The sequence below is a fragment of the Emys orbicularis genome, chromosome 4 (genome assembly GCF_028017835.1).
Source record: "Emys orbicularis isolate rEmyOrb1 chromosome 4, rEmyOrb1.hap1, whole genome shotgun sequence".
Classification (NCBI taxonomy): domain Eukaryota; kingdom Metazoa; phylum Chordata; order Testudines; family Emydidae; genus Emys; species Emys orbicularis.
The window spans coordinates 48,066,166-48,185,687 of NC_088686.1; the positions used below are offsets into that span (position 1 = coordinate 48,066,166).

Consider the following 119,522-nt stretch of genomic DNA (forward strand, 5'->3'; position numbering starts at 1 on the left):
TTTCAGTTAAGTTCCTTTGATTTCCCTTTAAATATTCAGTAACAAATTGTGACATTTACTGGTATCTCCAAATTTATTATTTTAACATTAGTTTTTTGGAATCCCACCCATTCCAACCTGCTGGAAGTAGTCAAAGCATGGAGTTGTATTTGTTTATATGAACTGTCACCTCCGAAAGTCAGTGAAAAGTTAAGTCATTATCCAGTCCCAAGTAGACCAAAGCTCTTGTAGCTGGTGCAATATCTCTATGGATAGATATCAAGTGAAGAGTTTGTGGCTTAGACGCTGTGACTGGTCTCCTAGTGGGGAGCCAGCTAAGGTCACTCAATGAGGGTGAACTGCAAAGACTGGGGCAGACAGTCCCCATAAAGGTGGGTCTAAATGGCGTAGTCCTTTGCAATAAATGTGACGAAGTGGGGCTGTTCTTAATGTTTCCTCTGAATACTGTGTGGGTGCCTCAGTTTCCCCATGCATTTCTTAAGTCTCTAGGGGGTGAGATTGTTGCAGAGCAAAGGGCCAGTGCACATAAATGGACGACACTCTATCTCCTGGCAACTAATGGCCGGGGCCCTTCCCCCCTGCAAGGAGATAGCTAAAGGTGTTGGAGAACAAAGAGATCAGGTGACCTCCTGGCCCGGGAAAGGAACAAAGCCCAGAGGAGGGGGGGCTGGAGGGGGAGTTAGTTTTGGAGCTAGCTGGGGACGAGGAGTGAGTGCAGACGTAGGTGTCTAGCTCGCTGCCCCCCAGGATGGACCTGGCTGAGGGGTCCTGTTCTCTGTACCTACAAGCTCTGTTTTAGACCATGTTCCTGTCATCTAATAAACCTCTGTTTTACTGGCTGGTTAAGAGTCACGTCTGACTGCGAAGTGGGGGTGCAGGACCCTGTGGCTTCCCCAGGACCCCGCCAGGGCGGACTCGCTGTGGGAAACGCATGGAGGGCAGAGGATGCTGAATGCTCCAAAGGTCAGACCCAGGAAGGTGGAAACCGTGTGAGCTCCTTGCCCTGAAGACAGTCTGCTCACAGAGAGGAGACTTCACCAGAGTCCTGACTGGCTCTGTAGGGAGCAGTTCCAGAGCATCGCCCGGGGACTCCGTGACAATAAAATGCTGAAGTTAGCCTCTCCTTTGGAACAGTAAGGCTTGGGGAAAAATAAGGCCAAATGTTGGTTGAGACTGAAATTTTTGACAACTTGCCCGTGCAGAGATATACCTTGTCTGTATAAAAAAATACATATGGTGCGTCTGCCATACAGTCCTGAATGTCACCAGCTCTCCTCGCTGATCTGACTGCAATTAAAAATGCATTTTTCAGAAAATGGGTTCAAATGGTGGGACCATCAGGGCAGATAAAACCAAGTTAAGCCCCCCACAAAAAGAGCGGTTCTTTAATTGGAGGAAAAACTCTGACAAGATCCCTCAGAAACTTGTTCACAGTTGGGTGTGAAGAAATTGTATGCAGGTGATGTGCCAAAACAGCAGCTAGGTAAATTCTGATCAAGCTAACAGAATCCCTTGTTAACACCCTACATACTATTGTAATAATCTTTGTACAAAGTATGCCTTGTAAGGTATCATTTGAAGACTCATAATTTGCTGGTCAGTATCATGCTGATAAAACATGTATTTTCCCATGTTCCAAATCCCACAGCCCTGTTCAAACAGAAGTTGACAAATAAGTCTGTCCTAAACAAAGGAATGAGTGCTCTGCTTAATTTGCATTTAAGTAGTAAACAGAGTCATCAAGCAGGGAGCAAAGAAAGCTCAAAGAGGTGAGGAAAAAGTAGCAGGGAACATCCTTCCTCATAGACTTTTTGTCTCCTGGTGCCTAGCTGGAAATGTTGTTCAAGAGAGGGACTGAAACTATAAAAAGGAGGTACAAACACCCCCCACCCATCGTATTCACTACACTTGAAGCGACAAAGGAACATTTGTTGGACTCTGGGGGAAGGTTTGGTCAGTAAGACTGCTGAAAGCATATAATGAGAAACTTTGCTTGAATCTGCTATAGTTTATGAAGTTGGGTATTAGTAAACATCTTATATTTATTTTTCTTGTAACCATTTCTGACCTTTATGCCTCATTATTTGTATTCACTTAAAATCTCTCTCTTTGTAGTTAATAAACTTGTTTTACTGTTTATCTAATCCAGTGTATTTAAATTGAAGTGTCTGAATAACTATTTGAAATAATAAGTTGGCATATTATTCTGCTAAAGGAATAACAGACTTAATATAACTTGTAGTGTCCAGGAGAGGGCTGGGCAGTACAGGACATACATTTCTGGTGGAAAATCTAAGACTGGGGAAGTGCAGTTAGACAACACCCTGCAGTATAACCAAGGCTGTTGAAAGCCAGAGTGTAAGTGTGTATGGCAGGCTGCAGTTACACACAGACATTCAGGGTGTGGCTTGCATGCTGGAAAGCTGTTTGTGAGGGCCCAGGTGGGAGCTACTTCATTTGGTAAGAGGCCCATCAGCTTTCTTATACTGCAAAACTTGACAGTGAATTTTTCTTCAGATCCTTCCACAAAGATAAATATTTCATTTCCATTTGACTTTCTCGTATAAGGCTGGTAGATGGAAAAAACAGGATTCACAACTGTCATACAAATAGTTAATAAATAATGATAATGGTTTACAACACTTTTTCTGTAATTTATACCACTTTTGCTGTCTTCTAATTAACTCAAGTTTCTGAGAGGCTATACAAAATTCAGCTGTGTCATATTATTGCCCACAGTGAAGTCCCTAATATGATCAATTTTTATGTAAAAAACAAACTATTATTTTAACTAAGAAAGAAGTTCAAGATTTTATATCTTTGGAAATTTAGAAGCTAAAATTTATTAGGAGGATCTATGGACCATCCTAGTGCTCAATCCCTTCATCACCTCATCCCAATAAAATCTTAATAAATGGTGCTACAACAAATCTCTTATTTACTACAGGGCAAAATGAACTCTGACTTCAATGGAGTTACAGCAGATATGAATTTGGTGAACTATGTTTACTGAACATTTAGTCAGCTGCAGGATTCATATTTGGTGTATTAATCCCATGACTGTGCATGATCACTGGATTCTGCCTGTTAGCAACAGTGGCAAACAATTGTAGTTTTAGTTTGTAAAACTGCATTCTTTATTATTTCCGTTGAAGGCAAAGCCATTTTGTTGGCACTTCATAGGAATATCTTTCCACCAGCTGGTCATCATAGGGAATATGCCAAGTGTCACCAGTAGTCTGTACCACTGTGTCGTAAGTGAGAATAGGCTGTGGGTAAAGACAAGAAAAAAATGTTATATTGACTTTGCTCAATGGAAAAAAAATAAAAATGTTGTAATGACTAGCAAACATTTCCTGCCCTTTCTCAGGAGTATCAGTGGAAAGCTGTTGGATGGTTTTGCAGAACAGCAAACACAAAAAGCAGAGCATGTTAAAGTAAATAGACAGGTAGTCTGACTGCAAGGAACACTGGATATTTCTGTTCATAAACCTTGCACCCAACCCACCTAAGACGTGTATAAATCCCAGTTAATATAAATATACAAAATGTTAACAGAGTCCTAGTATTCTTCTTTAACTATACTCTGTTGAACTCAAAAAGCACCACCACAGGAATCTCTTTGTTGACTTCAAGATTTCTACTGTTTACTTGATCTTTTTCATTGGACCATGACTCATCTTCTCAATATTTTTTCTCTACACAGAATCTTTCTGGTTTGTGTACCTTTAAATATTTGATCTTGATATGAAGACATCAAGAGATAGAAAAGGGGTCGGCAACCTTCGGCATGTGGCCCATCAGGGTAATCCGCTGGCGGGCTGCAAGACATTTTGTTTACATTGACTGTCTGCAGGCATGGCCCCCCGCAGCTCCCAGTGGCTGTGGTTCGCTGTTCCCGGCCAACGAGAGCTGCAGAAAGCGGCGAACCACGGCCACTGGGAGCTGTGGGGGGCCGTGCCTCCAGACGGTCAATGTAAACAAAATGTCTCGTGGCCTGCCAGCGTATTACCTTGATGGGCCGCGTGCTGAAGGTTGCCAACCCCTGAGATAGAGAATCCACCAATTTCCTTAGTAGTTTGTTCCAATGGTTAATCAACCCTAACTGTTTAAAAATGTGTTCCTTATTTCTAAGTTGAATTGTCCGGTTTTAACTTCAGTCCTTGGTTCTAATTATGCCTATCTCTGCTAGATTAAAGAGCACTTTAGTAGTTGGTATTTTCTGTCTGTGAAGCTACTTACATACTGTAATCAAGTCACCTCTCACTCTTCTTTTGATAAACTAAACAGATTAAGCTTTTTAATTCTCTCAATGAGAGGCATTTTCTCCAGCCCTTGAATTTGTTTTGTGGCTCTTTACTGCATTCTCACCAATTTTTCAACATTCTTTTTAAACTGTAGACACCATAACTGTATGCAGTATTCTATTATTGGTCTCGCCAAGGAAACAGCAAGTGACTTCCTCCAGCCAAAACTACGCATACTATGCTCAGGTCGTCACTCATTTAGCTGTATACTGATTGCATACCTGACTAATATAATGTATCTCTTTATTGCACCATACATATCTGTGAACCTACCTGTTTAGAACATTGCTGCACTGAATACCTGTATTTGTCTGTGAACACGTCTTTAAAAAGGAATTAAAAATGCATTCTATTTTGGGATTAAAAATACACACTTTACGGAAGAATTGAAGAGGAGAATGATCTATTTTCACGCTTATAACAGATGCAAGAAAAAGCAGAATTTGGAAGCCAGATATGAAGGGCTCTAAGGGTATGTCTACACTGCAGTGTAAGCCCGGTCTTGAGCCTAGGCTCAAGCCTAATCCCCCTTGCGTTTACACTGCAATTGCACTAACCCGGGGCTCAGACCCATGGTCCCAGGACCCTGCAGGTCTGGAGGGTTCGAGCTCAAGGTGAGCTGGGAACCAGGATTCAAGCCCTATTGCTTTGCAGTGTAGACACCATTTGACTCAGGTCCCGAGAGTCAGCTGGAAGTATCCCACAATTCCACAGGACAACCTCCTTAGCCCTCTCTATCCCAAGAATCTTCAATCCACTCTATTGAAATATAACCCACCCCTCCTTTGCAAATGGCAGCAGCTGAGGTCACCATTAACCCATTCTCTTCCGATCACTGGTCTGCAAGTATGCTATCAGAGAGCCTCCTGGGTTTGCAATGGAGAGCGAACTGATCAAGACTTTTGCAAAATGAGCTGCTTCCTGGCAATGTGCAGGGCAGGCAGTAAAGTTTTCCCACAGTACACCATTGTCCTAGGCCTAGAGCAGCGACATTTCAAGGGTGGGGGGCACAAGGGATTCTGGGATACAGTTTACTTTACTAGGGTTGACTTGGGTCTGCGCACTGCAGTGTGGACACCAGAGCCCTATGTTTGAGCACAGGTTAGAAAAGTCTTAACAAAGGGTTAAAATACAATGTAGACACTCAAGCCCATGAGTCCCTAACACGGGTCAGCTGACTCGAGTCCCACTAATGGTGCACTTACATTGCAGTGTAGACATACCCTCAGGGTAAAATTTTCAAGTATGTCCACCTATGATACATTTCACCCAAAAGGTCTGTAAAGGCAAACATGTAACTGTACAGGTAAACAGATGTTTATGCCCTTGAAGTGTCACTTTCTTGTCTATTAATCAGTCCTCTTGCCTACAATGGCAAATCACACATTTTGTGAGCAAAAGTGCTATTTGAGAGTGAAACTGGAGTTTTGAGCACACTGCCTCTTATGTGCTCATCCATACAAATTCTGCCCTTAGGCCTCAATAGGAATTTTTTCTACATTTTTTTATTAGTTGTGGCTTATATTTTATGCATTTAATGAGTATGTTCTGTAGGTTTTCTGAAGAGAGCAGAGAACTTACCTGAAATTTTATTCTCTTTCCTGGCCAGTAGTGGGAAAGCACCATTTGGTGTCCACGCTGCCACTTAAAGAACAGATGCCGAGTAAGACTGTCGGGAAGACAAGCCTTATGATCTCGCAGGAGGTCTCTAGTAAGAAACTTACAATGACTGCCTGAGTGAAGAGTGGCATACAATAGGAAAGGGTCATCTTCTGACCTAAATAAACCACAAAGAGTAAAGACGGACGTCACTCATGGGCACTAAAAGGATGCAGGAAATGAATCAAGCATTCAGCTGAATTTTATTCATCATAATTAATGCAAATTCCCATCACCACTAAGCTCTCTGTTAAAACAAAGAACTTTTCCTGTTTACCACAAAGCATCCAAATGTTCGGAAGGGAATTAAAATTTAGCTGCCTAGTAGAAAGAACGTTTTCCCTTCCCACTACAACACAGCAAGTAACAAAATGGTAACTTACCATGTGATTTAACAATAAACTGCTACCGTGAAAAGAAGCACTAACATTCAGATTGTGTCTTCAGGGGCCCCACACACTTGCACAAAACTGTACTGCGTCCATACAGATCAATAATTTCATGTGAGCATCTGATAGTGTCTCTAGTGCAAGGGTCAGCAACCTTTCAGAAGTGGTGTGCCGAGTCTTCATTTATTCACTCTAATTTAAGGTTTTGCGTGCCAGTAATACATTTTAACGTTTTTAGAAGGTCTCTTTCTATAAGTCTATAATATATAACTAAACTATTGTTGTATGTAAAGTAAATAAGGTTTTTAAAATGTTTAAGAAGCTTCATTTAAAATTACATTAAAATGCAGAGCCCCCCGGACTGGTGGCCAGGACCTGGGCAGTGTGAGTGCCACTGAAAATCAGCTCGCATGCTGCCTTCGGCACGTGTGCCATAGGTTGCCTACCCCTGCTCTAGTGTCATGCATAGCACAGTGTAACTCTGATTCATAGACTTGTGGGTGGGTTCATTCCCAAGAAACGCTAAGATTTTTTCAGAGAATATACTCGACTTCATCTTCACTGAAATAAGACAGATGTGGGATGGGGAGGGGACATTAATTTTTTTGTTAAACTTTTTATCCCTCCCTGAGAAAAGCTCCATTACATAACAACAGCTCTGCAATTCTACAGTACTTTCCATCCAAGGATCTAAAAATAGGTAAGTCAGAAGAAATGCTGCACATTTATTATAGGTGGAGCCAGCAGGTGTGTCTATAGTTAACACTGTGCATTACAAGATTCTGTTTTCAGTTGCTTACAACTTTGCCAAACTTTAACCATTCAGGTTGAAATTTTCCATGCTGGGTTTCTGCTCAGGCTGGATAGCGTGGTTTTTTTGTTTGTTTGTTTTTTTTTTTTTTTTTTTTTAAAGTTTCAGCAAAATTGGTTTATCTCCTTCTGAGAAGATTAAGAAAAAATGCAGTTTTGCCCATGTTAAAAATTATTACAACCGTTTTGCTGAGAAGCTCTCTAGCACATCCAAACTGGAGCAGGGACTTAAATTCAGCATGGTGGACGGGGGAATCTTTGTGCCAGGGATGTGCCTTTTCCTGTTCCCATGAAAAACAACCCCATTTGCCCAAGTTATGAGCTTCTGAAAAATCTTAGCTAAATTCTCTGTAGATTCCATCTACACTTAGCTGCCAAACTCTAACAAGTCTCTACTGAGCATGTGTGAACTAAGATTTTTCAAAAACACTTCCCTTTCCAGAACCTGGAGTAGAACTCAAGGTTCCCTACTCTCAACATTCCTCTGCTGTCAAGAAATATTTGGCAAAATGTGCGTCTCATCCCCTTCTAGTACTGGTCCACATAGAGCAGTGGTTTTCAACCTGTGGTCCATGGACCCCTGGTGGTCCACAGACTATGTCTAAGATTTCCAAAGGGGTCCGTATCGCCATTCGAAATTTTTTAGGGATCCGCAAATGAAAAAGGTTGAAAACCACTGACATATAGGATGACAATCTATACTATCAGTTAATCTGTTAGCTCAATTGGCAGAGGTCTACCTGTGGATCTAAAGGATCCAACCCTGCTGATGATCCATATAGGTGTCAATATGCGTACATCTACACAGCACTCAAACACCCACGGCTGGCCCAAGTCAACTGACTTGGGCACACAGTGCTCGGACTGTGTGGCTGTAAAATTGCTGTGCAGACATTCAGGCTCAGGCTGGAACCTGAGCTTTGGGACCCCATGAGGGGTGAGGGTCCCAGGGCCTGGGCTCAAACCTGGGCCAGAATATCTACACAGCAATTTTTTGCCCCACAGCCCAAGCCGGCTGACCTGGGCCAGCTGCGGGTCTTTTATTTCAGTATAGACATACCCTAAGACTCTACATTATTAGAACTCTGTATTTTAGCACAATTTTTAATCTGTTTTCTCTGTCTATTTAGACTGTAAACTCCATGGAGCAAGGAATATGTTGTTCTCTTTTGCATGTATAGGGCTGAGCACTGTCAGTGCTTAATAATAAATAGTATTGTAGTAAGTCACAAAATTAGCTGGTTTAAGTAATTAAATATAAAAATGAATCTAGTTTTGACTGCCAGTAAATTGAGTCATCTTCAACAATACTTACACATTTTCAGCAAAGAAGAAGTCTGCTTTCTTCTGCATAGCAGCCACCATGTGCCTTTTCCAGCTATGAGATCCAGTCAGCATGTGTTTGCGGCCCAGCACGAGCAACCGCAGATTCTGCTGTGCCAGGTGGAAGACAACATCAAGTAGCTGCAGGAAACAAAAGCAAAAGCACAGACTGTTTTAGCTGTAAAAACAAGAATGACAGGAAATATATTTTCTTCTCTATGTCTTTAGTCAAGGGATTCCTATCATTTCCTGGACAGTCTCCCAGGAATCTTTCCTAGGGTCAGCAGTAGGTAGGAAACTCTCATTTTTAAGTATAAAAAAATTAACTAACCTGTTAAAAAGTGTCAATTATCAAACACATACACAAAAAGAAAAATGTACTGTTATTAACTGCTTTAAACTTTCGCAACATTCTTGTAATTAATACATGGGAATTGATGCAGAGCTCTCTGGACAGCTCAACAGGTAAGAGTCAAATGGAAGACTTGAATCACCTTGGGATTCTCACACTGGGAATGGTGCGGAGGTGAAGCCCTTGAGCTTAGTCAAGGAAGTGAGGAAGGCTTGATTGTTTAGCCTGTGCTGCTCCAGTAGCACCACCTACTGTAGTGGTTGCAAAAGTATACTTGATCGGTATTACTCTAACAGAGGAAGAGAGACTATAAAAGTATGAAGGGGTTGATGAAAGCATCATTAAGACCAGTATCAACCAATGCATGAATCAATATTCCAGGGTGGTAAAAGTCACCACTATGTCAGATTCTCCACTGAGGGACCGTACACCAAAGGTGCAAGTTAGAACTGCACCTGTGCCATTCTAACTTGTGCTGGCGCCAGGTCACTGAGGATCAGGGAGCCACAACTGGCTCCCTGTGGCCTTCCCTCTCCATTGCACCCAGGCAGAGATCGGACAGGGTGGAGAACCTAACCCTCTAAGTACACTGAACACACATATGGATCGACTGCAAATTAATAGCATTACCATATTGCCCAAAAAAGGAGGAAAATTAGTTCCTGAGATTGCAGCACATTGCCTGGGGACTATACACACAAATGCTTTAGGAAAGAGAGCTCCCTAATTCTTTATTGCTATTGCCTCCATAGTCTGTTAGTATTTTTTCCTCTATCACTGCTGACTCCCTAGCCCTCTCCCCTGCCCCTTCTCCCCCTTGTTTCTTCTCCTACCCTCTCCTCCTCTTTGTGACTGTCTTCAACAGGCTCCTTTGCCATAGGAACAAGACAGGATTCACTTAGTAGCCATAGAAGTGGGAAAGGGAGCCAAAAATGTTTTATGGTTTATTGTCTGCTGGCTCTCCTAGCTGCTGCTGCTATAATACTGGAACGATGGGGGTGAAGGCTCTGTACACTGAGCCCTGGTCTAGACTACAAACTTATGTCAGTATAACTGTGTTGGTACCCACACCCCTGAGTGATGCAGTTATACCAACCTAACTCCTGGTGTAGACAGTGCTATGTCTATATTCTCCCATTGCCATAGCTACTGCATCTCGGGGAGGTGGACTACCTACGCCATCGGGTGAAGCTCTCCCATTGGCATAGGTAGTGTCTTCACTAAGCGCTACAGTAGCACAGCTGCACTGATGCAGCTCTGTAAGTGTAGACAAGCCCAAATTTAAAGATGGGCCTAGGTGGTCTCGGTGCTGGAGCGGAGCACTGGAGTTTACTAGTGACTGACAGAGTTGGCTGCCATTTGCAGGAAATCATGCTAGACATCCAACATTTCTTTACATACATGAGGTCTACTTTCCTCTGCTTGAAAGAAATAGCTCATAATATGGCTAGACAATAACTAAACAATATGGTTTTAGCCTATAAAATGGCAGATAAAGTAAGTTGTCTGACAGGCTCTCTCTCTCTCTCTCTTTGATGCAAGGATAGGTTCCTGGGTTTATGGCTGACTTAGAACAATGATTCCTCAGCTCTCGTCCAACAAAGCTTGTTGCCAACTCTGTCCACATATCTATTCAGGGGACACCATCATAGGTCCTAATCACATCAGCCACACTATCAGAGGCTCGTTCACCTGCACATCTACCGATGTGATATATGCCATCATGTGCCAGCAATGCCCCTCTGCCATGTACATTGGCCAAACCGGAAAGTCTCTACGCAAAAGAATAAATGGACACAAATCAGATGTCAAGAATTATGACATTCAAAAACCAGTCAGAGAACACTTCAACCTCCCTGGTCACTCAATTACAGACCTCAAAGTCGCAATACTCCAACAAAAAAACTTCAAAAACAGACTCCAACGAGAAACTGCAGAATTGGAATTAATTTGCAAACTGGACACCATTAAATTAGGCTTGAATAAAGACTGGGAGTGGAAGCGTCATTACACAAAGTAAAAACTATTTCCTCATGCTAATTTTTCCCCCCTACTGTTACTCACTCCTTCTTGTCAACTGTTGGAAATGGGCAATCCTGATTATCACTACAAAAGTTTTTTTTCCTTCTGCTGATAATAGTCCACCTTAATTGATTACTCTCGTTATAGTTGGTATGGCAACACCCATTTTTTCATGTTCTGTGTATATATACCTTCCTACTGTATTTTCGTCTGCATGCATCCGATGAAGTGGGTTTTAGCACACGAAAGTTTATGCTCAAATAAATTTGTTAGTCTCTAAGGTGCCACAAGTACTCCTCGTTCCTTTTGCGGATACAGACTAACATGGCTACCACTCTGAAACCTGTCAGATTATATATATTTTTAAATAACAAATTTCCTTATCTATGTTCCTAATAACACATTAGAGCTGAAATAATTTTAAAGTTCAATTATATTTTCTCACTATTTATGTTGTTTACTTTTTGCATATCTCAACTGTACAGGGATAATTGATTGGTCTGTTTCACTTTTTTATAGTCACTTTCACTCGCAGGTTCTCCAGTGCAGGCCAGGTGCTGCAATGTTTGGGATGCAAACACTGAAGGAGAATATGTTTTGATTCTTAAAACTGTTTCCACAGAAATTAAAAATCTTAATGGAAATATTTTTGGTGGTTTTCTAAAAATTGATTGTTACAACATGTAGGGCCAGATCCTAAGCTGCTGTAAGTCAATACTACTCCAATGTACTGATTTATACTACTTGAAATTTTTAAATTTTAGGCCAAAAGTTTAAAGGAAGACACGACTCTTCTTTTTGCCATTTACATCATTTCCACTCAAATGCCTATTTACCATAATCCCACCTAACTAACCAGTTCACACAGCCTTTTAATTATGCACAAAAACCATTTTTTAAAATAATGAATTTTTCAGGGCAAGACTATATTGCTTTAATAAAACATTGTGTTCGAAGTATTTCCATGTGGTAGAATTAACTGCATGCAATGGCTTTCAGGAAATGAAGTCTGACTTTGGGTAAAGCCTCACACAGTGGGCTGAGAATGGCAGAGAGATTTTCTGAGTAATCCTAGACAGCAAATTTTCCATTTTTGATAGTGGTACCGTAGCAATTCTATAGTTGATGTAACTAGCTTATTCTTAAAAGTGACCTGAAGAGAAAAAGGAAATGGACTTGTGCTTTTTTTTTTTTTTTTTTTAAATGTACAAGATGACTGAAAGGCTGGGGCGTGGAGTTGTTTGATTTCCCCCCCGAGCTTGTTTTTTGCCTTAAGACTATCAAATCTTAAGGCTGGTCCACGCACAAACTGCCACCCAAATAATTAAACTGGTTTTAATTAACATCTTCTAATATTTTGTTTCAAAAGTTTATGTATGGACATTCTTATTTTGAAATACAAGTGTCTTATTTTGATTTAGCATAAGTCAATTCCTTTCTCACTTAAATTTAGGCCTGCTCTACTGGTTTAAATAAAAGTGTAATTTTAAACTGATTGAGTTATATCAGACACACTTATAACAGTTTAAACCTAAGTTATGTTGGCTTAGCTTGCACATGTAAATTTAGAGTATTTAAAAGTAAATTTACTTTTACTCTGAAATCAGAGTGTTCACACACAGAACTTACACCAAAATAACAAAAGGTGCAAATTACAACAAATTTAGTTATTTCGGTGTAAGTTTGTCTGTAGACCAGCCCTCGGTCAATGAGAAACAGGTTCAACTAAACTCAGAAAAGGCATTCAAAGTGAAATAAGTGTCTACACAGGAGTTTGCACCACTTTAACTTGTGCAGACAACCCCTTTTGCAGTCTAAAAAAATTCTCCTTGTACTTATCCAGGGTTCACCCTGCTTGGTATCAAGGGGATGTCATAATCCTACTTTCTCTACTCATTCACACAGGCTTCCTGAAAAAACAAGACCAGACTTTAATGAAAAAATCATTTTTTAAAATTTTCTCCATCAACCCCCTTCACCATCCCTCCCCTCCAAAAAAATCCCTAAACCCAAACACCCAACTTTCAGGTCTTCTTTATACATCATGAGGAGCAAAAGACCATTTTAAAAACCCTTTGTAGGTCACATTTATCTTCTCCTGTTCCCTGGAGTTTCCCCTGTAAACTGAAGCATCTTGACTGATTGATGATCATCTTTGTTTCCGACCCCAAAATGAAACTACAAAGGTGTTGGCATTTATCTGGTACTGGAGAGGGGTGGCTACAGTTTTTTGTCTCCCTGCTTAATAGTAAAAGTAATACTTGGCATACTTTTTTATATCTCTTTGAAAAAAACCCAAATCCTGAGCTTTTTTCTCAGTTTATTCCACCTCTCTACCTCACACAAAGTCCTTACTCTGCCTTTGTTGAGACGTTATATGAGGAAAGACCAAGATTTGATGCAGTATTTTGGGATTATGATAAACTAATTTGTTGGACTCTAGGGTCTTGTGTTATTTGTAGATTTGATGCTCACCACTGCAGCATCTAGCCACTGTACAAAATTTAAAAATTTAAAATATAAACACATGTACAATCTTCAAAGAGTGGAAAATCCCACCCTTTTGATCCTTATTGGATCTTCCTGGCTGAAGCATCAATAATTATGTGAAAGCTAGACTGGAAAGGTACATGGCTTTGCACTGTTCCCTTAAGCCATGTAAATTGGACTCTGATGGATTAGGAGGGGGTTGGCTGAAAAGAGGCGACCAGAAAAATTTCAGTCATAGACTCTCCACGGAGTACTTCCAGCTACCAGATCCCCCCACCAAGTTCAAAACTAAGGGCTGACAGGCAGGTTTGTATAATTTTTGGTGGTGCCCAGAACGGGTCCAAGTTCCGCCCCACACACACTGCTTAAGGCTCTGGGAGGTGGGAGGGAGTTTGGGTGCAGGGTGGGGGAAGGTTTGGGCTCTGAAAGGGAGTTTGGGTGCAGGCTCTGGGCTGGTGTAGGGGTGCAGGATGGGGAGCAGGGGATGGGCTCTGGGAGAGAGTTAGGGTGTGGGGTCTGGGCTGGGGCAGGGGATTGGGGGGCAGGGGATTGGGGGGCAGGGGGCAGGCTCTGGGAAGGAGTTTGAGTGCAGGGTCTGGGCTGGGGCAGAGGGTTGGGGTGCAGGAGGGGATGCGGGGGACAGGCTCTGGGAGGGAGTTGGGCTGTGGGGTGCAGGCTGGGGAAGGGGGTTGGAGTTCAGGAGGGGGTGCAGGGGACGGGCTCTGGGAGGGAGTTAGGGTGCACGGTGCAGGCTGGGGAAGGGGGCTGGGGTGCAGGAGGCGATGCAGGGGCGAGCTCTGGGAGGGAGTTTGGGTGCACGGTGCAGGCTGGGGCAGGGGGTTGGGGTGTGGGAGAGGGTGAGGGGTGCAGCGCTGACTTCGGGCGGCTCCCGAAAGCGACCCGCACACCCCTCTGGCAGAAGCTCCTAGGCGGGGGGCTGGAGGGGTCTCCATGAGCCGCTGCCCACAGGCACTGCCCCTGCAGCTCCCATTGGCTGCAACTTGGGGCGGCGGCAGCGTGTGGAGACATGCTCCCCCCCAGGGGGCGCAGGGACATACCGGTCACTTCCGAAAGCAGAGCAGGCAGGCAGGAAGCCGCCTTAGCCCTGTTGCGCTGCCGGTGGAGAGACCCAGCCCCGAACTTTGGTGGAGCTGGGCCCCCATGCTCTCATATTGGTGGAGCACGGGCACCACAGGCCTATACAACTCGCCGCCCCTGCTGACAGGAAGAGTGCCTCAACTGATTTCAGTAATCACAATGAGGCACCAAAGAAGGGGCAGTGCTAAGACCAGTCTACATATGGCCTCAATTCAGCAATCAGGATAGCTACTCCGGTGCTGCCTCTAAGGCCATGACTACACTAACCGAGGATAGATGCTGTTGCGATCGATGCAGCGGGGGTCGATTTAGTGGCTCTAGTGAAGACCCGCTAAATTGACCGCAGAGTGCTCGCCAGTCAACTCCAGTACTCCACTGGAACGAGAGGAGTAAGGTAAGTCGATGGGAGAGCATTACCCATCAACGCAGCGCAGTGTAGACACTGCAGTAAGTCGACCTAAGCTACGTCAACTCCAGCTACGTTATTCACGTAGCTGGAGTAGCGTAACTTAGGTCGACATACCCCGGTAGTATAGACAAGGCCTTAGTGTGTCAACATTTGCAATGATGGAATGTATTGGGGTTTGCTCATGCTTGAAGTAGGAATAAAACTTGATAAACTCAATCAGAGCAAACCCTTCCAAGTCCATATTTACACTTAGGGGTCAGCAATGGCCAAAGACTGTTGAATTGGGGCTATACCCGAATGTATACAAGGCTAAGGGAAGCTAGATCCCTGCCCTTAAGTGTTTAAAAATCATAAAGAACATGACTAGATTGTAAATGCTAGTCATTTGGACTTTCTGCTCCCACAGAACACAGCTCATATCTTAGTGGCACCAGTGATTCTGTACTTTAAAGTGGAAGGTACTTCCACTGAATAAGGAAAACAAAGTTAAAGTGTTTGGGGAAACATTTTGGAGGTGTGAGTATTAAATTGCTTCAGTTTTGCAATGGAAAAACTAACAGTTAACTAAAATATGAAGAAAATTAAGTGGAATTACCATAAGAAGAGTGATTAAAAAGCCTTCATTCACAATAGCGCCCCGCTTCACATTCCATTAAAATTAACTTTTATTCATACAAACTAAAATGTTGCCTGAACCCTAGAATAATGCATTTTTGCTATTTAAAAAAACATGATTCCTCCTGAACACTCCTGTTCTTGATGCTACTTTACTAAAGGGTACTTTGTGTCTAATTTTAGACTTGGACATTTATTTCTGGTGGTCTATACATAGTCACATCACTTGTGCTGGGGGATTTCCTAACTGAGTATACTCCCACGCCTGACTGTTTCTCAAGAAAGGAAGGCATCAGACACACCATCAAACTACTTTTAGTCATAAAGAAAACAGATTATAGCACAAGTAACAAGGAAAGAGCAGCAGAAGTCCCTTGCCTAAAAAGGCACGAATAAACCCTTTCTTGATCTGTCAAATAATTCAAAGTTATCTAAAATATAGTAAAGTTCCTAATTACTCTTCCATGTAACTGCATAATGCAAATATGCTTCCTGTAATAAGATTCCATGCAGCAGAATTTGTATGAAGGTTGCCACACCACTTAAGTGTCAAATATCAGCTATGCAGCTGGATAATCTGTTCAGCAGGAAGTCTTTGGAAGACAATTGAAAAAAATGGCACAAATACACACATGCCACTTGAGAATTCTCATAATCAACTCCTCTCCATCTACAACATTTCATGTTAACTTGAGTTTGACAGCCTTACTGACCTCAGTGAGGACCAGTGAGTGCCTTTGACATGTTATTCAATCAAATCTAGGATTCCACCTCCAGCAGCGAACAGAAACTGATGCTTCAGAGAAAGGTGAAAGCACCCTGTAATTCAGCCAACTAATTGTGCATTGCCATGGAGAAAAAATACTTCCTAACATTTACAGGCAATTAATTTATTCCCTGAAAATTTAGGATTGCTTTCCCTTCATCATCTTAGCTTGCGTAATTACAAGTGTTATCCAGTCTCAACAAATCCTACTAAATTACCTGTCTGAATGTATTTCTGTGTTACTCAATCCCACATGAAGGACAAGCTGTATAAAAAGTTTCCTTATTTTTTAAAATTTGTGCTGCCTTCTAGTTTCATTGAGCATCCTTTGTTCTCATATTGAGAACACGGTAAGGAGGAGGAACCAGTTAGTTCTCATTCTACCCTACATTATTTTGTAGGTCTCATTCTAGTACTTATTACCCTTCCCCTAGATGAATGGAATCTCTTGTTGGTCTTCAGGTGTATGGCTTCTGATGGCACAAACAATGATTGTTGTTAATCTGCACCATGCCTCTTAACCAGTTTGCTTGCCCTTTGCTGAACATATGCAATCTCTGCTTCTTGAAGGGAGGTGATTAAAATTAATAAAACAATGATAGCTTACACAAATATATCATACCATTCATTTGAGGATCTCAGTGCATATTACAAATTTTCAATAATAAAGTCACACAACATCCCTGAGAAATAGCTATTATAATCTCCATTTTGCAGATGATGAAAATGAGGCAAGAAGAGGTTAAAGAGATTTGTCCATGTTCACACAGCAAGTCACTGGTAGCGCAAAGAAGAACTCAAAACCACAGACACATGCTCTGCCAGCACATGAACACAGTTCTTAAGGAACAGGCACACAGCTGTTTTATCACTGTCATAATTTAATTCATTCTTACTTTCTATTCCCTTTTACATATTTCAAAGCAACATTATTCCTTTCCAAGTGCTGCCGTGCACTGGGCAGACATTTTCACTGAGCTATTTATGAAGATTTCTGGATTTTATCTCTGAGAGGATCCTGCTAGTTCAGAGCCTATCATATTAAAAGTTTCTTCCCTGTATGCATTTGTTCTCATTTATGAAAATTACATTTAAATTTGCCATTGCCCAATCCCTTAGTTTAATTAGAGCCTTCTTGAATTTCTCCTTAACGTTAGCATTTTCTAACAATTTAAACAATTTGGAGTTCAAAATATTTTGCTAAATTAGGCTTGGATGAGCTCTGTGTAAGTGCAGCTCTGTGCCTGCCTGGAGCCCTACTAAAACCACAGGAATCTCTGCCTCCACAGAGGTCACTGCAGTATCTGGGTCCAACTGTTCACTTAGTCTTCCAAACAGTAAATAAATATGTCAAGGCTGCTCCCAATTCTGATCTCTGATCACAGAGTAACAGACTTTAAGGTCAGAAGGGACCATTATGATCGTCTAGTCCGACCTCCTGCACAACGCAGGCCACAGAATCTCACCCACCCACCCCTCTAATAAACCCACAACTTATATCTGAGCTATTGAAGTCCTCAAATCATGGTTTAAAGAGTTCAAGGTGCAGAGAATCCTCCAGCAAGTGACCCGTGCCCCACACTGCAGAGGAAGGCAAAACCCCTCCAGGGCCTCTGCCAATCTGCCCTGGAGGAAAATTCCTTCCCGACCCCAAATATGGCGATCAGCTAAACCCTGAGCATGTGGGCAAGACTCACCAGCCAGACACCCAGGAAAGAATTCTCTGTAGTAACTCAGATCCCACCCCATCTAACATCCCATCACACGCCATTGCGCATATTTACCGCTAATAATCAAAGATCAATTAATTGCCAAAATTAGGCTATCCCATCATACCATCCCCTCCATAAACTTATCAAGCTTAGTCTTGAAGCCAGATATGTCTTTTGCCCCCACTGCTCCCCTTGGAAGGCTGTTCCAGAACTTCACTCCTCTGATGGTTAGAAACCTTTGTCTAATTTCAAGTCTAAACTTCCTGATGGCCAGTTTATATCCATTTGTTCTTGTGTCCACATTGGTACTGAGCTTAAATAATTCCTCTCCCTCCCTGGTATTTATCCCTCTGATATATTTATAGACAGCAATCATATCTCCCCTCAGCCACCTTTTGGTTAGGCTAAACAAGCCAAGCTCATTGAGTCTCCTTTCATAAGACAGATTTTCCATACCTCGGATCATCCTAATAGCCCTTCTCTGTACCTGTTCCACTTTGAATTCATCTTTCTTAAACATGGGAGACCAGAACTGCACACTGTATTCCAGATGAGGTCTCACCAGTGCCTTGTATAACGGTACTAACACTTCCCTGTCTCTACTGGAAATACCTCGCCTGATGCATCCCAAGACCGCATTAGCGTTTTTCACGGCCATATCACATTGGCGGCTCATAGACATCCTGTGATTAACCAATACTCCGAGGTCCTTCTCCTCCTCTGTTACTTCCAACTGATGTGTCCCCAGCTTATAACAAAAATTCTTGTTATTAATCCCTAAATTCATGACCTTGCACTTTTCACTATTAAATTTCATCCTATTACTATTACTCCAGTTTACAATGTCATCCAGATCTTCTTGTATGATATCCCGGTCCTTCTCTGTATTGCCACTATTAAGTTCTTTCTCTAGGAGAAGCAGGATTGCACACATGCATTTATTCAATGTGCATTGCTCCAGATAACATATCAGGATACAGAGTTAGAGCTACTGAAAATGAGCAGAAAACAGCATACAGGATTCTGGTTCATGTATGCAGTCATTGTTTCCCTCGAGTGGCCGACTCCCAATGACAATAGCAGCCTACAATTTACCCACAAGTAAAAGAGCTCTTCTATGGTTCAAGTGGTAGAGGCCTCGATTTTTGGTGGAGAGGTCCTAGATTCTGACAGCTGCAGTATTTATAATTTTGCAGCCCGGGTTAATTACATATGCCAAAAAAACAAAAAACAAAAAAAACCCAAAATCCATGATTTATAAATCTTTATAAAACATTTTTTCTAAACCAGATCTGTTCAAACATATCAAAGGCATTTATCATCTTTGAGGACACAGTCCAAGAGAAGTTGACAAATTAAAAGGTGAGGGGGAACTGAGTTTTCTGAGCATAAATAATACATCTGCAAAAAGCTGAAATGGTAATTTAACCTTTAAAAATATTGCAATAAGTTTTTTATATTTCTAAGTCACTTTTCTGTTGAGAACAAGTATGAACAATTTCAGGGCAAAAGGTATTTTTTCATATATTATAAGTGCCTGAAAATAAGGTCTTAGAAGGGTAGTGTAGTCATATCTCTGGACACTTTAACGAGGGATCAAATGTAACAGTGAAGTCAGTGGGAGCAGAGTGTGTTCAGCACATTTAAGGATGAGACCCTAATTCATTAAGCCTCACAACACCCCTATGGAGGAAGTAAATAATCATCTCCCCATTTTACAGAGATTTATAATGAGACAGAGAAGTTGGATGACTCATACCATCAGGGCCGGCTCCAGGCACCAGGCAACCAAGTACATGCTTGGGGCGGCACCTGGTAAGGAGCGGCGGGGGGGAGCGCGGCACGGCGCGGCATTCCGCGGGGGGGGGGGGGGCTCCGCGGCGCAGCGCTCAGCGGGGGGGGGCGGCGCGGGCGCGGCGCTGGGGGGGGGTTCCGGCGGCGCTCGGCTGGGGGGCGGCGCGGGGCGCGGCGCTGGGGGGGGAGGTTCCGGCGGCACGGCGCTTGGCGGGGGGGCAGGCTCCGGCGGCGTGGGGCGCAGTGCTCGGGGGGGTTCCGGCGGTGCGGTGCTCGGCGGGGGGGGAGGGGAGGGGAGGGGGCGCTTTTTTTTGCTGCTTCGGGCAGCAAAAAAAGTTAGAGCCGGCCCTGCACACCATGAGTTAGCAGAATAGGTGACAGAATCCGTAAATCCTGACTTTCAATCATCTGCTCTTATCACTACATCACACACTGTACAGTGTGTCATATTTTCAAAGGTCAGGCTCTTTGTATAAAAATCTTCCTCCTCTGGACATTATTGGGAACGCTTGTCAGGTGGGAATTCCCTACATACTTCTCCAGGAAAACATGATGTGTAATGACTCAGCCAAACGTGGCTCACCTGTTCGATAGGTGTAGCTCAAAGAAATAAATCACCACAAAAGAAAGACAGCGTTGCTATTAACAATTCACGTCAGATGGCTTCTAAACATTCTGGCAGGCCTTAGTAATTTTGGCATACAAAAGCAGAAACAAATCCCTTCAGATATTCTGACCATGGCTAACAGTTGATAACTTGTGTCTTGTCATAGGGCAGTGGTACAAGCCTGCCCAATGCTACTGTTGTGGAAATTGATAAAAAAGATTGCTGCAGTGATCCCAGCCATTGGTGGCATTACTGAGGCCTGACCTATGCTACAAAGTTAGGTTGACGTAAGTCACCTTGCGTCGATCTGTTTGTGTGTGTGTTTACACTTAAATTTGTCTCTGGCTGATGTAAACGCCTGTTATGTGACAGAGTAAAACCACCTCTCTGAATGGCGCAAAGCCATGGTCGATATAGTGTGAGTGTGGACGTTGCATGACCCGTGTTGACCCTAACAGCTTAACCCTTAACCCTCCAGCAGCTGTTCCGTAATGCCCCATTCCCTGTGATAGTGACCACTCTGGTCACAATTGTCTGTTTACTGCTCAGGGGTCACAGAGACCAGAGGCACACCCCTCTTTAAAGCCTTCCATGTGTTTTTGAAATGCCTCTTCCCGATTGCCCAATTTTATGAGCATGCCTACCAGCTCACCCTTGTTGTGTGCAACTGCCCAACTGACTATGTTGCCTCCATGCACACAGAGAAGTAATAGACGTAATCCTGCCTGGAGTAAACAGGAAGTATTGGATCTCCTGGGCCTGTGGGGAGAAGAGGCTGTGCAGGCACAGCTCTGGATAAGCTCATCTATGAGCAGATTGCACTGCGGATGCAGGCAAAGGGCATGACAGGGATCAGCAGCAGTGCTGCATGACAGTAAAGGAACTTTGCCAGGGATACCACAAGGCAAGAGTGCGCAACAATAGATCTGGTGCTGTACTGCAGACCTAGCACTTCTACAACAAGCTGCATGTCATACTTGGTGGAGACCCAACCAGCACCCCACAGGTCACTGTGGATACGTTGGAGGAGCCCAAGACAGAGACCCTTGCTGTGAACTACGAGGAAGAGGAGAAGGAAGATGCAGCAGAGGACTCCAGCCATGCCATGACCTGTTTGAGACTCCTTCAGAGTCTAGCCTGTCCCACCAGGTGAGTGTGGTTGAGCCTGATGAAGAGGAAGAAACTTAAATAAATGTGTGCATACGTTTTTCCTTATGTTTAAATTTAAAGATGGTACCTGATCCATTCCCAAGTTAACAAGGCCAGAGTATCAACTTTTCATTGTTTTACTCATATGAGAAGAGGTAGTGGTACAAGAAACAGAGGCAGAGTTGGCATCTGCTTTTCATTTCCCTGTTAGTGTTAGGCGGGGGGCCACGTGGAGCACTTTGTTTATGTGCATAGGGATGCCCCTTTTATCCTCCAGAGAGATCTCGATGAAACTTTCATGGAAATACTTTGCAATCCTCTCCCAAAAGTTTCTATGGATGGCTGCCTTATTTCTGTCTCCACGGTAGGACAGTTTCCCACGCCACTCTGTGATGTGTTTGACTGGCACCATTGTAGTAAAGTGGCTAGTGGCATATAGGCCTGGGCAGCTTCTGGATGTCAGTAGCAGCTGTATTCTCTGTGCTTTTGTCACCCTCAGGAGTGAGAATATCAGCTAAAATCACCACTGCCTGGTGAAAACAATGCTAACATTCAGTGTCATTGCCTTATATTCATACCTATGGAACAGGGATCAAAATTTTATAGCTTCATACAACAGAAAATCCTCCCCCACTTGCTCCTGGCTGGCCATACTCACCAGGGCTGGGGCTGGAGAACAATACTGTGCAGAGGCACTCCAAAACTGAAGTGTCAATAAGCATTTCTTATTAAAAGTGTTTATGGGAATAAGGGAAGGGAGTTTTGAAACTTATCTGTCCCTTTCCGTTGTGACTGTAAATCCAGTGGCACACCTGTCTGGTTTTAGCAGCTTCTGGCAGGCTGCCTGCAGGGGTGCCCCCTTCATGCTCAGAGAACGCCTGACCCTGATGAAGATGAGAAAGAAGAGGACGAGAGAGGCCATATTCTGAGAGATCCTCCAAACTACTGCTGCATCAGACTGAACAAAGGACTTGGAGGACCTCCCCAATAGGACCAAAAGGATGCAGAAGGAAAAAAGAGGGCAGAAGAAAGGCCCAGGAGTCCCAGCAGGACAAGGAGTAGGAAATGTACCAGGACATAATGGAGTCTTCTCAGGCAGCAAACCCAAATGGTGCAGACCCTTGTTGACCTACAGGTCCAAAAATTCCAGACTCTCCACCCTTTGCAGTTCTTGAAGAACTCCATGGTCACTGCTTATTACACATACCACGTGACACCACAGGGCATCCTTACACCTACTACTCCACACAGGGGGACAGAGAGGAAAACCACAGTTGATGTATGTGTAGCCACAACAGACTACATTTATTTACTCGTGTGGTCACATATTTATTTCCTTTTTAATTCTAAAATTTTCACCTTGTTAACTTACGTTTAAAATGTGTTTAACATTGCCTGTGTGGTTTTTTGTGTGTTGATCTTCTGCACTGTTTTCCCACTCAGTGAAGTTCTATTTTTGGAGAATCAAATTATCTTTACGAGTTCACAACAAATATTGTAGAATGCATAGCAGTAGTGAAAGCAAACAGTACTTTAAATGCACACCAAGCATCACAGAATACATAGCTTTAGGAAAACAGCCAGTCCTGTTTATAAATGTACTGGAAGCACACACAGTTTTTAGTGGCACGCAAAGCGCCAAGCTCAGAGAACACTCCAGCCACTCTACTGCAACTGACAGTAAAGTGCTCTTTCAAAGCCTCCCTCAACCGCATCGCTCCACGTTGGGCTCTTGTAATGTCCCTTGTGGCTGGATGGTCAAACTCGGCAGACAGCCGCTCCACGCCTCCACCTCCACCCTGGCATCAGCTTTTCCCCTTTTGCCTCACAGATATTATGCAGGACAGCTATTATTATAGGCAGCTATAACCATTGGAATGTTTTTCTCAGTGAGACCCAATCTAGTGAGTAAACAATGCCAGCGTCCCTTCAATATATCAAAAGTACATTCAACTGTCATTCTGTACCTACTGAGCCAGCAGCTGAATTTTTCCTTGGTGCTGTCGAGGTGTACGGCTTCACGAGGCAGGGAGCAAAGAGTAGGCTGGGTCCCTCAGACTCACTACTGACATTTCAGCATCACCAATGGTAGTTTGCTGGATGTGAAAGAAAGTCCCTGCTTGCAGCTTTCTGAACAGTCTGTGTTCTAAAAGATGCGAATGTGATAGGTTGTAACAACCCCGCACTGGGCCAACGGGGGGGGGGGGGGGGGGGGGCAAAAATGTCCCAAAAGGCATTGTGCCAAATGGTGGCATGTGGCATACTGATATATCTACCCATGGTGCATCATTGATACAAACACTCAAAGATTTGCACATTTTATTTTATTTTGCTTGGTGACTTACTTTGTTCTGTCTGTTACTACTTGGAACCACTTAAATCCTACTTTCTGTATTTAATAAAATCACTTTTTACATATGCAGCACAAATGGGACTGCAACCGTGATAGAACCCTATTAAAGGGAGTCATTACGAGTAAAGTGTTTGCTTTAACTTTGAACTTTGTATCAGAATTTTAAGCATTATGTAAAGGTGTTTAGTTTTCATCTCTTTCACCCACTGTTAAGGCTAGGCTCTGTTATATTACCCACCCATTTTCCATCACCCTTTTTATTTTATTGATTTCATTAGGAATGCTTGTGAAAATAACAAACTTTAGAGACCCTTGTGTGGCCAACATAAATAGAAAATCGTAGGCGCCACTCAATCACAGATTGTGATTTTAGTATTGGAATGATTTCCAGACTTTTTGGCACAGGATGAAAATGATCAAGTCATCCTTGCCTTTTGGTAAATCTGTAATCTCAAGAACTTTGGGGGAATTTTTTTTTCTTTTTAATGTTTATTAGGGTTGGTGTCATGCTGCTCTGACTTCCTTACGCCAATTTGGATGGGGAAGAGAAGAAGGCCAGGGGATGGGCTTTGATTAATCTACTTTCACTAGAAGAATCAATCCTAATTCATATTTAAAGGGAGAACTGGAATGGATTCAAAAATGTTGTGTTAAACCTACATATCAGTGCTGAATGAACCCACTGTCTAGGCTTAATTCAGGAATAGGTTTTAACTTCGTTTAGGGGGAGGAAAGTATTTTTGCCTGCATGAAAATTAACTGTGCTTCCAAGTTTGTTAAAAACATCCTGAGTGCATCATTACAAAGATGGAAAATACTGTGCATAGACAGCACAGTGACGGGTGCACTGTATGGAGAAAGAAATAAAATCAGTACTTGTATAAAACTTCCAATATTAATGAGGTCACAGAACAATGCATTCTGAGGCACCTTTTGACACTCTGGAAATGCAGCAGACTTTTGTGGTGAGGGGATTACTTTTTCAATGAAAGGTAAAACTGAACACTTATTTCTGTGCTAACTGCCTCTATCATGCTGCAAACTGTGCAGTAGGGGCATTTATCACAGAAGTCTAAGATTAGCTCAAAATTCATCAAACCTCTGCAGTTCACCTTTAAAGGCCTGATCCTGTTTTCACTGAATGTAATTAAAATTTTCCCATTGACTTCAATTGAAAGTAAAACCTGCTCGCCATGTTCCTGAAACAGTGCTGAATACAGTTTGTCCTGGTCTATGCCTGCAGTTCAGCTATGTTCTGTAGAGGTCAGCTGCACCTGTTGCCAACACCTATTGACAACAACAGGTACATTTTCCCAGCATAGACAAACCTAGAGAGCTACCTCAGCCCACCTTACTTTGTCAACTAACTCTGGCTGCACCTTCCTTATCTCTCATCAGAAACCTCTATCTAGCTAGCTTAGGTTTTAGAACTGCCCCCCATCACTGTAGCATCGGAGAGCCTTCCATGTAAAATCAACAGCAATAGCAAAGTCCCTAGTGATTTTATGGACTCTCTGGCACTGCTCCCTTTTGGGGATAAAACTGCTTAGTGTAGGGTTTTTTATTTTTTAATTTTTTATTAATTTACTAATAATTGTATTATTAGCTAAAAAAAAAAAAAAAGGAATCACATCCAAAAGAAGCTTCAGGTTTGCAATTATTTTTGCTACAAGTGAAGACAATTCATGCTAAATTAGACACCAAACTCAAGTTTCTATCAAGCTGGCACTGTAGGCTTTGGTAACACACAGCTTGAGCTCCTCTGGTTTGAAGGGTTCTACTGAATGCCTTTCCTTTGATCCTTCCTATTCAGGGTATTTAGCATATAATTCAAATGTGTACAGAGTTTTTGTAATTGGAATTTTTGGGAAACAGTAGCAATATTAGAATACAACACTGACCAATATACTTCTACCCTTCCACCTTCTCTATGAGTTGACTTAAGCTATGAGACAGCAGGAGTGAGTTTCCCATATGTGATGTATGAAGGTCAGGAACTATCTAACCAAAAACCATAACTATCCTTCTCCCAGAAAGAGATGTTCTTTTACAAAATTAGACATTCAAAAAAGCAAATATTTAATCTAAGCATTTGTTATATTATTATTATTTACAGTACCCAAAAGCATGCTAGGCTTTCAGAATATTACAACAGTTCAAGCAACATATGACTAAAGAACATTATTTAGTTGCACAACTCCTGTGAATAGTCTTTCTGAAATCTCAGCTGCAGTCAAACACATTCCTCAATCCACAAAAAAATGTACTGTAAATTCTTTGAGATGTGATCCCTATCTGTATTCCACAGGTGGGTACGCATGCACACAATGCGCCCGAGTCTGGAAATTCTTCAAAGCAGTGTCCATTGGCCCACACATATGTCATAGATCTCCTTGGGCTCCTGACCAAGGATATAAGAATCAGTGAGAGTCGATACCTCTCTAGTTCCTCCTCTTACGACAATCTCACAGGATCCAAAGCAGAGGGGATAGAAGGTGGGTAGTAGAATACAGATAGGGACCACACATCTCAAAGAACTTACAGTTACAATAAGTAACCTCCATTTCTTCTTTGCGTGATGGTCCCTATGTGTATTCCACATGTAGATGATTGGCAAGAGTGCTCCGATTGGCGTCGGCGATAGGTGTGAGGAAGCTTGTAGAAAAGATGTCTGAATGCTGCAGAACCCACCGCTGCATCCGCAGCCGAGGCATGAACTCAAGCATAGTGTGTCATGAAGATCTGGCTAGAACTCCAGGTCGCCACCTTACAGATGACGTGCACTGGAATGTCATAAAGAGATGCTGTGGAGGCAGCCTTTGCTCATGTGTAGTGCGCTGTGACTCTCCCAGGAGAAGGGATTTTTGCTACCTTGTAGCACTCAAGGATGCATCCTGAGACCCATTTAGAAATCCTCTGGGAGGATATGGCTTGACCATGAGATCTCTTCGTTGTAGCAATCAAAAGTCTCAGTGATTTTCTAATGGGTTTGGTTCTCAGAAGGTAGAATGTCAAGGCACACTGGACATTGAGGAAGTGAAGTCTCTTGTCTTCAGTGGAAGTGTGGGATTCCAGGAAGAATACAGGTAAATGTATACTTTGATTGATGTGAAACTCAGAAACAATCCTGGGGAGAAACTTGGGGTGTAGTCAGAGAGAAACCTTTTCTTTGTGAAAAGGAGGGTCTGCCATGATGGCTCCAAATTCGCTGACCCTCCTGGCTACATGATAGCCATTAAGAATGCCACCTTCACGAACAGGTGGGTCGTGCAACATGTCGCCATGGGTTCAAAAGGCTGACCTGTGAGTTTCGACAGGAGATGATTAAGGTTACATTGAGATGTAGGTTTGATCGCTGGTGGGAAGATCCTGATTAGGCCTTTCATAAACAGTACTGTAGCTGGATGAATAAAAATGGAATTTTCTTCTACCAGAAGGAAGAAGGCACTAATCGCTGCTAGGTGTATTTGCAACAATAGAAAGACCTGAGGTCTCCAGAGAAAGGAGGACAACTGGGATGCTTGCAGTGCCTGGAAAACGTTGGTGGAGTTGTGTCCAGGCCGAAAGGCATCTCCATTTGGCTAGATAGCAGGTTCCAGTGGAATCTTCTTTACTTTGGTTAAGGATAGCCTGAATGGGGGCTGCCAAGCATGAGCGTTCTACTTCTGATGCCCATCCAAACACCAGGATGTGAGGTGGAGTGAGCCCGGATTGGGGTGCTTGATTTTTCCCCATCTCCTGGGTTAAGAAGTCTGGGAATGGGTGAATCCTGAGTGGGAGATGGACAGACATAGTTAGAAGCTCTATGAACCAGAACTGCTTGGGTGCTAGGAGAATGACCTTGGCTCAGTCTCGACGTACCTTCCTTATGAGTTGTGAAAGCATGGGAATGGGAGGAAAGGCATATCTAAGATTGTTTGTCCAGGACAGCAGAAGAGCATCATCCTGGGAGCCACAACCCTTGGGTCCCCTGGAGCAATATAGGGAGAGCTTTCTGTTCGTTTGGGATATAAAGAGGTACACTGCGCACGGTGTGAAAAGGGATGCTGGTGACAGTGTGGAGGCATGCTACACCAGAGTCCTGACTGGCTTCATATAGAACAGTTCCAGAGCATTGGCCCCCATGACAACATCACACAGAGTGGAACAAATCCTGCCCTTACCTATCTACCCTGTGTCAGCCTACTGACTTTAATGGGGCTGTATGGACCATAGATCAGGGCAGATACTGGGTGAGAAAGAAGTATTCATCCTCACCTCCAGATGGGATATGGAAAAGAAACAGCACAAATCCGTTTTTAGAAAAGAAGTAAAAATGGTTCGGAGTAAGATACTCATTGTAAGGGTAGAACCCGGATTCCTAAACTCTCAGTACACTATTTGGAAGTACAAGAAGAATTTAGGAACACCCGCACAGTAAGGACCAAATCATGTTCCCACTGAAGTAAGCCAGTGACAGAACTCTGAGGTGATATTTGTAGATAAGAAGTTCTTCTAACAGAAGCAGAACACATTAATTATGTTCCTCAACCAAGTAATTAAAAATAAATTAAAAACATGCCTCACACACATTGGGTGTGGTAATTATTAACCTGTCATTTCTGTAGTACATAATGCAAACTTAAAAGGAGAGCTATATCTTGTAATTTCCCAGTACATTGTGTATCTCAAGACAATTAGCTGGCACATGTTTCAAAAACGTTTTATAAACTAGCAATAAAATGACAGAGATGATTCACAGATCGCCTGGGGTTAAAGCTGATTTTTGGGGCCTTTTTGAACTGAAAGACTTGTTTTAATTAAAGAGGGTGAGGGACTCTAAACTGCTACCAGTCTCCTCTGCTGCAGATGAAGCACAGACCAGACCAGTTTCTTGTGATGAGGTCCAATAACACTTTGCCAACATTTGTACCTCTTTCCACCTAACAAAGGGAATTTCATGGTATTTTCCCTAATCAAAATTAGCCAGCACTAGCCAGGATTGTCATACAGTCCCTTTCCATCCTTTACAGATAAAGGACATCAGTTAGGGAAATGCAACATAATAAAGGGGCATAAATAAATATAATTCACTAAGCTTAAAATTGTGTGTCTTTCCCTGTCCCCGCACTTAATTTTTTTTTTTTTTTTTGCTTCTTCCTGCTCATATTCTCTTTGTTCGTCTCCATATCAGTTTATTTTTCTCATCTGTGCACTGCTTTCTATTTTATTACTGTCTCTCCTTTTCTTTCTTTGAAAAACTGCACCTTCTTTCTCCTCATTGTCTGTCTTTTATATTCACTCCCTTGTTCTCTATTGCTCATAGCTAGGGCCCTACCAAATTCATGGCTGTGAAAAACACACCATGGACCATGAAATCTGGTCTCCCCCGTGAAAACTGGCTATTGTAGAGGAAACCAGATTTCACCAAGCTGGGCAGCTGGAGAGCAGCAGCTACTGGTCAGGAGCCCAGCTCTGAAGGCAGCACCACCACCAGCAGCAGCACAAAAGTGAGGGTGGCATGATATGGGGGGAGGTTATCACTTTGGGGGGGGGGGGCAGGGCCAGCTTTACAGATGGGCGAGTGGGCAACCGTCCAGGGCACCATGGTCAGGGAGGTGCCTTGGTCACTCCCTCACACACACACACAGCCCAATGCCCCTTTAATTCCTGAGCACTGGGTCTGGAGGTAGGGAGGGGGAGGGCTGGGGGCACCCCACCTGGGATCTCCTCCTGTGCACTGGGCTCCATCTGCTAATCCCAGATGGGCTGGGGAGGGATAGGACTTCCACTTCACCTGCACGGGCCACTCCTGGGGCCAGGTCAGACCCACCTCCAAGAACCATCCCTGGCTGCAGAAAGCTCCGTGGCTGATGACTGGGAGCTCAGCTCTGAAGGCACCGCCACCACCAGCAGCAGCGCAGAAGTAAGGGTAGCATGGTATGGTATTGCCACCTTACTTCTGCGCTGCTGCTGGTAGTGGCACTGCCATCAGAGCTGGGTGCCTGGCCAGCAGCTGCCCAGCTCTGAAGGCAGCAGCACAGAAGTAAGGGTGACCATACTGTAACCTCCTACAATAGCCTTGCAAACCCCCCCCCCATCATTTTGGGTCGAGACCACCCCCCCCCCGTTACAACACCCTGAAATTTCAGATTTAAATATCTGAAACTGTGAAATTTACTATTTTTAAAATCCTATCACCATGAAATTTACCAAAATGGACCGTGAATTTGGTAGGGCCCTAATATAGTATTTTGCTCTTTTCTGTGTTACATCAGCTCCTCCCATTGGGTTCCCTATTCTTGACTGTGAAACAGTTAACAACATTGACATTTGAGTCACCATCATTGGGATTCAGAGTTATCATCCAACTGATGATATTTACTCTTCTCATCCCTATTGCTTCTGCCCACTTCTTTCCAGATTTAGTAAAACCACCACTCATCAGGTCAAATTTAGAAGGTTTTCTCTGCACTGTCATAATTGTTAGAAACTTAATTTCAAGGAAAACTTTTTGGTTCTGCAGATATTGATTGGTTTTGGTTCAATCCTATCCCTGCAATTAAAGTTGAAAAACAGAGAAGAGATTAGGAAACAAATTACAAAAGTTGCTAAAAATCTGGAGAATTGTACACATATAGGAAAAACAGACTTTTAGCGAGGTCTGCCATGCAGTGCAGGGAGCAGATTTTTGCTCTAAGATTAGTGTTTGCCACTCTCTGAAATGAATGCGGTTTTTGACAGCAATGAACTAGGAAATAACTCAAACAAAAAGGAAAATTAGGTGACCGTCCTGACATACTCATTTGTTCCAAACTGGGTCAATTTTAGACTGCCATTTTTAAATCCTGTGAAGATTATTTATTGTCTGTGACAGTTCCTTGGAAACAAGACTGAAAATCTGTGTCACAGCAGTCTTTTTGGGAACAAAAGCATAATTTTATTGAAATGCTACCTTTTCGCAAACATTGTAAGAGCAGACATTTAAAAGTTATTCTAGACATACTATATGTATGCCAAACAAAGTCACCCTCTCAACTAAATCTTCACTAACAGGAAGAAACAGAAAAACCTGAACCTTTCCCTTCCTGAAAAAGTAGCTTTTCCCTAAGAGTTCAATCTATAAGCCAACACCATAAATTAAACAAACAGGGTTTTCCCCCCTAACATGGAAATCGAGAAGGGAAATTCAATACTTAAGAAGTTACTAATCTTGAATCACCTTGTTTTCTTTACTAGGATTATAAAACCCAAAGGGCCCATTTACCCAAGAACAACTATTTCAGGGGCACAGCAGTCCCTCTAGAGTTAAGATATGGTTCTGTACTGCAGCACAGATAAACCCAACCATCTTTTCACTTACTCCTTGAGCTATCTTACAGTCTCAGACACAGCTGGGCTGTAACTATTACGGATCGGGATGTAGGTGGTTTGGCCTAGTAGTTAGAGCAAGAGTCAGGTATAGTAGGCGGAGCAGGCATTCAGGTTGGGAAATAAAGCCTAGGGTCAGCACTAGCATCAACTGCAGATTATCAGAGCCCGGGGCCAAGACAGTCACAGCCAGGAATCAAAGTTGAGGGTCGGAGCTGGGGTCAGATACCAAATGCCATAGCCAAGGGTCAAGTCAGAGTCAGAAGCCAGAGTCAGAGCCAGGACTGGTAACTGATCGTTGGAAGCGAGGCATAAGTTCAGGAACAGGAGGAAAGCAGGAACACAGTGGGAACAAGAGTGAACACGGGTGAGGTAAAAGCCAGGAATGGAGCAGGAACAGGTTTGGGTGCAGGAGGCAGGCACAAGTAGGATCCAATGCAGCCACAACAGGAAATGACCTAGTTGCTCAGACAACTTCCAGTGCTGCTTCTGGCTTAAATAACATAGTTGAATCAATTGGTGGGGCCGAGTAATCATCCAATCAGGGCTCCCAAGGGTGGTGCCTTGACTGAGGTTGTAGTCAAGGTTCTTGGCCCACGAAGTTTCAGCAGGCATTGGGTGGATGCCAGGATGCAATGGCTGTCTCATGGGCCTGGGTTCAAAACTTGGCACATATCAGTAACATGAATTGCAGATCATTGTAACATTGTTAACTTTCATTTATACTGCATGACAGAACATAAGAATTGCCATCCTGGATCAGATCCAAGGTTCATCTAGTCCAGTATCCTGTCTTTGACCTTGGCCAGTACAAGATGCTTCAGAGTAAGGTACAAGAACTCTGCAGCAGGCAGATGTGGAATAATCTGCTCCCCACATTAGGTCTCATCCTGACCTCTAATAGTTAGATAGAAGCAAGAGGTTTAATATCCCTGTCAAAAATGTTATCATCCATTAATTATAATTACTCTGGATATTCTTGTTATCCATATAAATGTCCAGTCCCTTTTTGAATCTTGCTAAATTCTTGGCTTCAGTGACTTCTACAGTCTAATTACAGAGTGTACGGGAAAAAAATTCTTTTTTTCAGTTTTCAATTTGCCACCTTTTAATTTCATTGAATGTCCCCTTGTTCTTGAGTTACAAAAAGGGGAGATCAGAAGTTCCTGAGCTATTTTCTCTATACCATTAATTATTTTATATACTTTTATCATATCCCCTCTTATCCATCTCCCTTCTATGGTAAACAATCCCAGTCTTTTCAATGTCTTCATATGAACCATGTTTTAACTGTCAGAGGAACAGTGTTGTAACCAAGTCCCCAGACATTACTGTTTCCATTGGTGTACATGGCCTAATAGCTGTTATTATACAACTTGCAAAAAGAACACCAAGTTCTCAAGAAAACTTATGGTGTATACTAATAACATTTGGATGTTTGCCTTTTTGCAGATCTCTCCTGAGCACTTACGTTTTATACCAATAACTGGACCTTTGCAGAAGTGCTATACAGAGTTAACATATTGATCCTCCTTTTCATGGAGATGGACTGGATGATACAATACACCTTTTACATCCCTAACATTTGAGTCTATATCAAAAGGATAGCAAGTAGGCAAAGTCCAAGGCACACATGCTGTGTTGACCAAAAGCTTCCATTTACCAATTCTACCCTTTGTTCTCATTCCCAGATTCTTCAGCACTTCTTGTTTCTTCTGTATGTTCTTACTGTTGCCTATGTGTAGGGCCCTACCTAATTCATCGCCATCTAAAATGCGTCACGGACCATGAAATCTGGTCTCCCCCACTGAAATCTGGTCTTTTGTGTACTTTTACCATATACTATACAGATTTCACCAGAGTTTCTCAAACTGGGGCTCCCGACCCAAAAGGGGGTTATGGGAGGTTACAAGGTTATTGTAGGGGGGTCGCATTGCCTAACTTCTGTGGTGCCTTCAAAGCTGGGTGGCCAGAGAATGGTGGCTGCTGGCCAGGCACCCAGCACTGAAGGCATCACTCTGCCAGCAGCAGCGCAGAAGTAAGGGTGGAAATACCATACCATTTCACCCTTACTTCTGCGCTGCTGCCTTGAGAGCTGGGCGATCAGAGAGTGGCGGCTGCTGGCTGAGGACCCAGCTATGAAGGCAGCAGCGCAGAAGTGATGGTGGCAATACCATACCATGCCATCCCTACTTCTGCGCTGCTGCTGGTGGTGGCTCTGCCTCAGAGCTGGGCTCCCAGCCAACAGCCACCGCTCTGTGGTTGCCCAGCTCTGAAGGCAGTGCCGCCGCCAGCAGCAGTGCAGAAGTAAGGCTGGCAATATCAGGACCCCCATACAATAACCTTGCGCCCTCCCGCCCCCGTCTCCTTTTGGATCAGGACCCCTACAGTTACAACACTGTGAAATTTCAGATTTAAATACCTGAAATCATGAAATTTATTATTTTTAAAATCCTATGACTGTGAAATTGACCAAAATGGATTGTAAATTTGGTAGGGTCCTAGCTATGTGATACTTGGCACCAATTAGTAAGCACTTCAAATACTTCACCTTTGTGCTTCCCTTTATAGGATGTCATTTCACAGAACATGATCAGCTCCAGGAGGCCTGGTGAAGTGAGTTATGTAAAAATGAAAAGGTGTAAGGATTTACAGTTACTTTTCCTATAGCACAGAGAAGCTAAGCTGCATTTATCAGAGCCACAGATTGTAAATTGAAGAATTTTCCCATCAGCACTGTCACCATTTTTGGTGACTTCATTCTCTCTGACTGGTTTCAATTTGTTAACAATTTCTCTGCCTATTATCTCTCAATTTAGGCCCAGTCTTGTTTGTATGTCACACAACTCAGGCAGTATAAGTTCGCACACTTATACAACTTTATTGCAGCAGGTGCATAGTAGCACATACTAGAGTTAAGACTTCAAGAGAGTTTCCAGTATCACTTTCCATTTTTGTTGCGAATGTAAAAGACTAGTTGTTACAGGGAAAGATTTGTGAACCAGATACAGCTGTGCCAGTATCACAATTTATTAATGGGTCACAAATTACAATTAAACACTGAAATTCCAAGATGTGAGCTGGATCTTGAGGGGGAGTTATGAAAGTAAAATCACAAGCATAGTGATCTTTTCCACTGATTAGAAAGAACTTTGTGCAGGCCAGTAGTTAGATTTGTAAGACTGAAACTGACGGTTTAAAAGATATCAATATTTTAGCTCTCTCAACTGGCCTACGCATACATCTGCACAGAGTCACCCTCCCTGTCTGATAGTAAGTGGCTTTTTCCTCCCATCCATTTTGTGGTTGAAAAAAGTCCCAGAAGGTACTTTTATTTTTTGTGGAAAGGTGCCATCTAAACTAGGAAGATGACCATTATTTCAGGCTCTGGCATGATGCAACCAGAGGGCATTTCAAAGCTCTTTAAACTTCAACTTCTATTGAGACATCCTACATTCAAATAAACTTGGAGTTATGAAAAAACTCCACAGCCCAGACATACTACCTCTATTAAAGCTACTACAGCTTAAGGGTCAATTTAATTCTGATCTAAGTAGTATTGTACTGGAATCAAAGCAAACAGATCAGTGAATTTATCATTAACTCACAGTATAAAGTCAGATTGCAATATGCAAGAGACATTTATTACACAACTTTCCCTCTTTGCTATTCATTTTGGCAGTCCATGCATCCAATGTTTAATATGTAGATTCACAAAGACAGCCTCTAAAAATAAATTCTTCATCACAACAACCATTGTTCTTTTTATGGTTTGGCATTGCCCCTGGCTGTAAATACTCCTGAAAAATTAAGTAAGCAGAACCAAAGAATTATTATCTGTTTATAACATCTAGCATATCTAGATAACATACTATCACGACTAGTAGTTTTTAAAAATGGAGTTCCATTTTTATTGAAAAAGGAAAACTAATTACTGTAAAAGATAAACTGGTTCATAGGAAACTTTACATCTTTGGAAAAACTTGATTACATAACAAGTATTGTTCTCTCATTTACATGGGAAGCATTTCTTACTCATTTTGTGAATATACTGGTAAGAGTTTTCCAATCCTTTACACAAATAAATGCATTAACAAAGACTATACAAGATCTGTGCAATTCTCCTTCTGTTCATGCAGAAAACTGATAGACTTGCTGTGTATCATTGACATGCATGTTAGGGAACAGAGAAAAGGAAATATGATCCCCTTTGCCTGGAGAGAAGTAAATGGATGCAAGTTTTGGTACAAAGGGCCCAAGAAGATCATATGAAATGGATGAATGGCTAAGAGATTTCTTAGGATATTACTGTGCAATCACAACCAGGTCCCTCTGCACCCCATGCATACCAAGCGCTAGTATGTAAAAAAGGGAGCTGGGGCTTTCACCATGGAGGGATGGGGCCAGGATTAAGGTAATATTCACTATAAGTAACGTATGATCCTTTCAAAACAGCATCAGATCTGACACAAATTCCATCACAAATTAACGCTGACTGCATATCAGCATTATTTAGTATAGGGCAGTGCATCTTAGAGCATTTCTCAAATGTGGCCACCATGGCCACAGCCTCCTGGGTTGTGATGGGGGGGAGGGCAAAGTAGAGACCCCTCCCCATCCCTCTTGCTCCTGCATGCACCGCCCTGGTGTTGATTGCTGGGGCCAGCAGCAGGGGATAGGCCCTGCCCCCCTCTGGAGTCACCTGGGACACAACACTGTAGGAGCAGGCAGCCAGTGAGTTACCCACCTTCCCAGAGGTGATGGGGCTCAGGCTTTGGGCTTCAGCCCTGGGGTGGTGGGCCAGCAGGCTCTCACCACAGGACTTCAGGCGCCAGCCCTGGGCAATGGCTGCGCAGTGGCAGGCCCCAGGCGCTGGCCACACGGCTTCAGGCTCCGTCCCTGGACCCCGTCCTCTGGCTGTGGGGCTTCGGGCTCTGGCCGTGGGGCTTCAAGCTCTGGCCCGCCACTGCCTCCCCCAACCCTCCATCCAGGGCTTAATTTGTCAGGCTTGCCATGGCTGATTAAGTCTGCTGTGAAAAGTGATACTTGTATGTTTGTTAATATCACTTTTCACAACAGTTACTAGCTAGCAATAAATAAATGACAATAATTTGGACGTATATAAGTGCATATTTATTTGGCTTTCCTAAAGCTAGTTAAGTATTTTAGGAAAAAGTATGAGAGCGACCACCAGCAGAGTGCGGCCATCAAAAAATTTGTCCTGAGAACCCAAATCCCATTCCTGTATTGTGCAATGCTACCAGTTCACACTACTACACTACTAGTAACATTTGCAGCTATTGTCTATGCCTGGAAATCTGAGACAGCCAAGGACCCGAAAGCCTGGGCACCACTGGCAGAGGAGGAGCCCACTGGTAGAGGAGTTTGTTGGATTTTCCCTTTCCCCTATTCCATTTTCCAGGGAAGCAAGATTTTCCATTTTCCCATAATAACATAGCTCAGAATACTGAAAGAGCAATACCCAAGTGAAAGACACCTAGAAGTATGTACAGTTTGAGAACTATTTTGCATTAGCCATTTTCATCACATGAATGCTAATTCAGCAGCTAATGAGTAGCATTCAATTTTAGAAAATATATTTGCCTCATTACTGATCATTTTAGGTGTGGGGAAAGGGGTAGGGAGGGAGCATGTGGAAATTGTAAGAAATGCAACTAACTTACTGAAGTGAAAAGTTGCTGGGATGGAAAGCAGAAATCCCTCCCTTACAGCAACTACGCTTCTAAAAAGCCCTTTGGGGATGCCCAACCAACAGAAAAGTCTTTTAGTCTATTATGTATGAAAGTCTGAAGCTGAACTAAAAATATACGTGTCAACCACAAACTAAAATGTCAAAAAAAAAAAAAAAGACAAACCTTTAAGGCCTTCCTTTTAAAGCTACAGCTCCTAGACACTTAGTTCCCTCAACTGCTGCTCCCTCACTGAGGCAAAAATCACTTAGCTCAAAAAGGCTTTGAAACATGGAAAAGTTACCTATTTTGTAACTCTTGAATTCTGGTCTCCATTCACTTCCCAGTGGACAGAGGTCAACATAACAAAAAAGTCACTTCCACAACTGGCACCTTGAGGGCAATTTCAGCAACCTGTCTAAGGACTGCACAGGCGCAAAAACTGAGGTATTGTCTGCAAACAAAAGCTATACCGCTTTAACTATACCAATAAAATTAAAGCAATACAACCCCTTCTAGCTTGGACACTGTTATATTTGTATAAAAGTGTTTTATCCTGGTATAGCAATTCCCATAATGGAAGTGGTATAAGCTACTCCCATATGAGGCACTTTTATACCAGTATAAAGTGTCCACCTTAGGGGTTGTACTGGTATAGCTATTTTGGTTAAAAAAATACATACCCTTAGCCAACATAATTATATCAGTACTCATTCTACACTGCTTGTTCTATGGAGAAAAGACTGCAGTCTTTAGAACTGTCAATGTGGAATCTTTCAGGAATATGAGGTTCCCATTTAAATTATTTTAAAACGTTAAAGTGCTGCTGTAAAGACAAGAACAATGGGTGACTAGGTAAAGAAATAATCAGGATTATACGAGGATATAAATACCACTGAACTGTTTACCTTCTTCATAAAAATGTGTTGACAAGAGAATAATTCAGGCTGCTGTATCAAATATATATTATAATGATCTGGGAGTTTTTCTGAAAGGGCGGGAGGGAGGTTAAAATCTATGAGAACTTTATGTCTTTTTGTTCTGTGTTTGTACAGTGCTTAGCACAAGGGGTCCTAGTCCAGAAATAGAGTTCCTAGGCGCTACAGTAATACAAATAATAATAATAGTTCATATTGTTCCTTTAACTGCAAGCAGAATGGTCAAAAATCAGGTGGATCTGAAACAGGAATGGTGCCACCTTGACAGCACTGTTCCCTTCTTTCTCTTGCTCTAAAATCCCCTCTGCAGAGGAATGGGCTCTGAATATCTTGAGGAGATGGGAAATGGGAATAGCTATCCTCTGTGGTCTTGTTCCCCCACCAAACCTGTAAGATTCTAGCAGGTAAATACTGACTCTATTGGTGCTAACTTAGCCCTTTCTCTCCTGTACACAGTGAAACCCCTCTCAGGAAGGATTTCAGGGATAGTGGAGGACACCCTAGTAGCACAACTCCAGAAGAAGCTGTGCTGTCAAGGGGCAGGGAGGAGGAGGAGGGAGCCAGAGCAAAGGCACAGGGAAGGTAGTGAAGGTAGCCTTGGCTGCTGTTGATCTCAGGATTCTCTGGTTTGGGGAGCAGAACCTCTGATTACTTCCATGGGGGAGGGCGGAGAGGAGAGAGACAGACAGACATACTGGGCTAACCATGCCCCAGCCCCTACCCCCACAAAAAAAATAAGGGAAGGAAACTCACTGAGTGGACAATGACAGAGTTTCTTGTCCCTGATGCAGAAGGGGGAAGATACAGAACAAATGTGAATAAATTTCTAACCACAGTGAAGAAATTTCTGTACTGTGCCCTTGTCTGACTTTTGACTTCATGACTGAGAGGGTGGTGGCTCTTTGTATGAACCCAGCATTTGTTTTAGATGTTGCAAGGCCACATTTGACAACTTTTTTTGTCACAGGACATTACTATTTTTATAGAACCTACTTCCATCACATTCTAGAAATATGATCAGTTCATCATAAAATAATATGAGATAGTTTGTGAGTGGGAGGATGGAATCTGGACACAAGAAAAGGAGAGAAGGGCAGGCGGGTGAAGCAACACGTACAAGGAAGTGTGTGGGTACATGCCTCTCTGAGATAATGTCTCGTGTCACCAGTAACAAAACTTCATTAGAGTTTCTAAAAATAATAGAGGATAATTCCTTAACACAGAAAGTCCTGCTCCTAACAGAGTAACTCATTATTGGACCTTATTTTGACAGAGAAAGAAAAGTTAACCACTGACCTAAGAATAAGCAGTTGTCTAGGTACCAGCGATCATGATCTGGTTACATTTACTTTGTGCAAAAAGAAGATGGCATTAACCAGTAATATGTGTATTTGGAACTTCAAAAGGGCCAATTTTCCAAAGCTTAAAGCAATTGCCAGCATAATTAACTGGGATATAAATTTAAATTTGGAAGTGTTAACTAAAATTGGGAATTGTTCAAGGACACCCTACTGGAGGCACAAAAAGCCACAATTCTAGAGACATGAAAAAAGTTATGCTTGGCAAGAAGAAATTCTGTTTAAAAGGATGCAGCAATAAAATGTTAACAAAATCAATATATAAGGATAAAAAAAGTGTAAGTAAATGAATATAAGTTACAAGTTAAAAAATGTAGGTGATTGATGAGGGAAACCAAAGGATCAATGAAATATTAATGGCTAATATGGCAAAAGACAGTACAAAGGCATTTTTAATCACATTAAGAACAACAGCAAATAATCCTAGATCAGATATAGGTCCATTGCTAAATGTAGATGGTAAAATCATAAATAGTGATATAGAAAAGGCAAAAAATGTTCAATAGATATTTCTGTCATGTATTTGGAATGCAACATAAGAATGTACCCATCCCACAGAATGATGTGGATGGAATAGAAAGTTTACCATCTGTAACAAAGAATGATGTGAGGCAGCATCTACTAAAATTAAACATTTTCAAGTCAACAGGCCTGGATAACTTATATCCAACAGTCTGAAAGGAACTAACGAGCTCTCTGAACCACTAATGTTAATTTGTAACAAATCTTGGAAAACGAGGGAAATTTCAAAGAATTGAAGGACTGCTCGTGTATTTCCAATATTTCAAAAGGGTAAATGAGATGACCCAGGGAGCTATAGACAAGTTAGCCTAACATCAGGCCCAGGCAAAAGAATAGAATGGTCAATGTAGGACATCAACAAAGAATTAGAAGCTAAAAAAATAATTAATTCCAAACAGCATGGAACGTAGATCTTGTCAGACAAACCTGTTGTCTTTTTTTGGCAAGATTACAGGGCTTGTTGATAAAGGCAACTGTGCTGATAAGAGTATATTTGGATTTCTTAAAAGGCATTTGACTTAGTACCACATGACATTTTGATTAAAATTGTATTATATGAAATTAAGAGAGCACAAGTCAGATGGATTAAAAACTGGCTCAGACAGATTCCAAAGTGTAGTTGTTATTGGGGAGATATCATTGAGTGGGGCTGTTTCTAGCAGGTCCTTGTCCAACACTATATTTAATATTTTTATCAACGATCTAGACAGTAATATAAAATCTTTGCTAGTAAGTTTACAGATGACACAAAGATTGGTGGAGTAGTAAATAATAATGACAGGTTACTGTTACAGTGATCTGAATCACCTGTTTAAATTGTCACATTCCAACAAAATGCATTTTAATATAGCCAAATGATAGGTAATATACCCGAGAACCAAGAATATAAGTTATACCTACAGGATGGGAGATTCTTCTTGGAAAGTAGTGACTCACAGAAGGACTTAGGGTCATCATAGATAATTGCCTCAACATAAGTTGTCAGTGCAATTCTGTAGCAACAAGGGGTAATATGACCCCTGCATGTATAAAAAGGGGAACACTGAGTAGAAGTAGGGACGTGATCTTGCCTCTGTGAACAGCATTAGTAAGACCAATACAAGAATACTGTGTCCAGTTCTTGTGTGCACACTTAAAGAAGGATTTGGGAATGATGGAGAGAGTTCACTAGAAGTCCACAAAAATGATTCAGGGACTGGAAAACAAACCTTATGATGTGAGGCATCAGGAGATCAATTTACTCAGCTTATCAAAGAGAAGACTGAGAGGTGACTTGATCACAGTGTATAAGCACTTACACATGTAAGAGAGATCTGATAGCAGGTGGGTTTTCAACCTTGTAGACAAAGTCATAACAAGATCCAGTGGCTGGAAGTTCAAGTGAGGCAAATTCAACCTTGAAGTAATACGCAATTTCCTAGTGGTGAAGGTAACTGAACAGTGAAATGGCTTACCAGGTAGGTGGTAGACTCAACCATGAATTGGAGTCTTTACAATGAGATTCGATATCTTTTAAAAGCTATGCCTTCTGGGGGAAAAAATCTACAGTCTGTGTGGAGGAGGTTGTGCTGGATGGTCACTGTGATCCTTTCTGGCCTTGGAGTCTGAGAGTATCTCTGATCATCCCGTCCTCAGTGTACCATGGGGAGAGAAGGACTGGTGGCATTGCCCTCAGTATGCTCAATACACTTGCAGCTCTGTATTAAGACAATGAATATAGTCAAATCTTACACTTCAGGGTTTCAGCTGGTCAGGGTTCAGGAAAAAATTTTCTCTGATGCACAATTGGCCGAATGTATTCTGGGTGGTTGTTGTTGTTGTTGTGTGGTGTGTGGTTTTCTGTTTTTGTTTTGTCACCTTTCTCTGAAGCATCAGAGACTGGACACAGCTGGAGATGGGACACCAGACAGGGTGGACTAATGCTCAGAGGTGGTACAGAGAACCCTCTTTCTAGATGCCGGGCTGATGTATTTTACTCAGATGTTCAGGGTCAAAATGATCACCAGTTTTGGGGCCAGGAAGGAATTCTCTCCCAGGTCACACTGGTAGGGTCCTTGGGGAGTGGTCTGACTTCCTCTGTAGCATGGGGCATGGATTACCTGCTAGAATCATCTGGGTATATTTCACCTACTCAATTCCCTCCCATTGCAGGGGCCTCAGGCATTGGTGGCACCTCCATCTCACCTGTTCTCTCCCTGTGGCACACAACAGCTTAGTTTCCTGAGGACTGAAATGTTTTAATCTGACTAAAGTTACTGGGCTCAATATAGGGGTATTCAGGTGAAATTAATGGCCTGTGACATAGAGGATGTCAGACTACATGATCCAAGGGAAGATGTAGTCCTGGCTAGAAGTAAACCAAAATAGGTGTTGTTAGAATAACAGCACTAGGTATTAGCTAACCAAGTAAGCACATTTCTGGCCTGAGAGGATGGTACAGGAACACACAAGCTTTCTCAAGTAACTATGTAAACAAATTTCTGACAGATGGTACAGGGACACACAGACCCTTCATAAGATAAGGATGGAATGATAGGATAATGGACAAGGATGTTTTGTTCAAACTAACAGGTACAGGGAGGATAGTTAACATATGGAATGGAATACGTAAGTTGTTTGTATCAATGTATAAAAGGAGGATGGAAGGAGGGCTTCTTTGTACTGGCCCAGGGGACAGCATTGTTAGAATATAGATATTCAGGCCTGCCTATAAAGGCCTATACTTTAAGAACTTAGGTGTATTTTTTTTATCGCTTAGCTAGTTCTAGAGGTATAAAAACAAAGAATCAAAATCCGTCCGCCTGTGTTCGGGCCTTCTCTCACTAGGATAGTTTGAGGCCTTGTTCTTTCTTAGACTAAGGTCTTTGGCTAAGCAGCAGGGGCAGCCACAAGCGAGGAAGGTATGGTCACATCCTCACATTCCAAACCAGTCACATTGAAATAAGGTAATATTGGGCTGTTAGGAAGATGATAAAAAAAAAAAAAAAAAAATTAATGGAGATATCCCATCTCCTAGAACTGGAAGGGACCTTGAAAGGTCATCAAGTCCAGCCCCCTGCCTTCACTAGCAGGACCAAGTACTGATTTTGCCCCAGATCCCTAAGTGGCCCCCTTAAGGATTGAACTCACAACCCTGGGTTTAGCAGGCCAATGCTCAAACCACTGAGCTATCCCTCCCCCCAGGACAGGGCATGATCCTGTCCTGATAGTGCCCATCACCACCAGATACAGAAACAGATCTTAAGATCATTAAAGAAAACTTAGTTTGACAGCATCCTGTCTGGCAAGAAATCATTTATCCAAGATTGTGGTTAGGGTGACCAGATATCCCGATTTTATAGGGACAGTCCCGATTTTGGGGTCTTTTTCTTATATAGGCTCCTATTACCCCCCACCCCCGTCCCGATTTTTCACACTTGCTGTCTGGTCACCCTAATTGTGGTTGTGAAACCCTCATTTCTATATTGTTTTATCTTTAGGGCCCACACTTTTCTATTGTTAATCTCTGTCTGGTTCTCTAATTGTTAATCTGCCTGGTGTATAATTAATTTTGCGAGGTGTAAGTTAATTAGGGTAGTGGGATATAATTGGTTAGAGAATTATGTTACAATATGTTAGGATTGGTAAGTTAAATTTCAGTAAAATGATTGGATAAGGTATAGCTGAGAATATTACTATACAAACTGGGGTCAAACAGGAAGTGGGGGGAAGGGAAATTGGAATCATGTTTGCTAAGGTGGGGGGGAACGGGAACAGGGACACAAGCAAGACTCTGTGGCGTCAGAGCTAGGAAGGGGGACATGGGGTAAACGCTCTGCGGCATCAGAGCTGAGAAGGGGGACACAGTAAATGCTCTGAGGCATCAGAGCTCCGAACGGAACACTGGGGAACAGATTCTACTGGCATATAGAGATAAGCCCGACTGGTGTGAAGGGCTTCGGAATATGCTTGCTTGGAAACTAACCCCAATAAACATTGCACTGTCTGCACTTCGGACTTCTGGTCTTCTGCTTTCTATGTGACAAGAACCAGGGGAGAGGGTGAAGGGAAAGCCCTCTAACAAGCATTATGTTATGTTGATTGAGCCATTACCTTGTCGTGGGCATACACGTGTTAGTGGTGCACCTGTAACCACTGAGCCAGGGAACTAGTACAGTGCTTTGTGGACAATAAACCTGACTGGGTGCCTTTGCTACTGAACTGAGCCTGTAGTGTTTCTTTAAGTAACATCAAGGTCTGCTGCACTTTAGGCTGGTGCTGAATTCTCCAAAAACCAGCAGCACAAATAGGAATAACACTGCAGCACTAGCAACATTCCGCAGCATTAACAACAGGATGTTTATGGGTGGCTGAGCTGAGAGCTTCAGAAATGTCTCAGCCAGTTGACTGCAATAAGAATGACTCAAGCACTGTCTTGATGGAGTTTGCATAAAAGCTGTAGTATTAAAGGAATGGGAGGAAAGGCATCTCTCAGGTAATCCTACCATGATACCAGAAGGGGGTCTCTCATCAAGCTCTTGCTGCTCTGGAGCAGAATAGAAGATGTTTCTTGTTTGCCTGACAGGCATAAAGATCCCAGGACGGCATTCCCTACTAGATAAAGACCTCATCAAGAACCGAATCATGAATCTCCCATTCGTGGTTCATGGGAAAATGTTTGCTGGGACTGTCTGCTAGGGAATTCTGCACCCTGGTAAATATGCTGCTGAAAGCATTATGTGATGGCTGATGCACCAATTCCAGAGGTTGACTGTCTCTATACAAAGAGGGAGGGACCTCGTTCCCCCCTGCTTGTTTATATGGAATATGGTTGCCACGTTGTCTGACATTACTTGAATGTGTCAGGACCACATGAGTGGGACGAAGGCATTGCAGGTTCAACAGACTGCCCCGAGTTCTAGTAAGCTGATATGCATTCTGGACTCCTGAGTGGTCTAGATGCCCTGTGCCGCATGATTGCCCATATGAGCACCCCAACCTAAGAGGGAGGCATCAGAAACGATAGCTGCCTCTGGAGTCGGTGTAAGGAAAGGGATCCCCACCTGAACTTTCTCCAGCTTTGTACACCAGACAAGAGTGCAAAACCTTGGATTGAACTGTCACTTTGTCTTTGATGTTGTCTCTCTCTGATGAGTACACAGAGAGAAGCCAGGTTTTCAGACAACAAAGGGAAAGCCTGGCAAATGGCATTATGTGTGTGCATGAGGCCACGTGGCCGAGGAGGGAAAAGTATGTTCTGATTGAAGTCTGGGATCTGATAGCAACTTGGTGTATGAGAGCACCTATGGCCTGAAATCTCTCGAGCCTTTGCTATGGATGAGTCCATCACCCCTATGAAGTTTATGGACCTTGTGGGAGGTCAATGGGAATTTCTCATGTTGACGCATTCACATAGGGAAGGCAGTAGACTGGGCAGAAACTGGGTTGCCCATTTGACTTCTTTGTAGGAACTACCGGTCAGAAACCAATCATTGAGGCATGGGAAGATGGTAAATCCCTCCCTTCTCATACAAGCTGCCACCACTGAAAAAACCTTTGTAGACTGGGTGCAGTGGCCAGTCAAAAGGGGAGGATTCTGAATTGGTAAAGGTCATGATCGAAGAGAAACTTGAACTTTCTATGGGGTGGGTGAATGTCTATGTGAAATTATGCACCTTTCATGTCAAAAACCACAAACCGCATGCCCTCCCCTAGGTAGGAAATTATTGATGCCCAGGAGATCACACGAAATTTTAGCTTTCGGACGAATATGGTCAGTCATCATAGGTCAAGAATCGGCCTTCATCCTTCACTCTTTTTGGGGATCAAGAAGTAAGGGAAGTACAACCCTTTCCCTTGGTGTTGAGGTGGAACCCTTTCTATGGCTTCCAGGAGAAGTGAGTCCACTTCCTGTCAGAGAATTTCCTCTTGAGAGTAGTCCCTGAAAAGGAACTGGGAAGGGAATTTGTGAGTAGGAGTTGCCAGAAACTCAATGAGATTGCCACCATGAGATTACCCATTTGTTGGTAGTCAGGGACCTCCCATTGTCGGCAAATTGGGGAAGGTGGTCTCCAAAAATCTGAGGAAAGGAATGATGTAGCATCAGTAAAGGGATGCAGGTCTCCACAGTCCTATTGCCTGAAGTCATCAGGTGGAGATGGAGAAGATGGAGTAACCACTTCATCTAGAGACTATGATAAAATTACTCCCAGAACCAATGGATCCAGCTTGCCTTCTTCCTCCAAATACTCTGATGGGGTCAGTTGGGTTTGGCTGCAGATGGTAACCAGGGCTCATATACCATTCCCAAGTGTCTGGGATACAGCTCCCACAGCCCCCAATAGTGCCATTAGGATGGATCAACCAGTTGGGAGGACCCTTTGGCATAGAGTACCATCTGTCCCTTGGCCAATCACGTCTGGTGGAAGGCCGGAACCTTGATCTTCTAGGGCTTCTGTCCAGGGCCGCCTCTACCTAGTGACACAAAGACTCATGTGGAGCTTCCAAGTCATTGGAAGAGAAAGCCGAATCCTGGACTACCGGCAGAATTGACAGTACTGATTGCTGCACACCAGCGCTGGCAGATAGGATGGGAGAATAACTGCATCCTTGAGATATTCTCATTCTTTGGAGTAACGATGTCCTGGAATAGAGACAATTCCGATAGTAGGGGTGAATGATGATAGGGGACAGCAAAGATGCCCTCCAGGGAGATATAATTCTCCAACAGTCCTGGAGTGTGGGGTGAGACCATTGGTGGAGCTATCAGAACCGGAGCTTCCCTGGTCACAGTGGAAGTTGGATCCATCCGAGCCATGTTGCTATAGGCACGCCACTGGCTCTAGATGTGAACAGGAGCCCCACAGGCTGTTTATCTTGAGCCTTAACCATTGGAACCGATAAATGCTCTCCTGACTTTGAAGGGGTCAAAGAGGGATCTTTTCTTTTGGGGCAGTCTTTGACAAGGATGGTTTGTCCCTATGCCTATGAGATTGTCCCTTACTCTCATGGGAAGCCTTCTCCTTAAGCATAGAAGTCTTAGCCTCTGTTCCTGAGCTTGTGCTTGGAGAGGAGCTGTCTGCTTGATGAGACTAATATATAGAAGGGGGTCCCCAGCTCAGATCTGATTGGGGTCTTATTGCCTTCTCCATCAGATGTTTCCTAAGGCTCAGTTCTTGACCCTCACAAGTTCTGGGGGGAAAGGAGCAGCAGATGCTGCCCTTTACAGAGATGTGAGCTCACCCAGCCAGTAGAGGCAGCACTGATGTTCGTCACTCACAGAAAAGGAGCAAGGGCAGTAAACACTGTTTTTGAACCCCAGAACCCTGGGCATAATCCCAGTCTTCTTGAGGCAGGGGGGAACTAACTATATTAGATTAGATTAGATAACTATTAAAACAACTATATACAATATATTTACTGAAATGATGCAATAGGAAGGAGCTGAAGACACTGAAGATTCAGCTCAGACTGTGCAGCGGTAAAAAGGAACTGGAGAGGAATCAGCCTGCACCACACTTTATGCCCTCATTTGGAGCATGAGGAGAGCTATGGCACACATGTGGGTCAATAGACACTGCCTGCAAAAACTTCCGGACTCAGGAACATGGTGTGCATACGTGCCCATGTGTGGAATACATATGGGTACGATCATTCAAAGAACCACCATTTTTATAGTCACTTTTCTGAGTAGATCTGCACTGTATGTGCAATCTAACCTCCAATGAGCCAATGGAAGTTTTTCCATTGATTTCACTGGGGAAAGTATCACACCCATAGAGTGGAAATTCCTAATGCTAGCAGAGCATCAATCCACGGATTGATTTTATCCATTCAGTTTCAAAGATTTGATGTACAGAAATTAATCTGTAGTATAAAATAAAGCTGCAGGTTGTGTTACAAGTTATAGGATTGTGTGCGCCACTCAATGGGTGATTGAGGTCTGAAGCATGCTTTTTGTATTCTATTCCATTATTCAAATGATCCCAATTTGGAGCCAGTTTATAGTTATATAGGGGTTTTTTTATATGGGGGGGGAAAAAAACTTACAACAGGACAAACAAAGCTATTATTGGAACTGGAGCTCATGGAATACGTCTTCTCCAACACACTGCATAGCCTCACCTTTACATTTACATATTATACTGGAGTTAAATCACAAGTTCTAGTCAAATAAACAGCAATTATAATGATAAGAACTTAGGCAGCACTTCTCATCTTCAGAGCATGTTATAAAGAATAACTAATTAAATCTCACACCGTACTCCTTGGTGGTAAAAATGGTACTATTGCAGTATCACCATTTTATAGACAGAGAAGCAGACTAAGGACCCAATTCTTCTGTCACTTACACCATGTAAATCAGGAGCAACTCCCCTGAAGTCAATGGAAGTCTACTGGCATTTGTCTTCTTACAACAGTTTATCAGACACAGAAAGTTTAAGTAACTTGGCCAAGGCCAGAGAGTCCACGTCAAAGCTAGAATTAAAGCTGGAGAGGGAAACAAAGTCAAAATTATACTAGAGATAAGAGACATGCTGTTGCCAATCCAGTATTGTTCCTTAGAATGTAACAGAAACATGCAGCTACATAAATGAGCACCTGACACCATAATGAGGATAGTCACAAAAGATGACTAATGCGTTTTCCTGATTTATGTCATTGGCAAGTCAGCATCATTATAAACAACTACAGACCTGTAAGTCCAGTTTTTAGGAAATATTGATTAAGAACAGGATGATGCAACATTTGAAAATACTATACATGTTTTGGTAAAATTAATAAACAGTCAATAAACTTCAGTAAATACATCACAAAATTGGCTGAAAAAGACACAGTATATTATGTTCATGTAATCTTCATGACTTTACATACTCAACCACCCTATAACATGATGTGTGTGTCCAAATGGAATAGTCAGAACTACTGAAATCAATAAAGAATTGACTGATGAACAGTAAACCAGAAGGGAGTGACAGTTGCAGCTACTTCTGGGTGAAAAAGGAAAGCAAATAGAGGCTTGCAAGGGTTAGCATCAAATTAATCTTGTACATAAATGACCTGGAACAGGGAATTCTTCACAGATAGGTAGGTTTGAAGATGACACAGGGCAGGGTCACCACATATGAAGCCAAAGATTAAACAAATTCAAAATGATTTGAAAATGTGGTTTTTCAGGAAAACATTTATAGAAGAATATTTATCCAAATGGAACAGAGGACAGGGAATTTTTTTCAGATGCAGAGGAATTCAGAGAAAAGCGAGCTTCCCCCAGTCCCTCTTTTAAATGTAAGTGATGTACAGTAACTCCTCACTTAACGTTGTAGTTATGTTCCTGAAAAATAAGCGAGAGGACGTTAAGTGAGGAGTTACTGTACTAGGGATAATCTAATTTCACACAATGGGGGATTTTGGATAAGAGGAAGTCTACTTAGATTGCAATCTCTTTGGGGCAAGGACTGTCTTTTTGTTCTGTGTCTTTTCAGCACCTAGCACAATAGGGTCTTGGTCCACTACTCCATAATGGAGGCAATTTTCCATAGTGGTTGGAGCGAGGAGTGAAGTTGGAGTCGCAGTCAGAAGTCACACCAAGGGTCAAGCCGGAGTTAGAAGTCATGCCAAGGGTCAAGACCAAGGTCAGGGTCAGAAGTCACGCTAAGGATTAATCCAGAGCCGGAGTGAGAAGTCGTACCAAGGGTCAAACCAGAAACAGCAACTTGTAGCAGGGCAAGGAATCAGGAACAAGGCATGGTAACAGGAGCAGGGATGAGGCATGGCAGTGGGAACAGGGAGCAAGGCGAAGCAGCAGGATCCAGGGATTAGGAGTAGGAACCAGGAGAGGAGGCAGGGACTTGGTCTTAGGGATCTGGGCAGCTGAGACAAGGTGTGGGCTAGGAATAGGAAGTCTTATACCCAGTGGAGTCCAATCAGAAGTCTGCCGCAAGGCATCTGATCCTGCTGAGTCAGCAGGTGTAGCCTCTGGTGGTGGAGTATTAGCTGCAGTTCCCACATCTGACCTTGCAGCATGACAATAGAGGGTAAGGCTCTTGCTTGACAACCCTGAGGGCCTAGGTTCAAGATCTGTCACACCTGATACTAGGGCTCTGAGGCGCTACAGTGATACAAATAACAATTAATCTATTGTAGTTCATGCTCTACAGTGTGGCAAAATGCAAGCCAAAGGTGTAATATAATGGCTACAAAATAAAACAAAACTAGAAGTGAGGACATAAAAACATAATAATGCACTAAGATCATCCAAACAATACCGTGTAGCAGTTTAAGAAGTAAATACAAAGAGTACTGTGATGGGGTTTACAGATCTCACACTAAGGCTGAGGCAGGAGAAGGGCTGGAGCAGTACTGGATCAGGAAAGCTCTGGCCATCACCACTGCCAAGCATACTCCTGGAGAAAGGATCAGTATAAAGAAGGCTCCAGAAGCCTGGGAAGAGAGAAGCCATTTACTGGAGGAGTACTGCTAGGCAATGGAAGGAGAAGCAGCCCCCGCTGAGATCTGGCTGTGAGTCTTCTCCCACACCTCTTTGACATTACCAGAGAGGGGGAGAGAACCCTGCACAGTAGCACCAGAGCGTCGCCCCCATTAACCCCTAGACTGCAGGGTTTGAAGCAAAGGACTTTAACTCAACTGCAGTCACACCCCAAATAGAGGCATTGATAGGAAGTGGTCCAGAGGAAGGTACACAGGAGGTGGACCAGCCTCTGGACACCCCACGCTGTTACACCTTCAGGGCCCTAGGCCAAGACCTGGTAAAGCAGGAGGTCTTGGATTCCCCTACGCACCATAGATTCCCATACTGTGAGCCCCAAGGCAGACTGTACAAAGGGTTACAGGCAAGGAGTCCAGGACACAGTGGGCTGAAAGAGAGACTGGAGTCAAAGACCAAGGCCACTAGGCCTCCTGACCAAACAAATGATCCACTACAGGTACCAAGAAAACCTATCACAAAGGCCTGGCAGAAATTATCTTGCTTTAAACCTGGTATTAGGCATGACACCATAGAGAGGTTTGTGGCCACACAAAAGTTGTCACTGTAGAATATGAATACAATCCCACGGATATGAGGAGAGCCAGCAGAGGCAAGGCCCATCTGCAAGGATGACCTGTACTTCCAGACTGCCCTCTCAGCTTCTCTGCTTCTGTTTGAGCCATGTTGCTCAGGTCTTACCTGCTGCATGCTACCCCAAGGAACTGCTCCCCCTCCCCCTTCTTCAGGAAGTTTGTTCCATATATATTATAGAGGGTAAATCCATACAAGTTAATGTTTACTGAGCCAGAATTAACTTGTGGCGGGGTTTCCTGAAAGTCTCAGGAGGCAAAACATTGACATAAATAGCTATAGCCTTTTTATTATGTTGCTAATATTGTTCTTTGCCTGATACCTAGCAGCAGAACCATCTAAAGTTCCTAGCACGTATGGTAAGAATTTTACTATGATTTGCTGATTGTAAATTTGTATATAAAGCTCAATCCTGTAATTCCTAAACACCGAATAATTTCACATTTTGTACCATTTCACACTATGTTTAAATTGGATTAAGAAAAAACAAAACCCCCAGCTCCCTATGGGTGAGAGATCTATTTCCGTTTTAACCTGACCTACTGCAAAGTCACAACACACCCTGTGAAGAAGGCTTTCATTTCTTTCTAAATACACTGATACTGAATTACTATTGCAGCACATACAAGAACTTATACTACCTTCTTGTGGCCATACTGAGGTACTACTAATTCAATTTCAATGTCAATTAAAACCCACTACTGTAATTGCCTCCTTATATTTTAACTAAAAGGGAAAAAGATTAACTCCATTACAACTTTTATTCTGTAAGACACTAACTCAATGAAAAATATGCAAAATTTGCCAGATGCTTATGCTAATTAGATTAGCCGTGAGCGCGACATTTCAGCATGGTTTTCAGGAGCCAGTTGCATGACATAATGAGAAAAGTAGGTTCCATTTCTATGTTGTCATTTTGGTTCCTCACTGGGAGAAAACTAGCAACAATTTACTCTGACCATTTAGGAGAACACGTATCAGGTGCATAACATGAAAAACAATGTTAAAGAATCAGCTGTTTCTCTCAGCTCCTGCACCATCTCTGAAATATTGAATCTACTACAGAAACTAAATCTCTGTGCCAGGTGTATATAGCAGTATAATCAATATCCCCTTCTCCCTTCACAACTTTGGATGTGCACTATTTTGATTTTGTTTTGTTTTTTAGATGAAAAAGCTCCCACAAACATGTGGCTGTCCCTTTTCTTCTTCACTATGATGCCCCATTATTTATTTGAATTACAGTACACCTGGAGTCCCCAAATGAGATCAGAGACAACGTGGTAGGTGCTATATAAACACATAGAAAAATATAGTCCCTGTTGCAAGAAGCTGAGGCTCTAAATAAACAAGAGACACAATGGGAAGGAGGATAAAGTGAGTTGCTCATGATCAGACAGTAGTTTAGTTACTGAGACAGGAACAAAACCCAGATCTCCAGTGTTCCAGTCGAATATCCTATCTAGTGGACCATACCTCCCCTAATCATGAGGCACCATATTGTGTCACAGCTATCCAAAGATCCAGCCAGAGGTAGGAACGAACAAAAGGAGGGGCATATGAGTCGGAGGGCTTTGTTTACATATATTGTGAAGTTTTGTACATTGTAATTACTTTAGATCCCAGAGGATATAAGATATATAAATGTTAATGGTACTGGAAATTTATCATCATAGCAGCATATTGGAGACAACGACCCATATGCAGAGGTGATGTGTAAATAAGACTAGCTCCCTTACTCTAGCTCAGTGGTTCTCAACCAGGGGTACACATACCTAGTTTTACAACAGGCTACATAAAAAGCACTAGCAAAGTCAGTACAAACTAAAATTTCATACAATGACTTGTTCCATACTGCTCTATATTCCAATTGATTTATTTTATAATTATATGGTAAAAATGAAAAAGTAAGCAATTTTTCATGAACAGTGTGCAGTGACACTTTTGTATTTTTATGTCTGATTTTGTAAGCAAGTAGTTTTTAAGTGAGGTGAAACCTGGGGGGTACGCAAGACAAATCAGACTCCAGAAAGGGGTACCGCAGTCTAGAAAGGTTGAGAGCCAGTGCTCTAGCACACTCCCTTAAACTTACTTGTACCCTTTCTAACACTGTGTAATGGAACCTAAGCTGGTGTAATTTAGACACTAGTAAGGAAGGAGGTATACATTCAAATAGACGCCACGCTAATTTAAAATTCAGTCTTTTGGCTCTTTGGTGTTTAAGTTACATCAACCTTTAGGTTCCTATATATGGTGGTAAAATGTATTTAAGTGGATTTAAGGGAATCTGTTAAAAGTACAGAAGTGATCAGACTTGCATCTGGTCCAAGTATATGAAACTGATGTTGGAAAGAATAATCATTTTTCATAATCAGTATACAGAGTAGGAACTCATTTGGATTGGTCTATTAATGGTGATTAATTGGCTTTTACAATTTAATTTTTCAGAATCCATATCTGAGAAATGATTTTTTTGTGTTTTTATATTATTATTGTATGGTCTCAGGCTAATACATTCTCAATAGGACCATATTCATGGCAAACAGATCTCAGTTTGGTTTGGTCAGTGTTCTTCCTTCCAAATCCATATGGGAGCTAGATAAATAATTCTCTCATTCCAGACATTATATAATATTTAGTTTCTGAACAGACTTGGATTTAGAACAGTAGAGGGCTTTATTTGATTTTAACAGGAGTTTGTTTAAAAGCTGTCTGCATATTAAATAACCCCAATTAAGATTGATTCCATCATCTATGTATAAGAGTGCCTTCTCCATGTTAACATCCCAAACAGAGAACCGCCTGGCGTGAAAGAACAAATGTTGTCAAACTGGGGTTAACCACAATGACTAACCATGTCATTAGGCTGAGCCTTTTGTTAATTATCTCTTTGTGTAAAAATTCTCATTTCATAATTTGACTGACAAATCGCAATTTGGACTCCGAGTCCCATGTCATCTTAAATTCTGCCCTACAGTTTCTTTTTTTCTTGAAATGTTGCCAGAAACAAATAACTGGTTTTGCTTCCAGCTCTTTTATTTCTTTTTCCATTTCTACCACCGAACAACCAAAACACCAAAGACAAGTCACAGAAGTGTGAACCAATATGTTGCCTGCTCTTCAGATAACTGAAGAAATCTTGCCTAAATCCTAAGTGAAGAAATCCTAAGTGATTGTTCATAGGATTCTGTACATTTTATCTCCATGGTGGCTCTAAGGAAAGTATTCCCAATTTGAATCAAGTAAAATGTCTTACTAGACAGAATAATCTTGCACCCTGTGTGAAACAGGGATACTTCAGCTTTTTCATTCTGCAGACCGTTTTGTGAAAGGGATATGCTCTTGTGGACTGCCTCCCAGATTTTTAATAATACTGCTCAATAGTAAGGGATGCCACTTACAAACCACTTATGAAGATGAAACACAGCTCACTAAAAACAAGGCTTCGTATCTGGAGGTCCAACACATCTGTTCTCAGGGTAGAAGTACTATGCCTCTACCTGCTTGAATTAATCTAGCTGCCCAAGAAAAGTAAAAAAAAAAAAAAAAAATGTCCTTCAGTTTCTAACTAATCAAAACTGATCTAAAGTAGCAAGAGTGATAGTCATCCAGTTCAGCTGATCCTTTATTTGATATCTGATTTTACAGACCAGATTTGGAAGACCTCTTTGTCATCTATTGCAAGTAACAATGAAGTGTTGCTATAGGAACAGAGATTATTCAACAATGATTCATCAAGGCAACTCCCCTCTGCTTTACTCAACTCCAAACTGACGTACAAAAGATACAATATAATGTAACTTCCGCCCTGAAGGGGCTGCCTGGGAATTCCTGTTCTATAGCTTCCTATCGTCATACACAAAGGCTAAGGTCAATGAACAACAGAGAGACTGATAAATACATCAGCAACTTAATCATGGTGGGTTTCAGGCAGAAATATAGGCTGACTATAGGACTGCTGGACACTTAGGTTATGTCTACACTACATCTTTGTTGGTAAAACACACCCCTGACCAACAAAAATTTTACCAACGAAAAGCGCCGGTGTGGACAGCGCTTTGTCAGCAAGAGACGCTCTAGTTTGAAAACCCACAGCAGTGAGTCTCAGAGCATGGGTCTACAGACTTGGGCTTGCACTGAGGCATTAAAACCAGCTGTGTAGATGTTTGGCCTCGGGCTGGAGCTTGGGTTCTAAAGCCCAGGGATGGGGTGGGTTTCAGAGCCTGAGCTGCAACATCTACTGTTTTTAGCAAAATAGCACAAATCCTCTGAGCCAGAGTCTCTAGACCCAGGCGCTGAGATTACTGCCATCGATTTCAAACGCAGTGGTGAAGACATATTCTAAGGCAGGGGTGGGCAAACTACGGCCCACAGGCCAGATCCGGCCCCTCGGGGCTTTGGATCCGGCCTGCGGGATTGCCCCCCGTGGCGCCGCGGGCCCCGTGCCACTCTCAGCAGTGGCCGGTCCAACATCCCTGCGGCCCCCGGGGCCCTTGCCTCCAGGCACCACCCCTCGCAGCTCCCATTGGCCAATGAGAGCTTCAGGGGAGGTACCTGGAGGCGCAGCAAGGGCAGCACATGCAGAGCCCTCTGCCCCGCCTCCCCCAGGGGCCGCAGCGCTTCCTGGAGCGGCGCGGGGCCAGGGCCAGGGCAGGCAGGCAGGCAGGGAGCCTGCCCTGGCCCCGGTGCGTGCTGCTGCCACCCCAGAGCCCGAACTCTTCCTGCACCCCGCCCCCCAACTCCCTGCCCTAAGCCCCCTGCCTGCACCGCACATCCCTCCTGCACCCCAACTCCCTGCCCTGAGCCCCCTCGTACATCCCGCAACTCTCCTGCACCCCGACCCTGCCCTCAGCCCCCTCCTGCACTTCGCACCCCAACCCCCTGCCCTCAGCCCCCTCATACACCCCATACCCCTCCTCTGCCCCAATCCCTTGCCCTGAGCCCCTTCCTGCACACCGCACCCCCACACACACCCTGCACTCTCTCCCACATCCCAACCCCCTGCCCCGGCCTTGCATACAATTTCCTCACCCCTGCCCCTCGGCCCAAAAAGTTTGCCCACCCCTGTTCTAAGGTGTGTCTACACTGCATTCTAAGCCTGGGCTCTAAATCAGGTTTGAGCCCACAACAAATCCTTCTGCCACAACAAATCAGCCTGACTCAGGTCCGCAAGCACTCAGGACCCGAATCCTAGGACACTGCTATGGAGATGGGTCAGAGCCCAAGTTCCACTGTGAGTTGGATCCCAGCCCTGTCATTTTGCAGTGTGGCTGCAGATCAAGCCGCAGACCTGAGTCAGAAGGTCTGTGTAATGCAGTATGGACGCATTAGCATGGCCACAAGACCTGGGTCCAGCAATTGTAAACCCAGGTTTATAATGAAGTGTGGACACTGAAGCCCAGGCTTGGAAACACCAAGTCTACAAACGCAGGTCTCACAGACCCACGCTTATTGTGCAGTGCAGACATACCCTAAGAGGGTGGAGGCCATATGTGAAGTGCCCCAACTGGGTTTTCTGATTTTAGAGAAGAGATTTACAGAGTGGCCATGTCAAATTGCCTGACATTGCCTCTGAATGTCGGGAAACTCAGAGAATGGACTTCCCAACAGTATGTGGTGGGGTGGGGGAAATGGGAAGTTCTCTGATTGAATTTCTCCAACAGCAGAGACAACTGTGACCATTTTCCCTTTATTTTTAAAAATAAATATACTGTTCCCATAGTGCTACACAATACTTTTCAGCTTCACCTGGCACCTGAAATAATGAGATGAAGTAATAGGAATGCATATTTATAAATACTCTTGGGCCTGGTAGTTTTCTTAGGGTTTATCTACATGAACACTTAGTTTGCAGCAAGCTAAGGTATAGATCTACCCCCACACTAGCCTGCTATGCCCTAAATGTTCATGTGCACCCTGCTGCTGCACGCTAGTGCCCTAGTGCCCTTTGATCTTCTCCTGTTTCAAAGTGGGATAGATCAAAGTGCAGTAGTAGAGAACTTTAGTGGATGTCAGGAGGGTCCACACAGCTTGCTGCAAACTAAGTGTTAGTTTAGACAAACCCTCAGTAACTCTACCTAGCTTCATTCCCAAAGCCAGGGACTATCTGAAAGGGGTAACTCTGCCTGCCTCTTACTGTGTAGGCTTCAGAAAAATATTTATTTTTTTCTCTTTCCCCAGGCCCTCACAGGGCATGACCTGTGAGGTGCTACATGCCCTCAGCTTCCTTCAACTTAAACAGGAGTTCAGGGTGATCAGTATCTCTCAGTATTTATTCCCAATTTTCTAAACATTTTCTCTAATTTTAAGGACCAGTGCCGAGTGACACACATCAGGGTAAACTCACAATACTGCAGTGAAACTTCCAGCTGGCCACCCCCCTGCAAGGAACACTTACATAAGAAAGTGCATAACATTAGTATACAGGAACACATTTCTAAAACTTATGCAACTAGTTTCTGTTCTGCTAATCAAACACAAACTACTAGTCTCTCTTGACTCTTAATCTTTACTAGGTGAAAGGTAGAGGCACTGTTAGGAGGTACCACAGTGTCACGTTGCAAGTGCCAAAACTCTATTGTGCTCTCTAAGGACTAACGTTATTAGGTAGATCTGGAGACAAGGATTATTGAAATAAAGCTGTGACACAGCATGAATCATCTCTTCGCAGGGTTCTCCTAATCAAACTGGGAAGATATCCGTGTTTGTACTAGTACAAGGAACAACCAAGACAGCAGCTTAAACACACTGAGTCATCAAGGCAAGTCTGCTTTATGCAAAGCATTAAACTGAAGTGGTCGGCAATGCATACAAAATTGCAAAAGATATAGCACAAACTTTTTTTTTTTTTTAAAGAGAGGCCAGAGATTTTGTTTTTAATTTGAGACCAGAAATTAGATATGCCATATAATCCAAAAGCCAGAAGCATTCTCTGACGTCCTTCTATAAGGAAATGATTCTAACATCTGTAGGTGTAGCATTTTATGTCAAACAATAAGTCAGAAAATGTTCTATTTCTATTCAAATACAGCTTTTTATATAAAGAGACTATTCCATCGTTTACACAAAGAACAGCAATTTTTCATAAGAATTATGTATTTATTTAGTGTGTGCATAGTCATCTAGCCAAGCGATGGCATCTTCAGTGGCGTGATGCAGTTCTTCTAGGCCAACGCTGAACCTAGTCAGCAGGCATTCATCGACAATGTGCATCATCATAGGTGTTGCGCTGCAGCTGCACAAAGGGCTGTCATGAAGGCCCCAGCGATACTGGTTGGCTGCTCAGAGACCTTGCTCGGTCTGGAACCTGTTCAACAGGGACCACTGGCAGCAGGGCAGTCAAAACCAGGCGGGCAAATTGTGGGGCCGGCGACGAGGGACTGGTTGGGGATTATAACAGATATCCATTCCTCTTGCCAGAGTGTTTCCGCCCTAACATCCTGGCGTGGCGGATGAGCCCATAGTGGGCGATGTGACGCTGGTGTAGCTGGTGGTTTAAAAAGGGTTACTGACTTTGTTCATTTAGAGAAAGATTTTAACAGTGATCAAGTCATGTTGTTAAGGAGGTAGAGCCACTTGTAACATGGAGGCCTCGATTTTTGCATTTTGTGCCTTACGTGTACATGTTCACTTTATCCATAGCAGCATGAATGCTGGTTTCACGGTATTCTGCCAGAGAACTTCCCAAAACGTGAGTATACAATTAAATCCTGTTCCTGGAATTTTCTTTGCAATAGCCACAATACACATTTGTTGAAGAAAAACTGGTGAAAAGAGAAGGCTGCTAGTGCCTAATACATCCGAGAAATTGCTCCAAAACATTTCTATATAGCTGCCAACTCCACTGACCTGCTGACCAAATGAAGATATAAGCTGTCTGGGGGCTACTTACAGTTATTCATGTAAATTTCCTAAATGTCAAAATATGTTAGGAATGACAATGCAATTAATTTAGTCATTTCCTCAACTTTTGCTGTTTTATCCATCCCGTTCTAGAGAGAAATTCCCCCTCACCCACACATTGCAGGCATTTCCCAAGACATCTACCAAATACTAGAAGGGAATCACAGACATTAGGTAAAGGGAGCAACCTTGTATCACTGCTTTGGGGTTTAATCACATGAATACTTAAGGGTAAACTGTGGTCTTCTTTGGCAATAGTACAATACCCAGTAGTAAAATATTTAGTCACTAAATATAAATATAAAGTCTTACAAAAATCTCACACAGTAAAAACACATTCTATTAACATTTAAATAACGAATGAGGATGCACTAAGGTGATCATTTATAGTAACTTGAATCCTATTCTTTTTCTTGCATACAGCAATGTCTCACATTACTATTTAAAGAGCACCTAAAGCAGGGGTAGGCAACCTATAGCACGCGTGCCAAAGGCAGCACATGAGCTGATTTTCAGTGGCACTCACACTGCCTGGGTCCTGGCCACCGGTCCGGGGGGCTCTGCATTTTAATTTAATTTTAAATGAAGCTTCTTAAACATTTTAAAAACCTTATTTACTTTACATACAACAATAGTTTAGTTATATATTATAGACTTATAGAAAGAGACCTAAAAACGTTAAAATGTAGTACTGGCACGCGAAACCTTAAATTAGAGTGAATAAATAAAGACTCGGCACACCACTTCTGAAAGGTTGCCGACCCCTGACCTAAAGTGTGCCAGGTGCTTTACAGACAAAATAAAAGACACGGTCTGAAGAGCTGAAAATCTGCATACAGTAATATCAGACAGATTTGGGACAGGGTGTGTGGTTATAAATTATTCCAGAGGGAATTCTATGCCAAAAAATTAAAAATGCTGTGCAGAAAAAATAAAAATGCTGAGCACAATATTTTAAAATTTGGCAAAATTCTGTATATTTTATTTGTCAATAAATTATGTGGAAGCTTCAGCATGGCAGTGGGAAGCACAGGCCACTGGCTGCACAAAGGTGGGAGATCACCTGCAGTGCTCTGCCCAGGACATGACTCGGAGGCGAGGCTGCACCTGACCCTGACACAGCGCAAGGGTTGGGCCTGCCCCAGAAATATCCTGGGGCCCTGCCCCTTCGCACCAGGCACACCAAGATAGCAAGTAAAAGGGACAGAGTCTTGCACACATGCCCAGCCCTGGCCCCTGATCCAGGTGTGGGGCAAGCAGGCTGAGCCTGGCAGGATCCAAGTGTGGAGGGGCTTAGTGTGGGGGGATCCAGGTGTGGGGTTCTGTGTTGGGCAATCTGGGTGCAGGCGGCCCAATGAGGAGTCTGAGGGGGATCTGGATGCAGAGGGGCTCGGTGGGGAGTTCCGAGTGCAGTGGGAATGGGACTGTGCAGGGGGTCCAGGTGAAGGTGGTTGGGACTCAGCAGAGGGGGTCCGGGTGTGGGGGGATAGGGCTTGGCGGGGGGGTCTGGGTGTGGGGGGCTCAGCACGGGGGTCTGGGTGCTGGGGGCCTGGAGCTTGGTGGGGTGAGGGATCTGGGTGCAGCTGGTTGGGGCTCAGTGGGGTGGGGGTCCGGATTCGGGGGGCTCATTGAGGTAGTCCAGGTGTAAGGGGGATGGAGCTCATCAGGGTGGTGGTTCAAGAGCAGGGTGGTCGGAGTGCAGGAGTGGGGGTCCAGATGCAGGGGTGAGGGGCTCAGTGGGGGTCCAGAAGCAGAGTGGCTGGGGCTCGGCCGGGGGGTCTGGGTGCAGGGGGACTTTGGATGCAAGGGCGGTGGGGCTTTTCTACAGTATCAAAGAGCTTCTCAAGTACATCAGGCCCTTGTTGGGGTCTTCTCTTCCACTACCCTCAAGCATGGATAGACTCAACTTACAGTAGATTTCATTTACTGTTAAAAAATTATCATTCCAATTACAGCAGAAAATCTTTATCATAAAGGAGAGTCTTGCAGCATGCCCTAAAAGTGTCAGATTCTGAGAGCTCATTCCACATCTTTGAACACACTCTGTGGCGACTCCCACACACTTCATCCTAGTCTTTGTGGGTGGGACTGTTCCCAGGGAGCACAGCTTTCTCGGTGAGTCTTGTATAGAGATGTGGTCACTGATGTATCTGAGTTCTGACAAACTGATAGCTTGGAAGATGAGGCTAAAACCCTGAATGGAATGAAAATGGGCTGGGAGCCAAAGGAGGGATCAGAGCCCAGCTTTCTGGCCGTGTTCCCTACTGGGGAAGCAGGCTGCTGTATTCTGAATAAGCTGAGTGTGTGCATTGCTACCACAGTTAGTCAAGTACAATCAGCTACAGTAACCCGGCAAGAAGGTGACAAATGCATGGATTACTGTGGCCAGATCCTCATCTGAGAGGAAGGGGAAGGGGGTGGAAGGTGGCATTTTTCACAATTCTTGCAGGAATAGAAGAGGAGAGAGTAGAACTGCACAGTACTTGTCAGAGCTTGAATTACTGGGGGCATAGGCGCCGATTCCATGGGGGCTGGAGCACCCACAGGGAAAAATTAGTGGAGCACTCACCGGCAGCCAAGTTCCCCTCCCCCTCCGCCTCCCCACTCCTCCGCCTACCTCCCAGCACTTCCCGCCCGGCCACCACCAAACAGCTGTTTGGCGGCATAGCAAGCTCCGGGAGGGAGGGGAAGGAGCGAGAACGTGGCACGCTCAGGGGAGGAGGCGGGGATTTGGGAAAGGAGTCGGAATAGAGGCAGGGAGGGGTTGGGGCGGGGCCTCATGGAAGGGGTGGATTCAGGGCAGGGCCAGAGGCGGGGGAGGGGAGGGTCGAGCACCCACCGGCAGGAGCAGAAGTCAGCGCCTATGACTGGGGGGAGGGTCGGCTAAGCAGGCCAGGCACACTTACTACTTTTAGGGGTTATTTCACTTCTGTCTTATGGCTCCCTTCTCACTACTGTTTAAATTAAAGCAAGTCACTTGCCATTCAGGGTCCCCCTACTTTTTCCCCATAATTTGAGCACTGGCTCTTGTCATAAAATGCCATGTTTACAGCCCAAGCACAATCCTTTTCCATGACATTCTCCCACAAGGGAAATTTGAAAATGTGAAGGAAGAGAATGTGATCATTCAGTGACTCGCATAATCCTGCAGTGAATCTGAACACTCAGGGTATAAATTCACTACAGTTAGCCCATGCTATAGCCTGGGTGCTGGCCCTAACCCCCGCTTCTGTTCATACAGAAAAACCTCTAACCTGGGCTTCAAGGCACTTTAAAGGCTGGGCTAGCAGACACAGCTGAGGGTATAAGCTTAAGCTCGAGCTTTGCTTGAGCCTGGGCTGTCAACCTTCCTACTTTGCAGTGCTGTTAGTCTGACATGCTATCCTACAATCCTCGACTAATAAGACTATAGCAGTAGGGATATACACCTCTACCCCGATATAACGCGACCCGATATAACACGAATTCAAATATAACGCGGTAAAGCAGTGCTCGGGGGGGGGGGGGGGGGCTGCGCACTCCGGCGGATCAAAGCAAGTTCGATATAACGCAGTTTCACCTGTAACGTGGTAAGGTTTTTTTGGCTCCCGAGGACAGTGTTATATCGGGGTTGAGGTGTATTACCAACCACCTGACCAGGATGGTGATAGAGACTGTAAAATGCTCAGGGAGATTAGAGAGGCTATTAAAATAAAAAACTCAATAATAATGGGGGATTTCAACTATCCCCATATTGAATGGGTACATATCACCTCAGGAAGGGATGCAGAGATAAAGTTTCTTGACACCTTAAAAGACTGCTTCTTGGAGCAGCTAGACCTGGAACCCCAAAGAGGAGAGGCAATTCTTGATTTAGTCCTAAATGGAGCACAGGATCAGGTCCAAGAGGTGAATATAATTGGACCGCTTGGTAATGGTGACCATAATATAATTAAATTTAACATTCCTGTGGTGGGAAAACATCACAGCAGCCCAACACTGTAGCGCTGAATTTCAGAAAGGGGAACTACACAAAAATGTGGAGGTTAGTTAAACAGAAATTAAAAGATACAGCACCAAAAGTAAAATCCCTGCAAGCTGCATGGAAACTTTTAAAAACATCATAATAGAGGCTCAACTTAAATGTATACCCCAAATTAAAAAACATAGTAAGAGAACCAAAAAAGAGCCACTATAGCTAAACAACAAAGTAAAAGAAGCAGTGAGATGCAAAAAAGCATCCTTTAAAAAGTGAAGTTAAATCCTAGTGAGGAAGATAAAAAGGAGCATAAACTCTGGCAAATGAAGTGTAAAAATATAATTACGAAGGCCAAAAAATAATCTGAAGAACAGCTAGCCAAAGACTCAAAAAGTAATAGCAAAAAAAATTTAAGTACATCAGAAGCAGGAAGCCTGCTAAACAACCAGTGGGGCCACTGGACGATCAAGATGCTAAAGGAGCACTCAAGGATGATAAGGCCATTGCGGAGAAACTAAATGAATTCTTTGCACTGGTCTTCACGGTTGAGGATGTGAGGGAGATTCCCAAACCTGAGCCATTCTTTTTAGGTGACAAATCTGAGGAACTGTCCCAGATTGAAGTGTCATTAGAGAAGGTTTTGGAACAAATTGATAAACTAAACAGCAATAAGTCACCAGGACCAGATGGTAGTCACCCAAGAGTTCTGAAGGAACTCAAATGTGAAATTGCAGGACTACTAACTGTCGTCTGTAACCTATCATTTAAATCAGCATCTGTACCAAATAACTGGAGGATAGCTAATGTGACGCCAATTTTTTTAAAAGAGCTCCAGCGGAGACCCCGGCAATTACAGGCTGGTAAGCCTGTCTTCAGTAGCGGACAAACTGGTTGAAACTACAGTAAAGAACAAAATTGTCAGATACATAGATGAACATAATTTGTTGGGGAATCGTCAACATGGTTTTTGTAAAGGGAAATCATGCCTCACCAATTTACTGGAATTCTTTGAGGGGGTCAACAAGCATGTGGACAAGGGGGATCCAGTGGATATAGTGTATTTAGATTTTCAGATTTGACAAGGTCCCTCACCAAAGGCTATTAAGCAAAGTAAGCAGTCATGAGATAAGAGGGAAGATACTCTCATGGATTAGTAACTGGTTAAAAGATAGGAAACAAAGGGTAGGAATAAACAGTCAGTTTTCAGAATGGAGAGAGGTAAATAGTGGTGTCCCCCAGGGGTCTTTACTGGGTCCAGTCCTATTCAACATATTCATAAATGATCTGGAAAAAGGGGTAAACAGTGAGGTGGCAAAATTTGCAGATGATATGAAAACTAGGTAGTTAAGTTCCAGGTAGACTGCGAAGAGCTACAAAAGGATCTCTCAAAACTGGGTGACTGGGCAACAAAATGACAGATGAAATTCAATGTTGCTAAATGCAAAGTAATGCACATTGGAAAACATAATCCCAACTATACATATAAAATGATGGGGTCTAAATTAGCTGTTACCACTCAAGAAAGAGATCTTGGAGTCATTATCGATAGTTCTCTGAAAACATCCACTCAGTGTGCAGCAGCAGTCAAAAAAGTGAACAGAATGTTAGGAATCATTAAGAAAGGGATAGATAATAAGACAGAAAAAATCATATTGCCTCTATAAATCCATGGTACGCCCACATCTTGAATACTGCGTCCAGATTTGGTCGCCCCATCTCAAAAAAGATATATTGGAATTGGAAAAGGTTCAGAAAAGGGCAACAAAAATGATTAAGGGTATGGAACGGCTTCCATACAAAGAGAGATTAATAAGACTGGGACTTTCCAGCCTAGAAAAAAAACGACTAAGGGGGGATATGATAGAGGTCTATAAAATCATGACTGGTGTGGAGAAAGTAAATAAGCAAGTATTATTTACTCCTTCTCGTAACACAAGAACTAGGGGTCACCAAATGAAATTTAATAGGCAGTAGGTTTAAAACAAACAAAAGGAAGTATTTTTTTCACACAACGCACAGTCAACCTGTGGAACTCCTTGCCATAGGATGTTGTGAAGGCCAAGACTACAACAGGGTTCAAAAAAGAACTAGTTAAATTCATGGAGTATAGATCCATCAATGGCTATTAGCCAGGATGGGCAGGGATGGTGTCCCTAGCCTCTGTTTGCCAGAAGCTGGGAATGGGCGACAGGGGATGGATCACTTGATGAATACCTATTCTGTTCATTCCCTCTGGGGCACCTGGCATTGGCCACTGTCAGAAGTCAGGATTCTGGGCTAGATGGACCTTTGGTCTGACCCAGTATGGCCGTTCTTATTGGAAAGGGAAGCCCTAGATCCACAGACAGGGAAGCATTCAAGTGGAAAGCTGGCCCCTCCATACAGCCTTGCTGGACCTCCCTGGCATCCTGACCCCTGAAGTCCCCCTCTGGCTACACAGCAGCAGCTGCAGAGGGAAGCAGTCCCCCTAATCCACTTCTTTCAGCTCCTATAAAGCATTTAGAACCCTGACTACGTAAAGTTCCGCCAGAGGACCTTCAGTGGAGTTCAGGAAGAATGCTAATGAACCAACACTGTCCCTTCTCTTCACTCCCCATCCTTCTCATACCCAAGATAGATCCACTGGAACTGGATCCCTATGCTTGAGGAAGTGGAAGATACAATCCTGAACTCTGTATTTAAAATAAACAAAAAACAAAACAAAAAATGTGCAGCACGTAGTGCACGAGATTTTTCCGGGATAATCAACACTTCCTTCACTGAGTGTTCCCAAGTAAACAACTTTTAAACTTCCTGTTTTACTTTCTTAACTGGGAAAGTACCCCCATTCATGGGCTAGTAACTCCACCAACATCCTCATTGTCTTAAGCAATCTTACAAAACCTCCCTGCCTCAATTGCTTTTATCTCTAAATATGAAACTAATAGTACTTATCTGCAGCGATATTTGAAAGGCACTTCACAAAAATTATCTTTTATTATAAATAGCGTGCAGCCTTACTTCCTTCAGTATCTAGCTCATTTTATAACTCAGCTTTACTTTCAAAACCGTGAGAGCTTAACATTTAACTTTAGAAGTAGTGCCAGTAGCTGAACTTTTTTTTCAAAAATTTAAACAAATATTTGCCTTACAAAGAATCTAAACCAGGGATCGGCAACCTTTGGCACGTGGCCCGTCAGGGTAAGTCCCCTGGTGGGCCAGGCCAAGGGATGTGCTGGCCACTGCTTCCCGCAGCCCCCATTGGCCTGGAGTGGCGAACCGCAGCCAGTGGAAGCTGCGATCGGCCGAACCTGCGGACACGGCAGGTAAACAAACCAGTCCGGCCCGCCAGGAGGCTTACCCTGGCGGGCCGCGTGCCAAAGGTTGCCGATCCCTGATCTAAACAGCTAAGAGCTCTCTATAATAGATATCACTAAAGCAAGTTTACAGTCAACACTGAAGGGAAAGAATGATCTGAGCTCTCACTGTAATACCAGAGCTTAAAAGCTGGTATAGACTCCCTAGTGTGGATGTCTTGTATGTCGACATTAGCATGGGCAGTGCATAATGGAGGCTGGGGGAGGCTAAGCCTCCCCAAACCTCACGCCACCAGGTGGGAAGGGGAAAAATCTCCCTCCACCACGGCACAGAGCTTTTCTGGTCTCGGGGCCACAGCGCGGGGGAGGGGGGGAGACACGGCAGAGGGGAAAGAGGAGCAAGCAGGGGGTGGAGCAGAGCCTTGAGGGGGAAGGGAGAGGTGGAGGTGGAATGGGGATGGGGCTGCAGGGGAAGGGACGAAACGAAAGAGGGGCTCCGGGCTCAGAGCTCCAGCCAGGGTCATGAGCTCCACCTTGGCCCCGACCGAGCCCTCAGCGCCCTCTTCCCCATTGGGAGGGGGCTGAGAGCAGGGGTGGGGCCTCCACCAGAGGAGGCAGGGCTGTGGGAAACTTCACCTGCCACTCATGTCCACTAGCTATGCTGACAGAACAGCACTTATTCTGTTGGCCAGGTACCTCTACACTAGACATTTTGTCAGCATATCTATGTTGGTCAGGGGTGCATTTTTTCACACCCCTGAATGACATAATTACGCCCAAGTGTAGATCAAGCCTGAGACTGTGAGAATCTTCAGGAAGTGAAAGAAAGTTCTTGTACAGGATATAGATTTAAACTGCCATCAAGTTCCGGTCTACACAGGGAAACTGACCAGCAGGGGTTCTCTTCTCTAGTGTTATGCATTACAATGATTATCTTCTCCTGACTGATTTGCATTAACATATTCAGTATTCAAATTCAAAAGATTTCTCTAACATGTGCTACAAAAATGCTGCCAATCACTTGCAAGATAGGGTAAGTAATAAAACGAGTCACTGATTGCTTTATGCTCACTTAAGTGTACTGAAAAGTGAAACTCCTTATGAATAATTAACCTGCACTTACAGTTTGAGATTGGTTCCTTTTCTTAGAAACATTAGCAACATTGAGTCCATCTATCACAATATCATACGGAGGATGATTTCCCACAAAGTTTTGAAATTCTTCAAGTTCCTAGAAGGAGGAGAAAAGAAAAAAAGATTAAATTAACAGGATTTTTTTTTTTTTTAGCTTTTTAAAAAAAGACCAAAAAAACCTAAACCTCTCACTTCACTATTGTCTGTTGCCTTTGATATCTTTAATTAAATATTTGCTGCAACACCTTCAAGGGATGTTAACATTGTACTAGATGCTTTCCATTACATTTTTCTTTTCTTACGATTGAACAAACGCCGCAGCTTCTACCCCTCTTAAACTCACAGTATAAACTGAACATTTTTGACAAAAATAGGTAGGTCAGTCAAAACCTGACAGAAGCTTCAAAGCTGGGTACCGCTTTTTTATTTCATTTAAAAAGAAAATAGGAGACTTGGGTTCCATTCTCAGCTGTGCCATTGACCAGCTGTGTAACCATGGGCAAGATACGTTGCCTCTCCGTGCTTCGGTTTCTCCATCAGCAAAATGGGAATAACACTATTTAGCTTCTTTAGTAAACAGCTTTGAGATCTCTGAATGTAAAGCATTAAATAAGAGATTCTTGTTGATATATTTGCTTACTACTCTGGTTGTAAGGCATACACAAAGCTTTTAAAGCAGGTAAAATAGAGAACTTTGCTATGTCAGAAATGTCACCCAATGGCTGATCAAAGAGCATCTCTCGAACTCTCATAGCCAAAGGGAAATCATAGTTGCATCAGACCAGTCTAGAAGAGATCTGTGTAAGCTCAGAAGGTTCTCTCTCACCAACAGAAGCTTGTCCAATAAAAGATATTACCTCATCCACCTTGTCTCTCACTAGTATCCTGTGGGACCAACATGGCTACAACACCACTGCATACAGGGATGGGTAGCATATAACAGAGGAGGAATTCTGTCATGAATAACAATAGATTTAAAATTTTTATTAAGATGATGTTTTAAAAAAAAAAGTGAAAGGTACGGCGTTTAAGCATAGAAGTTTCTGGTTATCAGGGAATAATGTACAGATTATCAAGGGCTGCAAAGTTCATTTTAAAATCGGGTGGCATAAGGAATAAATAATCTGCAATATCCCCGATTGGGGGTAAAAGGTTGACAGGTCAAAGTACAGACATTGAGATATGAGGGTATGAAGTTCATATAATGGCTATGTTCAGGTGTGGAGTATAATGAGTGGATACGATGATGAGGATGGGTTGACCCTCATTTGGTGAGATTTAATGTTCAGTGAGTTTATGGTTCCAGTTCATATGGTCCAACGGACAAAGTCTCTCGGTCCCTTTCTTGTAGTCAAAGAGCGATGTCACTCCGGCTCACGCCTCCTGGTACTGTCGGTGGCCGGTAACGTGTTCAACGTAGATGTCCCTGGACCATCGGATGGTGTCTGAGACCATGAGGCGCCACGTGAGCCGCGCATAGCGTCAACCCATCCCGCAGGTCCTCAGCACACGCTCGTTGCAGGGGTCCCAGGCACCCAGGGCTCCGACGATCAGGGTATCCATCTACATTTCGTAGCCCGTTGCTCTCAGGGTGTCGGCCAGGGAGGCGTACTTTTCCAGCTTACGAGCTCGGGCTTTGCGAAAGGCCGGGGTCCAGTTCTCAAAGGAGACCGTGACGTTGACGAGGATGATCTTTTTCTGGGCCTCGTCGGTGATGACAATGTCAGGTCGCAGCTGGCTGTCGGTACTGGGGATGGCGCAGTTCACGGAGATCTCCCCAGGCGTGGTGCGATGGCTTTGACCAGGCAGTTCTGGATGGCGTTATGGCGCAGCTGCCAGGCTCTGGAGTAGGGTTTGCAACTGTACAGGTTAGCAAGCCATAGGACATGGCAGTTGCATAGATTAGCGGAGGCTTTGTACTAAATAGGGCTGTTTGAAACTATGGGAATGGCACAACATTATCTTTGTGGAATGCTTTGTAGTTTTACCAGATTCATGCACTAGATCAATGCAGCATCTGTAAATAACACTGTCTACCACCCTAGGTTGGCTAGGATGCTGTCAATGTGAAATCTAATCAGTTTTTTAAAAGTAGCTTCAGACTATATGTGACCTGGAGTCCCCAGTGACGTTGTTTTGGGTTTTACAATCACCCATTTTGGGTTTTGTGGGGTGTTGTTTTTCTCTCTCTTGTTGTGCTTTGTGAAAAATCCACACAAATAACTGAGGAAACTGACTGATTAGACAAGAAAACAGATACAGAAATGACTACAATCAAAAAGTTGTCAAATATAGAAAGAAAACTACGAAAATAGAGAAAAAATATTTTCCCTCTCATTGCTTTCAGTTACAGATTACAGCTGAGATTATTGTAACAATAGCAAGTAAAACAATTTCAGACAAAAATGTGGCTTGGAAGTTGACAATGTCCCTTTCACCAACAAATGCAGTGTGCTAGAGTCAGCTTTCTTTTCTGCTGATGTGGAAAAAGAGAAACTCAGTTGAAATCAGTGGATTTACACATATTTTAGCCCAGTTTTTGAATTAGTGTTTAATGGCAAGCTTTTTGTAATGTAATCACTAGAAAATCTTCAGCAGATAGAGGCTTCTATGTGTATTCAGTTCCTGGTACGTCATGCACTATTCTGAAATATATTCCAAATTAGTCCCTGATAAACCTGAGCAATATACTGAAAACATCAGCATCATCAGAGTGCATTTTAAACTTTCGGAAGAGAAATTACCTGACAACAAACATGCAGGGAAATCCCTCGGATTATGGAAAATGAAAATATGTATTGCAGGTGTGTCTCCGAAAAGAACCCAATCAACTCGTGTGTCATCAATCTCCTCTAATTACCTCCTGCATATCTCCAACACAAAAGGAAAGTAGAACTAGCCACACAAGTATACTTTTGTTTCTTAGGAAACTGCTATGTGATCTGTTACTAAGACCATACCTATGCAACTATTCTGGGTAGTATCCCCTGCAGTACACCCAAGAAACCATTTTCATGCCATTAATGGTATTATTAATAATTCTTCTTGGGAAAAGTTATTTGGACATTTTAGAAGTTTTTGGGACATTTTATTAGGTGCCAATCCTCCTCCCACTGAAGTCAAAGGGAATTTTGCCACTTATATTTTATTGAAGACACCGAGGCATCCCTTTTCAAATTTTCCTTGAGACACTAATGCGCCTGCTGTCTGGCCAATACATTTGAGTTGAAGATTCATCATCCTTACACCATGATCACTAATTAAACCATTCAGGTGGTGGAGGCCAATGCGAAGATACAATATAACGCTGTCCTCGGGAGCCAAAAAATCTTACCGTGTTATAGGTGAAACCGCCTTATAATCGAACTTGCTTTGATCCGCCGGAGTGCGCAGCCCCTTCCCCCCCCCCCCCCCCCGAGCACTGCTTTACCGCATTATATCCGAATTCGTATTATATTGGGTCGCGTTATATCGCGGTAGAGGTGTATTGGGTTCCATGCTGATTGAGATTAACGGCGCAAACTAACTCCTGACATTAACAATTTTAACAACTGACCACTTTCCAATCTCCCTTTTTTGGGAAAGGTCATAGAGCGAGTTGCAGCCAGAAAACTATGAGAGTTTTGGGAGTCCTCAAATTTGCATGAGCTCTATCAGATATAGGCTTGGGCATGAGACAACAATTGTGCTGGTGGCACTAGTTGATTATTTCCTCCTAGAAACTGACAATTAAAAAGTGTTCAGGCTGATTCTTTTACATCTATTAGCAGCCTTTTACACTATGGATCAGAAGCTGTTGTTGATGTGTATGGAAAAAGCTTCTTCCTAAGAGGTGTCACTGGAGGATTGGTTATTAGGGAAACATGGACTGCAATGTGCTCCATATGCTGATGAAACCCAGCTCTTTGTTTCTATCAAGTCTGATCCAGATGGTGCAGTGGAACAAATTAACTAGTGCCTACACAAACTTGGTTAGTTCCCGTGATTCATTTTGAATAAGACTGAGATGATGTTGGTGGGTTGGGGGAAGCAGCCAGAAGAGCTAGTGATGTGCCACTGTCAGAGGTCGTATGACCACCATTTGTAACATTGGTGTAAAATCTAAGTATTTTATTACAACCTGGGCTGCTCCTGGATGCCAAAGCACTTTTTTCCATCTGCACCTAGTTAGAAAAGTGAAACATTTACACTCCAATCTAGACTTTGCCATAATTAATCTCATCTCTGACCCTTGACAAACAATATAATGTTCTCTACACAGTGCTGCCCTTTGAAGCAACGGAATCACAGAAATGTAGGAATGGAAGGGACCTCGAGAGGTTATCAAGTCCAGCTTCCTGCACTGAGGCAGGACCAAGTAAACTAGACCATCCCTCACAGATGTTGGTCCAACCTGTTCTTGAAAACCTCCAGGGACAGGGATTCCAAATCCCCTTGGAAGCCTATTCTAGAGCTTAACTAGCCTCATAGTTAGAAAGCTTTTCCTAATATCTAACACTAAGTCTCTCTCTTGCTGCAGATTAAGCCCCATTACTTCTTGTCCTACCGTCAGTAGACATGGAGAATAATTGATCACCATCCTGTACATAACAGCACTTAGCATATTTGAGGACTGTTATCAGGCCCCTCCTCAATCTTTTTTTTCTCAAGACTAAATATACCCAATATTTTTTAGCTTTTCCTCATACGTCAGGTTTTCTAAACCTTTTATCATTTTTGTTGTTCTCCTCTGGACTCTCCTGAATTTGTCCACATCTTTCCTAAACTGTGGGCCCAGAACTGGACACAGTAGGCAAAGGCTTCACCAGTGCTGAGTAGAACGGGACAATTACCTCCCATGTCTTACAGACACTCAAGTTAATACACTCCAGAATGATAGCAGCCTTTGTTACAATAGCATCACATAGTGGCTCATATTCAATTTATGATCCACCATAACCCCAAGGTCCTTTTCAGCAGTACAACCACTCTGCCAGTTATTCCCCATTTTGTAGTTGTAGATTTGATTTTTCCTTCTTAACTGAAGTACTTTGCACTTATCTTTACTGAATTTCACCTTGGTGAATTCAGACCAATTCTCCAAGGTGCTCAAATCCTGCTCTCAAAGTGCTTACAACCCCTTTCAACTTGGTATCATCTGCAAATTTTATAAGCATACTCTCCACTCTATTATCCAAATCATTAATGAAAATATTGAATAGAACTGGATCGACCATGTGGGATACCACAGGATACGCCCTCCCAGTTTGACAGTGAACCATTGATAAATACTCTTTGAGTATAGTCTTTCAACCCAATTGTGCACCCATGTCATAGTAAATACATCATAACCACATTTCCATAGTTTGCTTATGAGAATCTAGTGTGAAACCTTACTAAAAATCAAGATACACTGCTACCTCAATATAACGCGACCCGATATAACACGCATTCGGATATAACGCGGTAAAGCAGTGCTCGGGGGGGGGGGGGCTGGGCTGCGCACTCCGGTGGATCAAAGCAAGTTCAATATAAAGTGGTTTCACCTATAACGCAGTAAGATTTTTTGGCTCCCGAGGACAGCGTTATATCGAGGTGGGGTGTATATCATGTCTTCTGCTTCCCCCTATTCACTAGGCGAGTAACCCTGTCAAAGAAGGGAATTAGGTTGGTTTGGCATGATTTTTTCTTGACAAATCCACACTGGCTATTTCTTATAATTGTATTATCCTCTAGGTGCTTACAAATTGATTGTTTAAGTTTGATTGTTCCAGTATCTTTCCATCATGTGAAAACTAAAGTTACTATGTAATATGCAGGCCAGCTTATTAAGTGGAGTTACCCATTGGAAGCACATTACACAAAAGGTTCAGGGTCTGAACTAGGTGCCAATAGGTTTAAGGGTGGAATTAAGAAAATATTGTCATTAACCTATAAAGTTCTAAATTGTTTGGTAACTGGATGATAATCAGGAGGATGTGATTTTTAAGGGTCCAACCTCTCTCAACCTGCTAGAGCGAGAAGTGCTTTGTCAGAGCTATCACAAACAAGTTTCCTGAAAAGTTTTTCAAGCTCTGGTTATTGACCAATAATTGGAAAGAAGATAGTATGAACTCTGATTTTGATCATAAAAAGAAAGAAAAAAGAGCACACTAAGCTATTGCAGAGCATAACACACTCATTTGGCTAAAAAAAACCCTGCAGAGCCATACCGAGCTATCACGATAGCTTCAAATTCAGTCAATAATTTCCTACTTATGGCAACTAATACGAATAACAGGGTTTCATGTGTTAACTGTATAACAACTCAAATGACAGATAAGCATGCCCGCATACTCAGAGAGTGTTAACATTTCTAATATGAACTACAAGGTGAACTGAACTGTACAGCACACACGCCAGCACCACTGAGGTCAATCATCTTTCATATAAACTTTATTCCAGTATGTTTCATAGCTTAAATAAATAGGATTACAGAGAATTAATAGAAAAGGAATACATCAAAATATATAGATGAGACCAAAAACAGCAATAACAATACTTGGCCCTGATATAGCTCTTTTCCACCATAGATCTCGGAGTGCTTTATAAAAATTAGTAGGTGTCATTATGCCCATCAGACAGATGGGAAAAACTGAGGCACAAAAAGATAAGTGGACTTCTTCAAGATCACAAAAAGTTAACAGCAGAACCAGAACAAAACCGAGTTTTCCTGCCTCCCAGGCCTGTGTTCTATTCTCTGGACTTGTCTGAGATTCATAAGAAGACAATAAGTCAATGAGGTGGCATGATACAGGATGGCAGTTCAATATGTCTTGACAATTAAAAAAGGAGGGAGTATTTGCACCAGTAATACCAAGATTGGGAGAAGGTCAGAGAAGAGCAGTAGTGGATAAGCAAAGGGTACAAACAGCAAAGGGGAATAAAGAAAGATAGAAAAGGTGAATAAAGCAGATTGGAGTTACTCCAGAGTGTATTTTACAAGCAAGGGCTATTTTCACTATACCAACACTTGTACTCAATACTTAAAGCCAGTAGACTATTTTTTAAACTGAGAATATAGTCTCTAATTCTTTCTCCACAATGATGTATGCACTGTCCCTAAAGACTCAGTTCAATATGGTATAGATGCTTTGTAAGTAGTCCTAAAGTGGCATGTTACTTTGGGGGACCGGGGGAAGATACAGAAGATCATTATAACTGCAGGGAAGATGACAAATGCATTCACAGTGAACTCTAGACTGAAGTCAGTATGAAGTAAGAAGTGCCCGACTTTAAGCAGGGATAAGCCATACCAACAACTGCAGAGGACTCTAGTGCAAAACAAACAGACTAAAAATAAACCCATAGTCTTTCCATTTCCTCCCTTGCCTATCAATCCTCTCACCCATCGCTAGCAACTAGGGACACACAAAGATCCTCTGGTTCCTTAGGGGGCAGCAGTTTCAGGGAGAACCAGGCAAAGAACCACATATAGGGACTAGGTGGCCCAAACCCTCCCCCAAACAGAGGAAAATTCTGGAAATTCTGCATGGCCTGATTTCCCCTCCTCTCCACAAAGGAAGAAGCAGATGGGACAGCTATGCAGCCTAAACTTCCAAATGAGAGCTAGTAGTGGACCAACCCACCCAAGAATGGGGGCCACAAAAAGTTGTACAAGTGCACACACAGACATGTATGACATGAATGTTATGTTCGAGGGATATTGAGGATTAGGATTTCGACACATCAAGATTTTAAGTGTCAGGATATGTCTGGATTTTGATCAGGGCCTACTCAGACTACAGTAATGAAAAGATGATCAACCTGCAATTCTCTGTGGTATTCCCTCTATTAGCCAATTGTAAGAACAACTGGCAGGCCTTCACCACTATAGAAAATTCAATGGAACAGATTTTCAACTAGCAGACAACAGATGAAGATAATACTAACACAACAATGGTTCCCAATGCAGATTATAGTACTGGTATCGGGGCTAGTTCAAGCAAATCTGGGGCCTAGCACACTATTCAATTAGGTCCCCCACTGCTAGGGGGTAGTTCAATGTGTGATCTGCTCTCCCTCTCCTACATACTCCAAATGGTTCTGCCAGCCAGCTGGGTGGGTAATGGAAATAGGCAATAGGGAATATGGCCCTAACTGCTGTGCATTCATGGAGAACAAATGGAAGAAGGTTACCAACTAAACCAAACTAGAGGCTGAACTGTGATAATAGAATCAGAGGGTTAGAAAAGGGTCATCTAGTCTAACCCCCAACAATTTTTTATTCCCCATTTCCCAGGCCTGCTTAGGGATACCCTTCCTCCCAAGGAATAGCACTGGGCCCCATCAGTAGTTCCACTGACTCCAGTGGGAACACTCATAGTGTAAGGTACTATTGATGTAACCTGGTTAAGGGGACAAGGGAGACCCTGATTCCCCACAGGGCTCAAACTGGGACTCAAAGGATATGAGCTGTATACTAGAGCTGCAAGGTATAATTTCCTGCTCCAACAGACATACCTGTGCTAGTTCTGATTGGGCTATTGTGCTAAAAATACAAGCGTAGCCACTGCAGCATGCGTGGCGGGATGGGCTAGCTCCATGAGTACATACCTATGATCTCAGATGGGATCATACTCAGGAGGGCCAGCCCATCACTCTGCTGCAGCTATACTTCTGGTTTTATCATGCTAGCTGGATCAGGGCTAGCTGGGTACGTCTACTCAAGCTGAAAATTGCATCTCCCAGCTCCAACGTAAACATACCCAAACAAACGTCATAAATTAGCTTAACTAGTTACGGAATCAGAGAAATATAAACCCATTACTTTACCAGGATTTCTCTGAGGAACTCTAAAAAATAGGTAGTATTACTCGTGTTACCATGCAACAAATTCTTGCCAATTCTTGTTTAAATTTTAATACTGTGGAGCAGCAGTAGCCATTTGACAATATTAAGGATGCTGCTACATTTTTTTTAAAGCGGATTCTGCAGCCCCTGTAAAATTCACAAAAGAAATCAGATCAGCTTGAAAACTGGGAGGATAAATCTGGAGCCAGGATAAATTTTGTGGGAAAAATATGAAGATACTTGAACAATGGGGTTCAGAGACTTAGGGTACCCTAAAATTAGGTGTTTTAAAAGTTACAAACACCTAATGCTTTTTCTGTACATAACTAGGGAAGAAACAGTGAGTAAGGTAATCATGAAACTTATATAGCCAGACTCTTCTTGCTGATATCTAGTGCATGGTATCATCAGAGGTCTAAAATCTAAATATGAGAGGTTATCAGACCTTCTTTTTGGCACTATGGAGTGGAATGACAGAAAGCTGGTAATCTATACGCCGCTGGCACAAAGCACAAGCTTCCTAGCTGAGCTGTTAACTGTACTTCCAGCTTCACCCTGACCCATACAACAAGAGGCTAGGTGAGTTCAGGAAGAAGAGGGGGGGAGAACTGAGAGCTGAAGCTGTGTCAGGTGTGTAGATAACAGCTCAGCTCCTCTTGCAGCAGCTCTTGCCAGCATACAGGGTTTAGGGACAAATTCTACTCCCTCCATCCTCTTGGGGGCAGAAAGACAGGGGTGGGGGACTCATCCCTGAGACCAATACAGGAGATGAAGAATCAGCCCAGCTCTTTATATGGCTTCTCTATCCAATAAACCATCTCTTGAACACCAGCAGGGAAAGTGCCAATCTGACAAGTATATTGTGGGGAATCAGGATCCCTCCCCTGACCTTTCTGATGTTGTGTGTGTACAGGGGGGAAGCAAGGTTTTGGGGTGGTGCCAGGAGAGACAGCAGGAATGAAGTAGTAAGTGGAGACAGGGATAGCCCTCCAGTGATGGGCCCCGTAATGCCCCACTCTCCTGGGTTTGGTAGGGCTTCTTCACCTGCAGGAGTGCTAGAGAGCTGGAGCTGCTGTACTCCCTAAAGGTCATCAGAGCTACCTGCTACAGAGGTTGGAGCTGAACTCTGGCACCACCAGCAGCAAAGCGCAGCAGTCTCATAATGGTTTGATCTTGTTACTATTAAAACAAACAAAATTTCTCAGATGTGGCACTGGCTCCATCTAGTGGTCTTTTATCTTTCAACTTCATTAAGTACCCAGGCTGCTCATTTGTTAAAGTCAACACATGATGATGAGTAAGGACTGGCAAAGCAAAGCAAAAAAAGAAAACATAAGAAGAGCATTTGACCATGATTTCATACATATTGTACCATTTCTATCTCATGTGTATGCAGTGATCCCTGTTCAAAGCTAGATGTTCCCACTGCAGATATCATATTACCATAGCCCATGTACATTTAGGACTGCGGGGTTAGTGTTAATTTTTTGTGAATGTTGACAGGTAATACTGATGTTTATTTTCAAAGATTTTTCCTGGTTTTGACTTAAACTATTGCGCTATTGAAAAACCCACCATTCAAGATTTAATAAATATAAGCTTCAGAAATGAAACAATATTTAATGAGACAGCAGAGACTTCCAGTTTTTTGCTAGGGAAAACTAGGTATTTTTTAACTTTTCTCCTGTGAAAATTTCAGTTATGAATCATGGAATATTTTCCATTAGTTTTTGGATGGGGAAGAAATTGACATTTATTAACATTTACTACTTAAAATGTAATCCTTCTAGTCCAGGTATCCTCTCCTTGAATGACCAACTAGAAAGATGTGAAAAATTATGAGGGTGAAGGGAGGAATGAAGAGTTCAGCATTTGGATTCATTTTATTAAATAGTGGAGAAAATGTAGGCAGATTATTAAAATATTTGTGAGTTTCTTACTGATTAAGACAAAAATTAAAGAGATACTGAAGGAATTGAAGGACAAAACTATGATAAGTGAGGTTAAGAATAAATTGATATGATTATAAGTAGAATATCAAAATGAATTCTCGAATACATTTTACTATAAATCAGTGAAAATGTATAGTGTTAGCACGACACAACTTTTTTAAAACCCTTAATATGAAATTAAGTGTTGAAAAAATTATTAGGGGGTCTTAGACCTATTAAGCATTAGTCACTTATGACTCTCCAGTCAATAAACCTGAAGGCCCTTGAAACCTACCTGAGGAGTTGTCTTCCTGAATGTATCAGTTCCCTGGATCACATCTTTTATTATTTTTTCCTTGAGTGCATTGTACTCTTCTTGGCTCAGATGAATAGCTTCCAGGTTTTGGTTACAAACTGGACATTTTCCGCTATAACAATAATAAAACCACAAACAAAGTATGCATGTGTGTGAATAAGAATAGTAAAAGAGCTATATGTTAAAATTCATTTCCGTTTATTAAATGACTATGCATGCGTCTTTCTGTGCAAACAAAAAATAAATAAGTCATCAGAAAATGACTTGTGCCCAGTTTGGGCCAGATCCAAAACCTATGGAAATCAATGGAACTGCTCCAACTGACTTCAATGGGTTCTGGATCAGATCCTTGGGGACATTTAGGGGTCAACTTCTGTGTTCAATTACAAGCACTACCACAAACTTCCGGCATGACCTTGGAAAATACATTTAGTCTCTCTCTCTATCTTAGTTACCCCATCTGTAAAATAGTACTTCTCTGCCTCATAGGTGTGTTGCAAAGATAAAATACATTAAAAACTCAGATGATCAGATACTGCAGAGGGGACCACAGAAATAGCCTAAAATTGACTAAAGCATTGACAGAGCTACCAGAGCCTTTCCATGTTGACTCCCCCTCTGACATAGTCTTTCCCCACTGCTGGAACTTTTAACTGTGCAGGGGGGCGGCGAGTTATATGGGCCAGTGGTGCCCGTGCTCCAGCAAATTCAGGACCCGGGGGACTGGTTCCATCAACATTTGGGGCCGGGTCTCTCCCCCAGCCCCACCTGCTGCCCCGCATGCCTCCCCCGGCCCCGTGTGCCTCCCCCGGAGCATCCCACAGCCCCTCCTGCCATCCCCATGTGCCTCCCCCGGAGCGTGCCTGCCTGCGCCCTGGGCAGTGGGTGGCTGCCCTGTCGCTCTGCGCTCCCTCGCCGGCCGCTGCCGGCTACAAAAGGAAGCAGCGCCGGCAGCAGGCTGAGGTGGCGGCGCAGCCGCTGCCTGCGGAAGGAGGAGGCACACATGTGATGGCAGCCCTCCCCCCCCCGGCACCCACCACAGGGGAGGCGAGGGGGCTTCCTGGACCTGAGGGGGCCCAGCCCCTAGGAGCACGTGCAGTGACGGTGCCAGGTGAGTGTGCCACCGGGGAGAAGAGGGGGGCCCCTCCCCAGAACTCTCTGCTGCCAGTAAGGAGAGGGCTGGGGGGACCGTGGAGTCCTCCTCTCTGGCCCCAGCCCCGGGGCAGCCTCCCTGCATCCCGGAGTTTTCATCCCCACCCACACCCCAGAGCCCGCACCCCCAGCCAGAGCCCTCACCCCCATGCTCTGCTCTAGCCCTGAGCCCCTCTCACACACCCCAGCCAGAACCCTCACCACCCCTCACCCTAACGCTCTGCCCTAGCCCTGAACCCCTCCCACACACCCCAGCCCCTCCCAGAGCACTCATCCCCCCACACCCCAACCCTCTGCCCAAGCTCTGAGCCCCCTTCCACACCCTAAACCCCTCATACCCAGCCCCACCCCAGAGCCCTCACCCCCCCACACACACATTGTGCAATACAGAGAAACTGTTAAACGCTTACTGTTTCCAGTCCATTTTTACATTATTTTAAAAAATATATATCGACTTACAAGGCAGGTGTGGGGCCAGGGGGCAGGACTTGGACCCGTTCTGGGCACCACCAAAAATTATACAAACCTGCTGCCCCGGACTGTGCAGGGGGGAGGCTCTGGCAGGGGGGAAGAGCAGGAAAAGATTCTGGCAACTCCCCACAGCAGGAGCCTTTCACTGAGGTGAGGAAAGGCTCTGGCACGAGGGAGGCAGCAAGACACTGCACTGCTCAATGTAGCAGTGTAGATGTGGAAGGCACTGCTTCAGGTGTGAAGATCCCATTTTGCCAGCTACCCTCTATTAAACTAAATCAATATATTCAGACAGTAAACATCCCAATAACCAGGTCAACATACACTATTCATAAATCATTACTGAGCAGCTCCAAATCCATCAGAGATGTATCATGTAAAGTAGGGTTACCATACGTCCTCTTTTTCCCGGACATGTCCGGCTTTTCGGCACTCAAACCCCCGTCCGGGGGGAATTGCCAAAAAGCCGAACATGTCCGGGAAAATGGCGGCTCTGCTCCTCCCCTGACTCTTCGGCTCTGTTTAAGAGCCGAGCTGCCCGAGCGCTACGGGCTTCAGGCAGCCCCCTTGCCTCCGGACCCCAGCCGCCGGCCGGGCACTTCCCCTCCCGGGCTCCGGCGGCGCAGGGTCCGGAGGCATGGGGGCTGCCCGAAGCCGGTAGCGCTGGGGCAGCTCGGCTCTTAAACAGAGCCGAAGAGTCAGGGGAGGAGCAGAGCCTCCAGCTGCGGCGGCTCTGCTCCTCCCCGACTCTTCGGCTCTGTTTAAGAGCCGAGCGCTACGGGCTTTGGGCAGCCCCCATACCTCCGGACCCTGCGCCGCCAGAGCCCGGGAGGGGAAGTGCCCGGCTGGGGGCACAGGGTCCGGAGGCAAGGGGGCTGCCCGAAGCCGGTAGCGCTCGGGCAGCCCGGCTCTTAAACAGAGCCGAAGAGTCAGGGGAGGAGCAGAGCCTCCGTGGCTCTGCTCCTCCCCTGACTCTTCGGCTCTGTTTAAGAGCCGGGCATGGGGGCGCTTAAACAGAGCCGGGCTGCCCGAGCGCTACCGGCTTCGGGCAGCCCCCATGCCTCCGGACCCTGCGCTGCCGGAGCCCGGGAGGGGAAGTGCCCGGCTGGGGGCGCTGGGTCCGGAGGCAAGGGGGCTGCCTGAAGCCCAAGCGCTACCGGCTTCACGGTTTGCCGGGCAGCCTCCAGACCCTGCGCCCCCAGCTGGGCGCTTCCCCTCCCGGGCTCCAGCTGCGCTGGGCAAGCGCCGGCCGGGGGCGCAGGGTCTGGGGGCTGCCTGGCAAACCGTGAAGCCGGTAGCGCTCGGGCAGCCCTTTCCCCGTGGCTGGGAGTGGGAGGGAGGAGGGGGCGGAGTTAGGGTGGGGAAGGGGCGGAGTTGGGGCGGGGCTGGGGGTGGGGAAATGGGCGGGGCCCGGGCCCGTGGAGGGTCCTCTTTTTTTATTTAATAGATATGGTAACCCTATGTAAAGCATGTTCCAGGCACATAATCATAGGGTTAGAAGGGATCGCAACGGTCATTACCCCGCCAAGATGCAAGATTTGTTGTGTCTAAATTATCCAAGACAGATGACTATCCAGCCTCCTTTTGAAAACCTCCAGTGAAGGAGCTTTCACAACCACTTTACGCAGTCTGTTCCATTGTCCTACTGTTCTTGCAGCTAGGAAGTTTTTCCAGAGATTTAATCTAAATCTGCTATACTGTCATTTGAACCCATTGCCTCTTGTCCTGCCCTCCGTGGCAAGAGAACAACTTTTCTCTATCTTTTTTATGGCAGCCTTTCAAATATCTTCCCTGCCCCAGTCTCCTCTTTTTCAAACTAAACATACCCAGTTCCTTCAGCCTTTGCTCATATGGCTTGCATTCCACCTCTTTAATCATCTTTGTCATTCATCTCTGTATCCTTTCCAGTTTCTCCACATCCTTTCTATACATACCATCTTGGGAAAAAATATTTTAAAATCCTCCAAGCCCATGTACAAGGACACCCTGGATCTCAAGTTCATTTGCCCAACTAAAATGTGATTGCCCCAATTTCTTTGAGGTCAGAATGAGGTTTTTGTTGATGTTTTTTAATTAAGTTGTGTTGCATATCCCTGCCTCAAAGACAAGCTAATGATCTAACACTCTTAAAAATCCTGGGTGAACCACCTAACTTATATGTTTGATTGTGGATGAAAATTACAACCAATTCCAACCTTCGCTTTTTTTGTAAAAAGTGGCAGTGGATAAAGGAACAAAGGATCAGCTATTTTGCTTAATTCCCCTTGTAGTGTTACTTGGCCAGGTAGGCACCTGGGGAACTAAGCTAATCATGTCTGAGCTCTCCCTGAAAACTTTGAGGGCTTTTACAAAAAATATGAGGTAGCAGACCTGTTTTCATCCTCATCCTCAGATTGCACATGCCAACCACTGTCTCCAGGATTTTTAAGTGCAAGTCATCAGGTTGTCCAGTAGGCATTACATAAATAAAATGTCATTTATCCTGAACAGTTCTTTAGTTGTTCCAGGCTGCCAGACAAAAGGATTTTTCCTTGCATCCTCCCACTTAGGTCTTTTCATAGATGCAAAGTATAATGTTGATGTTTCTCATTTTCCCCTTTACAATGGTCTGTTTGGAGACTTACATTCATCCAGCTGTGCATGCTTTGAACTGAAGGAGGGATCATTCTTTTTTACATCAATCAATTTGTGAAGTTCTGATATGCATAATCCTAGAACACTGCCATAGATTTTGAGCTTTAAATGTTAAACAGTAAGTCATTCTCCTCTGATTTTTGCACAGAGAAAAGCGAAGAGTGAGTTGACGTATATTTCTTACCCAACACAACTATAAATACCTAATTGGCATAACAACCAGACTTCTGGTCTATATCAAAACACAGACCATAAACAAAAAATATTCCAAAATTGCATGAATTATCGTGCGGACAGTGTATTTGCTGACTTAACACACTAATAATGTGCAACTTTTAGTACTTTCCACATGCTCAACCCACTGGTTGCAATCATAGGCCTAAGCCACACATTTGTATTAATCAGAAGTCTGGCTATTTAAATAATCCTAAACTCCTGATAAATAATTCTAAGTACAACAGGCAGAAATTAGAATAACATTATTAAAACTCCACAATTTAAGAGCCCACAAGACCCACCCCAAAAATTATTGAGACTCCACCAAAATTATTAAACTTAACATTTACAGACTGTATGTTACAGCTGGCATATTTGAACCTTGAATCTTTTGCCAGTATCACTTTATATTAGTTAGAAAGATCTAATCGTAGAATAAAGTAAAGTCACATGTTATGCTTTGTTTAACAAATTCATAACATTGTTTCCCATGAGCCAAAGCCTGCTGAGTGTCCTCAACCTCCATTTAATGTCAATGGGAATTAAAGGCACTCAGCACCTTGCACAATTGGGTTCTTGTATTGAATTTCTCTTCAAAAAGCTACCTTAAAATTACATTTCAAATTTTGTAATCTCAGATAGCTCTTATTATGCATACATGCTGCAAAATTCTCAGCAATCACCCAAGAGCCACAGTAAAGGTGGCAAGGTGGGTGGGAGGGGGGCTTTCTTAAATGGTCAGAAAAGCAGCCAGCAATACTGACAAGTGTATTACAAAGACAGAGAAGTTGCGGCTCATTTCAGAGTGGGTGTTCCAAGAGCAGCATAACCAACCAAACTACCTCCTATGTGGTAAGTTTCAGTGACTATTCAGGGTAACATTGTTTTTAGCACACAGTTGGATGCAGGTTCCTGAAGAATAAAAATAGCATACATTCCCCTCAGGAATGAAAGCTGATCACACCTCTGCATGGTTTAGGAAAGAACACCATTCCCTGATAGCTAGGTGCACTGTTCAATTATTTTCTGGAGTGGTGGGTATAATGCAAGACTTAACAAGCTGATGTTTGGATCCCGCATACCAATTGTCATGTGGAATCCCTAAGCAGAAGAGAATTCGAGCTTTCCATAACTGACCTTGGGAAGTCAAACAGCCTTTCTAACTCTCAAAGAAAAATTAATAGTCAGAAGAGTCTAAGTCTTAAGCTCCTGATTATCAGGACTAGAAGAACCTACAAGCTCCAGGAAGCTGGAGGAGGAAGAAAACGAGCAGCCTGTATGCTGCAAATCAGCAGCCCACTCCTCCTCCCACAGCAGTCAATGTTTCCTCTCCCCCTCCCCGACTTCAATAGCACCAGATGCAATACACACTCACATTTAAGAAAAGCTAAGAGAAATTTTAAAGAGTCAGCACCTGTACACTCTATTTTTATTACAAACCCTAAGGAGCATATAACTCAAAAACATTCTTATCTTTGACACGTTTCCAATTGCCAATACACGAGACATAAATCTGGCCTTCAAATTAGATTGACAATACGTAAGACAAATTCACAAAGTTACAAATATTTGTATATTATATTTTGTAGAAATATGTATCTAAATTGTCCATGAAGGAAAATACTTTGCAATTCCTTGATTTTGTCCATACCGCAAATTAACATTTTTTTGGTGCAAACCCCTGTGGTAGGGCCAGGTTCTGAGCAATTACATAGGGACAGTTTACTTTAACCAAAATAATAATCTTGGCAAGGGTCTCTGGCTCCTAACCACCTCCCATACAGGTTTACAGTCAATAAACAAACAAACAGCCCTACAAACAAAGCAGCTCGTTTCCTTCCCACTGTGGTCAACAAAACAGCTTTCTCCTCCTGCTACAGGTGTATCCCAGACTCTCTTTAAGATGCAGGGCCTAATTAGCTCCCAGCTGAGAGCAACCCCTAGACCTGTCTTTGAACCCTGCCTGAAAGTTAACTCAAAATAAATAAACCCATCACCAGACACATACACTGTCAGGCTCAGAGTCTTCCTAAGGGCACTGTTGGGGCGGGATTACAGATCCATGGCACCACCTCAGGGGTTTGAGAAGTCCTGTACACGCACCAAAAAGTGGGTGTTAGAAATTATGATCAAAGAATTTATTTCAATAAGAAATTTGAAATAAAGGACTATTTCTATTATGTTTACTTGTTTTACCAAAGTAAAGTTCATGGCAAAAAAAATCAAACACGTTATTTATCAAGTTTTTACATAAAATATTGTATTTACCTATTTTTAATGGTAGTTAAGTGTCCTTCCCATTTCTCTCCTGGAATGCTAAAAACAAAAATATATATAATATAAATAATGTTAGACTTCTGTGTCATCATTTTTGAACTACAGTACAGCCAAAAGATTTTTTTCTGGTCTGCATCTAGAAATAAAAATAATAACTGTTTACACTAAGGAGAAATTATATGAAGGCTCATCCATTATACCTGCTTATGTGCAACACCCCGCATATGACTACTTAAGCATTTATCCACAGTGGAACAGGCCTTGGGCCAGACAGAGAGAGAACAACTCTGCAATCCAGTGATTAAGGCATACCCCTCCAGGAGGTGGAAGATTTTGGTCCAGTCCCTCTGTTCCAATCACTCTTTCATGATTTATCTACAGCGGAACAGCTTCAACAGGAGTGTATGAGTTAGCCCTGCATCAGAATAGCTCAGGGGTTACAGCACTCTCCTGAGAAGCAGATCTGTTGTTCAAATCCTTTCTTCCCCTCTCTCTGCCAGAGAGAGGGGAATTGAACTGGGTCTTCCATATCCCAGGCAAGTGTGCTAACCACTGAATAAAAATTATAAAGTTGGCATGGGAACCAGCACCACTTCCTCTGGCCAGTTTGCATGTAGTGAGGCAGGTGCCTAACTCATTCCAACAAAAAACGGCTTAGGCACCTAAACCCACTAACTCCAGGCAGCTGGTTCCCATCCATGCATCACTAAGCAGATATAGGCACCTCCCTGCAGCCCAGATTTAAGAACCTATCTCTGAGAGAGCTGAGTGGGGTTTAGCACACCCCCCTGTCATTAGCATCTCCAATTGGCTAACCAAGGGCTTGTCTACACTGGCACTTTACAGCGCTGCAACTTTCTCACTCAGGGGTGTGAAAAAACACTCTGCTGAGTGCAGCGCTGGGAGCTATGCCTCTCATGGAGGTGGGTTTTTTAGAGCTCTGAGAGAGCTCTCTCCCAGCGCTCTGCCGCGACTACACAAGCCACGTTAAAGCGCTGTCGAGGCAATGACTTAACGTTGCCAGTGTAGATTAGCCCTCCATCCAATGCTGGCTTTTGTGGATTGCACTTCTTAGGTGAACCATCTCTCCCCATTCATTGTACAGGGAGCCTAGGCAAATAACTCGGCTTTGTGGATCACCATGTTGTTCCTGTGCCTAGACATTAGGCACGGTGACACTCAGCATTACAACGCCTAAGTCTCTTTATGGATCCCACACAAAGTCACTGCAACGCTTGCATTGTGACCTTTTGACACTGCATCAGCACAGTGCCAACTACACATCACTACATTGCATTGGCCACAATGATATATGAGGTTCTTTAACTGTCTTGAAAGATAAGGGAAAAGGGAAACCCTATTACCCTTCCTCCCACCAACTCAACTCTACATGAGCAGGCTTTCCCCCTGACCAAAATATAATGACGTTGTCCTCTTTTATTCCCACTAATATTTTTTTTTTTTTAAATTACAGTTCTACTCTAAGAAGCGATTATGTAAAAAAAGCACTTTCTTAGTCAACAGATCTCATTCTTGTGTGTACTGTAATATCTGCTGACTTCAGTGGCTTCTACTGAAATTATTCTGGTGACCCTCTGAGCCAACACATATTAGAAGGAGTGAACCAGAATTTTTTTTCCCATGGCATTTGCTATTTTCTTGTACCACAGAGGGAAACTGTCTCAATTTTGTACAATTTACCATTTCTCTCCCCTAGAATATCAGAGGAAATTCTGACACTCATCAACATTCAGTATTTGCTATCAAACATAACAAACCAAGGATGAGAACTGGTGAAGACAAAAATTCTGAGATGTGGGACTCATCGGAATATGCTACATCTATACCCTAATATGAAAAATGAAAAGGTAAAAATTGTGATAGGAAATTCAGACCTGGCAAAACTTTCTACTTACAGTAGAAATAAAGCGATTATGGCAGTGCTTTAAAAAAAAAAAAGGAAAAACAACATAAAATGATAAAAGGTTTCAGGGATTTACACTGGCCTTTGGACTACTGTCTTAATGGATCACAGAGTCAATTCCCATTAACCAGTAACTGCTTTTGAAACAATAGTTACCTTTCAAACCATAGCTTTATGCTCTGCATAAGAGCTTCTCCAGGATATAGTTGATTTTCTCTCAGATACAAGAGGATTCCTAAGAGTTCACTGTTTAACTGATCGTCCTTCACACATTTGCCAGTATCAAAAACGACCTGCAGCGTATCCAAGTTTGGTATCAAACCCTTAGCCAGCATTTCATGATACAGTTCACATGCCAAGTTTATTTCTTGGTTATTGAGGGCCCCTTTGATACAATCTCCATAGTTCCCTTTTGATGGGGTCATGACTTTTTTTATCTCTTCCAGTAGCGACAAGGCCTCTCTCCACCGATTGGAACCACTCAGCCCCTTGATTAGAAGGCTGTAAGCCCCAGTTTCTAAAGTCTTAAATCTGACTTTCATTATATCATAGACATCATAAACTTCTGCCATCTGCTCCTGCCGGACACACACAGCCAGGTACTTGACCAATAAATTATAACTGATGTCACCTTTTCTCATTGCCACCATAGACAGCAAGGACTTGGCCACATCTATGGAGCTGTTGCATTTGATCATTTGCTCTAGCATTATATCTTCAAACTTGCTAATTCCCTTAAATTCTCCCCTCAGCTCTTCCCATTCCGCCACACTCAAAGGTTTTTCTGGGGGCCGGATACCATTCTTTTTAGATATCATGAGCAGTTCCTCTTGGTTCTTTGATCTCCTCTTGGCAGCTCCAGCAGAGAACAGGGAAAAAGGATGAGGAGAAGAGGTGTCTCCTCTGGCCCTGCCCTCCTTTTCCTCTCCATCTCTACCTTTAGATCTGGTCTTAGTAGATAGCATATGAGTTGCTTTGGGATCCACTGGTATTGCGGATTGAGAAGTGGTAGTAAAAGGGAAACATTTAACATGTTTCCTGTTCGGGAGATGGAAGATGACAGCAAACAGCTGTTGGCGCCTTGGAACAGGCCAAAACATGGGGTATTTCCCCAAAGTCTGCAAACCCGAGAAGCTAGTGGGACGGAAGAAAGCCATGATGAGGAGAATGCATATAATGGGAACACTCCCCAAGAGAGATCTAGTGGGAAGTGAAGTTTGTGTAAGGAAGTTTATAGTAAAAGTCTTAAGGGATGTCAAGCTGTGAAAGTTTTTGAATAAAGGTCACAAGGGAGCTTTTAAGACTCTCATTAAAACAAAAATAGCAAAATCCTTCATCACCAAAAGAAGAAATATTTCAAACTACCAAACTATTAATACAAAGGGTGAGGGGGCATCTCTCTTCCCAGGAAAGAGGCTTGGCGGTTCTGTACTTTATTGTGCCTGCCCAACCTCTGAGGCTGTTTAAGGTTTATCATAAATATATGCTATAAAAATGGGGTGAAGTTATGTGAACTTCCTAAGAACTAAGAGTTGTTCTGTCGCTTTCATCCAAATCAGGTCAGGAAATTACCTACAGAAAAACACACCACAAACAATACACAATTAGTACTTATATCTCCAAAGTAGTAACTTCAACATTACAATTCAGTTTACATTTTTACAACCAAAAAAGTGACCTACCTAACCTATCTTAGGTCTGGCACCCAAAATTTGCTCACCTAAAAGCCAGTGATAAACTGCCAATATTTTAACATGGGACTTCTACCAAAGCTCCCTTATCACTTATAGCTTGTGATAAACATCCAGGAAGGCAGGCATTCACATGCTGCAAACATATAGGACTATTAATTTTTCTCACCATTTAAACAAAACCTGCTTTCCCAGTGATAACCATAGCTCAGGAGGGAGGCAACACCATTTTGCAAGCAAGTTTTTAATATGGGCACCTCCCAATAAGCTATTATTTCCTAAAAAGTACACAAAGGATAGTGATAGCTGGGATCCAGCCAGTGTAATCATAAGAGAAGGGGTGTGTTTGCCAGAAGCTGGGAATGGGCAACAGGGGATGGATCACTTAATGAATACCTGTTCTGTTCATTCCCTCTGAAGCACCTGGCATTGGCCACTGTTGGAAGACAGAATACTGGGCTAGACGGACCATCAGTTTGACCCATTACAGCAGTTCTTATGTTACGTTCTTACGTGTTTGGAGGAGGCAGAAAGGATCCTTGTGAGAGGACCTTTGTTGCCAGCTCTTGTGATTTTTAATTACAAGTTTCACAGTATTTGGTGTATTTCTTAAAGCCCCCGCTGCTGAAGGGGTGTAATTAGGCAAGAGATTCAACTTTCACTTTTAAAAAAAGTTTCTAGCCAGCACGATTATAGAGATTAACTGGAAAACGTGAAGCCTGGGCCCCAGAAGACAAACAATCAACAGGTATAACTAACTCCAGCAGCTCTGCACGTTTTCAATCTCACGGTATCTGGGCCTGACTAGTGATATCTGCGTGCTTGGGCCTATGGCAATAGTGCAACGTCCACGTCCTCTCCGCAGACCTGGGAGACAATCGCTGCCAGTCGGGACGTGCTCCCTGGGCCGCTGAGACGCTGCGATGAGCTGCGGAGCTAAGACCCCCTCGCACAAGCTGGGCCGGCTCATTCAGAGCCGGAGCGCAGGCAGGGGCCTCCTTTGGACTCAGCGGTATCCCGGGGAGCCCGTTGGCACCACCAGCGCCTGGCAGCTGCCTGCCGGAGTCGCGGGGGCGAGGCGAGGGTTCACTGCAGCGCACGGAAGCACAACGCACACCTCACACGCCCCAGCCCCGGTGACTACTGCCCGCACGCTGAAAATTACAGCTCCCAGCAGGCAATGCAACCCGGCCGCCTATACAGGGCGCGCAACACGTACTGGGGGATGTAGTCTCTGTGGTCCAATTGCGGGCCATGCCTTTGCTGCCTTCCCCATGCGGGCCTGTCTCAGGCGATGCGCTGCAGGTGTCAGTATCGCAGCGCTGAGCGGCTCTGGTGGACGCCACTCATAGCCGAAGGGGGCGGGTCAAGTAATGGCGGAGCCGCGCCGGACGGTCGCTCTACCTAAGGAAGAACTTTTCCTCTGAACTTGCTCTCTGTCACGCGCCGAACGGTCCCTCCGCCAATCAGGGCTCTGTATGAGGCTCGCCGCATTCCAGACTGCCGGCTCGTGTTACGCATGTGATCACAGGATCCAATGAGAACAGAGCACAGTAAAGCGGCCTTAGTTGTCCGTGGCCGCCATATTGGTTACGGGCAGGGCGTCAGCGCCAATAGCTTTAGTCGGCCGGAGACGTACGAGGTGTATGGGAGAGGTCGCAGGCGCTGGAAGTAATTGCCAGGGCCCTTAGTGGCTTCTTACCCGCACCTAGCATGGTGGTTACGTGATGGAGGAACAGTAACCCGGATGTGTGGCCGTTGGGGCGGGCGTTGCGGGGCATGGAGTGGAAGCAGGCGTTGCGGGGCCGGCTGGCCGCCTGCACCGGCCGTGAGTGCGCGGGGAACATGGAGCGAGCGGGAAGCGGGGCGCAGAGGCTGCGGGGTCCCACAGAGAGCGGGCGGGAGCGTCTCTGGCTCTGCCCTAGGCTCGATCCAGCGCGGAGCTAAGGGGCTGTGCTGACAGCCCGGCCCTGCCCTGGAACCAGCCGGTCCCAAGCTGGCTCTGTTCGGGCCCTCAGTGCAGTGAGCGTCCCTGTCACAAACCACCACCGTAGTGGGTGTCTGACCCGCCCCGGTAGGCTGCCTCAGCGGGGGTAGGGGTAAAGCCTGAACGGGGCCTGGAGCCCGATCCCTGCAGATCGGGGTGAGGTCACACAGGTCTCGTTTAGGGTGTGGCATTAGCTAACACGTGCTATCTACCACATCCGAAGGTCTGGTGTAGCCTCGCTGGAGTTCTCTGTGCTCATGAGGGCCCTCAGATGCCTCCAGGACTGCGAGGCTCACACCTGGAACTAGAGCTAAGATTTCTCACAAATAACATTTCAGCCCTTTGCGTTTAAAAAAAGACCCCTCGCTTTGCCACATAAAACATTCCTGCTGAAAATGATGCAACCCGTAGGATGTTTTATGTTACATGTGAGTGACAGAGCATGCCGGATTCCAAGTCCAAGTGCTTTTGGGTCTGCATTGTATGCTGGTAATGTTTTCTTTCCCTCCCCACCACGATATATTGTTAAAGTGTGCACAGTGAAATCGATACCATATCATTGCATGATACAAGCTAAAGAAATGACTTTCAAAAAAACACTTGCCCCCAAGTAGAAAGTAGCTTCAACTATTGTATGAATCCTAGGAACAACAACTTGCAGGCTTGTACAGCCACAGAATCAGTTGTAGAACAATAGTGACAAACCTTTGTTTATATCAAGGACCTCAGTTTGGTTGGCATCTTTGATAGACAAGGAGATATGCCTGTCTAATGCATTCAGGCACATATACCCAGCCCCTTGCTGTGGTATCTTAGTGCCTAATTAGTATACACCTCTACCCCGATATAACACAACCCGATATAATATGAATTCGGATATAACGCGGTAAAGCAGCGCTCGTGGGAGTGGGGGGGCTGCGCACTCCGGCAGATCAAAGCAAGTTCAGTATAATGCGGTTTCACCTATAACAGTAAGATTTTTTGGCTCCCGAGGACAGCGTTATATCGGGGTAGAGATGTATTTCCATACCTTTTGTATGAAGAATAAATGCAAATAAACGTGTAGTAATTTGTACTTTTATTTAGTTGTGACTGAATAAAATGTTGTGCTTTTTATTTCTCATTCACATTACTGAGGACATTGGTATTCTTACAAAAAGAACAGGAGTACTTGTGGCACCTTAGAGACTAACAAATTTATTAGAGCATAAGCTTTCGTGGGCTACAGCCCACTTCTTCGGATGCATATAGAGTGAAACATATTGAGGAGATGTATATACACACATACAGAGGGCATGAACAGGTGCGAGTTGTTCATGCTCTCTGTATGTGTGTATATATATCTCCTCAATATATGTTTCACTCTATATGCATCCGAAGAAGTGGGCTGTAGCCCACGAAAGCTTATGCTCTAATAAATTTGTTAGTCTCTAAGGTGCCACAAGTACTCCTGTTCTTTTTGCGGATACAGACTAACACGGCTGCTACTCTGAAACCTGGTATTCTTACAGTTTTCTTCAAAGATTTTACCACTTTATTAGCAATTACTTAGACATGTCTGGAGATAATTTCTGACACTTTGAACTTTGCTTACAATACTGCATGGGAATGGAGTGGAGCCCCCTTAGTTCTAGTCCAAAAGAAATACAGGTGTAATGTACAGCAATAATTTCTCTTCAATGAATGATCTGAAGAGAGGGAGAATTAGTTCTAGCCCAAAAGACAAGTGGGGGTTGAAGCCAAGTTTTTCATGATAGTTAATCTATAATTTCTACAGATAGTAAATGCAAAAATTATAGATTAAATTAATATAAGTATGTTTTAGCAACTGCTAAGCTTTCATTAGTCTTTAGTTAGATATGTGCAGAAAGTTATGCTAAATGCAAATGTAGAATGTGCACTCTTCCTGTGAGGGGGAAAAAACCACAGGAACCTTGACTTTCACATTATGATGAAACAAACAGGATCTTTCTTCCAAGGGTTTGCAGTAGTATGCAGGGATCGTAGTCCTGAAACCCCAAGGAACTTGTGCATCTGCAGGGAAATTGTGGGAACCTGCACCTACTTTCCCTCATCCAATAGTAGTGCTACTCTTGAGGGAGTCATGTTGCCACAGAGACCTCCCTTGTGAATGCACATTAAGACTCTGAGGTGACTTAGTGCTTGTAGCAGAATTACATTTAAAAAAATAGCACCAGAGAACTTGCTGCTCCCTGCCTTTTCCAGCCACAGCCCTCCTCCACTCAAAGCTTTCCGACCACACGGTGTTAGCAGAGAGGGTCTTCTGCAAGCCTTTGGTGAGCAGACAAACATGATGTACGTCTGCTGTTTTCCAGGCATTTATGCCTTTTACTTTATGCCCTCTGCAGATTATAGTGACATTGGTTGTTTAAAAATGCAATTATATAAAAGCAAAATGGATTTCCTTTAACCCAACACTTTGTTAAAATCAGTCTACCTGGGGGTAAAATGTAAGATATTCTGTTCTGTGTTAAGCAGCTAAAAAAAGTGAACAAGAGCTAAAGGATGAAGAAATGGAGTTGTTTACAAAATACTACATGGAATGGAAAGGAGGAAGAAAAAGCGTTAATACATCCTACATGAATATACCACGGTTTTATTACAGGGTAAGTGGTATATCCAGAGATACTTAAACCTAAGAATATACCACTCAAAGCAGAAAATCTTTACCTCTTTAATACTGGCATTTTAGTAGCAAAAGCTACATTGTGTCAGAATTTGAGAGAGTTGTGTTGTGTTTTTCCCTTCTAGCTGTGGATTTAATGAATCTCATACAGCTGCTGAGGAGGATCTGATTAAGCCATGAAATAGTTTGCTAATGCTGTAGCTAATTGGTTAATTGGGTTAGTCATTGAGCAACATAAAATATATATTTTCTCTGTTTTCAAAACTTGAAAGCCCACTTCCCATCTTTTCCAACCTTTACATGCAATTCATGACCCTGGAATGCCAGTATCATGAAGTCCCTACCCTGTTTCCTGAGCATTTTTACAATAAAAATAGAATGCTCTGTCCTAGACCTTTAAATAATCAGTAAAAACTATTTTTGTCTACTTTTTCACATATGTATCCATTATATAAAATAGTATCTTCTTAAATACAGCATGCTGAGGATTGAAGATGCTCCTACTGAAATATAGATTGCACTGACATCCCATACATCCTCAGGTTCTAGTAAAATCCATGGCACACATCTGAGTGTACTGTTTGGCAAAAGTACTTAATGAAGCAGCAATATGAAATTTACACATTGAAAATGCTTATAAATTCACAGGAACTGTATTAAGGATTTTAGGTTACATTGACCAGGATATTGTTCAGTGTCAGATGTTTGGCAATAGTTGTACCATGCAAAAAATATGAAAAGGTATTTTTATGCATCAATCAAAGTTGGGCTATAAACCAAGAAGTAATAGGAGACAGTGACTTGAGACATTTTGCAGTTATTTGTCTTTCATGAGATCAGAAACTAAGATCTTGCAGTGGTTTTGGCTCCATAGCGAACATAATTCCAGTTCATATTACAAAGTTTATAATATCACTATGGAAATATTTAGGCCATATATAATACACGATAAAAACATACTCCTTCCTTCCGTCCTATTTTTTTGGTAGATTGCATATTGTTACAGATTAGACTGTAAACTCTTTGTAAGACAGAGACTTGTATTCTGAAGTGCTTGTAGAGCACCTACCAAAACAGGACCCTGATCCTGATTGGGGATTAAGGAATGCAATACAAATAATAACATTGTAATATTTTTAGCTACCAGCTGAGGATGAAGTCTTACTGCAGAAATTAAGAGAAGAATCTAGAGCAGTCTTTCTACAGAGAAAAAGTAGAGAGCTGTTAGATAATGAAGAGCTGCAGGTAAGAAGGCACTAAGAATGTATTATTTCTTAATCTAACCATCAGAGGAGTGAAGTTCTGGAACAGCCTTCCAAGGAGAGCAGTGGGGGCAAGAACACTAACTTGCTTCAAGACTCAGCTTGATAAGTTTATGGAGGGGATGGTCTGATGAGATGGCCTACAATTGCATGTAGCTGGTCTGCGACTGCGAGCAGCAAATATCTCCAATGGCTGGTGATGGGACAGAAGATGAGGAGGGCGCTGAGTTACTATAGAGAATTATTTCCCAGTTGTCTGGCTGCTGGGTCTTGCCCACATGCTCAGGGTTTTAACTGATCACCATATCTGGGGTTGGGAAGGAATTTTCCCCTGGGTCAGATTGGCAGAGACCCTGGGGGGTTTTCACCTTCCTCTACAGCATGGGGCACAGGTCACTTACAGGTTTAAACTAGTGTAAATGGTGCATTCTCTGTAACTTTAAGTCTTTAAACCATGATTTGAGGACTTCAGTAACTCAGCCAGAGGTTATGGATCTATTATAGGAGTGGATGGGTGAGGTTCTGTGGCCTGCAACATGCAGGAGGTGAGATTAGGTTATCGTGATGGTCCCTTCTGACCTTAAAGTCTATGAGTCTATTGTTAGGGCTTGTCTTCACTGCAGAGTTAACTTAAGCTCTTACCTCAAGTGTTGCCCCTATCCTGGCTCCTGCCCACCCACAAAACCTCTCACCTGAGTGTGGTGGTGCTTTACACCCCAGATAGTTGGCCCATCTTGGGGTGTGAGCTAAAGCTTAAGTGCTGTTTACACATGGGCTGCTAGCCTGCCAGTTTTGTAGTGTGAACGCAGGTTAAATCACTCAAGTGCTGATAGTCCTCCAATGCCTTCCCACAATTCCCCCTGAATAGCCAGGACAGACAAGTTCTCCCACAATTCACCAGGGGTGCTGGAGCAATAATGGGGGTGCTGAGAGTCATTGAACCAAACTGTAAACCCTCTATATGATAGAAACTTCTTCAAGCTAGGGGGTGCAGGAGCACCCCCTAGTTCCAGTACCTATGCAATTCACTGAGAAAGAATCAAAGAACAGCTTAACTTACTGGGTACAAAGAACCATGGGCTATGGCCCCCCAAATGATACACACAGATGAGTAGAGTACCAGTATGGATGCAGTTGGGTGGACACATTCAACTATAGGTTTGCAATGTGGCGGCTTGCACCTGAGCTAGGCCAACCTGGGTGCTCAAAGCTGAGTGCCAGTCGCCCAAATTAACTCTGCATTGAAGACATACTCTTAGATATGAGTACGGCTACGATTTAGTCACTGGTATTTTTAGTAAAAGTCATGGGCAGGTCACGGGCAATAAACAAAAATTCACAGCCCTTGACCTGTCCATGACTTATACCAAAAATGCATGTGATTAAATCTTGGCCGGGGGGAGGGGGAGGGTTCCGGGGGCACTGCTGGGGAGGGGCATCGGGGGGGAGGGAGCCGGGGCCAGTGGCACCAGGGGCCACGGACCGTGGCTGCTCCGTCCACCCCAGGACCACTGCCGGGGTCTGCTGGAGCAGTGGCTGCTGTGGCTGTCCCCGGGACCACCTGAGCAGCTGGCCCTGGGGTCAGCCACACTGGCCCCTGCAGAAGTCATGGAGGTCGCAGAAAGTCACCAAATCCGTGTCTTCCGTGACATCCGTGTCAGACACAGAGCCCTAGATATGAGTAACCTGTTTGAGCACGTTAACATTTGTTATGTGATATTTCCCTAACCAAATCTAAATCCCTTTTAAGAATTTGTGGTTTCTGCTGGACAAACATCAGACACCACCTATGATTGGGGAGGAAGCAATGATCAATTATGAGAGCTTCTTGAAAGTTGGTGAGAAAGCTGGACCCAAGTGCAAGTAAGGCTCCTTTATCTAGTGCATGCTTACTAAAGCTAAACAGCTATTTAAGATCATAATACTATTTAACTATCTAACTATTTAAAGTTATAATAGGAAGTTTAACTAAGGGTGAGCAAATGGTATTATATAAGAAAATTATCACTGGACTCTTCAATTTGCACCCCTGCAAAAAAGTTAATGTCAGACATGGTAGGATCCTTTTGATTGAGATGCCCCAGTAAATCCTGTTTCATTTTAATTAAGAGGAAGTTCTTATGAACAGAAATACCATTCTAATAGTAATGCTACTGTCCAGGAAACCGCAGAGCTCATGTGGCTGGGAAGAAGCACTATCTACACTAACGGATGGACTGATCCTCTCCAGTGTCAGAGGCCTCTTTTATACACCCAGCATAGCAGCCCAGTTAGTTTGTTTGATTTGGCAGAAGCAAATTAATAGTCAAGAACAGGTTGTAGTCAGGCAGGTCATACAGTTTCTTCATACATCATCCTAGTTAAGGAGACTTGGAAGCTGCTAAAAGGGTAAATAGATTTAACCAGAATTGAAATACACAAAAGACCATTAAATCATCAGAAGGCATCTCCACTAAGCAGCAGTTGATGCTGTTCATTATTGAACTTAAATCTGAGCTGTCCTAGTTAAGTGGTGCATAGTTTACTTTCTATAAATAGAAACAAAGCGTTTGATATTATAATGTGGGAAACTACTCTTGAAACCAATGAGGAAAATTGGACAGGGAGCGACTGCAGTATCAGGACATTACATTTTATATTTTGTTTTTGTTGTAGAAAACCAGGCAGCTCTGAAAATTCAGGTTAATTTTCTGATCTCTTATATCCATTGTATGTCACTGCGCATCTCTCTTAAAATCTCTTACTTTACTTGTGCAATTCATTCATGTTACAGATTTTCTGAGGCACCTGGATAGCATGCCTGAGATTAAGATCTGGCCTAGTGTCTTCTATTCTTTTTATCCATTTCCAGAAAAATAACATATCCTATCCTGTCATGAAATAATATTCAGAGGAATGTTAGTTGTTTTATATACTGTAGCTGGATCAACCAGTCAACTTGATGTCATTATATTAGGTTTGCACAGTCTGAGGCTTGGTCTACAGTAAAAAGTTAGATCAACCCAGCTACGCCACTCAGGGGTATGCAAAATCCACACCCTTGAGCGACCTAGTTAAGCCGACCTAACCCCTGGTGTAGACGGCACTAGGTTGATGGAAGAATTCATTCTATAGGTAGTGTCTAGATTGTCGCATTTCAAGCCCTTAGTGTCGACAAACCCTTAGTGTTGTCATTCTTGTGTTTCATAGGCAGTTCTTTACAGCGAAAGTCTTTGCTAAATTACTCCACAATGATCCCTATGGAAGGATATCTATCATGCAGTTCTTCAATTATGTGATGAGAAAAGGTGAGTAGATATTTCTTCTGTGATATTGAATATTATTTTATTTTCAGGCGTATTTAAGTTATATTATATTCCTAGTGTATGGCCCTTCACCTGTTGAAGTCTAACAGGACACTTGCAGTTCTCTTCAACAGGAGCAATATCTGGCCCTTAGGTTACAAATCCTATTTTCGTGTTCCACCTTTTTTTCCTGAGTATTGTTTTATAGGAAAAAAGATTCAAACTCCTGAAATATCAATGGCAGGTTCCTTATGGCTTTGAAATAAAGCTTTTGAAAGTCATCTGCCTTCCTGCTTACTCACACCTTGACTTCCTGCTAAGACTGTTCCAAGCTACTGTTGCAGATTTGACACCACACAAGGAAAAGTAGTGAACGGGTAACTATTTAAGATGCCTTATGCTCTTCTTTAAGCAACCGAGGGCTTGTACACATTACCACGTATGTCAGTATAACTTATGTCGCTCCAGGGTGTGAATAAGCCACTAACCTAAGCGCCAGTGTGGACAGAGATGTGTCAGCTTCTCTCACCAATATAGCTACCACCTCTTGTGGAGGTGGTTTTGTGATGAGAGGTCTCTCCTGTTGGCATAGGGCGTCTTCACCAGACGTGCCACAGTGGCGCAGCTGCATCAGTGCAGCTGTGTTGCTGTAGCGCTTCTAGAGTAGACCAGCCCTGAGTTCCACAACAAGCTTTTTTTGTTAGTTTTGGGTTTCTTCCATTACACACTTAGGTGTAAGCAGGTTGTCTGTGGCAACCCTCTTGTGAATAGATCAGTTCACATCTCTCTGAGCTATTGTGTCAAACTATATTCTTCTCCAGGGAATGTTCTGATTAATCTGAAAATGTCTTATTAAGAAGAATGAACCCTTCACACCTCTGTACTCCTATGCTGCAGAAGATTGTGCAGAGCCCCTTCCCCCTACATTAGTCCCCAGAGTGGAATCTGGAGCTTCCCTCCACTCTGCCTTACTGCTTCCAGCTGGTAGATGTGCTTCTCACAGCCCATCAGTTACAACTTTCCTTTCTCCCCATACCTTCCCAGCCCTACTGAGAGCATGGAGGAGCCAGGGGGAGGGCAGAAGTGGTATCTGAATAGTAGTGAGGTGTTCCCAGGAAGCCTCCTTGTGCCCCTGAATCATACCTTCCTTACTAACACCACTTCCTCAAAAACCAAGAGAAATTCACTGCCCAAAAACTTGGTTTACACAGAGTTAAGGTTGACCTGCAGAAGCTTGTATCCTTTCAGAACATCAAATGCACCTATACTTAAACCTCTGCAAACCAGGAAACACAGAGTTCAAGCACACACCAGTTCTACCCTGCACTCTTAACTCTGCCCACTTTGAGTGATATCCCTGTGATATGTCCCTTCCGGGGTGCCACCTGGAACTGGGGTACAGCTGAGCCCTCTGTTCTACCAATCTGGGTTCCCTCTCACACTGTGACGTTGTGACAAGCTGCAAAGCACTCCAAGCTTGCGCTCATACCAACATCCACAGGCAGGGATCACACCCAGCTGTGTTCATGGATGCTCTGCCAGTCACTGCGTGAACCAACAATAGATAGGCTCCAGCCAAAATACCCGCAGCTCCCCAGCCTAGGAACCTGGATCTGTACCATCCTGCCCTGGTCAAAACTTGACCAGTATGAATTTATTACCTAGTCCGCCCTTCCCTCAATGTGAAGAGGACGATGCACATACCCTTGTTAACTGAGCTGAGATTTTTCCCCAAACCCTTCACTCAAAACCACACTGGTTAAGATAAAACATAAAACAGATTTATTAACTACAGAAAGATAGATTTTAAGTGATAGCAAACAGATGAAAGTCAATTACCATAAGAAATCAAACAAAACTGCAATCTAAGCCTAATGTAATAGTTAGGATTTGAATCAAGCAGTGTCTCACTCAGTTAGATAGTACAATCAGGTTAGCTTTTGCATACACAGGCAGGCTTCCTTCTTTCCTGCCTGGGACTAGCACTCTCGCCCCTCACCCCCAGTTCAGTCTTTTTTCCTCCAGTACTTTCAGGTGTTGTGTTGTAGGGAGATTGAAGCCAAGTTTTATATCTTCTTCCAACTTGCTGGAAAGCTCTTTTGCTGTGACCTGGGTCAAACAGTTCCCATTGTGTAGTGCTATGTCTGAGAGGTTTCTATTGTACGCAGTTCCTGGGGTAATCCATGTGCTTGTGTGTATTTCCTCAATAAGCAATCAACATTGTTTGGCCTTTTTATTGTTGTACCTGAAAGTCTGCTTATGGGTGTTTTCAACCTCACAACATGTTTCAGTAGCACATATATAGCCAAACTTCATAACTTCACATACAATGATAGTGCTTACAATCCAATGAGATATTGATGTCTAGCAGATCAGGACTTTTAGAATGATATTCACAAGGCATACTTTGTACAAAACATATCATAATTATATGCAGTGGTGAATATGGGGGTGCCAGGGTGTCACAAGCCCAACCTGCCCCTGACAAGTGACATAGCACTCTATTCTGCTAGATGATATGGAGTACTGGTGGAGACAAAGCACATAGGTACAGTAGGAGAAAATGTCAAACCATGTCCTCACTAAGGCAAAAGTTGTGTTTACGTTGGGCTTAGTGAACATGAGCTGCCTCAGCCTGGCCTATACTCACCCACTCCACCTATCCTGCACAGACTACCCCAATTTTGCCAAATGATAGCATCCCTTGTCCTAAGGATTCCTGGTGGAATATGTCCTACTCTTATCCCTGTCCTGTAGTGCGCTATCATGGATACTATCATACTACTACAAATTCCCACGTCAAGATTGAACTGTGTTGCTCCACTCTTTGAACAACCCACATAACTCAGTGCAAAAACGAGGGCTCCACATAGGTGTAGATGCACCTCTCCATATATTGTGGTGTGGGCTATTGCAACTTGCTAGAAGTAATCCCTGCACCAGTTTCTAAAGGGGACGTCTATACTGCATCAGGGAGGTGTAATTTCCAGCTTAGGTAGGCAAACACACAATAGCTCTGCTCAAGCTAGAAGTAGCAGTGTGGCCTGAGCGGCTAGCCATGAAGAAGGACCTTGGATAGGATTGTACTCAGGTATTGTAGGATTGTAGCCATGAGGAAGGACCTAGGACCTTGGCTAGGATTGTACTCAGGTAGCTAGCCCAAATCACTCTGCCTGTGCCGCCCCAGCCACAATGCTAGTTTTAGGTGCTGGCTCGAGCAGAATGCACGCATGTCTACTCAAGATGGGAATTACAACCCCAGCTGCTGGGTTGGTATACCCTAACAGTAACAGTAAAGGGCCATTGAAGTACATACTCCTGGGGGAATTTTGTGCTACTGCACATGCACAAAATTCATGCCCCCACGGATTTCTTTGCTTCCTTGCAGAAAAATGATTTCTGATGGTGAAGCAAAGAGAAGCTGCAAAAGTGGTCACACACCCCTCCCCCGCAGCGTAGGTGTGGCGTTTTGGGTGCCTGGAGCAGCCAGCAGGGAGGTAAATCACTGGGGGTGGCTGGGGACGCACTGGCCAATGGCTTCTACCCTGCATCATGCTCATCTCTAGTCCCAGCCAGGCTGGAGGTCGGGGAGGACGGGACTTCCTCTTCCCTTGCAAGGAGCTGCCACGGCCGGGTCAGGAAGCTGCTTCCCCTTGCACAACCCCTGTGCATCCAGACCCCCCCCCCCCATATACCCAGATACCCTCCCTGAACCTCAACCCCTGCACCTAGACCATCCCCTGCTGAATCCCCTGCACTCAAACCCCCACTTCAACGAGCCCCATCCCCCTACACCACCCTGATAAGCTCCCTGCACCCTCCCCCCACTGAGCCCCAACCAGTTGCTCCTGGACCCCCCCACTGAGCCCCCACACCAAGCCCCATCCCCCACATCCTGACTTCCCATGCTGAGCCCCAACCACCTTCACCTGGACCCCCCTGCAGAGTCCCATTCCCACTGCACCTGGAACCCCCCAACGAGCCCCTGTGCATCCAGATCCACCCTGCATCCCCCACACCAGGCTGCCCATACCCAGATTGCCCCACATAGAAGCCTCTCACCCCACACCTGGATCCCCCCACACTAAGCCCCTCCACACTTAGATCCTTTCGGGCTGAGCCTGCTTGCCCCACACCCAGATTGGGGGCTAGGGTTGGGTGTGCGCGTTCAAGACTCTGTCTCTCTCACTTGCTATCTTGGTTTGCATGGCACAGAGGGGCATGACCCTGGGGTATTTCTGGGGCAGGCCCGGCCCTTGCACTCTGTCAGGGTCAGGTGCAGCCTCACTGCCAAGTCCGTGTCCCCAGGGGGGTGGGGCTGCAGGATGATCTCCCACCTCCGTGCAGCCAGTGGCCTGTGCTCCCCACTGCCATGCTGGAGCCTCCACATATATTTATTGACAAAATATGCAGAATGTTGCAGAATTTTAAAATATTGTGTGCAGAATTTTTATTTTTTTTGGTGCAGAATTTTTAATTTTTTGGCACAGAATTCCCTCAGGAGTAGTAAGTACATGCCAATAAATTAGAGAATACAATTCCATGGGACACAACACACCACATAAAATGGCACAATTACTTAGTCATTCCTCATAGTTGCATGTGGGGCAACCTTGGCTGAAACATACTTACAGTATATCCCCAGTGACGCTTGTTAACTCTGGGTGGTAGGGTAAAGATTGTGGGGCAGGATTGGTATGTATCTTAAATCTGTAATTCCTGGTTTTCAGAGGATTAAGTATAGGTGCATTTGACATTCTGAAAGGGTACAAGAGACTGTCAGTCAACTTTAACTCTGTTAACTAAGTATTCTTTGCCCCAAAAAAGGAACCTGTATCATGATTCTAAATCCTTTTTTACAGTATGGCTTCACCAGACAAGAATAGGCCTCAGTTTATATGATGTGGCAGGACAGGGTTACCTCAGAGAATCGGTAAGTACTGCCCACTCAGTAAATTTAATGTACTTTATCCTGGGTAGCTTAAATCAACAGAGAGGATAAAGGTGACTTGTACTTTAATGTTTCTCCATTAGAGTAAGATCTCAATAGTCCAGACATCTTGGGTGACACCAGATTTGTTTGGATAAAGAGGAGCTTATACAGAGTAATAGAGATTTAATAGCAAGAGAATCGCTAGTTTGGGAGACATACTGGTAATTCCTTAGGGAGATTTCAATACTAAGATTTCAGATAATTGATATTCTATTATATTTATTGATAAAGAGATGATGTAAAAGACTGGTGCTAAAGATGCTCTTCAGATTATTTTATCTTTACACATGTAGCAGTCTTAAAAAATAAAATAAAATCTATGATCGAATATTAAGCAAAAAGAACATCCAGATCCCACAATTGTGCACTGGCATTCAGCAAAGATTCGATTTACCACATATTCACATGTATTTCTCCTTCCCCCCTGTTTTACTAATGAAACAGTGCCAGTCATAATGCCAGGTGTGCATTTTACATGGTGTTCATCTTGAAGAAACAACCTCAAGTGTACAGAAATCTTTGTTTCATCATATGAGGGAGCACTGTCTCAGCACCCTCTATTCTTCCTGTTGCTCCTGGTGTCTTTTAATTTTGACACCAAAAAAACTGCTGCTGTGCAGTCATATGCTCTTCTCCTGTCACTTTTACTGGCAATGGTATAAGCCATCTGAATAGAGGTTTTAATTAGTCTCTAATTATTCAAGATACCATCTGATTTACTAGGTGCAGTAAATTTCTGAAATTTGTAGAGGAAGAGATCATCATTAGTCAAACTCGGGTTTAAAAATTTGAAGAAAGGGAGAGGTTTTAGGTGATTAAATAACTCAAGCAGTACAGTGACATTGCAGGATAATATTTTCAACAAATAAAACTTGTAAAGCAAAAGAATAATTTAAACAATTAATTTAAATTGAACAATGGCAATGTTTATAATCTCAAAGCATATTTTCTTTCCTTTTTTAATTTTGCAGGATTTAGAAAATTATATTTTGGAACTTATCCCTACTTTGCCACAGTTGGATGGTTTAGAAAAATCATTTTACTCGTTCTATGTCTGCACTGCGGTTAGAAAGTTCTTCTTCTTTTTAGACCCTCTCAGAACAGGTAAACTTATGTTTGAGAGTTTGAAAACATATGTGGAAATGTTTTTACTTTTAAAATATGAATATTGAAGTTGTTTCTATCTTCATAACATAGTACAAATATTTTCATAGGCCCCAATCTTGCAATCGGATCTGTGTGGACTGAACTCTACTGAAGACTGTGGGGTTCTGCATAGGTTTAATGGTGTGTCTGCACAGATCAGATTGCAGGATCAGAGTCAGAATGAGTCCTAATGAAATACCACCTCAGAGTTGTACTCCAGAGTATTTGCTTAGAAATTAAAAATAATATGTTGGGCCATACTGCTGCAAAAATAAATGAACTAGGATTAGCTTTATATTGATCCCTACTACAGTTAAGTGCAGTACAACAACTACCGCAGTTCTGATGGTATTCTGCCAAGTAATTCTTCTCATAAAACACAAGCCAGAGATCTTTCTGTCAATCTGATATACTCTCGTTAGTTGGATTTTTGAGTATCTCTGGCCTAATCTACACTAGAAAAGGTTTGTGGTATAGCTATACCAGGAAACCCTCCTAGTGTAGACAGAGCTTCCACCATCAAAAGAGTGCTTTTGCTGGTATAGCTTATACCAGTTCCCTGAATGAAATAAGCTGTTTTGGCATGTTTTGCCACTATAACTACGCCTACATATTAGGCCTTTTGCCAGTATAAAAAATGTTGTATTAAAGCAAAAAAATCACACCCAACCAATGTTACTATCCTGTTAAAAGTTTTCGGTATAGACCTGGCCTATAACGTTCACAAATGCACAAACACAAGTTGTTTATGTTTCACTTGTGACTTTGTAATAAACACTCATAATTTTGATCCTAACTTCCTGTCTTTAAAATTGTGTAATTCCATAATGATTCCTTTTTGAACTGAGACACAGTTTACAAATGTCAGGCTTTGTACACTATAACAGCTAATTTGTATTTTTTTTTTAAATGACTTGTGTTTGATCCTTAAATTTAACGTTTTAACTTGTGTCTGTGTGATAAGCTTTTTTATTGATTCTCTTTTTGATGGATTAGGAAGCATAATTGATAATAAAAAGTTTGCATTGTTTTTCCTGGTAATCTTTAGGACCCAATCTTGGTAACCTTATTCACTCAGTACCACAAAAGTAAATGGAACCTCTCAAGTGAGTAAGGCCAGGTTGATGTGTAACTAGGTGACCATGTTACATATTTTTTTTTCTTTTCCCGCAGGCAAGATAAAGATACAAGATATTTTAGCTTGCAGCTTTCTGGATGACTTATTGGAGGTAAAAAGCTCTTGACATGTTTTGTTATTTCACTTTGCACTTCCTGAATTCTAACTGGGTGCTTCCTTTTCATTTAGTTAAGGGATGAAGAACTTTCTAAAGAAAGTCAAGAAACAAATTGGTTTTCTGCTCCGTCCGCATTGAGGGTTTATGGTATGTTCCTACATGCACAGTCATTTGTATTCACTAGCTTGCATAATTTAGTCAGAGACTCAGTATTACCTTTCCTCTGTGGTCCCATATCTGTGTAAAACCCCACTGCTTAGATAATCTTCCTCTCTTGCTTCCTCCATTCTTCACTACATCCCTCTCACCTTCTGCATCATGTTCATGTTTTTGGTCCTCAAATTCACTATCCCTTACATCTCTCTACATGCTCCTTAGACTCTTCCCTACCTTCTGTCCTAACTGCTCCCTATGTCTATTCCCACTCTTATCTGTGCATCTCTTCTTTACCCCTGAAACAGCCTCCTCCTTGTGTGCCCTGCATTCCTTCTTTAAAACTACTTTTGCCGCTAAACTTTCTTACATTGTTGCTCTCCATTTCTGTAATGAGGCTTGTTCTAGTCCATGTACCATCTTCATGTGACTTATGCTGTTAGTGCTTTGGGGCAGGGACCTTGTCTTTCTACATTCTGTATATGCTTAGGGTGCACTATAAATATTCTTACGGAGCTAGAACATTGCAATTTAATAACTTTACTTATACATTTAATCCAAAAGAATGTGAAATATGTTAAATGAACTTGACACTTCTGTGTGTTGTCACATTAAAATTTACTTCTTCTATGATGTAGGGAGATTTTATTGTATTTTCAGTCTATTTTCTTCTTCCTAGGCCAGTATTTAAATCTTGACAAAGATCACAATGGTATGCTCAGCAAAGAGGAACTGTCCCGCTATGGAACAGGGACTCTGACCAACATATTTTTAGATCGTGTCTTCCAGGAATGTCTGACTTATGATGGAGAAATGGTAATCATGTATCTCTAGCTTGCACTCCGATTTACACATTCTGTACTAAAACTATGATAGATATATTAGCATAAGCATTATCTTTAAAACAAAGAACAGATTAAAGTAATATGACTATTTTATTTAGTACCTGCTTCTGCAAATAGAACAGAACAGGAGCTTAGAAAATATAATTATCTGATTATTACCAAAAAGCATAATGTGTTATTCCAGTATATTTTTGTAAAAGGAGATGAGGTACCATTGTAACAAACCAAGATAATCCAGTATAAATTTTCCTCTCCAATAACTGAAGGCAGTAATGTTAACTAAATATGGAGAAGCAGGAATGTTTCTGGAATGATTTTGGCTCTTTCTCTTTAAACAAAGAATGAAATCCAAATGGCAAGTAACTGAACAATGTTCATTAGAGAGTTGACCCAGCAGCTAGTTAAATAATAAACCTCACTGTGCAGTTAATGTGAGGCAGAAGACTATGGTGGTTTTGCTGTGTGCCTCCTACAGCTATGAGAGTGAATAGTGAGGAGCCTATAAACTAAAACTAAAGACTTAGGATGGACAAAGACAATCAGTGAAAATGTATGTGTATATTGTTTATCGTGAAACACTTCATTTATAGTGTATCACTGTTCTTTGTGTTTATGTTAAGATGGTTTATAAAATGCAAACTTAGTTAATTGTGAATTCACTCTAGCCGTCTGTGTTCTGGGGCTCCAATTTTAAGCTAAAGTGGATGGGGTTGTGATGAATGCATAGAAATACAGTGTATATGTAACCTATGTAGGTAGCTATAGTTAATTTGTTGTATTGTGGTCAAGAAACCAAAGCAGTGGCACTAACAGAAAAAAGAGAAAGTATGATCCAAATTCTACTATATTTAATGTCTCAACTCAGGGTCTGTTTGGTCCTATAAGTCCTGCAGCATTAGTTACCCTGTTTTGAGAGTCCTGTGTTTTAGGTACATTGGTCATGTGGCCCACTCTCAGCCAATGGCAAGCCTATCAATATTTTAGTGCTATAAACTATTGACTAGAAGTGGAGGAAATTTTTGGAAACTACCTTGTCATATGGTCCCCATCTCAGCCAACTGGACTATGCTTGGCAATATAAGGATGTAATAAACAAGTATTGTTTAAATGTATATAGCCTGTTTCATTTGGATTTCTGGACAGACTCCTTAGTGTACAAATAAAATGTCAGTGAAAAAGTATGGGTATGCTGCCTCAGTAAATCATAGAAACAAACTTCTCCGTTCACTTCAGTGGCAGCAACCATTTTCTGTTTCATGTTGTTGTCTTCCAAAAAAACCTAACGGCTACCCTACAGTGAAATAGCCACCAATTACAATGTTCCTGCTTGCAAAATCAATTTAAAAAGATGACTGTAATAATCATGGTTGTATTTTCTTTTAGGACTATAAGACCTACCTGGACTTTGTGCTTGCATTAGAAAACAGAAAGGAACCTGCAGCTCTACAATATATTTTCAAACTGCTTGATATAGAGAACAAAGGATACCTGAATGTTTTTTCCCTGAATTATTTCTTTAGGGTAAGTCTCTATATGTGTGTTGTTATAGTCTCTGTGCTTCTACTTACAGATCTGCAGGGAATCACTTTAAATTACCTATGCTCACTATGAGGTTTTTGTCAACTTTAAAAAAGATTTAAAATGTTAAAACCCCACATTCTAAAACTTGGAAATAATTCAAAAGGCATTTTCAACATCTTACCTGCATTAGAAACTAAACTGCTTTGATTTAATTTAAATCAATAGAAAATAATTTTGGTGTTCCAACAGTTGAAATTGCCCTATAATGAAGACTTACTTACAAGGTAAAAAAATAAAGACAGCTGTATGGGATGGTCTTAATTTCTTTATACACAGTGTTTCAGTGCCTCAGAGGATCCAAAATGCATTATAAGTAATAGAAAATGCAATGGTAGTTGTGTACAGTCACTTAAGGGCTTTTATATTTAGTGTGCAGATCACAGAATCATAGGACTGGAAGGGACCTCGAGAGGTCATCTAGTCCAGTCCCCTGCACTCATGGCAGGACTAAGTATTATCTCTAGACCATCCCTGACAGGTGTTTGTCTAATTTGCTTTTAAAAATCTCCAATGATGGAGATTCCACAACCTCCCTAGGCAATTTATTCCATTGCTTAACCACCCTGACAATTAGGAAGTTTTTCCTAATGTCCAACCTAAACCTTCCTTGCTGCAATTTAAGCCCATTGCTTCTTATCCTATCCTCAGAGGTTAAGGAGAATAATTTTTCTGCCTCCTCCTTGTAACAACCTTTTATGTACTTAAAAACTGTTATCATGTCCCGTCCGTCGTGTCGTCCCCCCCCCCCCCCCGTCCGTCCCCCCCCGCCTTCTCTTCTCCGGACTAATCAAATCCATTTTTTTCCAATCTTCCCTCCTCGGTCATGTTTTCTAGACCTCTAATCATTTTTGTTACTCTTATCTGGATTTGCTCCAATTTGTCCACATTTTTCCTGAAATGTGGCACCCAGAACTGGACACAATACTCCAGTTGAGGGCTAATCAGCATGGAGTAGAGCAGAAGAATTACTTCTTGTGTCTTGCTTACAACATTCCTGCTAATACATCCCAGAATGATGTTTAGTTTTTTTGCAACAGTGCTCCACTATGACCTCCAGATCCCTTTCTGCAGTACTGTTTTCTATGCAGTCATTTCCCATTGTGTATGTGTGCAACTGATTGTTCCTTCCTAAGTGGAGTACTTTGCATTTGTCCTTATTGAATTTCATCCCATTTACTTCAGACCATTTCTCCAGATCATTTTGAATTTTAATTCTATCCTCCAAAGCACTTGCAACCCCTCCCAGCTTGGTATCGTCCACAAACTTTAAATGTACTCTCTATGCCATTATCTAAATCCTTGATGAAGATATTGAACAGAACCGGACCCAGAAATGATCCCTGCGGGACCCCACTCAGTATGCCCTTCCAGCTTGACTGTGAACCACTGATCACTACTCTCTGGGAATGGTTTTCCAACCAGTTATGCTTCCACCTTATAGTAGTTCCATCTAGGTAGTATTTCCCTAGTTTGTTTATGAGAAGATCGTGCAAGATAGTATCAAAAGCCTTACTAAAGTCAAGGTATATCACATTTACCGCTTCCTCCCTGTCCACAAGGCTTGTCACCCTGTCAAAGAAAGCTATTAGGAGGGCATGAAAATGATCAGGGGGCTGGGGCACATGGCTTACAAGGCGAGACTGAGGGAACTAGGCTTGTTTAGTCTGCAGAAGAGAAGAGTGAGGGGGGATTTGATAGCAGCCTTCAACTACCTGTAAGGGGGTTCCAAAGAGGATGGAGCTCGGCTGTTCTCAGTGGTGGCAGATGACAGAACAAGAAGCAGTGTTGCAGTGGGGGAGGTCTAGGTTGGATATTAGGAAACACTATTTCACTAGAAGGGTGGTGAAGCACTGGAATGGGTTACCTAGGGAGGTGGTGGAATCTCCATCCTTAGAGGTTTTTAAGGCCCCTCTTGACAAAGCCCTGGCTGGGATGATTTAGTTGGTGTTGGTCCTGCTTTGAGCAGGGGGTTGGACTAGATGACCTTCTGAGGTCTCTTCCAACCCTAATCTTCTATGATTAGGTTGGTTTGACACAATTTGTTCTTGACAAATCCATGCTGACTCTTACTTATCACTTTATTATCTTCTGGGTATTTGCAAATTGATTGCTTAATGATTTGCTCCATTATCGTTCAGGGTACTAAAGTTAAACTGACTGGTCTGTAATTCCCCAGGTTGTCCTTATTTCCATTTTTATAGATTGGCAATATATTTGCCCTTTTCAAGTCCTCTGGAATCTCTCCCATCTTCCATGACTTTTCAAAGATAATCGCTAATGGCTCAGATATCTCCTCAGTCAGTTGCTTGAGTATTCTAGGATGTATTTCATCAGGTCCTGGTGACTTGAAGACATCTAACTCATCTAAGTAATTTTTAACTTGTTCTTTCCCTATATTAGCCTCTGATCCTACCTCATTTTCACTGGCATTCACTATGTTAGTCATCCAATCGCTGTTAACCTTTTTGATGAAAACCAAAACAAAAAAGGCATTTAGCACTTCTGCTTTTCCACTTTTTCTGTTATTGTTTTTCCCCCCTCGTTGAGTAATGGGCCTACCTTGTCCTTGGTCTTCCTCTTGCTTCTAATGTATTTGAAGAATGTTTTCTTGTTACCCTTTATGTCTCTAGCTAGTTTAATTTCGTTTTGTGCCTTGGTCTTTCTAATTTTGTCCCTACATACCTGTTATTTGTTTATATTCATCCTTTGTAATTTGACCTAGTTTCCACTTTCTGTAGGACTCTTCTTTGAGTTAGATCATTGAATATGTCCTGGTTAAGCCATCATGGTCTCTTGCCATACTTCCTATCTTTCCTACACAGTGGGATAGTTTGCTCTTGTGCCCTTAATAATGTTGCTTTGAAAAACTGCTAACTCTTGAACTGTTTTTCCCCTTAAACTTGCTTCCCCTGGGATCTGACCTATCAAGTCACTGAGTTTGCTAAAGTCGGCCTTCTTGAAATCCATTATCTTTATTGTACTGTTTTCCCTTCTACCATTCCTTAGAATCATGAACTCTACCATTTCATGATCACTTTCACATAGGCTGCCTTTCACTTTCAAATTCTCTACCAGTTCTTCCCTATTTGTCAAAATCAATCTAGAACAGCCTCTTCCTTAGTAGCTTTCTCCACCTTCTGAAATAAAAAATTGTTTCCAATATATTCCAAGAACTTGTTGGATAATCTGTGCCCTGCTGTATTATTTTCCCAACAGATGCCTGGGTAGTTGAAGTCCCCCATCACTAAGGATACATTTTAGTCACGGGTAGGGTGACCAGACAGCACATGTGAAAAATCAGGACGGGGGTGGGGGGTAATAGGAGCCTATATAAGAAAAAGACCCAAAAATCGGGACTGTCCCTATAAAATTGGGACATCTGGTCACCCTAGTCACGGGTATTTTTAATAAAAGTCATGGACAGGTCACGGGCAGTAAACAAAAATTCACGGCCTGTGACCTGTCCATGACTTGTACTAAAAATACCCCTAACTAAAACTGGGGGAGGGAACTCGGGGGGAACTGCAGGTGCTGGGGAGTGGGGTGTGGGTGCTTGGGGGGTGAGTTGTGGCCTGGGGGAGGGGGAGTGCTGTGGGTGCTGGAGAGGGGGGCGCAACCCAGGGTGTGTGTGCTGTGGGTGCTGGAGGGGGGGCACAGGGGCGAATTGCGGCCCGGGGGATGCCATGGGGTGGGGGGAGGGACAGGGACAACAGGCTCCTTACCTAGCTCCTGGGAAGTGGCGGCCCCAGCTCCCTAACTCCACATGTTGCCTCGGCTCCGCCCCAAGCCCCAGTTCTGCAGTTCCCATTGGCTGGGAACCATGGCCAATGGGAGCTGCGGGGACGGTGCTGTCAGCAGAGGCAGCATGTGGAGCTAGGGCAGCTGAGGGAGGGGCTCTCCCCCCCGCCCCAGGTAAGCAGCAGCCCTGAGCCCCCCCACACCCAAACTCCTGCTGCTGGGAGGGGACAGGGGGCCCCCAAGACTGCCCCAGCAGCAGCCACTGCAACTGACCCAGGGGCTGCCTGAGCTGCTTAGGCAGCTCCTGGGCCAACCACACGGGGCTGCTGCAGAAGTCACGGAATCTGTGATTTCCATGACCTCCGTGACAAACATGGAGCCTTACCCATCACCACCAAGTCATATGCTTTGGATGATTTTGTTAGTTGTCTAAAAATAGCTTTCTCCACCTCTTCTTCTTAGTTAGGTGGTCTGTAGTAGACTCCTACCATGACATCACCCTTGTTTTTTACCCCTTTTATCCTTATCCAGAGACTTTCAACAAGTCTGTCTCCTATTTCCATCTCAACCTCAGTCCAAGTGTATACATTTTTAATATATAAGGCAACACCTCCTCCCTGAGCAAGCTGTACCCTTCTATACCAATATTCCAGTCATGTTTATTATCCCACAAAGTCTCAGTGATGCCAACTGGCAGACTTGTGTTTATTAACTTGCATTTTCAAGCATTTCATTTATTAACATTTCAAGATTGCACACTAATAACTCATTGCACCTTCTAAGGCTCTGTGAATCAAATATTTTTCTCAATATTTAGCTGTGAAGAAGGTTCTCATAGTTAAGCTTCCATTAAAAAACAGTCATTAAAATTACTCTAATTCCAAATTTACTTTTCTGTAACGTTATCTCCCTTTGGCTTGCAACGCTCCCTTCAAACTTTCCATATGGTTGAATCTCCTTGGAAACTTATGCAGTGCCTATATTTGCAGAAAATAGACTGTAAGTAAGAAAAGTTATCAGTTATTTTTGGTGTTGATAGCTTGGGGCTCAATCCTGGCTTTGATTGATGTCAAAGGGAATTATTTGCCTGATCCTGTTCTCAGGCGTAAGATCCTTCTTCAGCAACAATTGTGTCAGATAAAGTTAGAATCACAAATATTTTTAGTTATCTGCACGTGGCATTTTGTACCAAGATACTAAAATCAACTGCATTTCATTGTACTCAAGCCTGCACTATCCAAATCAAGAACAAGTACATATTCATTCAGCTCATTAAGCATTCAGACATAGCTCATAAAGTCTTATTTATAGTCTCATGCCCTTTGCTGTTGTTCAGTAATAAACCTTCTGTCTATTAAACAAAAACCCTTTACTGATAGTGACTTCAATTATATCATTCTGGAAAAGCACGATCTTTCAACAGAAGTCTTCCAAATAAACACTGGAATAGTTTCAAAGCTTTTTCAGTAAGTGCTGTGCTGGTACAGAATCCAGCCTGAGCTGAATTCTATACAGAGCGTGAAACAGGTTCACTTTAGTATTGGCTTGTTGCTGGTGGTTCAGATGGTGCCAGAGAATTGTAATAAAAGAACTTGGTGACAATTTTGTCACAGTTGACAGAAAACCACTTGTAGTAGTTCTTAAATTACATAAAGCATGATTGCCAATTTCACAAGGTAAATCTGCATGAATTGGCGTCCTCACTGTCTGATCCAATGCCTATTGAAATCAATGGAAAGACTCTCCTTGACTTCAGGGGACATTTGAGGAGGCCCTTAAGTTGGACTCCCTCAGCCTATTGGCGCCATGTGTTTTCTGCTGCTAAATACTGTTGGGTTGGTTATCACCATGTTGCATGGCTTCATTTAGTTAACTTACTAAATTTGTTAGTGCGTTGTACAAAGATGCTGACCTTCTCTTCCCAGCTTGTGGTTTAGTTTAGCTACTGCTGTGAATTATTTTAACCAACCAGAATCCAGGTTCCATCTTTCAAAGTAGCTTGCTATAGAAAATAAATACAGAACTCTGTCACAGGCATTGATTGGTCCTTCATCTTCGGATTAGTTTTTCCCCCCTTACTGTACAATTTACATAGGTCCACTCAAATGTTTGGACAGAATTATGTAGTGAATGAAACATGTTGTGCCTCAATTCAAATCTCTCCTATGGCAAGGAATCACTGTCTTTATTCATTGAGTTTCTAAATGTAATAGGTATAGTGCTATCTCAAATTTTCTCTAATAAAAAAAATCTAGAGAATAAAAAGCTGTGTTTTGCTTCAAATTAGCTGTGCTAGGGTTTAGTTCCACGTGATGTTAAGTTCAAATATGTTTTACACTGCAAAATTGCATTTTGTTCAGATTATTCATTTCTTTAATCTGCAAGGTTTCATTTAGTTAATACAGAACCAGTTGTATTTTTTGCTGTGGAATCTAAACATTTAAATCAGCATAATAGTTTACGTAACACCCTTTGTCCCAAAACACTTTACAAACTATATAATCTTTGTACAGTACCACTATAATGCAGTCACCTCTGTAATGGAGGGTGGCAGGCAATTGGGGTACAGCTAGTATTCAGAAATCCTATATAAATACAATAATTTTTATTAGATTGTGTGGTCATCTGCCCCCTTTCTCCATACAGGTGACTCCCTGCCTTTGCAATGTCAGTAATGCCTTTCAATTGTCGGTATCAAACTTTGTATTGATCTTTCTTATCCACAGCAGTAAATCTATTATCTTATGTTTATCAAAGTGGGCTACAGAGAAAAATACTAAGGCCTGTTCTACACTAAGAGTTAAGTCAGCTTGACTATGTTGCTCAGGAAAAATCCACATCCCTGAGTGGCATAGTTAAGCAAACCTGAGCCCCAATGTAGGCAATGCTAAGTCAATGGAAGAATTCTTCTGTTGACTTAGCTACTGCCTCTTGGGAAGATGGATCACCTATGCTGAAGGGAGAACCTTTGCTGTCAGCATAGATAGTGTCTACACTGAAAGCACTATAGCAGCCCAGCTGCAGCTCTAGCATTTCAAACGTGGACAAGTCCTAAGTGTGCTCTTACCAGGTCACTAGCAGTGTGGCAATTTGTGCAGGACCAAATTAAGGCAATCTGGGGCCTTTGGGTATACCCCCACTTGGGGCCCCTGTGATCCTGCCTCAGCCATGTCCCTCATTTGCGTGGTAGGTGCTTTTATAGCTAAAATGAATGGGGCACTTCACACTTTTAGGCTGTCTGCAGACTAAGGCAGGCCTCAATTACACTTGGGTCACATTTTCAAGCTGTTTGTTGCATCTGTGAGGGTTAGAAACTATTTTTTTTCACTGAAAGTTAAGATTGAGCTCAACATGTCACTCCAGAAGCTGAGGGCCCAGGCATATAGAGTATGTTTATACGGGAGCTGGGAGCATGCCTCCCTGTCCTGGTGAACAGACTTGCACTAGCTCTGCTTGAACTAGCACACTAAAAATAGCAGTGTGGATGTCGTGGCACAGGCTACCAACCCAGCGTTAGGTGGGCTGGTACTTGTTGAGTGGCTAGCCTATGCTGCCACCTGTGTCGCAATGGCCACAATTCTATTTTTAGCACAGTAGCTCAGACAGAGCTAGTGTCATAAACATACAGCTAAGGGTAGCATAAAATCCCTCCTTTACCTGTAAGGGGTTAAGAAGCTCAAATAACATGGTTGGCACCTGACCAAAAGGACCAATAAGGGGAGAAGCTACTTTCAAATCTAAGGGGGAAGGTTTCTGCTGTGTGTGGTTCTCTCCGAGACAAAGGGAGAGACCAAGCAAGTAATCCAGCTCCTACTGAAATGATACAGCTAATATTACAGAAATAGTAAGTAATAGCAAGGAAATGCGTTAATTATCTTTTGGTTTAGCTTGTGAATTTTCCCTGTGCTAAGAGGGAGGTTTATCCCTCTTTTTGTAACTTTGAAGTTTTGCCTAGAGGGGAACCCTCTGTGTTTTAAATCTAATTACCCTGTAAAATTACCTTCCATCCTGATTTTACAGAGGTGCTTTTTACTTTTTTTCTTTATACTAAAGTTCTGTTTTTTTAAGAACCTAAAAATCCAAGGGTCTGGTCTGTGCTCACCTTGTTTACCTATCTGGTTGGTAGATTATTCTCAAGCCTCCCCAGGAAAGGGGGTGAAGGGACTTGGGGGGATATTTTGGGGAAACAGTGACTCCAAATGGTCCTTTTCCTGAATCCTTGTCTAACTCACTTGGTGGTAGCAGCAGTACTCATCCAAGGACAAGGAAGAATTTGTGCCTTGGGGAAGTTTTTAACCTAAAATGGTAGGAATAAGCTTAGGGGGTCTTTCATGCGGGTCCCCACATCTGTACCCCAGAGTTCAGAGTGGGGAGGGAACCCTGACAGCTAGCATATGTCTATTTATCCAGTTGCATTTCTCCTGCTGTGCACTCTGCCAGTCGCAGTGTAGACGTACCCATAGTGATTGACCTTAATCCAGTCCTGCCTTTGTGGATAATTTAATTCCAGTTGCTTTCATCGTTTGGATTGCTCACTCTATTCATGGAAGGAAGGATGGGTTGCAGCCACTACCACTACGGTTAACATCTCTTTCTTTAAATATGTAGTGTAGCTGTGTCTGTCCCCGGATATTAGAGAGTAAAGGTGAGTGAAGTAATATTTTTTATTGGACCAACTTCTGTTGGAGAGAGAGAGAAGCTTTTGACCTGAAGGAGAGCTCTGTGTGGCTCGAAAGCTTGTCTCTCTCACCAACAGAAGTTGGTCCAATAAAAGATCTCACCCACTTGTCTCTTTTAGACAATTAAAAATATATTTTTTTTAAATCTAGTACTGAGCAACTGTAGAACACTACATTATCAGTTTTGTTTCTTTGGTTTCTACTGCTCTAACAGCTTTTCTTTTCCTATAGGCTATTCAGGAACAAATGAAAATCCATGGACAAGAACCAGTTTCTTTTCAAGATGTCAAGGTTAGCTTTCCCTGAATATAGAGAGTACCATGTGCGCATAACTGGAATTTTTGAATTAAACAGATTTGAAATTTTACTTGCACAGTATTGTAGCCACTGGGTATTTGTGAGCTGTTAAATCAACTTTGCCATGCTGTAAAAAAATATAACTCGTCAGCAATGTGACCTTGGAAATTCCCCTTCATTCTAGACTAATTATTCTGAAAGCAAAGTTTTTAGTACTCAACTTCTTAGTAAATTTTTTTCTGATGCAAGTACCTACAATAAGCACACACGGAGCCTCACCTTTGGTTTTAGATGCTTGACAATAATTGGAAGTTTATCTTACTTGTAAAGAAATCAAATAGTTCTACCTTGAGAACTGCCAGTAACTAAAAGCATACTACATCTTATTGATACCATTCTAACATAATATTAGCTAGCAGTTCCCTATTTAGTTTCAGAAGCCTTGAAATACTGCAAGTGACACGTTTAATGAAGAGAAAATTCCATAACATTAGGTAGGGATTTGCCTGATTTCTTTGAGTTTTGTTGTTTTTTAAAGTGGCAGGGCTTCATGCTGCCTTTCTGAGCCCACCATACTTCCTCTCTGGCTGAGTAAGACCATTACTAGAGGGGCAGTGTATTCAGCTACCAGCTCTGTACTTAAGATGCAATCTTATTTTAGATCAAAGCTTCATGAGTGAGGGGCACAGACTGCCCAAATGATCATGCTATGGATAAATTAATCACTATTCTGCTTATAAATGTGGCTTTTAATTCTATGGTTTTCCTTTCATAGGATGAAATCTTTGATATGGTGAAGCCCAAGGATCCGTACAAGATCTCCCTTCAAGACTTAATCAACAGTAGCCAAGGAGACACTGTTACCAGCATTCTAATTGATCTGAATGGCTTCTGGACCTATGAGAACAGAGAGGTTCTTGTAGCAAGTGATAATGACAATACTACAGATATTGACGATACATAACAGGAATACATTGTACTCATGGAGATGTGCCTAAATGTGCACAAACTCTGAAGCTGCAGGCCTATTCATTATCCAAATAAGACACTTCCATCTTCCCCCAGATGGGTGGTATTAAAACTTTGTATAGGGGTTGTCAAATTGATAAATGGTGAAGCCAAAATAGCTACAGTGCTATTTAAGAGACAACAGTGGTTTGATTTTAGTAAGCTGAAGAGATTGTTTGGAATCTTTCTTCAACCTACAGTAGCAAGTAACATTTCTCTTTCAACATTTTGTTCTAGGATGTATATTAAAACCTGCAGAATATTAAGGATGGGATTTCCAAAAATGCCCAGTGTTAGCCTGTTTCTGCTAAAGTTAGTAGGAATCTTGGGATTGGTCTAACTCTGCTGTATTTGATGTCAACAGAGAGTTTTTAAACCTGTCACATGTAGTGTTCACTAGCAACTATGTATGCAATGTGTACTGTTTCCTCCCCCCACATTATTCAACTATAGATGAAGGTTTTGTATAAATAAAAATTTGAATTTTTATTTTAGTAAGAGGGAGAATAAGCAATTGACAGTGATCTGACAAGCAGAGTTTAACACACACACTAGCATCTGTGGTAGACACACAAAGTACTGAATGGCATAAGTGAACTGTCTTGTCAATAAGAGGAACATGCACTGGTTTAACCTGAATGTTTCAAAACAATATTAGTGTATCTACAGAGGGGTTTGCAGCAATTTAAAGAGTGGTCTGTTGTTGCTTAGCTTAAGTCTATTCAGAATTTATTTAAGCTACGTGCAAGTATTTACAGCAGGGTTTTCACTGGTTTAATTAAATCATACCACTGTCAAACTGGAAGTTTTTGTATACACCTCAAGGCTTTACTTTCATTCCTGTATATTACCTCAGAAGGCTGAGTTGAGTACAGAGAAGTTTTCACTACTGTTGCCCTATCACTAAAATGTGGTGATTTAAGCTAAAATGACTTAATGCTGCCCTTGGATTGATACATATTTATCTCTAAGTAGTACTAAGCCTCCCAAGTCAGATGGTAAAATGTATAACATCCCAATTACGCCTGGGTGCAGAGTTCATCTCAGGATGCATTTTGTGGGTTGGGGGAAGTAAGACACCCTTGAGTTTCAGTGTCCAAACAGATGCCCTTAGGAGGACATGGACTTAACGGGCATGCATCTTATTGTTTTCTCTTGAAAGCACTGAGTAACTTAAGCACCCCGGATCCAGGCACACAACTACAAAGGGGCTGGATCTACACTATGAAAGAAAAACAGAGCCAAGGTAAAGTTCAAAATTATATTAAATATAAAATAACCAGTAATATTATGCATTTACAGCAAATGTTAAAGTAACCACTTTCATACATTTTGCATAAACTGAAGGAAGGATTAAGTATTAAGGCACAGTGAGTAACACATTTTATACAAAGAACTTTAACACCAGGACAGCGAGCATTCCTTGCTCACTGCAACAGAAAGTACAAGAAAATAGACAATAGTGCAGTCACAGTTGATAAATTTCTGGCAGAAAAAGCTAAACATCCTTCTCTCCATTAATAAAGATTTTATTCACAAGTTACTGTAGGCTTTTGCCCTGAACAGATACCAATTTTAGACAATGTAGGCTCTAAGTTCATCTATTACCAATGTGCTCTTTGTTTCACTCACAATGGACTCAAGCTACCTCTTGCAGATGTTCATCAGAAGCTGAAAGAGGCAAAGGATAAAGCATCAAAGCAAAGAGGATAGTTGATTAAGACAGCTGCTGAAGCACTGTAAAGAGACCAGAAAAGACCCATACCTGGCAGAGGAAGAATTCCCTCATCACAAGCACAGTACAAAGCTACCTTATGTAGCTCTGCAATGGATCCTAAACAAGTCCCAGTGTAGGGGGCACAGAAGGCATGCTCAGAGTGCTATAGGCATTCTTCGTAGTGCCACAGCCCAGGCAGTCCCCTCAAGTACCCAGAATCAGAAAGCCCTTAAGGTGGTAACTTTTCCCCTTGTGGGCTGCACCGCCCAAGAATCTCACTCAAGATTTCTAATGTTTTCTTAAACTTAAAGATAGTAAGATTTTCATTTGAAATTATTACTCATATGATGTCTGTTGGTGGTGAAGAAACTATACACTATTGTATTTACCTACCAACATTCTGCACTGCAAGACTTGGGGAATACTCCAGTTCCTTCCTTCCTTACCTAGAGAGCTCAGGTATGA

At 43.0% G+C, this 119,522-nt stretch overlaps 2 protein-coding genes across 2 annotated transcripts; one reads left to right on the forward strand and one right to left on the reverse strand.

Annotated features, from left to right (window-relative positions):
* Window positions 1-2,674: 2,674 nt before the first annotated feature.
* Window positions 2,675-89,850, reverse strand: PRORP (protein only RNase P catalytic subunit). The gene is made up of 8 exons (XM_065403178.1): window positions 89,705-89,850; window positions 86,951-88,366; window positions 84,862-84,909; window positions 78,100-78,232; window positions 67,052-67,159; window positions 8,481-8,629; window positions 5,889-6,084; window positions 2,675-3,269 (listed from the first exon to the last, which is right to left on the reverse strand). The coding sequence occupies exons 2-8, from the start codon at window positions 87,949-87,951 to the stop codon at window positions 3,141-3,143; spliced, it is 1,764 nt and encodes a 587-aa protein (XP_065259250.1). The 5' UTR covers window positions 87,952-88,366; window positions 89,705-89,850; the 3' UTR covers window positions 2,675-3,140.
* Window positions 89,851-90,233: 383 nt separating this feature from the next.
* PPP2R3C (protein phosphatase 2 regulatory subunit B''gamma) lies at window positions 90,234-117,350 on the forward strand. The gene is made up of 13 exons (XM_065403835.1): window positions 90,234-90,313; window positions 92,972-93,099; window positions 94,260-94,364; window positions 96,132-96,244; window positions 97,571-97,668; window positions 102,528-102,598; window positions 103,630-103,762; window positions 104,978-105,033; window positions 105,111-105,186; window positions 105,872-106,008; window positions 107,421-107,558; window positions 116,267-116,326; window positions 117,108-117,350. The coding sequence occupies exons 1-13, from the start codon at window positions 90,265-90,267 to the stop codon at window positions 117,294-117,296; spliced, it is 1,353 nt and encodes a 450-aa protein (XP_065259907.1). The 5' UTR covers window positions 90,234-90,264; the 3' UTR covers window positions 117,297-117,350.
* Window positions 117,351-119,522: the final 2,172 nt, after the last annotated feature.

Excerpts from the sequence above, each read along its gene's own strand:
- PRORP (XM_065403178.1), bottom strand. The coding sequence starts at position 87,951 with ATGGCTTTCTTCCGTCCCACTAGCTTCTCGGGTTTGCAGACTTTGGGG. Across the intron at positions 84,910-86,950 it reads ATAAAGCTATGGTTTGAAAG|CATTCCAGGAGAGAAATGGG; the intron begins GTAACTATTGTT and ends TTTTGTTTTTAG. Across the intron at positions 8,630-67,051 it reads AAAGGAACCAATCTCAAACT|CTACTTGATGTTGTCTTCCA; the intron begins GTAAGTGCAGGT and ends TGTTTCCTGCAG.
- PPP2R3C (XM_065403835.1), top strand. The coding sequence starts at position 90,265 with ATGGAGTGGAAGCAGGCGTTGCGGGGCCGGCTGGCCGCCTGCACCGGC. Across the intron at positions 97,669-102,527 it reads CAATTATGTGATGAGAAAAG|TATGGCTTCACCAGACAAGA; the intron begins GTGAGTAGATAT and ends CCTTTTTTACAG. Across the intron at positions 107,559-116,266 it reads CCCTGAATTATTTCTTTAGG|GCTATTCAGGAACAAATGAA; the intron begins GTAAGTCTCTAT and ends CTTTTCCTATAG.